Source organism: Gobius niger, assembly GCF_951799975.1.
Source record: "Gobius niger genome assembly, chromosome: 8".
NCBI classification, from domain to species: Eukaryota; Metazoa; Chordata; class Actinopteri; order Gobiiformes; family Gobiidae; genus Gobius; species Gobius niger.
In genome coordinates this window covers 16,923,094-17,044,989 of record NC_136859.1, presented here as the reverse complement: position 1 = coordinate 17,044,989, position 121,896 = coordinate 16,923,094, and the positions used below count along the sequence as shown (strand labels likewise).

The 121,896-nt window shown below is 42.2% G+C and overlaps 6 protein-coding genes across 13 annotated transcripts; 2 read left to right on the top strand and 4 right to left on the bottom strand.

The window, feature by feature from the left end:
* The first annotated feature begins 2,067 nt into the window (after positions 1-2,067).
* tcea3 (transcription elongation factor A (SII), 3) lies at positions 2,068-14,641 on the top strand. Of its 3 annotated transcripts, none has more exons than XM_079562086.1 (17): positions 4,751-5,516; positions 5,587-5,703; positions 7,190-7,279; positions 7,344-7,412; positions 7,502-7,603; positions 7,825-7,887; positions 8,820-8,879; positions 8,996-9,055; positions 9,134-9,202; positions 9,273-9,335; positions 9,429-9,506; positions 9,801-9,961; positions 10,846-10,907; positions 10,989-11,138; positions 11,215-11,361; positions 14,285-14,356; positions 14,433-14,641. In XM_079562086.1, exons 1-17 carry the CDS (start codon positions 5,374-5,376, stop codon positions 14,439-14,441), a joined length of 1,515 nt encoding a protein of 504 aa, XP_079418212.1. In that variant the 5' UTR covers positions 4,751-5,373; the 3' UTR covers positions 14,442-14,641. The 3 variants fall into 3 exon arrangements, with proteins under 3 accessions (XP_079418213.1, XP_079418212.1, XP_079418211.1); XM_079562085.1 differs by having other exon boundaries at positions 9,798-9,961; XM_079562087.1 differs by lacking the exons at positions 4,751-5,516; positions 5,587-5,703; positions 7,190-7,279; positions 7,344-7,412; positions 7,502-7,603 and adding exons at positions 2,068-2,354; positions 3,028-3,090; positions 3,177-3,282; positions 3,368-3,515 and having other exon boundaries at positions 9,798-9,961; positions 14,433-14,639.
* A 17,349-nt stretch (positions 14,642-31,990) lies between these two features.
* Positions 31,991-34,502, top strand: oprd1b (opioid receptor, delta 1b). Its single transcript, XM_079561666.1, has 3 exons — positions 31,991-32,386; positions 33,441-33,796; positions 33,895-34,502. Exons 1-3 carry the CDS (start codon positions 32,142-32,144, stop codon positions 34,422-34,424), a joined length of 1,131 nt encoding a protein of 376 aa, XP_079417792.1. The 5' UTR covers positions 31,991-32,141; the 3' UTR covers positions 34,425-34,502.
* Positions 34,503-43,245: 8,743 nt separating this feature from the next.
* Positions 43,246-47,285, bottom strand: rcc1 (regulator of chromosome condensation 1). Its single transcript, XM_079562037.1, has 10 exons — positions 47,199-47,285; positions 46,149-46,237; positions 45,886-46,073; positions 45,623-45,802; positions 45,437-45,533; positions 45,201-45,323; positions 44,966-45,106; positions 44,765-44,884; positions 44,495-44,647; positions 43,246-43,468 (listed from the first exon to the last, which is right to left on the bottom strand). Exons 2-10 carry the CDS (start codon positions 46,222-46,224, stop codon positions 43,293-43,295), a joined length of 1,254 nt encoding a protein of 417 aa, XP_079418163.1. The 5' UTR covers positions 46,225-46,237; positions 47,199-47,285; the 3' UTR covers positions 43,246-43,292.
* Positions 47,286-49,381: 2,096 nt separating this feature from the next.
* Positions 49,382-71,265, bottom strand: phactr4b (phosphatase and actin regulator 4b). Of its 5 annotated transcripts, none has more exons than XM_079561439.1 (16): positions 71,040-71,265; positions 66,377-66,483; positions 66,083-66,130; positions 58,960-59,124; positions 58,777-58,857; positions 57,847-58,323; positions 55,249-55,587; positions 54,168-54,299; positions 52,832-53,327; positions 52,319-52,593; positions 52,079-52,244; positions 51,871-51,926; positions 51,606-51,667; positions 51,396-51,533; positions 50,763-50,839; positions 49,383-50,657 (listed from the first exon to the last, which is right to left on the bottom strand). In XM_079561439.1, exons 3-16 carry the CDS (start codon positions 66,093-66,095, stop codon positions 50,642-50,644), a joined length of 2,493 nt encoding a protein of 830 aa, XP_079417565.1. In that variant the 5' UTR covers positions 66,096-66,130; positions 66,377-66,483; positions 71,040-71,265; the 3' UTR covers positions 49,383-50,641. The 5 variants fall into 5 exon arrangements, with proteins under 5 accessions (XP_079417564.1, XP_079417568.1, XP_079417565.1 ...); XM_079561440.1 differs by lacking the exon at positions 71,040-71,265 and adding an exon at positions 69,993-70,148; XM_079561441.1 differs by lacking the exon at positions 71,040-71,265 and adding an exon at positions 69,110-69,265.
* Positions 71,266-76,308: 5,043 nt separating this feature from the next.
* Positions 76,309-78,250, bottom strand: LOC306966230 (uncharacterized protein). Its single transcript, XM_079560913.1, has 4 exons — positions 77,960-78,250; positions 77,588-77,744; positions 77,233-77,346; positions 76,309-76,794 (listed from the first exon to the last, which is right to left on the bottom strand). The coding sequence occupies exons 1-4, from the start codon at positions 78,036-78,038 to the stop codon at positions 76,656-76,658; spliced, it is 489 nt and encodes a 162-aa protein (XP_079417039.1). The 5' UTR covers positions 78,039-78,250; the 3' UTR covers positions 76,309-76,655.
* Positions 78,251-80,993: 2,743 nt separating this feature from the next.
* On the bottom strand, positions 80,994-116,593 carry hivep3b (HIVEP zinc finger 3b). Of its 2 annotated transcripts, none has more exons than XM_079561074.1 (9): positions 116,354-116,593; positions 89,002-91,197; positions 88,505-88,770; positions 86,609-88,420; positions 86,373-86,527; positions 83,751-83,926; positions 83,534-83,635; positions 82,302-82,939; positions 80,994-82,117 (listed from the first exon to the last, which is right to left on the bottom strand). In XM_079561074.1, the coding sequence occupies exons 2-9, from the start codon at positions 90,896-90,898 to the stop codon at positions 81,515-81,517; spliced, it is 5,649 nt and encodes a 1,882-aa protein (XP_079417200.1). In that variant the 5' UTR covers positions 90,899-91,197; positions 116,354-116,593; the 3' UTR covers positions 80,994-81,514. The 2 variants fall into 2 exon arrangements, with proteins under 2 accessions (XP_079417200.1, XP_079417201.1); XM_079561075.1 differs by lacking the exon at positions 116,354-116,593 and adding an exon at positions 96,781-97,030.
* Positions 116,594-121,896: the final 5,303 nt, after the last annotated feature.

Here is a 121,896-nt window from a genome sequence, read left to right as displayed (position 1 = left end):
TGTGGCCCAGGAGCGGCACTTGAGAATGGGACAGTTAAGTTCTAGTATTGTTATCGTTATAGGTCCTAAGTAGTAATATGTCAAATATATTTAAAGTGAGTGAGTGACCATTCTTTGACTCCAAATATAGGCCCACTGCGTCAGCCCCTCAGAGCGGGGTGGCATCTCACAACCAGACAGATTTGCTTGTGCCCCCTTTGCCACCCCTTTAACACTCCCCCGCTCCAGTTACAAAAGGAACTGTTCAGTATCGATTTCATAAGAATGTTGTTTTCATTCTGGTTATGGATTGTATGCTGTTGTGTGATGTCTTTCTGTTGTCTTCTGTAAAATAGATAAATAAAATAGGTTAGTAGTTATTCAGAGTCAGTAGTAAAGCTCAGGGGACATGGAGATAAAAGCTGTGATTGTGTGGGAATGCACAGATGGAGTTATGTAACAGGGAGAACATAGGCACAGTCAACTGACACCTGCTTACAACACCCTGCAAACCAAACGCAATTCACTATTTATAGCCTTTGAACATGTGTCATTTTGTAAGGGTTTGATGTGCACGGTGTTAAAAGTAACAACTTCAAGCCTCGGTGTATAATTCATAAAACTATTGGGCTATTAATTGTTCGCATACAAGGAAGCTTTGACTGTTTTTATGGTTTAAGTTCTGGGTCAATAGAGAACCCATGTGCCCAATAGCCTAACATAAGATCTGAATGGTTTAAAACATGCACAATAATTTGTAATCAGTATCACCTAATTCTCAAACCATGCAGGTGTTAAATTGTGGAGCCTTTCAGTCATGGTATGCACGAGGTTACTACAGTTCAATTCCCTTTGATCCTTGTTTATTTGTTTTGAAGTCATCAGTGGATTTAAAGGATATTGGTGATGATCTGCAGAATAGCTCTTCCTCTGTCCTGCTTCCACTGTCCCACTTCTCCACTTGGCTCTCTCTCACTTTCTCTCCCTCCCCTCCCTCCCCCCCTCTCTCTGTCTGTCTCTCTGCTACAGCCTGTTGTGTAAGAGCTGTGCGAGATAAGACTCTTTGCTCAAGACGAGATGTGAGCGTGTACTTTCACCTGCTGTCATTAACACAGTTATCTTCAAATCCCCTTGTGAAAAACAACAGTCTGCTCCATTCTGAGGGTCATGGACTCTTAAGTCTTTGCATCGCAGCACATTTAAGCTCAGCCTGTTGCAGATTCTACAATTCATTATTATTAAGAGTTAGAGTCATGCAGCTGATGTATAATATTTCTGAAATCCAAACCCCTCCTTGCTGTATGGTATATATTGACAGAGAGAGAGAGAGAGAGAGACTGAAGAATGTAAAGAACCACTTGATGGACATCTCAGGTCACTCACTTAATTTCTTAGGTAACTTCACTATGTAACATTTAGACACCCACAGTCTTAATATATGCTATTCCTTTAATGCAAAACACAACCATATTATACCAACAAAAGAAGAAAACATTCCTCCGGCCACACTTGGCTTTGCCTGAAGAGCAATATCCTTTAAACAAGCAGCAAACACACAGACAAAGGATCAGATATTCAATAAAATGAGTATATAATAAACAGGTCTAAATCAAAGATAGTGAAAAATGCATTTATATTTTTCATGCCATTTAGTATTTTACTTATTGAGGTAAGTGACTGGAGCCTATGATGTGCGCTGCTTCATATGGATTGATATCTTAGCTCCCTCTAGCGGATTACCCAGGGCATCACCAACATGAGCTTTGCGTCGCTGTTTCCTTATAAGTTTAAGAAAGCAACGCGAGATAAACAATATAAATGGTTCACTTTATTTAGTTGCTCATCAGTGTAAGATCAGTGAGATCCAGTCTCAGCGGCGCCTTCACGTGGACTGGAGTTTTCGAGGTGACAAGTTTAATCATTAGACAACGACCTTGATTGGGTGAAAAAGACACAACCCGAACTTTTAAAAGCAGAGCAACAGAAAACAGGAGGGAAAAAAAAGTGATTGTTGTTGCATTGGCTTTTCGCTGAAATAAGGAGAGTCTTGATACACCATAAAGACGGGCTTAAAGTATTGTGGTCGTGGGGCCGTTTGGCTACTACAAAACTAAATTTAGTTGTTGACATGTGTCGGACTGGCCAGCTGGGGCAGCGCGCTGAAGACACGCCCCTCTGCAATACAGTGCGTCTCGTGCGTAAAGTCCGAACAGCCATTGGGGCCAATTTTCCATATTGTTCTCTATTTGATCGCGAAAGTAAACTCTTCAAAGGCGAATCACCTGCAAAGTGGAGTAAATGCAGTCATGACGCGAGAGGAAGAGCTCATCCGGATTGCAAAAAAGCTGGACAAGATGGTGTCTAGAAATAACACGGTGAGACTGTACGCTATGTTGACACCCACAGGTGGCGCGCCGTCCCTCCGCCGCGTGTCGAGTTCTAGGCCCGCACAGTGATTGCTATTGCTTTATACAGTAACGTACTAATGTTATTTAGCAGCTTCAGTTCACAAGGACACGGAGCTCGACACGCGGTGTAGAGAGCTGCAACAAATGTGTAACAAATGTGTAACAGGTGTTCGCTCCAGTGCACTCGTGCTGCGCTAAACTTTGGCCCTTTTCACAGTGGAGTTGCGGTGCAGTGCAGATTTTTCTCGACCAGTTGCTGTTTGCATTGCATTTTGAGCTCAGAAACAGGAAGGCACTCGGGGATTAAAGGGAAAGCAAAGGGTCTGCAAGCTGCTGCATGTGCAACGACGTGTTGTGTTTAGAGTGAAAGTGCCAAGTGGACGTTTTTCTGGCGCTTCAACGATAGCGCCAACTTTTAGCTGTTGCATCAAGAGAGAAACTCATACAGCAGTGGATATGCCTATTTACACATACTGTAAACACTCATGAATGAAAAGAAAACAAACGTGCATTTGTAGTAGTTTGTAACAAATTATTATCTTATTACAAGTGATACTTACACATTAACAATTGTTTATTATTGTGCGTAATCTTTAATAATAATAATAGCTATAACAGTGTTGGCTTTGACTGTGTTTAGGAGGGAGCCCTGGACCTGCTGAAGGAACTCAAAAGTTTCAACATGACTCTTAAGCTTCTCCAGGTGAAGAAATTAAATAAACAACACTATCTAAAGCTACAGTAACAACTTTATGAGACGATGTTAAAACGTGTGCGCTTGCCTTGTAGGAGACCAGGATTGGCATGTCTGTGAATGGCATCAGGAAGCACTGCTCTGATGAGGAAGTCATCGCTCTGGCAAAATTCCTCATCAAAGACTGGAAAAGACTTCTGGGTAACGCTGTTTTAAAGGCGATGTTTATGTTGTTTGGTTATGAGTAATAGCTTTTTAATTTATTATTTATTTTTTGTAATGACAGAATCAGGAAGCAATGAAAAAACGTCTGAGAACAAGAACGGGCTTGAGTCGATGAGAACAACAGAGTCTCCTCCTCCTCCTCCTCCTCCTCCTCCTCCTCCTCCTCCTCCTCCTCCTCCTCACTCCTTGCCCAGCCAGAGCCACAGCAGGTCAGCACTGGTCACTATTAAACTACAAGTCTTCATGAACACCTTTGAGTTCATACATTAAAGCTGTGGTTCTCAATGTTGCTTTGGGACCCACCGTACACTTCATATGTCAGGCCACGACCCAGATAGAGAAAAAAGATCAAACCTATAGACCCTTTAATTGTTTGTAAACACTCCAGGCTTAGCTAGAGGCAGGAAGCTAGATCCCCATCTATTTCCATTGTAGCTGTTGTCATAGTAACGATAGAAAAATGTTTATCTGTTGTTGGAAATATTAGATAAACCTTATTTTATCGTCTCAAATGTCATTCCTCTTGTTCTTGCACCTGAAGCCACAACAGGACCACATTATTTCGTTGCAGTTTTACATTTTTAATTGACAATTTTACTTTAATGTTACTTCTCTTGATCACTTCCTGCCTCCAGCTGATGTCACTGATGATGTAAGCGGCGAAAGGGTCTAATGTTGTAGTTTAATGTTTATGTTGATCCAAGCACTGAGTTGCTTTCGTGAGTCATGTGACAAAATCCCCAACGTAAAGCAATATAAAAAGTCTTCTGGCGACTGAAAGATACAGAGTAAATCTTTGAAACTTTCACTGTGTATGGACCTGTTGTTGGCCAAAAAGGCAATTTGGTTTAACCTCTTAATCCCCACCTGAACCGAGCACATTTTCTCCAGTTTGGCTTCACCCAAATCTAAAAGCTTCTTGAAAATGAAGCTTTTTTGAAAATAAAGAGCGACAAAAATGTGACCCAAAAAGTTACGGAAAAGTGACGAAAAATCCACAAAATAGCAACAAAAAAAGTGACAAAAAAGTGACAAAAAAAGCACACAAAAAACGCAACAGAAAAGTAACACAAAGCGATGAAAATATAGAAAGGAGTATTACAAAAATGCAACAAAAAAGCAATGGCAAAAAAAACACAGGGCAAAAGATCCGTTTAGATTAGTATTGTAGATCTTACCTTTCGAATGAGGCGTTGCATGAAAACACGACAAAACAGAAACAAAAAAGTGACCAAAACGGGAAGAAAACACGACAAAACAGCGGCCAAAACATGACAAAAAACTGACGAAAACACAACAAAAAAGTGACCAAAACGGGAAGAAAACACAACAACGGTAGTGAAAACATGACAAAACATGAAGAAAACACGACAAAACCGTAGTGAAAACATGACAAAAAACATGGCAAAAAAGTGACAAAAACATGAAGAAAACAACGAAAATGTGACGAAAACACATCAAAAACACTTCAAGGAATTACACTGTTGCTCTCCAGTTAAGAAGCTTTTAGATTTGGGTAAAGCCGAACTGGAGAAAATGAGCTTGGTTCAGGCGGGGGTTAAGAGGTTAAGAGGTCAATAGTGACGCTCTTACCAGTCTTTTGGAACATTTTGACTTCCACAAGTAAGTAATAACATCTTTAGGCTAAATGACAGATTTGTAAATCCTCTCCGTCACTGTGGTTTTGATTGTGTTGTCATTTGTATCTTTGCCACGGTGCTTACTGTAGTTTTTGATGAATTGTAATTTCCACATATCAATCCCAGGAGGCTGGATTTAAAACAGGATTTAGACACAAACCCCCCCGATACAAACAGGAAGGAAAAACCCAACAACGAGCACAAACAGAAAAAGGTTCACTCCAATGAAGTAGCATCACCTTCGTACGAGACCCATCCCGTGCAAACAAAACCAGAGAAGCACCTTGAAGAAGTTAAAAAACAAAGGGTCGAGGAACGACGTCAGGAGGAGGCAGACACCAAACGACCAAAACATTTTCCGGAGCCGCACGGTGATAAACACGGAGCGGATCAAAAGAGGGTGAGGCCTTTAGAGGAACACAGAGTCATGAAAAAAGATGAAGAGAGAAGAGAGAGACATCCAGAAGTGTCAAAAAGGCACAGCTCAATAGACGACATGAGAAGGAGTCGTGAGGAATACGGGCATCACAGAGAGAGGCCTGCTGAGCTCCACAAGCCGCTTTTTGAAAGGTTAGACAAGTGAGAGTTTACGCCAGTAAGAGCAACAGTCCTTTGAGATGCTTGTTGTGTTTGATTTCAGAAAAAGTGTTCTGGACAGTTTGTATCCCTCTCGTTACCCCTCTCCGCCTAGACCCGTCCGACCTCCACGTCCTATAATGCCGATCAAACGCCCCTCTCCGGACCCCAAGAAAGACAGGTCAATGGCATAGGCTCAAACTGCATGGATGGCCTAATATATTACTTTAATTTCTGTTTTTGCCACTGACTGTGTGGGTGCTAAACACTGAATGGCATTAAAACATTGGTCATCTGTTTTTGGTAGTTTAATGATTGGCTTGCAACATCTCGGAGGTGTAGTGCATGATTAACTGATCAGATTGTCTGTTTGAAGCAGTTTGAAACTTGAAGTGGTTTGTCCCATAAAGTATAAAGCAGAACTTTCCGCTGCTGCAGCCCATTCTCACAGCACGATGCAGTGTTGATGTTCTTTCTTAAAGGAACAGGCCACTGTTTTTCCACACTGAGATATGTTCTTCCCTGAGCTTAGACGAATTGATGTGTACCTGTCTGGTCTTCACGCTTGCGCTCAGTTACGTAAAAAGACCGAAGATGTTGTGAGCATTTAGCCTCTACATATCTCCTCTACAGGTGGTTTTCCACATGCAGGCGCGTGTCAGCCGAATGGCTCTTTAATCCACTTTGTCGAACTTTTCCGTTACAAAGGCAGGGCCAAACTGGTCTGACCAGGTACAGGTTTTGGGACCGTCCTCTGGCTGTGGCCAAAGCGCTAGCCCGTGTCTGATGAACAGACTCTGGCCTCTGATTGGCAACGAGAGAGTGAACAGCCCTCACTATTGACACGCAGGTCATACGGATTTAATATTTCACAACATCATAGGCTGTTCTTAAAGGGGATTTTGCCGATATTAGCATTTAGCCACTGTTATCATAACCTTTGCATGTAGCTTACCTTCATAGTTGTATTTAGCAGTTTCTTTTCTGTTTTAATACAGCTTGGCACCTCTGAATGATTCCATAAGTCCCACCAGAAGGCAGCAATTGTCCACATTTTTCTCATCGCGGCTTACAAAACCTTTAATGACAGCGTGCTCCTCCGTGGGGGCGCGGCCCACAAGAAATGCGTGTGGGCTTATGGGGCCAAACGGGGGTGAAGTTTGAAGCGACCAAGCTCTTCCATGTTTTCCCTATTTAAAAACGGTTATGTGAGTAGTTACACGATCCAACTATAGTTACACAAAACTAAACATGTCAACATCCGCGCAGTAAAGATATTACTGTGCACACGTCAAATTGCTCCTAAGGTGTTTTTACGCCTTTCAATATAGTTCCCCTTTTTATCCACTTAGAAAATCGACATGTTTAATTTTAAACCACTTTATGGGACAAACCCCCGTTTGGCCCCATAGAGGAGAGGAGGAGAGGCTAAATGCTAACAACATCTTTGGTCTTTTTGCGTGACTGAGTGCACGCGTAAAGACCAGAAAGGTACACATCAACTCGTCCAAGCTCAGGTAAGAACATCTCAGTATGGAGAAACGATGGCCTGTTCCTTTAAGGATGCATGGTAAATTCTGCACGTTTTCTGTCCGGTGTGTGCAGAAACCTTTCACTTTGAAATCACTTTGAATGGCTAAATCTTTACTGCTGTTACATTTGTGCAGGAAAGAGAGTAAAAAGCACAAACATTCACATTCAGAAGTGTCTAAACCTGCATCCCCCGTGGTCAAGCGGCCATCACTGGAAATTAAGAGGTTAGCTTCTGCATGGGCTGCGTCTGTGTGTCAAACTGTGAATAATTATTACATTTGACAATAGGAAGTTCCCTCCAGACCCAAATGCTCCAATAGCTCCTCTTCCACTGCACCTCCATCCGCCTCCTGCAAGGTCAGTCAGAGCCTGCATGCTTCTGTGCTGTGACCGGTGCCAAAGATTATTTAGAAAAACATGGAGTAAAATAAGCTCGTGTCCTTCAGGAAAGAGCCACCTGATCCCAACGCCCCCCTCCCTCCTCTGCCTCTGCACCTGCACCCCCCGCCTCCCCCCAAACGCCCGTCTGTGGATGTGAAGAAGGAAAGGTCTGGGCAGTCGTGTTCGCATGAAGATGTTGAAACTATTGTAGGGTTAGGAAAAAATGTCTAATTGTGAGAATTTGCATATTTCTTATTTGCATAGGGAATTATTTCACCTAAATAACTGCAGCCTTTAAGATCGATCATCTTTAAAAAGTGTACTTGACATTTGAATGTACTTAATCTTACACAGCTGAACTATTGTGTTATTTTACTATATTTAACAGAAAGGAGTCCACAGAAGCTAAGCCATCATCCCAGAAGAAGTCAGACGATGTCAAAACAGAAAGGTCCAAGTCACATATTTTACCTTGGAATAAAAAAACATGCACTCAGCTTCTTAAAGCCATTATTATTATTTATTTCTAGATAGTGAACATAAAGGAAATCAAAATCCCTCTCTTTTTTTTTTTCATGTGTGTATTTTTTTGCCTCTGAATTACACATTTAAAAGTGATTCTCAGAATTTCACACATTCAGTGATTCAAAGCCTGACGGTAAAATAAGTGATTATAAGAGAAGTCAACGGGGCCAAAAAATGGCTTAAAGTGCGTATGATAAAATATGACTTATTTAGATGGATAACATCAGTTGCAGGTTCATGAGTTGCATAATGATCTTTAGTGAAGCAGCAATTTTAATGCAGAAAAGTCATTTTTATTTTTAAGCTGCTGACAGGAAGTGACATAGATAAAGGTACATTTCCTGAGTAGTTTGACTCATTTCACATTGACTTAACATGGTTGGCACGGCAACAGTTTAAAATTGTTTACCCTCCTCTATGCCACTTCCTGTTAGTGTCCAATAAGGAAGTGAAACTGTAAACATCACAAAAATGGTCAAACTAAAGAAAACGGGGTTAGTAAAATCTTAAATATAATGGTGTTAACCATGTTTTAGCAAGAGTTGTGTCTAATGTGTCATGTGCACTTTAAAGAGGAAGAGTGTGATTGTTTCTCCTGGACTGGGTAAATTGTATGTTTTTTTTTTCACTTCTTGTAAATCCTTTTCAAAGTGCAGACCTTTGTAAATACCATCACCCCAGAAGTAGAAACCCAAAGGTTACAACAAAGGATGTACCTCTAAAAGCAAAAAGAGGTGTTGAAATCGAGACATTGTATTTGACCCTGACATTTTCAGCATTTCATTCACCAACTGTAATCCTCTGAGTGATCTCAATGCACCGCACTCCTTGCTGCCAACAACTGTTTTGTCCTTGCAGGAGAGAGTCGTCGGAAAGCAAAGTCTCTAAAAAACACTCAGGGGAAGCCAAGAAAGACAGGTCGGCTTGTGTAGTAGGCTGATGACGCATGGGTTTGCTCATGCATGTACATCAAATAGCTGTGGAGTGGAGGCCTTGGTTGTGTCAAAGCTGGTCACTATTTTTTGTTGATTCAGGGTTGATTCAAATGGCTCGCTCAAAAAGCCCAGTGCGGATGTAAAGAAAGAGTCACAAAGGTTTGCAAAATCAGAAATCGTCATATCCTGTAAAAGCATGTTGTAACCCGTTGCACTCATGTGATTTTTTTTTTTCAGGAGAGAGTCCAGTGATTCAAAGCCCGCACATCCTCAAAAGCGGCCTTCGAGTGATTCAAAGCCTGACAGGTAAGACAGTAAGCCTTAATGTATCTACTTTTTTTTGGAATGCAGAAACTTAGCATTTGCTGTTCAAAAGGCGAGAGTCGTCAGATTCAAAAAGGAGCAGCTCACCCCCGGCAAAGAAACTGACTGGAGAAAGGTAAAAAAAAAGAAAAAAAACATCCCTCGAAACTTTGCAGTGAACCCAATTTCTGCAGGTTTAAACATTGCATCTGAATGTGTTATTCATCAGGAGAGAGTCACATGGATCTAAAGCTTCTGTTCAGTCTGGACCTCCACACAGGAAGCCGTCCACTGACAGCACTGACAAGTAAAGACAAAACATTGTTGGGTTAAGATAATACTGTTGTTACATATGTGTGGTGGAGGGAGTGGTTTAGGGACCGAATACTTTTGTCACCATGAGATTTTAGCTTATCCTATTCATTAAGAAAGTCTTATGTCTGTATATTTCATTATTGTAGAATCAGATTAGTGTTGATGTTTTACCATAGAAGCAGAATTGATGTGCTTTAAGAACAGCTACATAATGAAGTACAAATATGTGTATATATATTCTGAAATGGATGGACTAAAAAACATTATACTTCAATGTGTTCAGCAGAAAAAGCAAAGTCGATGCCCCTAAAACCCCCACAACCCCCACCAGCCCCTTGTCCCCTGGCTTTGGGACGTCCGGTGGGCCTCTGTCACCTCAATTCTCCACTGGGGTCTCAGTCAGAGACAAGTGCATCGAGATGATCGCGGCTGCCCTGCGCCATGACAGTACGACCCACAGTTCACTTTACTTTACTCGACTAAAGGCAATGTTCACGTAATAGAATTATAATTGTATGTATCAACTTTTGACACTACCGGCCAAAAGTTTGGGGTCACCCAGGCCAGTTCTAAAGCTTCTCTAATCAACAGTTTTCAGCAGTGCTAGCAAAATTGCATGAGGGTTTTATAATTATCAATTACCCTTTACCATGATTGGCTAACACAATGTACCATTAGAGCCTCTGCACACCTATGTAGGTATTCCATTACAAATCACCCGTTTCCAGCTAGAATAGGCATTCACAACATTAACAATGTATTCATGAATAATTTAATGTTATCCTCATTGAAAACAACAGGGCTCTTCTTTAAAAAAATAAGTGACGGTAGTGTCCGGATGTTTAGTTTGTTTGAGAGAAAAAGGGGGAACATTGCATATTAATTAAAACTAAAACACATGTACAGTAAGTATAGAGAGATTATAGAGATGACTCTCCACCTGGCAGGTTGATGTTGCTGAACATAAAAAAACGAAGAACACAAATAAAGGCACTCAGAAATAAACATGTTCAATCAAACACTGATTTCACAATTCTAAATTTTGGTTCAACCCCTGACAATTGTCCAGAAGAAACCCCAGTGAGCCTCTTTCTTTGGGTTGCCAGATTTATGGCAACGCCCTGCAGACAAACCTACTGCCTGACCAAATAAAAAATAAAAAATAAGAATTAAAAGTGAATATGAGGTTAACTTCAAAAGGCATTGTTTTTGTCAGGGATTTTCAAATAATAGGGACTTGTTATTCAAAACTCATCGAAACCGCTCTAGAAGTTAAGCTACTTATTGACTAATTTAGTGTCCGGCTTGATTTGATTTGCCTGTATTTTCAGATGACTACAAAGAGTTTGGCGTTAACATCGACAGCATGGCAGCAGAGATTGAAGATCATATCCTTTTGTTTGTAAAGACAGGCACTGTTTATATTTTGGTCATGTAATATTTGTAATCCTCCTTGACCGGGTTTGCACATATCTACCAAGATATTAAGGCCACTGATATGAAGTATAAGAACAGGGTGCGAAGTCGAATCAGCAATTTGAAAGACCCTAAAAACCCTGGACTTCGTAGAAATGTCCTGGCAGGAGGCATTGAGCTAAGTCGGATTGCCACCATGACATCTGAGGTACACGAGGCTGCACATTTTCATTATCGCTTAGTTATTAAACGCATTCACTCATTGTGTTTCATCATTTGTGAAGGAAATGGCCAGCGATGAGTTAAAACAGCTGAGGAATGTCCTGACCCAAGAGGCGATCCGAGAGCACCAGATGGCCAAAACGGGCGGCACTTCCACAGACATGCTTCAGTGTCCCAAATGCAGGAAGAAGAACTGCACCTACAACCAGGTACCTTCACCTGTTCTGATCATGAACTCTTAGAAAGGGGTCAGGAGCCACTATCCCTATAACCATGGCATTATTTTACCAACATGTACTGTACATATACGATACATTACGCATTAAATATTCAGATTTCATTTAGAAAGCATAAAACTCCTTCAGTCTATTGTCCAATGCTGCTATGAACCTTATTTACAAGTGTTGTCAATAAATCAACGGTTTTGTTTAGCCCAATATCACAACAGGAGTTGCCTCACAGAGCTGCACCGAACATTAAGGCAATAAAACAGAGCAATAAATATAACAATATAAAGTAAAAATGAAGTATCCAGGCAAACATAATGTCCAAAAAAAAGCGCAGGTGTCCCCTGTCCTTAGGCTATAGACCCAGGGCTGATGGGAGTCCCTGAGCAGACGGACCAAGATTGCAGACCGTTCAGTCCTCAGTGTCCAATTCCAGGATGCAGGGTACCTCCGTTCAGCCAGGTTCCGTTTAATGGAGTGGGACAGGAGACACCATGTGAATAGTAATGAACAGACTACAGATAAAAGAAATCATAATAAGACAAAGTCTGCAGTAAGAAGAAGAGGATAGCGCTCAGTGTACCGTACTTCCCACTGCAGTGTTCCTCCTAAGGCAGGTTTACTTCATGAGCTTTGTTGTCATCTGAAATAGTGAAGAGATTCTCTTACACTTGGGAAATTCGATTGATCACGAATAATCGCAGTTAATTTTTCTCAAATAATTATATTCATTATTAATACTTGGTCGACATAAAGCATTTGCTCACATTTCATTAACCAAATATTCACAGTTTCAGTTTCTATGGGAAAAGCCCCACAGCTTAACCACCAGCTCTCCTGCCCTTTCCTGAACGCCCAAGGCTTTCAACATTATTACCGTACACGTGCTTGATAAGTCACATTTTAGATACATTTCCTTTGGTGCTGAACATTTTGAACGAATCTGAAAACATTTAGGCACATAAAGCAGAGTTTAGGACGAAATGAACGTAATTTCCTTTGAAATAGCATAATCAGCCAAGCCTCTTTGATGCATAAGTAGCTCTTTGTCGCTTTTGCTACAGAAAAGTCCCTCATCATGTGAAAAGGTTGGAGAGCCCGAGTTTACAATACGTAGTTAATACAAGTGCCTTGTCTTTCAGGTCATGTGTGAGAGTCATGTGGAGAGTGTTTGGTCATAACTTAACCCTAATTAAAATACAACCAATTTTAAGATTAACTAAAAAAAAATATATTGTTAAATCATAATTATAATAATTATAATTCTGTTCACATACTTGACTTCACATAGTTTTGCAGAGGAGTCCTACACTGTAATTATTATTATTAGCACATCACCTATTCTGCTTTATTTTCTACTAATGACTCAACATCAATTTCTTGGTTATTAGTTGTATTACAGTTGTGCTTAAAGGTTTACATACCCTGGTAGATTTTTTGATTGAAGAATATGAAAGAATATATTTCACTCATAGTTCGTGGTTGTGTGAAGCCATTTATGGTGAAACAACTGAGTTTGCTCTTTTTAAATCATAATGACCCGGATCAAAACTTTTCATTTCCCCCTTTAGCATCAATGACAGCTTGGAGTCTTTTATGGTAGCTGTTGATGAGGTTCTGTATTTTTTCTATTGGTAGAGCGGCCTATTCGTTTTGGCAAAAAGCCTCCAGTTCCTGCAAGTTCCTGGGCTGTTTTGCATGAACTGCACGTTTGAGCTCCCCCACAGTGGTTCAATGATACTCAGGTCAGGAGACTGAGATGGCACTGACGGGATCTTCACTTTATTCTGCTGGAGCCAGTGGCATCAGCGAAACACCTCCTCATTTCACAGTAGGTATGGTGCACTTTTTTGTCATCAACATTTTCAACAATAATGAAAAGTGCACCATTCCTACTGTGAAATATGGAGCTCATTGATCATTGAACCACTGTGGGGAGTTCATGCAAGACAGCCCAGGAATTTTCAGGAACCGGAGGCTTTTTGCCAAGAAGAACGGGCCACTTTACCATCAGAAATAATACAGAACCCCATCCACAACCATCACAAAAGACTCCAAACTGTCATTGGTGTTAAAGGGGGGGTATTATGCAAAATCGACTTTTTCTAGCTTTACATCATGTTATTATGTCACTCCCTCGTTAAAAACATGCCTGAAGTGTTGCCTTGGTACATTCACGTATTTTTGAGTAATCTGTAAAAACTTTGATGGCAGCCATTTTAAGGATAGGTTTGCCTGAGTCCTCCTAGGAACGCCCCCACCTCCTGGAGACGCCTCCGAGCTTTCGTCACCAGCCGAGTAACCAACCACTGCTCCTCAGCAGAACCCCCTCCCCACTGATGCCACAGACAGCATGTGGAGGGGGCGTGTCTGAAAGGGTCAGAGGTTCTTAAAGAGACAGAGGCCTATTTCAAGACATTCGCTACAGCCATTTTGAGAGAGCAATTTTATACAAGGCAGTTATTCTAATTTACTGCATTTACAGACCAACAGAAGGTTTCGTCATCATTGCTATGTGATTGAAAAAAGCATAATACGCCCTCTTTAAAAGGGGCAATACACAGAATTAAAACTGGGGTATGTAAACTTTTGATCAGTCATTTTGGTACTTTCTTTCTTCATTATGATTTCAAAATGGCAAACTCAGTTATTCACTATAAATGGCTTCACACAACCACTAACTGTGAGTGAAAAAAAATAAAAATGTTTGTGTTATCTTTCATATTCTTTTTGGATCAATAAAGTATGTCTAAGCCTTTCACGCCCAAGTGCCGCTCATCCATCACTCTCACACACTGCATTCACACAGGCGTGGAGGGTAAAGTGTCTTGCCTAATCCCAACCTTCTGGTTCTGTGCTGTACTCGATCCCTCTTGTTTGCTTTAAATGAAGTGTCTTTGTCCAGGTGCAGACGCGCAGCGCTGACGAGCCGATGACCACATTCGTCTTATGTAACGAGTGTGGAAACCGCTGGAAGGTATTTTAATACTCACTCAGTGTTAAAGCTGCTCCATATCAGTCATTTCTTACTTCACTGTGTTTCTTTCCTTCAGTTCTGTTGATGTTTGGAGATGAAGGACCTTAATGAGATGAGAGGACATACAATTATTGCAGCTCGTGGTGAAATTGAAAAAGTATTCCCCCCGTTTTTACTTGAACCCTAATGCTTTGTGTGCATGCCAATCGGACTTGTGAACTAAAGACAGCATGAATTTTATTTGGATGAAGCCGTTTATATTGATGACACTCTCATAATGAATTCAGTATTGTTGCTGCTGTGCATTTTGTACATATTTACTATTAATAAATGCAATCATGATCAATGGTCTTCTGTGATATTCGATCATAAACGCCTGTGCAGATGAAAGTATCCACTAGATGGCAACACTGAGTCATATTAAAACAAAAACAAAAACACACAGCAGTGAAAGATCATTAATTCAGATGTGTCTTCTCAGTGGCCATCAAACAGGTTGTTAAAACCGAGGTGAGACTAATAACTGAGCTAAAAATAAAACTGATTGAAATTGTTATGACGTGTGTAAAAGGCTATGATGATATTTTGTTAGGAGTTAGGAGTTTGCATAATTTAAAGTCAAAACTTTTGCTGTGGTGCATATAATCCATTCTACTTAAAGGCCTCAGGTTGTAGTATTTGGCTGCTTCATATCTCCTGCTCATTATAAAGCAACATACTGGGAGTTGCTGACCTTTTCTTGAGCCAGCTTTATCAGGTGACAGCTGCTCTGTGCCTCACAGGGTTAACAATGTAACATCCTGCAATCCACTCTTATTGCCTCACCTTTTCCTTGTGAAGAAGCTATGGTGAACTGTTGAATCCCTGTGGGGTCATGAACATAAATAACTAGCTCTAATGTAAAAATGTAACCCAGGGGTTCCCAAAGTGGGGGTCAAAGGGCACTCAAGGGAGATCTCAAGACAATGGGTTTTCATTTATTACACTGAATATGATGTTTTTTTTAAAAGCAGTATATTAAAAGAAACAGTAACAAAGCAGATTTAAAATGTATTTTGGGAAATTATTTTTGCATTTTACATTTGTCAGGTGACTTTGGGAGTCATGACCTAAAACATTTGGGAATCCCTTATGCAACTTATAACACACCTGGGGCTACATTTATTTCCCAAAAGTCAAGAAGAAGAAATGCAACAATAGAAGCTTCTGAAGACATGCCAGAGGTGTGGCAGCAGTGAGATGTCACATGGTCATCAGCTTCTGTCATAAAGACATAAAACTCAATAAATTTCACTGTCGCTCATTATAGTTTGTGTGCATTACACTTCTTTCTTCTTCTATTAGTCTGAATAGTGGATACACAAACTGTTATTTTTTCCCCCTTTATTCTAATTTTTTTAACAAGCAACCATTTATGATAATTAAAGTCTCGCCAATCCCCTCTGACACTTTTGACCATAAGACCTCAAGATGCCCTTGGTGGCTGAATGGAGAGGCCTTATGTTTTTGCATTACAGCCAATCTTATCTTTTATAGAGAGACGTTTTCCTCCACTGGACCAAATGATGAATATTTACCTGTACAGCGGCGGCTGAGAGTTCCCCGTTCTTGGCATAAAAAGACAGAAAAATTGAAGAGAGAGAGAGAGAGAGAACGATCTGAACTCAAGACCCCTATGGAGCAGACTTCTGCTTCCACAGCCTGCTACTTCAAAGATATTTCAAGGCTGTGTTGTTTTGCTTTGGCTTGAAGGTGTTGAAAATTATTTGATGTGCAGTTTGTTACGCAGGTAACCCACGTTGTTGTTGTGAAAGATTCTTGCTCTTCGCCACAAAACAAAAATCTTAAAACTCTCTTAATGAGACCAGTAATCCTCACCTGATATGGGAGGGACCAGGACCAGAGGATTTCAAGGTTAAAGCAGAACCAAGTAACTCATGCCCCGAGAGGCCACAAGCGCCACTGCAGGTGTTGTAGCATGTTTTTGTTTGTGTTAATGTTTTTAACCATTAATTGTCCGTGACAGTAAATACTACATTGACAGAAAACACAAAGGGAGAGATATTGTACATTCTGCCACAAACCAATTACACAGTGGAGGTTTTTTTTTGTCATTCAAACTTGTAATTAGTCATTAGTGTGTATTGGGTCTCCGAGTCAGAGCAGGGAACATTGCAAGCATGGTTTTCTGGACAGAGACACCAAGGGGAGATGAAAGTTAAGTTAAGTGATACTTTATTAATCCCCGTCATAGAATTGATCCCCATAGGGACATTTGTTCTCTGCATTTGACCCATCCTCAATGCTGCTAGGGCGACCTGTAGGAGCAGTGAGCTGCCAGTGTAGGCCAGCGCTCGGGGACCCATCTCCAGATGTGAAGCTAGACTAATGGTCTGAAGGAGGATTAACCTATTGTACCAGTTCCTGGTGGGAATCAAACCCGGACCAAGACCTCCCAGTCATCCCATCAACACGTAAACACAACATAAACATTACTTAGTTCTGCTTTAAATCTGCATTTTCCTCACAGAGATTCAAGCTTTAAATATTCATATTAAGCTGATATGATGATCAAAATAACTCAGTGCCAGTCAGTTTAACAGACTCAGGGTTCATACTTTATCAGATTCATATTGAAAGAATCGTCCCAGGGAAGGACCCACTGAAAAAAGTTCAGTGGCTGTTCCCAACTGGAGGGTCAGGACTTTTGGGCCCTGACCCTCCAGTTGGGAGTCACTGAGCGAGATAGAATGAAAGCTCAGGACACATTGCTATGTTAATTTATCAAAGTACATTGTCCATGTTTATGACTTAATTTCTTTATGGTTGTTGACCATTTTGTTATCGACTCCAGACACCAGTCATTGCACTGATTTCGCATCGGGTGTTACTGATAAATCAAAAAGACAAACTGAGAATAGAGACTGCCCCATCACAAATTCAACACTCTCAATGAAAGAGCGTTTACTTTGTTCAGTTAATTTCAAATGCAAAGCAACAACAAGCACCAGGATGCAAATGAGTCTCTGCAATGACTAAAATGTCATACCCATTTGCAGATAGCTTCTTTTCAGCGCCATTATGATAACTAATGAGTCCCAGCGCCATTGGGATGGAAATGCTGGCCTATTCTTTAGTGTCTTTGAATGCCCGAGACTCAAGGAGCGAGGAGCTTTATCTGCTATGTGTGGAAAGCAGAAAATAATATGTCAACAGGGCCTTGAAGTGGCCGGCATAATAATTAAATAAGCCTAACATGAAGCTTCCTCTATTATGCAGTATCTTGTGGCCTATCTTTCTGGTGAAGGTAATCATTCCTGAAGCCTTATGTCAGCTGTACAAATATGATTTCACACAATTACACTATAAAATATGCTCGTGGGTAAAGGAGGCATGGCAGGACAAAAATAGCAGTAATTGTTCAATGCTTTCTGCAAGAGCTGTCATTTTCTCTATGTGGGTTTTATAAGGAGGTGTTGCAAAGCTCTCTGACACTAGAGTCTTTTTTCTTTCCTTTTACATGTTTCCACTGCTGTATATATAAGGAAATACAAATACAAAACACCCTCGGTAAAACTGCCCTAAATTGTCCCAAGTACCACGGACAGCGACGGGGAGCCCGGCCCTTCTTGGCTGGTGTCCCGGGGGTGACTCACGCCCGTGCGTAACAGTGATTCCTGGATGACTGTGGTCCGTAATAGCGGCCTTGTGTCTTTTCATTCAGCGCGTGTCCTCCAGCATTAGGGCTAAAAGGGAAACAGGAAACACGTACCGCAATTACCCACTCATTTGGTTTACATCAGCGTCCCTCAGTGGAAATTTACATTGCATTTGAAGAACGTGATTGGATTCCTGGGAAGATGGATAAATATGGTTTTGCCTCATGTACTAAAATTGATTTGCACATCCCTCTTACGAAGCTTTCACAACATCTCTTCATTTTCGTATTTATTATAGTTGTTATTTGGTATGTACTGTTTTTTTTTTGTCTTTGTCTTTAACTATGCCTTTTTATGAACCCACTGATATGTGTGTGGGGCTGTATGTACCAACAACGGTTTTGTGCAAGTGCCTGGATGCCCAAATCAAAGACGAAAAATACAATCGAATCGAAAGGCACATTTAGACTTGAGTACAACAACCAAGCAACAACACAGTCTTAAAAGTTGGATGGATCAGATTTTAATATTTAAGATAAAACTCACCCCAATGGAAAAGTAGCACCAGCCAAATATGACATCTAAACCGGTGGTTCTCAACTGGTTTGGCATCGAGACCCACAATCAACCTGGGATGACAAGCTGCGAGCCAAATATGACTTAATCTTGTATAACATAATGTAAAATGATGTCTTTTCCACAAAAATTACGTCATGTTATTGTTGTTATGATAAAACAACATCCTCAATTTTAACCGCTTAAACCATGCATTTTCTCCAGTTCGGCTTTACCCAAATCTAAAAGCTTCTCGACTGGAGCTACAGGCCAGATTAGCACCTCATTACGCATGGTAGTATATCGGTTAGCGCTTCACAGCTAGAAGGTCCCGGGTTCGATTCCCACCTGGACGGGGCCTTTCCGTGAGTTTGCATGTTCTCCCCGTGTCTGCGTAGGGTTCCTCCAGGTACTCCGGTTTCCCCATCACTAAAAACATGTACAATAGGCCAGGATGAATGAGAGTGTGTTTGAGAGTGCGCATGGGGGACGACGGAGGGAAATTAGCCCATGACAACAATGGGGTGTGGCTTGTTTGCATGCATGAGAGTACGTTCATTAACATGCACTGTCCCATCAAATAAATAAGAAAATAAAAAGCTAAGACCAAGAAAAACTGCTGTTAACGGATCTTTTTCCTTGCGTTGTTGTCATCACTTTTTTCTCGATCTTTTTCTTCTTTTGCCACATTAATATTGCACTTTTGTCACTCTTTTGTTGCATTTTTGCCGCTTGTTTTGTAGCAACACCGTTTTTATTTTTGGGTCTCTTTTTGTTTGCGTTTTAATTCTCCCTTTCATCGCTATTTTGACACCTTTTTCAAGAAGCTTAGTGAAGTAGTGATTGTTAAACGTTCTGCACATATATGTATATACAGTGGGGGAAAAAAGTATTAGGCCAAAATCCAATAGAATGTCTATGTGAAACTGACCAAATACTTTTTTTCCCCACCATATATATAAAATCCACTGACGGTTCCCACTTGTTGAGAACCACTGATCTAAACAATAAAAAAGGGCTGTGAAGAAGACTAATTATTTTCAAAGCAGAAAAACCTTCTTTCATCTTCGTTTCTCCTTTGTACTGAATAATGAGTTTGCATGTATCATTGGAAGTTTTCTCTGTTGGGCTTTTTACACTTTCCAGAAGCCACACAGCAGTCGGTCAATACTCCCTCACAGAGCCACACAAAGCGTTATAGATTTCCCCCTGTGTGGCATGAAGAGACATTATTAAAATATGAATAGGTCTAACACAATGCTACTTTCAAAATGTCAATGGTTTTTGTTACAGAAGTCACGTTAGTCAGGCTTCACTGGCAAGAATCCTTTTTGGTCATTGATTTTACAACCGCTTCCTTTCGGTAAGATTCAAGAAAATATGTGCATTTCTCATGCATTTTCAACAACTTTTTGACCTTTGATGTCCATAACCTTAGTTTGAGTTGCCATTATTTATTATTCAAATATTTTATTGCTTTTAATTTCAAGTACAACTGGATTTTCAATGTCAAACTCATCCGCAAGGCAGATTAATAATTTATGAATATTGGTGGCCCAGTATTAGTAGAGAAAGTCTGATAAAGCAAGACCCCCGTCCTCTCTCGGTCTTTCCAAAAACTCCCTTCTGATTCGAGATGAACATGGATGAGCATTTATTCAATTCTTTAAAGTAAAATTTAGGAATGAAAACCGGAGTGGTTTGAAATAGATATAAAATGTATCCTGACACTGAGCGCAAGAGGCTGAGGAAAGAAAGAAGAGGAGGTCATCTGCATGCTGAGATAATTTATGAGTTTGTTCTGTTCTTTGTATTCCAACCAACTGGTCAGTTTGCCTCAGCATAAATGCCAAAGGCTCAATAGCAATACTGAATAAAAGGGGGCTCAATGGATAGCCCTGCCCCATAGAAAAGAGAGTGTTGCATATAGGATGCCAATCCAAGAGCAGAAAACAGGACCAAATCTGAATTTTTGAAGCGTAGTAGACAGAAAATTGTATTCAACTCTGTCAAACGCTTTATGCCCATCAAGAGACTTTACTAATACAGAAACAGTTTTATTGTGCATGTAGATCACATCAAACACCCAACGCATATTGCTAGATACTTGTTTTCCAGCAGTAAACCCTGTTTTGTCGGGGTGTATCACTTTTGAAAGGACCTTCTCGAGACTACTTGATAACACTTTTGCTAAAATCTTATAAGACTGATAAGATTCACACAGCGGTGGATCTTTCTCTTTCTTTAATAAAAGTGAAATTGTCATGTGGGTCATGGTTGCAGCTAGAACCTTTTTTTTAAATCAAGAATCTCATTGAAAACCTTAGACAACAATGGAACTAATTTAGCGTCATTTAAAAAAAAATCTATTGGGTACCCATCTGGACCAGGAGCTTTACCGGACATCAACCTTTTGATGGCATTACTTATTTCCATCTGGAAGTATTGGACAAAGTATTTATGTGTCATTCCTCTAAAGTGGGTATGGTCACATCACTCCAAAATTCTTGAATCTCGAGTAGTTTCAGAGGTTTATATTTTACCATTATTTATGCTTGTATTTTTTTATGGTATTGCTGATGTTTTTGTGCTGTGAGCAAGTCTCAGTCCTTGAGGTTTTTATGCAGAAGCAGCTGTCAGGGGCAAAGCTTTTATAATATTTTCCAGCACAAACTTAAATGGAGATTCTGCCTCAGTTTCCTTGACAACCACCTTTTCCAGCTTAGAGGGGATATTTTGTGTCACGTTGATTACAAAGGTCTCTTACGCCTGTGTTTCCCACACTGTTCAATTGTGATTTTATGCTGCGTGGTAATCCTGACCCAAGGATGACTGGCTGGAGACGTGGAGATGAGCCGCCCTGAGGTTCAGCGCTGCGAATGCCCACTGTGCCCGAGCTACGAGGCCCACATGCACTGCTGAAGGAGTGTAGTGAAGAGGACACATTTCTCAATAGCGTTTGCAGATACAAATAGAAAAACATAGCCGACTGTGACCAGAGGCGGGTAGTACTCAGTATTCTTTTACTCAAGTACAAGAAACTTTTGGAAGATTGTTGTTATACTGTATCAATCAGTACTTTTTACTCGATTTTACTCAAGTTTATTTATACAGCACTTTACAACAACACCAGGAGGACCAAAGTGCTTTACAGAAAGCTAAAAACTTTTTAAAAACACCAAACAATTACAACCTAGACACAATTCAGTGTGCTCTAAGTACTAAAAGCAAGTTTGAAAGAGGCCAGGAGTGATGTGGCTGTATCTGGATGAACCGGTGAGAAGACGGGCTGCTGCATTCTGCACTAACTGTAACAGATGGAATGACGACTGTGGGAGGTCAGAGTAGTTGCAATAGTCCAATCGAGAACCGTTAAATGCGTGGGCCGCCTTCTCGAGGTCTTGGTGTGAGAGAAAAGGCTTCACCTTGGTCAAAAGGCGCAGCTGGAAAAAGCTGGCTTTGACCACAGCATTTAATTGTTTTTTGAAGTTCAATTCTCGGTCAAAGATGACTCCCAGGTTGCCCTGACGGCATCATGGACTGGACCCTGGACTGAATCTGAGGAACATCCTTGGAGCCAAAAAAGATAAATTCAGATTTTGTTGAGGTAGAGAAAGTTCTGCGCGAGCCATTGTTTAATGTCCGAAAGGCAGCTACGGAGGGAGTCAAGAGCAGAGGCAGTGTTAGGGAGCACTGGTAAGTAGACCTGGACATCGTCAGCATAAAAGTGGAATGATAAATTATGTCTGGCAATGATGGACCCGAGCGGCAGCATGTAAAGTGAGAACAGGACCGGGCCAAGGATGGAACCCTGTGGCACCCCAGATGACAGTGGGGTAGAGAAGGAACATTGTAATGAAGTATCTTTACTCTTACTTGAGTAAAATGAATTGTTACTTGTGCCTCTGTGAGTACATTTTGAAGTTACAGGAGCTTCATGTTGACCTGAAATATATGTAGTTTGTGTTTCGTGCCCTTTTTAATACAACAATATATTAATTTTTAATACATTCTTTCTTTGGAAAGGTTAAAAAATTGCCTGGCATTGGGACTGCAAGCTTATTGAAAAGGAACAAAACTTTATTCAGTGAAATGTGAAGGCCCCAGAAGCACCAAGGCCACCTCCATTTTCGCTCTTGTTAAACATTTCAATGGCCAGGGTTATCTTTTTAGTTATGATAATTAAAATGCAAACACAATGCGTTGAAGAGTCATATATCTGGGTCATGTACTGAAAACGTCTCAAACTTTAGAAGTTCAGAGTCTCTTTAGGACCAGACTCAGATCCCTGGTATTTGCTGTTATACATTCCTCTTTCATTAGACTTTGGGATTTTAAGCAACTGTGAGTACCTTTAGTGCCAGTCCAAAATGTAGATAAAGCACTGAGTCTCTACATATATAATAAAGTAAAATAGAAATCTGTGTGTTGCATGTAATTTTAAAACATGCACCTATTGTTATTCCAGATCAATCAAGGCCAAACAAACACATTGTCGCTCTGACTGCAGGTTTGCTTATCCGTCTAGTCATGTGCATAATCAGGAGAGTTACATAATCTGTTTCCCTCTGCCTCCTGGAGTGTGTGATGTCGTCTGTTTAGGAGGAATACTTCTGTTCATCAGCGGAACACATCTGTGCAGAGCTCCCCTGTAAATGTCCTCTCTCCTGCGCTACTTCTACATTTCCCCTCATTTCATCCGACACCTTCCCACACCCCCCGTGAGTCTTCATCATGTGGCAGCATCGCACTCCTCCACTGACCCACGGAGACTCTGCACTGGCAGAAACGTGACACTTTATATAATGAGAAATAGGTTTACGTTTTGTACTTCAATCATTTTTATAGATTTTTTTTTTTAAGAGTTATCATTCACAGAAGAGAGAGTGAATCTTGTTGTATAAATGCTGTTATTCTGTAGGAAAATAGACATTGAAAACACATTTATCCAAGAATACAAAGGCCTGTCGCACAAGTCAATCATGTGAACAATAAGCATCAATCTGTCTCTTTGCTAAGCCTGCCATGATGATGATTGTGGATCTGTAAACCAGTATGGTTGCAGCCAACACAGGAGGAGAAATCCCAGGACTCCCTGCACAAAGTCTCACAGATCTCCATAACAGGGCAAACTGCCCGACTCCAGTCCACACACCCACACCTCACCCCTCTGCCTTCAGGATGGAGGTGCACGGCTCGTCATGGATGAATCATCTCAGCCATCACATTTCCAAAAGGCCAAATACCAGATTTTTGTTTTGTTTTGTTTACAACAATGAGAAAGGGAGCGACAGTTTAAACTGTGGTCCAAACTCATTCACAACACATTTGTAACGTTCCAACTCTTTACAGGGATGAGTTCATTAACATGTTTCACAGCTTTCAGGGTCACTGTCAGAATAATGCTCTGAAAAACTGGCCTGTAAACTCACAATTTATTAAAATAAAGAAGAAGAAAAAATTAAAAGCTGAAGATTCACATGAGCAGTCCTTTTTCACAACCCACTGCGTACTTAGTGGGTTGTGAAGGAGAACAAAACAAATTTTATTTCACTATTAGTGCAGTACAGTAATGCTCGATTCACTGCTTCAGATAGTTAAACTTCAAAATAATAACTTTGTACTTTAAAAATCCCACTAGTGAAAGTGCTTGTATAGTTATAAGCATGTCTCCATGGTAACACCTAAAGAGGAAAGTCGGCATAATGGCAGAGCTCATGTAGATATAACTTCAGTCGAGGACATTTGTGATGGACTCATGTTCTTTGCTTTGAAGTACTACATATTACTGTTTATACCTGATGCTGTTCAGTTGAAGATTGGAGTGCTATACAGGAACAAATACAAATTTACAGTAAATCGTGTCATTTAAAAAAAGAGTTTCACAAAATGCACATAACTTGACTAAAGTATCAAAACCCTTTCCACCCTGGCTGCGTTCATCCTTATGTAATTATACCTCACCTCCACACAGCATTTCTGCACTCATAATTTCATCAGATATTCCCAGGTTGTGCTCATTAGTTTTACGTGCCTCCGTCAACCTATTTACATCGATTTTGCTGCTGCTTCCACCAGACGGAAACCACAAAACTGATCAAGACCTCAGCTCAGAACATTTGCTGTTGCGTAACTAATTGTCTGACAAACTGCTCTACCTTTTCCTGCTGTTTTTGCGGATGGCTCCGGATACAAACAAGTGAGGTGCGGACGGCGTGCGAACATCTGCTTCTTGTCGTCAGCCAGAATGAAAATAAACTCTTGCACTGTTTAAAAATGTAATAATAATAATGGAAGTGAATTCATATTGGGGACAACAGCAGGTATAGAATTAACACACATGATTAAACAAAAAATAAAAATGATGGTAAATGCTGCAGTTTTTCCATACTGAGATATGTTCTTACCTGAGCTTAGACGAGTTGAATGTAGTTGAATAAAACTCCTTATTTATTTTTCCAAAATAAATGTAGTAAAAAACTCAAAATCTATTGTTCCAAATTGTTGTGCAACTCATAGTTTCAATACATTTTAAAGCTTGTAATTAACTGAAAATGGTCATTTGTTGAATCTGTAGCATTAGGAGGTCATGTTTACTGAAATCAAAAGCTATTTGAATCAAAAACATCTTAAAGGAACAGGCCACCATTTTTACATACTGAGATATGTTCTTACCTGAGCGCAGACGAGTTGATACGTACCTGTCTGGTCTTTGTGCGTGCGCTCAGTCATGCAAAAAGATGTTGTCATCATTTGGCCTCTCCCAGCATATTCCTATAGCTCCAAACGTGGTGTAGTTAAAAGTGAGCAGGCTCTTCAACGGGCACAAAGACCAGACAAGTACACATCAACTCGTCTAACCTCAGGTAAGAACATATCTCAGGATGGAAAAATGGTGGCCTGTTCCTTTAACAGGTCAAGTTATATTTTAACATAGGAGCCCTTCTTTGATAGCAGCTTCAAAATTCTTAAATCCATTAAAAGTGTGAGTTTTTGGAGAGTTTCTGCTTTGTAGCAGCTGTTCTCCTAATCTGATGTATGTGTCTGGCAGAAACCGTCCTCATTGTGCCTTTATCTGCACAAACACGTGTGTGCTCTGAATCAGTCACAAATCTCTGAACAGTACGATGATTACGCTTGATCTTTCATGAAACATCGAAGGTTTTCATACCTAGACCAAGGCATTCAACTATTTTATGCTTTTCATCCGCAGAGATCCTTTTTCTTTCCCATATTGCATGAAAATGGTGGTCTGCTTAATAATGGTGAACGTCCTTTTTCAGTAGTTTTTCCCTTAACTGGGCTTAACTGACAACTAATCATCACAGTCTGAGATTGATGTCAGTGATTGAACAGCCCTGAGACACAACACCATCCATATGCTTCATTGAAAAACGTTTCTTTTTTACCTTTATGGCACTGAAATACCATTTTCATAATAATTTGGAACGTGATGTACTCACTTAAACCGTATTTAAATAGGGAAAACGTGGAAGAGCTTGGTCGATTCTAACTTCACCCTGTGTGGCCCCAGAGGAGAGGAGGAGAGGCTAAATGCTAACAACATCTTTGGTCTTTTTGCGTGACTGACCAGGTACGTATCAACTCGTCTAAGCTCAGGTAAGAACATATCTCAGTATGGAAAAGCGGTGGCCTGCTCCTTTAAGCACTTGTTGCTTTTCCATCAAGGAGCTACTCACCCATTCACAGTCACATGCATAGACCAATGTACACAATCACTGGAGGCGAGTGGGAGCTGTGGATCAGTGGGCGAACGCTCAACCAACTGAGCTACTGCCACCGAATCACCACGTAAACCAACAGCTGATCGCAAATCACAGTGGGGAGTGCGATGGAAATAGTGTCATAAACAAGCGCTGCATCACGGCGACGGCACCTATTGCTGGGCCTGTATAAGTCGTGCCTCGGAGTGATTGGAGTTTGGAGCATACTGCAGTGCACTCCTCTGCCTTCTGCGTGCTCTGCGATGTCGCGCACATACGGACCACGGCAGGGAGCTCTCCACAGTTGGGGGTGGACAGCAAACGGAAGCAGGAGAAAAATACGATGAAATGAGAGACACACCAACAAAAAGTACACTATTGTGACTGAAAGACCGGGGCATGTTGTCACTCTTTTTTCACTTCTCTCCTCAATTTAAGAGCAATACAGTGCACATCTCACTGCACATGTTGGGCCTGATTTAATAGTCCTTAACACAGGTGTAGAATCAATAGTGTGTGCTGAAGAAAACTGTACATTATCAACATGTCCTGCTTTAATGGCTATGGGTTTGGGGAATGCACAAAATGCTTCATTGGGTTTAAATGTCTTAATACATTTCTGTAACTTTCATTTCTGCAGAATTTGAATGTCTTAACCAACATCTTGAGTTGAGCACATTTTCTCCAGTTCAACTGTAGCCAAATCTAAAAGCAAAGAAAATGTGTCAAAATAGCGACGAAAAGAAGACACAAACAAGGATGAAAAAGTAACCAAGAACCCAACGAGACAGTGATAAATGAAAGCGTTGAAAATGCAACAAAAAGCCACAAAAGAGCAACAGAAAAGCAACAAAAGTTATAAAAAATGTGATTAAAAAAAATGACAAAAATGTCTGTAAAAGAACAACTTGTTCCAAACCCAATTTACTGAGATCTGACTTAAACAGCAAAACATTTTTCAATTTGATCGATTGATAAGAAACTTTCATCTGCTATCAAACAATCAAACCTCAAGATTTGAATAAGACTGTTTAGAAAAGGGTCATATTCAGGTTATAAAGAGATGCAAAACTGCTATTTCACTTTTGTGCTCAGTCCTTTAATTCACAGTAAAAGAAAAAGAAGCATTATGACAATTTACCCTGTGCGACAACATGCCTCAGTCTCCCACAATGCCATCAAGATCAGCATAAACAGCAAAAGCAAGATTTATTGATTTATCTACAGCTCCTGCAACATGTGCTAAAGTAGAAAATCTATGTAACTGTATCATTTTCTTTAAACCCATGAGTAAACTACTTAAGTAACAGAGCTCAGTTACTCTGAAAGCGTAGCCCTGATGGCAGCATAATAGCCCCCCTCTGTTACCACTGCCCCCGCACTTACACACTTGGCACTGGGAGGGCTCTCACTGGATTAAACCCGACTGTGGCGTCATCACACAAAATTACAGGTGATGAAGGATTGTTTTTCTCTGCTGCCCAATTAGACACAAAAACTATGGTCGACAAAGGGAGACGTTTCACAATATCTCCCACAAAAACCACATCCCACACAATTTATACTCAAAGGAACAACAAGATGGATCTGCCTTTTCACTGTACGGCTGCACAACAGTGTACAGCCAAATAACATAAGAGTCATAATCAGAATAATATTGCACGACGCAGTATCAAACTGTGGATTAAATCTTTTGAAGTTGAAACAGGACTGGATTTGCTTATTTTTGTGTGTGTGGAAACATTTGTCCGGGCTCAGGCGTTTATGCTAATGGCGCAAACTTCAGTGTTCAGCAGTGAATGGAAATGACATAGCAAAGAGGGAACATATATTTCATCCTGTGAGGGGTGAGGAGGTGGCTTTCTGATGGGCACACTTCTTGATGAGGGTTTGAAGGGGTACATTTTTAGTCACAGTGTCTAAAATAAAAATAAAAAATCGGAACAAAACTAAAAATAAAGTTAATGATGACTTCAGCTATGACTGAACTTTCCTCACATGCATTTTTAACACCTTCAGAGCTTATTTTAAAGCCACACTGCGTAACAATTTGCTCATGTAATAGATACAAATCCTAACATTTATTACATTGTGGGTGAATATAACATGTGTTTATAGAAAGCTCACCTCTCGACAGACTGACTCTTATTACAGGTAGCCACAGATGAGGCATAAATGCATTAGGACCTCTTCTAAATGCTTTTATTGAAAACCCATCACAGAAATGAAGCTGAACCTGTTGCCTGCTGCCTTAGCAATTATGCTTGACCAAATCTCAAAGCGTGTTGACTGGAGAGCTTACAGCCTCGTTTGAAATCCAAAACCTTCTAGTTTCTTAAAATATGTGTGAGATCTGTTTAAGTGAACCTTACCCCCTGATTCAACCTGGAAGACCTTCCTGTAGCACTCCGTTTATTGCCTCATCTCCGACTGCACCTCACCAATCATCCAATCATGGCTTCATCACAAGCTGCACCTCCACATTCCTGCTTCAACAAATCATCGTCCAGGATTCCTCTCTGAAGGCCCCCTCGTTCTTTGCCTCGCCGTGCTGCGCCCCTCCTCCGCCCCTCCTCCACCTGGCCTCACCTCTACCCTGCTCGTAGAGGCTCGTCGTCCACTGGCTGCCTGAGACCTCATCCCGGAAGACTCGTTCATCATGTGTTTCATACCATTGATTCACTTCTTCTCGTGCCGGGGTCTGAGCACCAAACATGATTCATATCCAACAAAAACCTTTCTGTTCAGGTTGAAATAGCATTGTTTTTGGTATCGCTGACATGCGCTCATAGTTTTGATTGGCCGCATTAAATTTCCCCCATGCAATAAATAAAATAAAACAGAAACATTTATTTTATTATGGATATTTTTATTGTTGAAATATGGCTAGTAAATGAAAAAAACATGTGTGTTCTCTCTCCTGTCCTGGCCTGACTTGTAACTTTACTGGGAGTGGGGACGTCTCCAGCTCGTCTCCATGGAGATGTTAACAAAAGGCAGCCAAACATGAGATTTATACGGGCTTATTTAAATACATTTTTTGATTACCTGCTGTAAACATAGCATTTCATACGTAGCTAGGAGCGTGTTTTGTTTTGCTGGAAATAGTGCACTCCAAAATGTTATAAAGGTTACGCAGCGTGCCTTTAAACTAATGTGGCCTACAGTTATTATGAGGTACAGTAACAGTACATCCATTGTGACACCCTACTCTAATTCATTACAAACAAACGCACATGTGTCTTTATGGCTTAGCTCCTTCAGAGTGTTATATATTATGAAATACAGTGATGCGGTACTTTCTCTGACCCCGGTGAAGTGAAGCAGCTCACAGGTTTCGAACACAATGTGATAATGTACCCTGCCCATCCAACCATGCTCCAATGTTTCTTCTGTGGGTCAGTGGATCCACATGCAGCCAGAGTGAGATATAATAGGAGATATTTCAGCGAGGCTTTTGTAATAAAATCTTTCATGTCACTGTAACCATGGACCAGAGTACGCAGCCACTGCCCTGAAACACAAGTATACAAGCGTCACCCATTCACTCATTACCTTTGTAGTGGCAATAAAACACTCACATTCTCTCTGTAATGACATAGGTTTTATTGAGTAAAGTTTTATATTTACCTGTTGCCCGTGTTTGTCACAGCAAATACTAGGTTTCTCTCCATGTGTGTTGATTGAATTCTTCATCCTATGTGGTTTCTCTGGAAGCCACATTTTTCTCTTTCTGAAGTCTGCTGCCTTCATGCGGTATTTTAAGTGCCTCCGCCTGACGCGTTGACAGAAGGAAATATGTGAAGGATCGTTCCTAACACTGATGCCACGTTAAAACATTGACTTGGGCAGCTAAGAATTCCACTTATGGGAACTATGGTAACCGTCATTTGGACTTGGTTTATGGTGACTCTCTCACTCTGTAATGTCTGGACTTATCCATATGAAACAAAAACAAAGTCACAAAGTTCAATGCCTTCTCTCTCAGCATGAATGAGGTCAGATGACTGTCTCATAAAGGAGCGGTGAATCCGATCACTTCAGAAACAATGGAGAGATGGAGATTGGAGATTTCCTTCCAAAACCGTGTCTCTCCCATTGCTCCAACTGAACAGACAACAGGATATTCTTGAGTTCAGGCATAAATTGAACTTCACCACAACAGTATTCGCTATGTTAGGAGGGTAAACATTGTTTGTGGAATAACATTTGCTAAAAACAACAAGAAGAGAAAACAGGCGAGGAGCTACTCTGTTACTAAACTCACCTTACACAGTGCAGGGCCCAAATGCCAACAATAACATTACATTATAACATCTCTGTTCATTTATTTATGTGAAATGCACCAGGAATCTTTGTAGTTTTGACAACACAATCCTTGCCTTGCCTTGCCTTGCCTTGCCTTTAATTGCTATGGGTTTGGGGAATGCGCAAACTGCTTTACTGGGTTTCAACTGAGCCGATGAGGGAGGCTCATAATTATCCAGCACGCACTGACTAATCAAGAGTGTTTCTCAAGCTGAAGGTGAAACAACAACAGCAGCAAGACTCCGTTACTAAGAGCCTATATTGATTCACAACAGTGGAAGCCGTAAGGATTGGTGAACAGCTCCATGTTGACCCTGTGGCGCAGACATTATTTTTAGCACAGGAGAGATTCTAATCTAATTGTAAGTCTTATCATAAAGCAATGAAGTGACATGTTCTCATCTGTCTGCGCACTAAAAAGGAAATTAAAGTTGTGCCTGTACTTTCTAGCCTGCTGTGTAAGTCATTAAAAGCTTCAGCGTTCCCACTTGGTCTATTGTTTTTTTTAGGATTGCTTTTGTTCGAATGGTTGTGGAGTTTTACCATCACAGCTGTCGAGCACTCTGAGGTGATGCGGGGAAAGCCATAATAGGGAATAAGTGTAGAGTTGTCATTTTGATATAACCTATTGCCCCAAATCATCAAGTCTATCCTTTAAGAGCACATGAGGCTGATGTGAACATAGCAGATTGTGATAACCATTGAATTGTATTTGATTGAATTCATTGATTGATTAAAAATAAAATCAAACCATATTTGTATTGGACAATGTGCTTTAACATGATAAACATAACAATTTCTCAAGTCCCAAGAACAACATGTGAATGTGAAGACACAAAGCTTTGTTAAGACGCCTCTAAATTCACAACAGCTGCAGAGTCGTGTCAGAATGTAGTAAAACCTGCCGGGCTTTAAGGTAGAGCATATATTTGGTGTGCATCATGGTGCACATGTGCAGGTCTAATAGAAAGAAATGCTAACATGAACATGTCAAAGTCCATTACAAAGTAACACATCTTTATAGGCCTACTGGTGTCTTTCATTCTTCTGCCTGCTGACCCACGATGCCTGAGTCATTTCACAGAGGTGCGCTCTAATAGACCTTCTAACACAGGCCAGAGGAGCCTGGCAACGCGCAGAGCAGCTATAAAAGCCTCGGCTCAATAAAGATAAGTCTAATTGAGCTGTAAAGCTGTGCCTTTGACAGATGCGCAGTGTATGTTTAAGATGGTGTCCTGCAGAATATAAAATAACCTCATGGCTTTGAGCTTTTCAAAAGTAGGAAGAAGCGGCAGCATGACAGAATGCAGTAGTGAAGCCTGTTCGGTGAGCTCGCGGACTCTGGATGAGAGTGCACGTGGGCGCACAGTCACATGCACGCGCTACAGTGAGGGAGAGAGAAGGCTCCCCCAGACATCTCTCCACACATGTAGCGCTCCTTACTTTGTGCGTCTTTTCTGTGAACGCATCTGCAGCTGCGCATTACCCGCAGGACTCAAACCTCCTTCTATGCGCCTAACTTGGCTATTTTCTTGAAACATGGAGCCTTTTACACTTTCTCCCGACACAGTCGGAGATTTGAGAGAGCGCCACACAGTCTCCGTGACTCCTGCCAACGCTACATTGATGGAGAACTTGCTCCTTTTATCCTCAGAGAGAAACAATACTGCCGTGGCGAGGGACGCGGGGAGTTTGATCCTGGCTGTTTGCATCACCGCGCTGTACTCTGCGATCTGCGTGGTGGGGCTACTGGGCAACGTGCTCGTCATGTACGGGGTGGTCAGGTGAGCTTGTATAAGAACTCTAAAGAAAAACTAGCCTAATATTACATACATATAATGGTGACAATTTACAAGAAAGAAAGACCAAGTCAAACCGAGATAAGATTGAACTTGATTAGGTCCCTCTGAGGACACTCACTTCAGGCAGTCCTCAAGAGTGGATAGAGTAAGAACTAAATCATGCAAACAAGATGTGTGTGATATGGTGCAAACAACATTTGACCAAACCCAAAACTAGTAAAAATAAAAAAAATTAAAAAATACCTACAGTCTTGGCATTTTGTGAATCATGGGAATTAAGCAGCAGTTCTACTTCCAGAATCCAGTTTATTCCGACATTTTAACACGGAGTTGGCTACCTAGCACCTCTCTGACATTTTCAGCTTTTGTTGTTCCGAAAACAGGTAATTGGCGCGTGACACAGTGGCTGTGTCTTTGTAATTGGCTTCAGTTTGTGCCTGAGAGCCACTTAGTGACTCCCACTCACCACCTACTCAGTCCTCACACACTGCAGCCAGGTACGGTTTGTTGTCAGGCACAATGTACAGAGAAAAAAAAAAAAAATCAAATATATTGTCTTTCTTGTCCTGTAGGTTATGAGTAATAGTTTGAAATGTGCATGGCCTCAATATAAATTATATATTTCATGAAATTAAAGATTAGCTGACCTGAGGATTGACCTGCAGAAAATGGGGATCCCTATCAATAAACAAATAAACAAAAATCAAAACTGCTAATGACTTTGTTCATGCAAGTTTAGTTATGTCACCCGTGTTTGTTTTTGTCCAAGCCGTCACTTGAATATGATGTTCATAATAACTACTCTAAATGTGCATTCATAAACAGCAGGAAATCTGTGTGGTAATTGTGTAGAAGTGCAGTTTAATGGAGGCTAACGGACACTATGGCTCAGGAAAGAAGCTTTTAGGCTTTTATTAGGCTAACATTATAATAAAACCTCTTAATGAATCATAATGGAAATGCAGTTAATTGAAATAAGAATTAAATAACTAATTCCCTTGAAATTGTGTATTCATGAGAATAAACTTCCAAACAGATACACCAAAATGAAGACTGCGACCAACATCTACATCTTCAACCTGGCTCTGGCTGATGCTCTGGCCACGAGCACGCTGCCATTTCAAAGCGCTAAGTACTTGATGAGAACATGGCCCTTTGGGGAGCTGCTGTGTAAAGCTGTCATCGCCATCGACTACTACAACATGTTCACCAGCATCTTCACTCTGACCATGATGAGCGTGGACCGCTACATCGCCGTGTGTCATCCAGTGAGAGCCCTGGACTTCCGCACACCCGCTAAAGCCAAGATCATCAACGTGTGCATCTGGATCCTGTCGTCTGCGGTCGGGGTGCCGGTCACTGTCATGGCTGTTACTAAGGTGACGCTTAAAGGTAAGTGACTGTGCAGGGCGTCAATAAAGACGGGGCTATTATTAAAATGAGGTCCTTTAGGTCATTCTGGCAAGCCTCTAATTGTTTTTATTCTTTAGGAAATACAGTCTGCACACTCCAGTTTCCTGAACCAGACTGGTACTGGGACATAGTGACAAAGATCTGCGTGTTCATCTTTGCCTTTGTGGTTCCAGTGCTGGTCATTACAGTGTGCTATGGGCTGATGATCCTGCGGCTGAAGAGTGTGCGACTGTTGTCTGGCTCAAAGGAGAAGGACAGGAATCTGCGGCGCATCACTAGGATGGTGCTGGTGGTGGTAGCTGCATTTGTGGTCTGCTGGACCCCCATCCACATATTCATCATCATCAGGACCATGGTCCCTATCGACCAGAACAACCTGCTGGTCGCAGCCAGCTGGCACCTGTGCATCGCACTGGGCTACACCAACAGCAGTCTGAACCCAGTGCTCTATGCTTTCCTGGATGAAAACTTCAAGAGGTGTCTGAGAGACTTCTGCTTCCCGTACCGCTCACGTATGGAGCAGAGCAGCTTCAGCCGGGTGCGCACCAGTGCTAGAGAGCCCGCCTCCATCTGTGCACTTCAGGGGAGGGAGAGGGCTCCGGCCTGACTAGGCCTGGAACAGAGGGGCCCTCAAGATGAGCTTCAGACCGACGTCACACAGATTACTACAGGGGTGTAGACTCACTGCCAAGCTAACGGTCTTATGTAAACCCGCACGTTAGCGTCTGCACTACACTGTATATCAAATTATAGTGCTATACTATAATTATAATACAATACACTCTGTGAGTCTCAAGCTGCAGGTTATTGTTATGAGCATCAACTCTGTATATTTCCATGTGTTCCTGCAGATAGACACCTTGAAATGGAAATGGAATCTTCCCATGTCAAGTATGTAATACAATGACTGTATAAGGAAAGCCATTCAGGACCCAGCTCTTCTTTATAAACACTTCTTCAATGATCAAGTGTGTGTATTGAGTAACTACTTCACAGTCACAAATACGGGACAACAAGAAGACCAGGGTGACTGAATACTTTGGCAGTGACTGTGCTTTAAATGACTTTGTTTAGAGCTGGAACACATATAGAAAAGAGAGATACAGCTGCTTCTTGAAGCCTGAAGTGATTGCAGCTCAATTAACACTGACTTAACCTGGATGAAAGAAACAATGGATTAGCCATGGCTCAAACCAACCAATTTGTTACCATGGCAATTAGTAGTCAACATTTACACAGACTGCGTAGGGACGGTACCGCCGAGCTGCTAATAACAATGTCTAATCCTGGCTATATATTCATTGTCCTTGGGATCTTGGAATTGTGATATCCAGTTTCATGTTTGTGACATTGAAAGAGAGAACTAATTAGAGATAATGCCTACGCACATAATCATGGTTACATCGATATTTAACAGAGATGAAATAACAGGGCCTTGGCGCTTATGCATTTCTCATTTACATTTTCTTTTTGAGTTCATAATTTTGTCTTTAACTGGCACATACTTATACACTGGAGAACAATTTAAAGGCATGTAAATGTATGATGTTGTTGCTCCTAGATGGAGTGATGACTTATGTACTGTGCAATCAGCTGTATATAAAAGACAAATGATGAGTAATGATTATGTATTTATCAAAACAAGTGCTTTAAATGTGATTTTTGTCTAAAGAGCTTTGACAATTGTTTTCGGTGGCGTTGCTTTTACATCAACTCCAATGATCAGACGTGGTCAGTCACAGTAAATTTACTTACTAGTTTTTGAGGATCTGTACTTTACTTGAGTAGTAATTTTGTTCAGAACTTATACTTTTATTATATACATTAAAGCCACTAAAGTAAAAAGTAAATGGTGGCTTTGAGTTTTGGTTTTGTCCCTTGAAAGCCTGATGATGAAAACTCCAGAACAGTAGGTGGCGCTGTGCAGGTGAACTGTCAATGTCACTGACTCACCACAAGTCAGTGGAAGACGGTTTGTTTGTCCCTTCCTGGGCCATAGACTGCAATCTGGGCACAATCTTCAAATTTTTGTAAAGTTAAGATTTACAGCAATTCAAAATATTTATGTATTTGTACTATACACTTTTAATACTAAAGAATTGTCTAAAGCAAAATAAAGTACTTTCAACTTTGAATTCAACAACCTTTACTTGTGCTGGATTAATATTTAACAAGACGTATCTATATACTCTTACTCAAGTTACGAAATAGTACTTTTACCACCACCGCCAATGATATTTCAGTATGTACCGCATTGCCTTATTCTAGTTCTGGTTTTCAACGTGGTTATTTATTATCTTGTACAATGTACATCTTTATAACTTTTGTCAGTTTCTTGAGTAGTGTTTAAAGTCTTGTAATGATGTTGTTTCTTATTTATCTGTACATGATTTTATTAAAAACACTACATACATATTTGTATTATGTAATATTTTGTAATGAATAATGAACAATAATCTAAACATATCGTATGATCAAAGACCTTTGTTCTGGCTGACCGAAATGTACTACAGGGCTGATGGCTGGCTTTACTTAAAGGGATAGTCTGTAAGTTTAAATGTTTCACAAATTAAATACATTGGGTATAACTGATCTCCCGGCCAGTAATAGTAATACGCAATATTGCATACTTATATTTTTTAAAGTCCCTCCCTTTGCCGATTTCAGCAGCAATTCAGCTTTCGTGAAGAGGCCAGTCAGGTCCAATCAGGAGGGAAGAGGGAGGGAGCTTGATTATTTTCTTCAGAAATTCTGTTTCTCTCTCCTCATTTTGAAAACTAGAAGGGGTTTTCTGGTCCAGTCAGGAGGAATAAGGAATACTTGATAATTTATTATTATTATTATTGATTATTTATATGTATCTCTCTCCCCTCATTTTGCAATCTTACAGACTATCACTTTAATCCGGTCAGTATTGTGCGACAGATTGGTGTGCTGTGAAATTTGTGTAAAAATATCTAAATAACTTGCGTGAAATAAGCGTTTTAAAGCTCCTAAATGACTTTGAATAGCCAATGTTGCAGTCTTTTGCCAAGTCACTCTAAAATTACGATTCAAGTGAAGCCCCTTTCTATAATACTGTGTCTGTCACTCTATGTACCATCAAACTGCTCGGCTCGTCCGTCGTTTTCTACTACTTGACGTGGTCTCCCGAACTGTCAGCTATTTGTGGGTGTAGCAGTAATCGAATGTCCACACAAAGCTCCGTGATAAGTGAAAGGCTTTACTGCTGGCTCAGAACTAGCACGATCAGCATGGAAGAGTAAAAACAAGAACCGCAGAGTGTCATCGCGGGAGTTACCCCGGTAACCAAGACAGTTGTTATTTACTGTCCAGTATCTCTTATATGACCGTGGGGACTCACATCTCCGCTGTCCAGTAAAAGAAACACAAAGTACTTACATTTCAGTTCACCATGCTACACTTTTGATGTGTAATAGTCATGTCAGAACCATGTAACAGTACATTTTGATACAGCTTTTTGGAGTGTTATTCCCCTATTGAGACATACAGTCCTCTATATGTCCACTGTGCAAATGGATAAGCAGGCAGTTGCATAAATCGCTCCCAAAGTGACTCAACCATTAAATTGCTCTTGTGCTTATAAAACAGCAGCACACACATCTATAAAACTATGAAGGCTGCTCTCAATGAGAAACAGGAGCAAACTCAGCACAACACTGTGGTCGACCTGCTCCAGAGTGACAGACATTAAATGTCTGCCACGACCCTAAATAGTTACTCATGCACTCAAGTAAATTACCACAGGCAGATATGAAGAGGGGAAATCTATAGGCTGATAAGAGCGCGTAGAAACGCAGATTATAATTTTTCCATACAATGTTATGATCACCAGCATTTATATGGTATGCTTTTAAAGATACTATTGACAAATAAAATCCTCTTACTTTAAGCTTTATTATAAACTATGAAACAAAAAACATGCACCAAGAAGCTACATACGCCTATGGGACATGGAGAATTTAGTACCAAGGGGTTTGTTGATGACCATCCTTCGAATAATTTTGTACAAGACAAAATGCATCAATAAACAGTGATGGATAGTAATTAAAATGTCCCCTATACCTTCATGGACATACTTTGAAAGGGAAAGCACATCTTGCATTACAGATTTGAGACTAACTAACAGAAGCGTTTTGGAGAATACGAGCAAACTTTGCTCATGATCTGACTCTGTTCTTTTATTAAACACACTTCCCCAAGGTATTCACAAACCAAGACAAGAATCTCAAGTTTTCATTGACTTTTTTACAAGACAGATGCTGTATGTGGTTGTGCCTCCCTGCTGTGGAGCTGACACCAGTGTTTCAAACTGTGTGCCATCTGCCAGCTGTTAATGCTTAGTTTCATTACAAAACATCTCCAGAGCCTCACATAGGCTTTACTCTCCAATACGCTCCTGCTTCAGTCTATAACAGTGATTTATGAGTGCACCACCTTACGATGGGCCTTGTAATTAGCAGAGAATCAATAAGACACTCACACGGCGGTAATGGGAGCAGGAGCACAGTGGTCTCTTCACTGGCAGCAGCTGTGGTTGTCATAACAGACCTGGAGCTGTAGAGGACACGGGCTCTTGTTATAGGTCCCTGCACAGCTGTCAGTCATCCGCCGCACAGACACTGTCACAATGTAAAGCTCAGTTAGTGAGTCTGCAGACATGACTGGCAACGAAGAAGGTCACGCCAATCAGTCAAGCACACATTTTTGTGCTTAAGATTTGTGTTGGCTATAAGCAACGTTAGACACATCAGTCTGAGAAAGTCTTTGTAACTAATATGTCAATGAATTAAAACCAAACATTTACATTTATATGAAAAAATGACAGAAAAAATGTGCATTGCATTTTTCCCCCTCATATTTATGCCAGTAATACACAGCCAAAGTTTCAAATTGATATTTCTAAATTTGAAAGGTTTCCCTATTCACCTTTTGTGCTTCCCCAGAAAAACAAAAAAACAAAAAAACAAACAAACAAAAAAACAAGCAGAGAGTTAACAATGGTGTTCGAGAGGATAGATGAAGAATAGGCAGCAGTCTGGATGTCTTATACAGGAGAAGTTCATTTCAGAACTCGCGTATCTGACCTTTCAGTGACCCAGCGGCTTTATGGTCGGTTAGCTTGGCGCCTTTGCTTTCCATCCCGTTTTTTGGTGTTGTACTGAGAAATCATAGAATAAATTATTTCTCTGTACGATCATACATTTTTGTAATTCATACATTTTCTTTTTAGATGCTACTTGTGAAAGTGTATTGAAGCCTTGGCGTAAATTCAATACCTCCAGCCAATGATCGCTTCCATGAGGGCCACACCTCCACCTCAGCCCATCAGCATAAGAGCCGCACCTCTGTAGCAGCCAATCATCTCGCTCGGTCCTGCTTTTAAAGGAACAGGCCACCATTTTACATACTGAGATATATTCTTACCTGAGCTTCAAGGAGTTGATGTGTACCTGTCTGGTTTTTGTGCGTGCGCTCAGTCACGCTAAACGACCAAAGATGTTAGCATTTGGCCTCTCCCAATGTATTCCTATAGCTCCAAACGGCGTGAAGTTAGAAGCGACCAAGCTCTCATACCAGACAGGTACAACTCGTCTAAGCTCAGGTAAGAGCATATCTCAGTATGTAAAGTGGTGGCCTGTTCCTTTAAGCCTCCAGCAACCCACCTCCACCTCGCCTCTGGCTCTTCCGTCCACGGCCTCTCCTGCTGCGTCCTTCACGGCTCTCCTATACCACCACCAGTGTCCAGGCTCTGGGGGAAGACACCCCTTATGCTAACATGCTCATCCATACTGACTTCAATTCATATACCAATGTCTACTGCTGGGATCTGATCACCAAAACATAATACACATGTCAATAAATCTTCCTAATCGCTACTTTTGTCTGTGTGAGTCTATCCAGGTTGAAATGCAGTTAATAGGAACAACTGGCTCTTCAGTTCAGTTCAGTCATCAGTTCGGTCATTATATTATATTTCTACTTAATTATTTTAGAATAATGCTCTTATAGTAAACATTTTGGCTACTCTACCCACCACCACAGAAGTAGTAAAACGTAAAGCATTAAACAAGTAATAAATCATATGTTTTTGTTCCATTACTCGACGCTTCATACAATTTGGTTGCAGTAAATTAGATTTGGTCTTTGAAGCCTTTGCTGATTTCTTTTCAATGAGCTTTTATCTGCAAATGGTCTTCAAATGGAGAATCCAAAGTAAAAGCAGGATTTTTACAGGATTGTGAGCATCTTATGTTAAATTCCATGTTTCCATAGATAAGTGATAAGTCACATGCGGAGTTATCTGATGTTCCAACATAATACATCAGAATAACTTTGGGTCAATTTGAGTTTAATGTTTTATGTGTGTCATTAATTACTTAAGAGTCTTACACGCACTCTTCTCCTTATCTGTCAGTTTAAGAACCAGAGCGACTCATGACAAAACTTCAAATGCTTTGATAAGAATCCACTTAAGAAGACACTCAATTTGTCTGAAATAACATGTTAATTTTCGACACTGCGGGGGAGCTGCCGCAGCACGACACACATTCATTGACCTGCATGTACTGCATTATGGAAATATTTGAAACAAGTCTTGGATTAGAGAGGCTAATTTTCCCCCAGAGTGAGAATAGATGTGTGTTGCAGCTGCTGGAGGCTTCAGACTTTCTGCTCAGTTTAATGAAAGCAAGGTTAGGGCAGCTGCATCGCGAAACATTATATTTCCAATTGGTGAAAGAAAATAATCACAAGATAACTCTGGCTTTGGCTTCTTCTGCACTCATGTGAAAATGTGTTACTATGTGTGGTATTTTCAAATAAGTTATAGCTTTGTTATAGCCTTTCAAAACAAATATAAAAATATAAATCATGGCTACGGTCAGCTAATAATTTTGTGGTGCAAAATTAACACCACTGGTCTGAACTGCCGCCAGTCGGAGTCACCTTATATAAGTTTTATACATTATTTTAATTAATCAATTATTTTAAGACATTTTAAGATGTTTAGGGGAAGATTTTAGGCCAGAATGCAGCCGTGAACCTGGATATATGTTTCATGAATCATGCATTAGTTTTAAAAAGCGCCTTTCGGGACACTCAGAGACACTTTACATTGCATTACTAATTCATTCCACATTTGATGGTTATGAAAAAACATTTTAAATAAACCGCAGCAGCAAATTAATGCTTTCCCTCCAGTGCCATTTACTGGGGTTATTTTAAAAGTGCAAGGCAGGTGCTGGTACAGCCAAATTGTGGAGGTGTTGAGGAGACCTGTCAATTAAAAAGCTCATGCTGATAATTGACCATACGTATGTAGAGAGCGATTCAATTAAAATGTGATTATTTGAACAGTTCTGTGCTCTGAAATGCACATAATTTAAGAGCTGATAGAGGAACTTACACTTCAGTGTTACCCAGTTGCAACCACTGACTTCTGGGTGCCTCATGATTCGATATATGGGAAACATGGATAACGATACGTCGACACAGCAATAATCGATATATTGCACAAAAATAACATACCTACATCACCATTTATTTTGAACCTTTTTTTCTCTCCATCATACTACATATTTCATTTAAATGTGTTTTTGTCTGCTTTGTACCCCTTTTTCTTGAATAAATTATCCCTTTACCCACTTAGTGAAAATGGGTGTATTGATCTGTCAGTGGCATCGCTTCATTTACATTTAAATGAAAGAATAAATCAACCCCAAATTATTCTTATTTAGACTTAAAAACTACCATTAAAGTAATATGTGTGTGTGACAGTGTTTGGTTCAAGTGCTTAAAATGGTGGTGCTACCCTCTACTGTTCTGACTGGATTCTTGATCATCCATCCATCCATCCATTTTCTTCCGCTTTATCAGGGGCCGGGTCGCGGGGGCAGCAGTCTCAGCAGAGATGCCCAGACTTCCCGATCCACACACACCTCCTCCAGCTGTTCTGGGGGGACCCCGAGGCGACACCAGGCCAGCTCGGAGACATAGTCCCACCACCGTGTCCTGGGTCTTCCACGAGGCCTTGTCCCACTAGGACATGCCTGAAACTTCTTGATCATTATTGACCTCAATGCATCATCAAAAGTATCGATATCGGAATAAAAAGTATTGGTATTGTATCGTCCTGCAAAACTCGAGGATACTACCAGTATTTTACATGATCAACTATACTCAGACTATCCAGAATTTAGAAGAGCATTCTCCAAATGATGCTAAAATTCAAAGACTTTACAGGAAAACATAATTTCACTTGTTAAGAAGATCCCTTGAATTTTAAATTATTTAGTACCCCTGCTATGTGCTCCAGTACCCCCAGGGGGTCCCATACCTCTGTTTGTAAACCTGCAACAGGCGACAGGCAGCACGTGCACACTTCACAAGCATTATGTAGGAATAATGCCTTGAACTTAAAAGGCAACTCCACATGAACACGCTTACCTATATTGGCAACGACAAAGCCTCCTGACATCACCTTTGTGCCACACCGGGAAAAAAAGCAAACCAAACAAGGAAAGAGGTTCACTCTGATCAATTAACTGCTTATGAGAGATTCTTTAGCATTTCAAAGCGCCCTTTACCCCAAGAGCTTTTTACAGGACCCAGCCGCTTGGACAGATGAAAGAAAGCGGAGACAATCAAGGCCACAGTGCAGTTCACTTGAAACAGACCACAAAAGGCATCGAGCTTTGAAGCAGGGTCTTCTTCTATCATGTTCATTCTGAAGTGTCCCTCATTTATATTCATGTTTGAATCATGTCATTTGCTTCAGTAATGGACAACAGTTTGCCTTCTATGGGCAGAATTTAAGAGAAATAATGTTCGTCTAAACCTCAACCGAGCATCTGGAATATAAAAACACTTCCTTCGAGACCCAAAATTTGAGACCTATGATTTGACTAATACACCCAAAAGAAAAATGACCCAAAATGGCTTAAAAATGTAAAACTTTATTCTCAGACAGGGTAAATTGACACAATTCCAGAGATTATCACGCATTACAAAAGCACAGTGTATCCTCAGGAACAACATACAGTAGTTTAACTTTCTCATTTTACCGTTCCTGTCTGAAGTAAGGCCAAACTGGAATTATTGCTTTATATATTTTAAAATTGCTACCGGTTTCCAATAAAAGGGTTGAAACTACCTCTCCATTGTCTGTCCATGCACTGAGTCACAAACAACACAATTCATTTTTTTAGCGTCTCCAAAATCACCAAAGCTCAATAATAGAAATACAAGAAAAAAACAACTCAAATTTTTGTCTTGATCTACAGAAAACTTGTGCAGCCTCTTGCCCCATTCAAAGAACAGCTTCAGTGAAGGACATAACAGACCCCCTGTGCACTTCCTGTCAGTGTGGTGCAGCACAAGTATTCACATTTCTTAATAGATGTAGTCGACCTGAACAAAACCCCCCATCACCATCCATGTCTGAAAAAGGGCATCAGCTCTCCTGCTTGTCTTTGACCAATAGTGCTGTATGCTGCCCCCCACTGGACGCCATCAATACCGCACGGTTTTCCAACTGCTTGCCGTTCATCTTCACTGGACTCCACTCGTCATCCTCTTCTCCTGTGCCAAGCTGCATGTTTGTGCCCATGCCCCAGGAATACACATCGCCTAGGATGAAACACGAGATACGACGTCACAGCTTCTGATTAAAACTAAAATTAGAGTTGTCGTAGTAGCGGATGGTGAAAAATAAAACTTTCAGTGTATTCTTTAAATAATGTATATGTTTTTAATGATATTCATCCACTTTTGCAGTTTATTATGAAGTCAATAAAACTATAAAACAACTGAATTCTAAGCTTGAAGCCGATTTCAACACATTTGTACCTTAGACTGCGCTGTCGGCCTGTAAGAGCGCAGTGCAAATGTGGTGAGAAATTACAATCAGGACCACTTTATTTCTTTGTCTGGGCTTTCTTTGTTTTCAAACACTAGCTCTACTCATAACTTTCTTGCTTTGCTTCAGATTCATCATAGTCCAGTGTGGACACAGTTCAAGATTTCTACACAATTGAATGTGAAATTCGAAAAATAAAGTTATACACTCGTTATAAAGTGTAACATACTGTGAATATTGACTTAATGTCACGCATTGTTGCATTTGTTGTAAATTTGTAACCAACTTAATTGTTTAGTAAGACAACAAGGACTAAACTATGTTATTGTAGCAACCACATTATCATTTAAGTACATGAACAGGGGGGTGGGAGTAATTCTTCCCCCTCCTTTTTGGGCAAGAATGTTATTTTTTATTTTTTAGCTTTTGTGCCTTTTGTGCGGCTCGAAATGGAAATATGAAAATCAAATCTATCAAATTCCAAATCTGGTTTTCACCAGAGACTACAGTACATACACTGTCTTAAGTTGGAGTGGGGTAAGTGAATACACAGCGGGTGGATGGGCTGAACAGGAGAAGTGAGCTTGTGCAACAGAGCTACATGAATCACGTCAATGGTATTTTCTATCAAAAGGTGACGTGTCTAAATTCATTTGGAGTTTCCTGGGATTTTTCCTTTTCGCAAGGGTGCCTGGTGAAAAAATGTTTCAGAATCCCTACAGGGCTTGAGAAGCGACTGAAGTGATAAACTTTACTGTAAAAGTCCTCTTGTATAAATAATGAACATGGTGACTGACCTTCTCTTGTGACGGCGTAGCTGACAGTCGTACCACATGCCACTCTACAAACAGCCTCCATTCCTGTCACCAGTGTGGGCTCACTCGTCTCCTCAGCCCCCTCTCCTAACCCCAGGCGTCCATACTCGGCCCGGCCCAGACTATATACCCGTCCTGAACATGAAACGACGACATAATTAAGTATAAAAAGGAAACAGACCATGTGCTGACATACATTTCCATGATCGTAATGACATTGTTGAACACATAAATCATAATTGTTCTGCTTACCTTCAGAATCAAGACAGAGCGTGTGATGCTGTCCACCAGTAAAATCCACCCAGGAAGTGGTCGAGTTCTTAAAGCATGTCAGTTTGATTGGGACAAAACACAATTTTGTGCTTTTTGTTCCTGAACGTGTATAAAAAAAAAGGTACAGAATCAGTTAGTCCAAGTTATTTCATTTAATTTAAACAAATTGGGCAAACTGACCAAGTTGGTTATAGTTAGAAAGACCAAATCCATACACAGAGCCCTTATCCGACAAAGCAAAAGTCACGTAGGCGCCACAGAATGCATCCGTAAAATGAACTTTCCCTTTGACCTTGACCATTTGAGGCTCCAGCAGACGATCTGGGGAAATAAAAGCGTGTGCAGAAATAATTTAGAAAGCAGACTTAAACAAATGATAATGTCTGGAATCAGAAAAGAAAATACAAGAGCTTACCTAGGCCTTGCCTGCCTCCCCTGTTACTAAAGTATTCAGGTATTCTTCCCAGCTGACCCTGTTCTGCACATCCAGAGGTGTACAGATTTCCATCCATCGTCAGCATTACAAAGTGGTCATTACCTGCGGAGGAAAAAGTCAAAATAAACAAATCACCAATATAAACCAATAAAGTAAAAAATAAATATATAATTAATACATTCAATTAAGCTCATTATTATTATTATTATTTTTACCAGAGACTATTTTTACTACAGGTTCCGGGATGGAAAGTTTGGATGGAAGCTTGCAAGTTTTCATTGGCTCCAGAAGCCCAATAACTCCATTGTTGTCCTGCACAACATGCAGAACATGATGATGATAAGAAGAGAGGACAGAAGCAATACACTTTTTTTTTTTCTAATAATAAATAAATACAATACCCTGAAGGAGCCCCAAACATAAACTAAGCCTTCTTCTGTGAGTGCGGCTGAGTGGCTGTCTCCTGCAGACACCTGGACCACCTTCTCCTCAAGCTCAACTTTTGCAGGGACCATTTCCGATCCCTCTTCTGATGAGTCACGCCCAAGTGCCCCTTCATCATTACAACCAAATGTGTACACCTATAAAAATACAACATAAAAGAAAAACATAAATGACAACTTCATTCTAGAACATTTCAGGGGATATTACTGGCGTTACTTACTTTCCCCGATTCACTTAGACACACTGTATGCATTCCACCAGCAACGACCTGCACCATCTGCTCTGGAAGAGTGACCAGGGCAGGTTTCTTCCTCTCAGTTATGACCTCACCCAAACCTAACTGTCCAACATCACCTTGGCCCAGAACAAGAACGAGCCCTACTTCTTTTCCGTGACTCCTGTGAGAAACTAGAACACACAAAACAAAACTGTATTTAACCCCCCAAACATGTCCAATAAATACATTTCTCTGGACTCCATTACCTTTCACTTTCTTTGCATCTTGATCTTCAACAGTGGCCTCGGATTTCCTCTTTGCAGCAACTTTTTTGGCAGGCATGGTGGCAACAGCACTTATACAAAAAAAGTAAAAAAATAAAAAGTTAAAATAAGCAAATGTAGTTGTGCACCTCGACTTATCACACCAGTGTGTTTGCAACACATCAGTACAACTCGAGTAGAAAGCAGATGTAGCAAACACAGTCCAGCCTTATTCTGTCCAGCACACAGCAGTTGGCGCAGACAGCTGTCCTTTCAGTGGAGCGTTTTGTTCAACAACCATAACAGACTTTTTGACTGTAATAAGTGGTTTTCAAAGCTGGGTGTTAAAGCAGAGATACAGAACATAAATGCACCACTAAAGCACAAATTAAAATATCTCTAATTTAAATGAATAGTTGACAGCTAAATCGAGCACCACCTTTTTGCACATCCAGTGTGTTTTTAAGAGCTGAATGTAACAAGTACATTTCTCCATTGTGAGATCAATAAAGGCTATCTTTTCTTATCTTATCTGATTCTGGAGGAGCTCAGGTACCACCTAGGGGCCCGTCAGAGTTTGAGAACTGTTGGAGTTCATCAGTCCAACACCGAATAGGGAATTTATGAACAACGAACAAGATACTGATAATGACTACATTATGTACGAACACCAAAATAGTCAAGACTATTGCTATTTGACAGCGTTAACACACGTTACGTTAATTACGTGACCTGAAAATTAGCATGTTTTATGGACGTCACGAATACCAAAACTAATATTGCGAGTCAATATAAGGAACACCGTAACACACAGATTAACGGCACTTAAATCAATGTAGCGAGTTTCTTTTAAAAGACAAAAGTTTACTTCCGCAAAAACCATAGATGACAAAACCATGCTCTTAACAAACAGGTGCTAACATGCTAACAATCTTAGCTTTTTCAGAATGAAGGGCACATAAATACAACTACACAACCCTAGGCATAAGGAATGCTGCCAATAACGCGCTTTGTCTTGGATGACACAACAAAGGTGTTAAGGAATGCGCTAACCTGGTAATTGCAGAGGTTTTTTGAACTGTTAGGAAAGAAACGTGCAAGAAGTCTTCCCGGTCTGCTAGCACGAACGTGACATCTGACGTCACGACGTACTTAAAGATACAGAAGCGAAGATAGTTTTTGTTGCTATGACAACGGGCCACGATACTTATGATCATAAACAGATTCTGATGCAGGCATGTGATTATTATTATTATTATTATTATTATTATTATTATTATTATTATTATTATTATTATTATTATTATTATTATTATTATTATTATTACTGTTGTTTTTTACTTCTCTTTTGCAGTTCAACCTTGTCATTTTTGTGCTGCATCCGTAACTTAGGTTATAACTCTTTAGGATGAACATGTAGCTTTCTCTGTATCAAAAATAAATCAAATAAGTCTAAAAGGAAATATAAACCTGTAACTTTATTTTAGCTTTATAATGTGCGCACACTTTTTTGTGCGAAGGCCTCAGAACATGTCGACTATTTAAAGTGTGATGTCGGATTTAATAAAAAAAATGAATAAAAAATTAAGATTCAGCTACATCTGAGCTTAAGCCACCAGATGTCGCTAAATTGTCACTGATAGAAGAACGGTAGCTCTCGTGCTTCATAACTAGAAGGTCCTGTATGTTTGCCATTCACAGCGCCTTTCTGTGTGGAGTTTGCGTGTTCTCCACGTGTCTGCATAGGTTTCCTCTACCCAGTGGCGTGCACAGACATTTTGAGGGGCAGGTGCTCAACCAAGACAAAAGGGCACAACCCCCCCCCCCCCCCCCCCAAAAAAAAAGACAAAAAAGTGATTTTTCTGTAATTAGTGACACTAACAGACCATTGATTAACACAGCAACATAAAATGTCCAACTATGGGGACCTAATAGTAAACTACATAGACTTTAAAGGACAATGTAGGACTGCACTTAAAGGTACACTGCATAACATGTTGGACTATATTGTTGTGGCAAAACAAAACATGCTCCTAATGACCAGCTCAACACATAAAATGCTGTTGCTGCTGTGTGTAATAAAAGAATGGATTTGGATGAGAAACAACGAGACGAGCTGGAGAAGTACCCACTCCCGGTAAAGTTCACAGCCATATCTTAGGCGGGGTTAGCCTCATAGATGTTTGTTTGTACAATTCTGAGGTATTTTTCAATGATGAAAATAATGGTGATAAAATAAATGCTTGTATTTCAATTTTATTTATTGGGTAAAATTCTACACAGTGTGGCTTTAAGTCTAGCACAAATAAATGATGCAAAGGTACTATAGCCTACACCTAAAACATCTGGTTTGTCAATATCATGACATGGATATTTTTGTCCATGTCAAAAATATCTTAAATAACAATAATCCTGTTCCTGTGCTCCTCACACAGACGCACAGTGTCCAGAACCCAGGCACCTCCTGCACCTTCTCTCTCCTCTCTCCTCTGTCTCCTCAGCTCAGCTCACTCTGCTCTGACCCTGGTCTACGCTCAGCCCTGACTTAGTCTGAATAATACAGCTCATTTTCAGAACATTTTATAGCGCGACAAACAGAACCGCTAAAGTGACTGACTTCTTACCGCGGACTTTATCCGAACGGTCTCGACACGCGCAGCGCTGACAGTCTCGCCCCGACGGCCCTCTCGTTTCCTTTCCCCTTAATAATCCCGTCATGTCGCGCTGGCTCGTTCATAAAGTTATAGAATTTACTCAGTTTACTTTACTCCCGCGTCTCACAGAGATGGGCTGTACCATCTTCTCAAACAGGGGAAACACGGGGACAGCAAAGCTGCCCTTCTGTGATCAGGAGCATCAGCGCCGCCGCGGCTCGAGAGGCAGAGGAGGAATGAAGCGTGATTTGAAGTTGTTGAACATTAAAACTGTATTTTCAGCACATGTTGCCTTAATAGGGCAAATATGTAAGAACAATAAAATAAATAATACATAATATTGGGGAGGAAAAAAAAACAGGTCTTGAGAAGGGCACTTAAAGGGCACAGGGCAAAGGGGCAGGTGCTTGAGCACCACCTGGGCTCTATCTGTGCACGTCCCTGCCTCTACCACTAAAACATGTACAATAGGCCAGGATGGATTACATGCATGTTTCCTCTGTGTGTTCATTGACACGCACTGTCCTGACCAAATAAATAACAATGACAACAACACACAGAGAAATAAGTTTAATTATTTTCACTATTTACAAAAAAAAGTATTTTCCATACAATTCAACATTCAAGAAAAGTAGCTATACAGAAGTTTGTCTTTAAAGCACAACTAAGGTTTTTGCTTAAAAATACCAACCTATAAAATATTTTTATTGAATATTTAAATCTTGTCCTGCTTTTAAATAAAGACAAAATGCACGCTTAAGTATCACTTTGGCCTAATCTATAGCCTAAGCAACCCTGTACTGGCCATACATAGAACAAAGACACTGCCATTTCAAAATGTTTCAGAAAATTTACTTCCTGTTAAGGGTTTCTAATTCAGTTAAATCCCTGATCTACACTCACAGCATTTTACATATATCCCAAGTATATATATTGACAAATGTTGATTTGACCATATTGCAAAATGCATTGCATTGACATTTAAAGGGAAGGATATTAAATAATTGACAGTATCCAGATGAAATGAGACAGGATTCTGTAGGCTCATGCATTGAACCAGCATCCTAAAGTTCATCATACAAATTGGCACACAAACAATAATAGCCGCCTTAATTGTAGGCTACCCATCCCCCTTTAGAGTCGGTATGGCGACCTCACAACACGGTTAATATAATAAATACACGCAAGCCAAATAGCAAAGGCTTTGATAAAATCTACTAATATTATGTCCCAAAGATCAATATTAAATGACTTTTGTGCTTTACATAATATTTAAAAGTAAATCTTTCCTAGTGTCAATGTCAAGTATCAGTCTGTACACATTGTAAAAAACACATGAGATGTCTCATCCTTCTCCTGATTAAATCAGTTTCTGTTCTCCACAGGTTATCCCTTTCAAAGCAGCAGTTTGTTTCTCTTATTTGTTATTACTACATAACATATTAGAAGCTGTTATTACTATTGTTCTTACATAATAGAATGAGCTAGCAATTCCATGTACAAAAAAGGCAACACAGAATGAGGCTGCATCAATGGTGATTCTTGTCCCTGAGAGGTACCACAAAAGGGCAGAGTGAGAGTAAGCCCTGTAGTCCTCTGCCACTTCTATTCATTGGCACGTGGCTCCCCCTGCTGGAGGAGTACTGCATCTGATTCACTCCCACCATCTCAAACAAGCAATGTAGTGTAAGGTCAATGGACAGAAGCAAGAAGCGTTCTTCAGTCATTCTCAGGCCCAATTCGACCAATTTCACAGAAGGCCAGTGTTCATCATCTGCTCGAATAAAGACACGATTGCTGCCATTGAGCGAGTTGTGCGCTTTCCACAAAGAGATGAGAAATTTAAGGCCGATGAAACCTGGGGAAACATCATACAAACTGTTAACGTGTAAAACAATCGTGTACAGCTATACATAAAAAAGCTTTATTTGTGGAAAAAACATATCTGACTATTTTGTTGTACCTTGTATACATTCTGCTCTCTTCATGTACCTCCATTTCAGTACTTTTGTAATCATTGAGCTCTTTTCGGATGGCAGCCTTAAAAAAAAAGAAAATAAACAAGATCAAAAGCCATACAACCTAAAAAAATAGAAAAGGGAGATAGAAAACTCAAGGTCGTAGGTTTGTTGTAAACTTCAAAGGCATATATGTTTACACTTTTGGAAGAAGAACAAAATGTTTTCAGACCCAACTTTACTTAAAATCAGTTTTTCTCCCTGTGCATTTTTGGGTTTCACTTACAACCCTCTTCTGTCTAAGTTAAGAGTAGTTAAGTTAAGAGAATAATATCCCGCCTGTCTGTGGCCGTGCAAACCTATCAGCTGTGATCCACACCCATTCTTACTTTAACACACTCCAAACATCCCAAAGTTTTCATAAGGAAGAGATACTAAGCACATGCCATCTTTCAGTAAGCACCACTGTAATGTTTACAACTAGGAGCACGCACCATGCTGTTTGTTTTTAGCTTAAGTACTACTCCACAAAATCCTGCAAACTCAATAAATAACAGGTGGGCAAAAAAGGGCAAAATAAAATGTAAAGCGCTATTAGCCTTAAGTGTAGTATTTAGTCAATGCAAAAGTGAAAGAACCTTGTCTGCAGGTGTCAGCTTGGTCCAGGGCTTGTCTGCTCTGCGGTCATAGTCTTGGGCATCCGTCACTTCCACGTATTCATGGAATCGTAGGATTTTCCTTGCTTGCAGTTCTGCAACTGTAGGTCTTTCACTCAACTGGAATAATGTAAATGTGAGTCACACGTAACATGAATCAGCAATATCTTAATAGTGCAGTAGAGGCCTTACCTTTCTTGTCAGTCGCCGCTTGATCTCTCTAACCTCAGCTTGTCTGTCAGCTTGATTTTTTGCTGAAAATTGCCCATAAAAATTAAAATTAGACCACAAAGAACAGTGTGGTGACAGATCTTATGAGCTAAAATCCTTTTCTAAATTTAGACAACGCATCACCCAACAATCATTCACAGATTAATATCCGAAGATTTTTAGATTGAGAATGAAAATATATAGTAAAGCTACTTCTTTAAAAGGTTAATATAAGGTAAATACGTACGTTGAAGAATATTTCTTTGCTCCAGTTCTTCAGCAGTGGGTCTCTGGCTAAGTCGTCTGAAGTAGAAAAAAAAAAAGCGCTATTTTTAAACAGTTTTATTAGGCTGTCAGTCAGCCAATAAGTAGGACAAAAACATCGACTCTGGACTCTTTGTATGTTCTATTATAAGTCAGAAAGTTCTTATTTATTATTTCCAGTAGCATTTAACCTTGTGAGGGCTGTCCCAATCTGAGTGCGAATGGCCTCCCACTGCTCCCTGCTTTGCCAGGTGAGGTTGTTGTGTCTCTCCTGAAGGAACCTGTCTGGGGCACATGGGCGACTGCTGAGTTTTAGGGCCAAGGTGTCCTTCCTCTTGACCCTGCTTGCTAATGCACCTGAGAGACACACAAAATAATCATTCCAGGGTTCAGAGGCCTGCAAGATCCACTGTAACATGAGTTGTACTCACTGAGTGGAGGTTCATCCTCGTCCTCCTCGTCTGAGTCGTCATCTTTATAACATACAGGTCCATCAGAGTCACTGTCTCCATCCATGTCCTGCTGTCCATCCTCCTCCTCCTCCTCCTCCTCTTCACTGCTGTTTTCACCAGCGATCATGCACACACCCGCATCTCCCACCAAACACCGCCGACTCCGGGGCTCCAACTCTGGCTGCGGGATCTCACCGTCATACTCCTCGTCTTCCTCATCATCGTCCTCCTCTTCTGAGTAATCATCTTCAGATCTGTCCAGGCACAAGCAAAACGAGTAATTATAATGTAATGATGTAAAACATACTTTCTGCATCAGCCACAACAACAACCACCACATCCGTTCATTTGCTCTCACAAGCACACATTCATATAAAGACCAGTGTACACCGTCCCTGGAGGCAATGCAGCTGGTTTCAAGCCTGCAATATGTACTGCACGCTGAGGTCAAGCTTTAATATCAAGCTACGTATAAGAAACTCTTAGACTCACAGCTTAAGTGGCTGGATGCTGACTGGGAGAGGGCGACCTCCTTGGTACTCAGGGGTTTCAAAAAGAAGAGCATGTGCACGTTGTGCCCCGTCTGGGTGCGGCTGCGCTGGGCCTGGACTGGAAAGGGCTCTCTGTATCATGATGTGCAGTGGGACAGGAGCTGGGCGCTGGGGCGACTCACTGGGAGGACTGGGCGGGTCAAAGAGCAGAGGGATGGGCTGAGGCAGTGCATGGGGATACGAGTGCTGATGGTGCAGATGATGGGGGTGTATGTGCGCTGGGAGAGGGGGAGAGGGGGGAGGAGGGGGCAGCTGAAAGCCCAGGGGGAGGTTGCTGCGGTCCTCAACTGAAAGTGATGAGGGGTTGATGGGATGCACTGAAGTTGAGCCGTCTTCTGTGATGCGTTTGGTGACAGGAGTGGTCCTTTTAGGGGGCATTGGAGGAGACGGCTTTGCAGGCACTAGACTACTTCCTCCTGTTGCTTGTGTATAGTCACCTACAGGCAAAAATGAAATCTATTAAAAACAATTACTCTGCAAAACTTAGTTGAGAACCCAAAGTTTGCTTTTTCTGCCATTTGGCTGCTTTTGTTTCTGTGACACGTTCACATGCAATAATATGACAACGTAAATACAATTAGCTACCAGTATAAATATGACAATTATATGATAGACGGAGCATAAATGAATACATTCAGCGACATGTGACTCTTGGATACGAGAGCACATTAATAAGGAGAAGCATATATACATAACATGTGCCCAGGTCACAGAGACAAAAGAGAGGCTTGCATGCTCGAAGTGCCAGTCTCTAAACCACCCCCATCTGGGTGCAATAGAGTGCACAGAGAAAAAGCTGCTTCAAAGCTCAAAAGCATCTTCCAGTCGATCAGACACATTTATGTAACATAATTTTGTAAAGGTTTGACTGAAGAAGCACAGTTAGAGGCAACAAACAGTATAATATCAGAAGTAGTGCTTTAACAACAAGGCAAAAACATTAAACTAACTTAAAACTCTGTTGACACATGATTATTAACTCTTTAACTCGTTCAGTCTGTTATTCTGATTAGGATTACTTTTCAAATCATGTTTATAAATGCACTTCTGTGATGTACAATAGCCCAAAGTTAATTAAATGCCAACGTGACCTCAAGGCAAAGCACCTAACATTAACCCTTTCTGCATGCGGTTCTTATGCTGTTCCCTAGAAGCAAAGGCCAAACAGTTAAGTGAAATGACTACAAGTGAAAGTAGCTGGAAGCTGAAGGATGCAACATGACGTTGGCATTCCAGACATGGCCGTCTTGCTGACACAGACCAGTGGGCGTTTTTACCTGAGCACACGCCCCCAGCCCGCCGGCACAGGTACACTGGCAGGGACAGGTAGACGTCATAGTCGCAATCACGCTTCCAACACGACCAGTAGAGAGGGAGCTGAGCATTCTCTCCCCCCTGCAAGGCGGAGACTAACAAGGACGAGACCATCCTTCAGCTTATTTCACAGACTCCAGTTTTCAAAGCTCTTCTGAACACTAAACATGGCCTCTCAGACTTTATGATGCTGATATAGCTGGCTCTACTATGACAAATAAATGTAGTCAAATGACTTCTCTTTCCGAGGATAATCAAACAGGGAATTTGAACAGTATGCTAAATACGTACGCGCTCTTAAAAAATAGATAGATGCCTAAATGCATCTGTGCAAATATTCCCTGAGCCACAGCAGTCCTGTTATCTCAATATCAAAAAAGCTGTAAAAATGTACTGGAATAGCACATGCATCATAAGTAATTAACTGGGGAATCAGCACTCAAGCTGTTAGACAAACATCATTAACAGGAAGTGTGTAGCTAAGCTGTCCTGTCTGTGCAGTGATTCATAAATGTACATTGTGTTTTTGCCACTGGGAAAAGACTTCACAGCTGAAAACAAAGAAATGTACAACTAAACTAGAGCCATAACAAAATCAGTATTTTATTTGAAAGCTTATCATTGGCTCTTATTGACTTTATCATTAGCTCTGACGATATCTCAAAATATTGAGACTCGGGGTCATTTACCAAGACTGGTGCTAAATAGCGAGTGCAAGTTGGAAATCAATCATGTTGCTCCTAATTTAGTGTTTGAAATGGCCTGTTTTACAGTTTTGGGCCCTAAATCTGATCTGTAAAAGAGAGACTGCTGCATGAGCAAAATATGCGCAAATGACTTGGCTGCTGATCTACTTTTGCCCGTGCTACTTGTTTTGCACATGAGCAAACGCTTTGTAAATGACCCTCTAAGTGTTCAGGGACAGAACCTTCTAAATGTTGCCTTTACTAAAAGAAGGGTGGTCCAGGTTTTCTTAGTTCCTTCTTGTTGATGAAGAGGAATGCACTGTAAACTATTATATAAAACACTAAACTTAACACTCACCTAGCATAGCAGCATTTCCCCTGTTGACAGGTTTAGGGGGAGGCACAGGAGGCTGCTTGATGCCCTGGGACGAGGGGGTAAATTGGGCTGAGGATGGAGTGAGCTGGGCAGAGACGCCGGCGGACGACACGGACCGAACCGGTTTGGAGGCTGGAGCAGTGTTTGGAGAGGAGTACTGGGCTGGACTGGGACTGGACGGGGTAAGCTGCAGACCCTCACTGCCAGGCTCAGGGGCGGAGCTCAGCAGCCATTTTGGAGGTGACATCACTGAATGTTTTGGAGGTTCACGTAAAGGGTCTCGATGAGATTCAGCGTCTGCGACAAAGGGGCTCTCTGATTCTACAGAAAAGATGAAAGTGGAGCAAACAATTTATAAAGCTCAAATACATCATCGTGTACACTTAAAGAGTTAAGAGCCATTGAAAAATGTATCATATACTTTTAATTTTCTCTTTGTGTAGCAGAGTCACTCCTTCAAAAGGCGCGTTGAGTTGACTTGTGCGCGGTACAAATAAAGTTGCCTTGCCTTCAAATCAACTCAACTTAAATTTCACTGGTATATAATGTAGAGCACAGGAAAAAGTTTTTCACTTATTCGAGAAAAGCCTCATCTACAGTTCTGCAGTAAACATAAACAAGCTGCAGATCCCTGGGTTAGGTTGCATTATTTGTACCTGTAGGGAAATGTGTTTTTATAAACACCACATTATACAAAGAATAAACAGAATGTGTCTCCCTCAACACTCATCCTCAAATCAAAACCTTCTGGGTTGTTAACCCCATCAGCATCTTGCCCTCCATATACATATATGTATATGGAGGAAAATGTATGTGAACCTTTTGGAATTTCCCTCATTTCTGCCTAAATTGGTCATAAAATGTGGTCTGATCTTTATCAAAATCACAAGAATGAGAGAACAGAGACTGCTTTTACTAAAACCACCCAAACAATTACATGTTATCACATTTTTATTGGCCATAACATGTAAACATTTGCAAGACAGCGTGGATTATTTTTATTTATTATTGACCTTTATTTAACCAGGATAGTCCCACTGAGATTAAGAATCTCTTTTTCAGGGGAGTCCTGGCCCCAGAGGGGAATCTATTGTACATGTTTTAGTGGTAGGGGAAACCGGAGTACCCGGAGGAAACCTACGCAGACACGGGGAGAACATGCAAACTCCACACAGAAAGGCATGAGCGCTAACCGCTGCGCTACCGTGCCGCCCAATGAATGAATGAGTAAGTGAACCCTTGGATTCAATGCTTTGGCAGCAATAACTTCATCCAGCCATTTCCTGTAACTGCAGATTAGACGTGCAGGATGAATATTGGATCTCTCCTCTTTACAAAACTGCTGGAGTTCAGTGGGATTTCAGGGATGTCTGGTGTGAATAGCTTTGTTAAGGTCATGTCACAGCATCTTAATCAGGTTTAGGTCAGGACTTTGACTGGGCCATTCCAGGATGCCTATTTCATTCTTCTGAAAACCTTCTGAAGTTGTTTGGCTTTTGTGCTTTGGGGATTGTCTTGTTACAGCACTCATCCTCTGTTGAGCTTCAGCTGTTGGACAGATGGCCTCAAGCTTTTCCGCAAAAATATGTTGATTAACTTGTGAGTTCATTTTTTGATGATAGAAAGTTGTCCAGGCACTAAGGTAACAAAGCAGCCCCACACATAATGGTTTTGATGTTGTTGTGCTGTTCCATTTTTCCTCCACCCATGACGTTGTGTGTTCCTCCCAAACTATTCAACTTTGGGTTCATCAAACCACAGAATATTGCTCCAGTGGTGCTGTGGAGCATCCAGGTGCTCTTTCACAAACTTCAAATGGGCAGCAATGTGTTTTTACACAGCAATGGCTTCTTCCGTGGTATTTCCCATGAACCTCTTCTTGGTCAACAGAGATGTTGGCATGTGCCAGTAATTTATGCAAGTCTTTAGCTGACACTCTAGGGTTCTTTTTTACCTCCTTGAGTATTCTGCGCTGTGGCCCAGAATACTCAACTCCTTGGAAGTGAAGCAACAGTGAAGCCAAACTGTCTTCGTTAAGACTATTTTTCTAACCGTGGTTTTGATAAAAATCAGACCGCATTTTATGAGCAATTTAGGCAGAAATGTGAGAAATTCCAAAGGGTTCACATACATTTTCCTCCCACTGCATACAGTATATATATATAGGGGAAAGAGAATCTTTTGTCTCATGTGTTGATTAGTGGGAGTAAAAAGTTCCATACAGCAAAAGATACATCTATTGTCATTTTACCATTAAATCCTTTGAGCCTTTCATCAATTATCATAGATGAAGTGTTAGCGTTTGGGGCAATAAAGGGTGTAGTGATGGTGCTACAGTAATGAGGAGAGGAGAGGACGAGCTATTCCCTCATGCTCCTCAATAAGAACTTTGCTGGAACAGGACCCCTGGGATCTATAGAAGCCTGGCTATATCTGTCAGGACAAGAGTAAGAGCAGTGACAGCTTCAATGTGCAAAAATATTGCTAGCTTTAATTCAACAGGGTTTCAAATCCCATTTCTTTTATGTGGGTGGAAAGTTGCAGGTGGAAGACAAATTATGCAAACTGGCAGTGACTCACCTCTACGGGTCCTGCCCTCTTCAGCAGAAGCATGCCGAGGGAGTGTTGGTTTCCAGTCCACCTCACGCTGTCTCCTGCAGTCCTCCGATGGGACTTTTTGGAGTCCAGGCCTCTTCTGCTCACTCTCAGGATGCAGGCGCCCCATACGTCGGCCCTCTTCCTTTGGACCGTGAATCTGTCCCTGCCAGACAACATTAGGTTTCCAGTCTCCATCTCCGTGTGTGCGAGCCCCCACTCCACCCCCTCTTCGAGTGTCCTCATGCAGTCCAGAGGGGCGGCAACCCACATTCATGCGCTCCTCCGCCTGATGGAGCCAGGTCGGGCCACTCCTGAAGTCCGAGTCTGGGGGAAGCCTGCCCTGGCTGTTTGGACTCCTGCCTCCTCGGACAGGCCCCGTACTGACTCCTGTGCTCACCGGCAGAGTGTGCCCGTTCTTCACACTGGGCTGCTTCACACTCTGTGAATCCACACCAGGATCTGTGAGGCAGAAACAGACTTACTACCGGACCCAAAGACTCTTTAATATCAATGATTTTTAATGTGTCTAAATATCATTATTAGTGAGATCGTAGCAGTCATACTTGTGATTTTGAGCAGTAACATAAGCTGGGAGTTTGCTGTAAAGAAACAGCTTGTGCAGCAGTGGGGTCAGTTCACACAGAACTCTCTCGAGACAGTTTTGCTGCAAGGCACAGTTTGTTCCACTAATCTAAGGTGCTACAGAGCTAATGCCATTTTACATATGAATATTGTGATCCCTCACAAAACAGCCAAGTTAAAGAGTGAATTTCACTTTTTAAACATTTTTAAACAGACACCTTGTGTACAATGCGACAGTGATAATATGATGAGTGGGAGTGAACGCCTCAAGGCGACAGACACAAATACTGTTGGGCTGTGTTGTCAGATGAATCACATGTACCTCCATACCATTGTCCGGGACTTCCTTCAGCACCCCCTGCTCTATGAGCTCCTGCCTCGTACGCCTCGTAGACATCTTCCTCTCCAGCTCTGTCAACAATAAAGACAAATGACAGGTGTCATTTCAGTGCAGTGCAGTTTTTTTGAGAAAACCCTTCATGCATAAAACAGACTGAAAGTCAGAAAAAAAACCTTCTGATGTTTCTTGGAACTTGTCACTGCTTTTCTTCTTGCGCCACTTCCAGGGCTTGAAGATCTTGCCCAGAGTTGAGAACTTGGTCTTGCGTTTTGGGGTACTGTCCCCTGTGTTGCCCCCCTCTCCCACCATAGTGCTGTGGTACTGCTCAACATCATCATCTATAAAAACACAGTGGATTATATCATTACCTTACAATAGCAACACCACAACAGTTAAAGTTTCTGTGTGAGTTGGGATCATTGTCAGTTTCCTTTGTAAAGGGCATTACAGCAGTCGTTATCTTTTGCTGTTGTTTAGTTTGCAGGGACAGAGTGTGCTTTGGCAGTGGGATGCTAGTAGCTCATGGACTCCTCCACACATCCACTGTTAATAGAGCTCTAAATCTGGCATGTAGCCAGAATTTCTCTGTCAAGTGCTTGCATTCCTTGGCCCGGTTTTATCAGGCGTCCAGCCTGCACTACCTCTACAGCGAAAAGGCATACGTGACTGCCTCTAGCATGGCACCACGACACAAATGCAGAAGTCAGTTGAAAGGTGAACTTTTTACACGGGCAAAAAAATGAATCTCAAATAACGACTAAATGTATTGAAACGAGTCAGAAACAAAGTGAAATTATCTAGTGAAAATGTCCAACAACATCTTAATGACATCTTTGAGTTGTTTGAGTCCAAACAACTCAAAGATGATGATTACAAGAAACAAAAGGAAATCATTTTGAAGAATAAAGCACATGAAACATAAACTGCATCTATTTTTTATGTCAACGTGAATCTTTTGTGACAATCTACGCACAGAGGAAAGAGTTTTTTTTTTTCTCTCAAGTAAGATCAGAATATATTTTAAAAATACATTGGAATTAGAAAGTAAACTCCAAGCCTCTGTTTTTAGATGTTTTATAAGCTCTTCAGCAGAGCATTCATGTCGTCACGACATGTGTGACTGACACTCGGCTGAGACGGCCTCTTACATCGCAGCACCTGCTCTTTCAGCAGACATAATATTTAGTGGAATTGGCTCAAGTTGGAAACATCCAGTTCTGCGCACACACAGGATGTGTCAGCGACAGGAGCGCCCTGAAGTCTCATTCCCACGACATTCAGGTCTGATACAGAAACACCTTTTGAGTTCAGTAAAGGACAAAGAAATAGCAAAAACAATGTTAAGCACTCAAAAGGATTAAATGCTTTTATATTTTAGACACAGAGTAGTTCAAGCACTGGAGAGCTGGCAGCCACACAGTAGTTTCCTGCAAAGGGACACTTCAGCAGTATGTCTGCCACTGCTGACACTGGATAAACGAACACCAAATTTCTGCAGTTGAAGGACAAACCTGCTGGCATGGGAAAGATCAAACCCATAGCAAGCATATTGTTTAAACAACTTCAGTCTTAAGACTTGTGTTTCTATCATCTACTCATTTTAATTGATCAACATTACACCAACACAAGTGCAACGTCAACATGGCAAAGTAAAAGAAAAGCACACTAGCTCTACCTTGAAGAAGAGAGCTAGGGGTCCAACTTCCACGGAGGTGGCCCTTGCAACAGCAAGCCATGATAGGGAAAGAACATTGGATGATCACAAAACTACTTCATTTGGTCATCCACACTCCCCCAGGCTGCACCAAAGAAAGTTCAGCTTTGAACAACAACAAAAATCCATTTGACATAATCCTCAGATCAGACGTTGCTGAGAGCAGCGTCCAGGACAGAGGTTTACACAGCCGCCTGCCAGAAGAGCACTGACACCGAGCCTCAGCTGAAGCCAGTGGAGCAAGAGAAATGCAAACTGTGCTCACTCCACTCCTGCAACGATGATGAACGCACAGACCACTATATCACAATATTGTTGGGGCAGAATCCTTTCTGTTCTGCTGCTCAGTAAATCCACATTTTAAAAAGTTAAGAACATCCAACTTCCTTTTCACATTGACGACTTTGTTCATGATTTTCCCTAAAAATTTAAAAAAAAAATCCAAACAGCCATCGTTTCCTCTGTGGTGAGAAAGAATCTGGACTGTGTGGACACTACGCTATCGCACTAGACTCGGGACTGGAAATGAGAGGAAAGGCTACAAAGAGAAAGAGCGGAGGAGTTATGGGGGGTGAAACACAGGGAGGAAACGGCACTCCACCCTGTTTCTGAGGCCAACAACAAAGGCAACCTCTTCCTCTCACACTGGCCAGCTTGTGGAAACAGCATTGATATTAAAAAAAAGCATTTTGCTGATATGGCAACAATATATAGAACACTAATCTTTCTACACTGGCTTCTTCTTGTGGTACTCCCTGATAGTCCTACTCTATTTTTGCATCAGTCTTGTTTCTGTTTGCCATTGTCCTTGTTTAGTCATGGTTTAGATCTGGTTTTGTCCTAGTTTAGTGATTCAGTCCAGTCATGATTTAGCTGAAGTCGTCACAATACTGGTGCTGGTCCAGCTGTTACTTGTGTGAAAAAAAGGTTTGAGAGTCGCACAGATTCAGAGAAATCTGTAACAATCAGGAGCCAGGCCAAGACAACTCAGAGTGAAGAGGAAACACAGGGTGCCTGAGCCAATGATGTAGCTCCTTAAGCCCCGCCCATCAGTCTATCACAGAGCCCCCGGTGGCCAGACCCTCACAACCTCATGACTCAGAGACTAGTGACCGAGCCGGTCAGGTGAGCCAGCACTTTTAGGAGACTGATCTGTTGCATAAGTGCCCATAGAGCTGCAGCTTGGGAAATACCTTCATCCTTATTATAACACTACGCAATACCGGGGCAGCTTATGAAATGTAATCCGCTTCATTTACAGCACACAGAGGTTATAATCAGACCAGTGGCTTTCGGTAGAACGATGTCTTTGCCATTGTCTTAATGTACTGTGATAGTATCCCATAAAACTAATGACAACACATTCAAACTATTCTTTAAGATACAGACACAATAGTGCCACATTCTGCCACACACAGAACTCACCCTGACGGTTGTTGTGCTCATGAGCGTCCTGAGGTAAGGTCTCCACGTACAGACTTTGCCCCATGGTCTAAGCCCCAGAGGGGCCTCTACCTGTCCTGGTTCAGACTGCTCTCTATCAGCTAGTGTAGAGGTAGAATCAGCTCCAGACTGTAGTGTGTAGCAGCTATACTTTCCTCACAGCCTGCCCCGGTGTTGTCAGCATCAGCTCTGATCCCTCCCTCACGCAATCTCAGCACAGGACTCCCCTAACACACCCCCTCCTCCCTCTAAGATGTTTACTATTCCTAAAGGAAATACATTTACAGTATGACAAATAACCACAATTAGTGAGTACAAAAACACAATAGAATGACCAACAAAAAAATCGGTCAAATAGATAAAACAGTCTACACTGTCAGAACATATTGACGGCTACAAAATTGGAAGGTTAAGACACTGAAATGTTGCCTAAACAAAAGCCATTCCTTCTCAAACGCAGAGGACAAATTTCCCTACGGGGACAATAAAGTATTATATATATATATATATATATATATATATATATATATATATATATATATATATATATATATATATATATATATATATATATATATATATATATATATATATATATATATATATATATATATATATATATATATATATATATATATGATGCGGCTGGCTAGCTCAAGTGGTAAGTCACCCGACTTGCACACAGTAGACCCCGGTTCGAATCCCCGTTGGGGAAATGGGCTGCCAGTGTGGGTCCTTAGGCAAGACCCTTCACGCTACTGCCTACCTCATACAATGATGAGAGACAATGAAATGAATGACATGCCGGCTCAGACGTCGCCCGGCCAAACAAGGTCTGCGTCAGGTGCTGGGGAACCAGAGCACCTCGATGTAAAATGGGCTACTGGAACAAGGCGGAAATGGGAGAGATGCGAGAACAGGGCTCTGATGGAATGCTACTACTCCAGTAACCCTAGCCAGAGGGGCTACATGCAGAGGATGTGGGAGAAATGGTTACTTCGAAACCCACAGTCCAAACTCACGGCGAAACAACTAGTAGCTCAGTGTTCCAACATCCACAAACGGCAACTGCTATCACAACTTGAGATTGACGAGGTACAACACCAATGCTTCGGCAACGGGGAGCCAGGACACCAGGTCAGAGGGGAGTTAACACCAGCCCTCCCAATGGAGATTGGGTACGAAGCCCCAATAAGCGCAATCACGCTGAACGAGGCAGCGACTGACCTGAAAAATAAGATCATGGCAAAAATGTCCAGCAGGCAACCCCGAAGCCAATTACAGAGGCTAAGAGAAGTACTGTCAGAAAGTCTCCTAGAAGATGTGAATGCAGCTCTGAGAGCAATTCCTACATCAACCATCACTGAAACCAATGAGCTGATATACTCCACAGCAGCAGTGATCCTAGAGACGCTTGGCTATCGTAAGAGCAACCATGAGATGAAATACCCACCATGGAAAAGAAGGCTGGAGGATAACATCAAGGCAGCACGGAGGGAAGTGAGTCAATTGACAGAGGCCTTGAAAGGTGCAATGAAAAAGCAAGTACCCAAAAGGTACAGCCAGATGCCCATACCTGAAGCATTGGAAACTGCCAAACAAAGGCTCCAAGCCTTGGCCAGCCGCCTAAAGAGGTACACGAGAGACAACGAAGCCAGACGAGTAAATCGTCTGTTCGCAACTCAACCAGCGAAAGTGTACGCTCAGTGGCAGGGTAACAATAACAGAGCAGACCCACCAAGGCTGGAAACTGAACAGTACTGGAAAGGCATATGGGAGAAGGAGGCAGCACACAACAGTGATGCACAGTGGCTGGTGGCTCTGAGAGAGGACCACAGCAACCTCCCTGAACAGAATCCAGTTACCATCACAGTGGCAGACGTCCAAGAAAGAGCCTCAGGTATGAAAAATTGGACAGCACCAGGCCCTGACATGATACACGCCTACTGGCTTAAGAAACTCACGGCTCTCCATGAGCGCTTGGCAGCACAAATGAACCAGCTGCTGAGGGATGGGAATCACCCTGAATGGTTAACCGAAGGGCGCACAATCCTGATCCTGAAGGATCCCTCAAAGGGTACAGTCCCATCCAACTATCGGCCAATAACCTGCCTCTCCACAACGAAGAGGTGACAAGGAAAGCGGCTACGGCCAAATACCTCCAACGAGTAAGGCAGGTCCTAAGAAGCCAGCTCAATGGCAAGAACAAGTCCCGGGCAATAAACAGCTACGCCCTACCAGTAATCAGATACCCTGCAGGAATAATAAGCTGGCCAAAGGATGAGATACAGACCACAGATGTTAAGACGCGAAAGCTCCTAACCATGCACGGAGGGTTCCACCCCAAATCCAGCACTCTGAGACTGTACGCTAGCCGTAAGGAAGGAGGCCGAGGACTAGTGAGTGTGAGAGCCACTATCCAGGATGAAACATCCAAGATCCATAAGTACATCAAGGACAAGGCTCCGACAGATGACGTGCTCAGTGAATGTCTCAGACAATGGGGAACAGAAGATGAGGTGCTGGAGGTCCCGTCATGGGAGGACAAGCCCCTACACGGCATGTACCACCGAAACATAACTGAAGTGGCGGATATACAGAAATCCTACCAATGGCTAGACAGAGCCGGACTAAAGGACAGCACAGAGGCACTCATCATGGCTGCACAGGAGCAGGCCTTGAGCACCAGAGCAATAGAGGCCCAGATCTACCACACCAGACAAGACCCCAGGTGTAGACTGTGCAAAGAGGCCAATGAGACAATCCAGCACATAACTGCAGGGTGTAAGATGCTGGCAGGGAAAGCTTACATGGAGCGCCATAACCAAGTGGCTGGTATAGTGTACAGGAACATCTGTGCAGAATATGGGCTGGAAACCCCAAGGTCAAAGTGGGAAACACCTCCAAAGGTGGTCGAGAATGACCGAGCCAAGATCCTGTGGGACTTCCAGATACAGACGGACAAAATGGTAATGGCGAACCAACCGGACATTGTGGTGGTGGACAAAGAGCAGGGGAAAGCCATTGTGGTCGACATAGCAATACCAAGCGACTTCAACATCAGGAAAAAGGAACACGAGAAACTAGAGAAATACCAGGGGCTCAGAGAAGAGCTGGAGAAAACCTGGAGGGTGAAGGCATCAGTGGTGCCCGTGGTCGTTGGGGCACTCGGGGCAGTGACCCCCAAACTGGAGGAGTGGCTCCAGCAGATCCCAGGAAATACATCAGACATCTCGGTCCAGAAAAGTGCAGTTCTAGGAACAGCAAAGATACTGCGCAGAACCCTCAAGCTCCCAGGCCTCTGGTAGAGGACCCGAGCAGGAGGAAAAAGAGAGACCGCCCGCGGAGGGTGAGGAAGAGTTTTTTTTTTTTTTTTTATATATATATATATATATATATATATATATGTAAAAATGAAAAAGACGATGCTACATTGTTTAATGGTATTCCTGTTCTCTCCCAGATACAGCTCCACACTGTGCCAGTTTCCACTGCGTTTCACCAATCCACAACCTGTTGGCCTGGCCTGGGTAACACGTCCGACTGAGGTGCACATATGCAGAAGGACCACGTCCAAAACACAACATTCAACAACCATGCAGACGTGCTGCAATTACTCTAGTTTCTTTAGATCATTTGTAGATTCAAATACACATAATGATTAACTGGTGATTTTTACTGTGGTTTTGGTGTCTTAGCAGCGTACTACTAATATTACCAAGATAGTGTAACATAACTTTTTTTCAACACTTAAATATCTGTTTTACAATACCAGCACCTGAACAATACTTTTTCTTATTCACTTCGTTTTTGTTTGACTTTTGAAGTGCTGTGGCCTTACCAACTAAAAAAGTTGATGGGAAGTTGACGAATACAAACACTGCTCCTGCAAAAGCAAGGCTCTTCTTTACTGGGACCAGAGCTTGTGAGTTGCACTCTTCACAAACACATTCACAGAAAATCCTGCAAACCCACTGAGTGCGGGGGGAACTGTCAGGCGTTGGGGTTAGAAGATGTATGGCTGTTCTCCGGAGCGGGCCATAAAATGTGCGCGGGCCTCATAAACACTGGATGTACAGCTAAATGAGTGGATCCACTGCATTCACACTGCACTTAACAAACCACAAAGAGCAACTCACCACGATTTTCCATTACAGAATTTGAAGCACACCAATCCGATCTGGATCCTGGAAAAAGAGACAAAACTGTATCACCATTGATAGATGAGCAATACTTTTGTTACGTTTCTAGTGTAAATATATAAATATATAAATATATAAATTCTGTAAAGTCCTCCAAAAATCAATTGAAATTAAAAGTGATATAACTATAAAAGAGTAAAATAGCCAAACACATACTGTATATTTCACATATGACATTTGATATAATGCTCTGACTTCGGCCGCACAAACAAGGGCGTCGTACAAACATACGTTGTTGCAAGTCATGGGTGGTGTGATTCTGTCCTGAGCAGAAGAAGTGGGACTCTTTCTCAGGTCTCCAACATGGTGAAGAAGTCAGCTCCACCCATCTCTAACCCCTGTGGACAACAGACAGGGTTGTATCAGCATAGGTCACAGGGTAAACGATATCTACATATGATGAGACCTCACAGCATCAAAACAATAAAGAGGCTCACAGTAGGTTATTACACACTCTAAGAGGTTACTATTGTGAAGAAAAGTGAGATTTACAGAGATAAAATAAGAGTGTCATAAATCAAATCAAATAAAAATAATGGTTGCTTATAAGTAAGAATTACACACTAAGCCATTGGAATATATGTACTTTCAACATTTGGCAGAATGTAAATGTAAAGTTTTACTAGATATGATTCTAAACACCACACATATTATATTTTTAATAGTATATTTTATTGGAGGATTAGCCCCATGAGATGAATCATTGGACACCACATGATGTCGAGCAGCAATAATATTTCATTAATTTTGAGCAAACATTTGTTAAGTCAGAGCTTGTCCAACTTTTGATATTGGATACATCCATTTTAAGACAACTTTTTGCCCACAAACTAGAAAAAGCACCAACTCCAACAGTTTTATGGTTTTGTTGTACTGTTTTGGATATGATCCTGAGGAGCCCCTTGAAAACAAGATGATTCATCTCATGGGGCTAATCCTCCAATAAAATGTACTATTAAAAATATAATATGTCCATAAATAAATAAATTCAATGGTAGTTTAAGTATGAATACTTTGGCACAATTTGCACTCACAATTTTGTAAACATCAATGTCGACACATTATGGATTACACTGACTAGATCAGGGGTAGGCAACTTTTCTTGGCGGAGGGACGATTTTCTTTATTGTAAATAGACCGAGGGCCGAAGCCGATGATTATTAGCCCAAAGTAAAGCTCAACACTGGAAAAATGACCATCTTAAATGAGATAAATGACTTAAAACTGCTTGAATTAAAGTTCTTCTATGTTGAAGATACAAATTGAACAAGAATAAAACCCATTTGAAATTAGACAAATAATTGTTTTTCACTTGAAATGACACAAAATTATCTGAATTAAGAGAAAAACTATTACTAGAAGTTTTATCTCGTCTAAGACCAGACCAAATCTACTCAAACCTTTGATTTAATCCGTTAATTAAAGTAGATTTACGTAATTTCTTCCTTAAAACGATTATTCTTTAACTCTAAAAATGTTAAAAGTACTCCCTGATTTGTGTAATAATGTTTCTCAAAATCATCTCGAGGGCCAGAGGTGCTGTGCTGGAGGGCTGGATTTGGCCCCCGGGCCTGACGTTGCCTACCCCTGGTCTAGATGATGCAGTACAATAATGATGTGCAGCGCTTAACAACTAACAAGTAATAAATGTTTATGACAAATCTCTAAACCAACAGCAAACTGTTGACGAGCTAACAAACTATTGTAAGTGGTCTTCTTCTTCTTCACATGGCAAATCACAGGTTTTAAATGATTCTATGTTCAATAGAAATCCTTCTCGAAATACTCTGTCACATTGTACAGTTGTGCTTTGTATTGTTTGCAAAGCCAGTCCTTGGTTCCTCTCTTGACAATTAACAAGCAGGGCCACTGGTGCACTTCCCTTCCAAAAGAAGAAGCTAGAATAACAACTAATTGTCACTGAAAACAAGTCATAGACATAACACTTAACACTGGACAGATTTGTTCCTAAAACTGGTCTAGCCGTTCGGAACACAGCAGAGAGGAGACAGATGCATCTGTGGTTGTAGAAGACTCCCGCGCTCTGGCCTCGTGACTCAAAATAATCGAGTGGAAACTGGAAAGCGTTTTACTCCATCCAGAGCTGAAACTATCTTTGGTGTCTAAAAGTAGGAACTGATACAAACCGGTGAGGGCGGAGGCAGAGACACAAAGGCGAAAATGGTACAGCTTGATGTTAAATGTGGTACACTGTCTACAAACGACTGCATTGAGCGGAGAGAATCTGAACCCAAATATTGTACAGTGACTCGTTTGATCACAATCCCAGCCAGCCTCAAAGTGTGATGTGAATAAAAGGATGTTGAAGATGGCCTAGTTCCTTTTTTTGAAATATTAACCCTCTCATCACTTTAGATGAAACTGACAATTCACACTGTCCATGTTCACTGCGGATTCTGTCACTCAGTCTGTGACAAAGCTTTTGGGAGAGGAGAAGAAGTGCCAAAGAGGAGTAAGAGAGGAACATTTAAATACGTCAAACTAAAGGAAAAAACAAAAACAAAACATACAGCATCCTCACCACCAGCTATAATCAAGCGTCGGCAATGCGGTCAGTCACAATTATGGACCCACATCCGTTACCAAATGAAGTTGGAGGTCATCAGTTTTGTGCCCGTGTCCCACAAATGCAGTCATCGGGAACAGCGGTGCCTACCAGGAATGTAAGAGCAGCGATTAAAGGTCGCCAAGCAAAGACGCCCCGACTGTCTCTGCATTTCTTTTATGGAGCACAGCGCACACACACCCTCTTCTGCCCACTCTACTAAACCTGATTCGATTACAACAGGAGCGGAAATGGCAGAAGCAGGTAGAGTTTATTTTTATCATCTTTTGAACTACGCTCCACTTTGGGCACAGACTTTGGGGCGTGCGCTTTTGTCAACCTACATTTCCTTTTTTTTTTTCAATAACAATAACCCAACATTAATGGAGTGTACTCACAAAGGTTATTCCGATGCCCTGAAAGACGCCAGATGTAGCGCAGCCTGTGTCGGAGCGTACACTACACCTCGGCACAAAGTAGATGGGTGACTATTCCTATCCGGGACGGGTGAGCGTCATCAGCGAGCCTGTCCCAGAAAAGAACTGCTCACCACTGGGACTCGCGGTGGCCCAATTTTTACAAGAGGCCCAAAAAATGATCCTTCTTTCAGAACTTTTCTCTCTTAATGTTCCCTATTCGCAGCACAGACTTCAGTATTAGTCACCAGTTCTGAGTAATGCATATTCACACTAGACTAAAGGAAGCTGACCATCATCACTGAGGCTGACAGAGCTCTCCAACAGTGGACAGGAGTCAGTGAGGGCAGACATTAGGCTCACAGTCCTGCACTGTTACAACTGTATGAGGTCTAACAAAAATCAATCAGGCCCAAATGACAGCTTTACCATCACGCTCTGCTCCTAATGGGCCATTTAAGATGCGCTTCCAATCAGAGAACAAGCAGAACACATCCATGAAACTGGCATTTCTCCACAGAGGATCAACATAAGCTGGTAAAAAGAAGCCACGGTCAAACAAGTGAGGACAAGAGAGTGGAAGCTGTAAAGAAGCAGAACACCACATTATACAATGCAATACTGAATTCTCATTTGAGAGCACACAATTGTACACATGTAATATGCACTGAGCAGGTGACTGAGCTACTCAATAAACAAAACACTGAATTTAACCAACAGGAAGCTTATATTCTTTACAGAAGACTGTTTGGCATAGTCTTCCATCTTCTTTACCAATCAACCCATGTAGAGGCTAATTTGACGAGCTGATTTCTAAGTAAAGAGCCTCCAACCGCTTTGGATCCCAAGGACAAATCAGAGATACCTGAGCAGTTGTAACCCTGCACCGAAGGCCAGCGACAAACGAGGCAGAGGTTTGTCCGAGACCGTGCGTCGACATCGGGCAGCGGAACTCGCGCCAGTGAACGGGAGATGCTCCGGTGAATGGAGGCGCACCGACCATCAGACCACAACAAAGCCACATCCGGAAGCTCGTTTCAGGATAAAACTCAAATGACTGCACAGACATTACAAACTGCTGTAGCTTTAAAGCACTACAGACATAATAAAGGAGCCCACCACAAACAAACAATGACTGATGTGCGATCATCACACAGGCTGCATAATAATAGGCCTACTAATAATAACAAAACTGATGCTGCTGCTGCTGCTACTAACTACTACTACTACTACTACTACTACTACTACTACTACTACTACTACTACTACTAATAATAATAATAATAATAATAATAATAATAACAACAATAAAAGACTAGTAATAAGACAATAATGTTATTGTTCTCTAGAGCCCTCTATAATAAATGTTATTACCGCGCTATGGCCAAGTGTTCCTATTATAATCAAGGGAGTCCGCGCGCGCAGGGACGTTTTACTTTGAAATCATTTTTCCTCCAGTCCTTCTTCTGGGATGCAACAGCCACCTCTCTCACACAGGCGTTCACTGTAGCCCATTACGGACACAAAAGGGCATGTTTCGTTTAGATACATTAATCCAGTGGAGGTAACGGAGTGGACGCAAAAGCCAACTGAGAGTCATCCTCACTAACGGGAGCGGATGTGCAGACCTTGAGGGATGCACGCGGCGCACTGTCCAACTCACATCCGCAAACATGTTGGCCACTCCGCATCTGCATCCATTGTTGCGCATGGCTCCTCTGCAGAGCATCCGTGGTTAAATACTGATTGAATATATAAAAGACTCTCACGCTTCAGACTGCAGTTCAGACCAAGCCGCGGCAATAGCGCGCACGCAAATGCATTTCTTTACGTCTGAGCGTCGGAGCGCGCCGCATTGTAAAGTCGACAATTCATCTCCGAGCATTCATATAGTTTCTGCATCTCACATTACCGCTGCCATGACTCAGCCCCGTCCGTGTGCTCCTCCACGGGATTCACTGGGATCTGTGAAACAAGGTGCATCAGGTCATGTTCCTCATCTTTCCCGGCTCTTCACACTTCCAAGGCTGCGGTCCAAACATTTTACGCATTGATGGGAAAACGTCCGGGGCCGGGCATCTTGGTACCGGTAGTTTTTTGGGCACCCCGTAGTTTGTATGGGGGCGTTGCAAATACGCCTTTGTCACCACCGGAAAGACTCTATTACCCACTAGACATTGCGAGAACATCCATTCACAAAGGGGCGTGTGCGGAGTATACAGTTCTGTGGTGCGGAGCGGGAGCATTGGCGAACAGTGTTTGCAGCACCATTGTATCATCTAAGAGTTAATGTTTCGCTGAGATGTTGTTTTGTGTCGGTACACGTAACATTTCTGTTATCCAGACTGAGGTGGTGAATTGACTAACCATTATTTCACACTTCTAACAGTTAAAATGACAGTTTAACCATTTCTGATAGAGCTACTTCATTAAACATTGTTATTGGTAAATAATACTTTTTTGCATGTTCGTCACTGAGGACGGCTTTCCAGTCTCATAACTCGGGGACATAATCTTGGGAGGAAGATCTGGGCCCACAATGAGTCCCCCGCGCCATCTTGAGGCCAAATGCGCAAACAACATCTATCTTCCTCCATGAATAAGTCCAAAGGGTAGAAATAAAAGAGTCCAGGAAGTCATAATGGCAATTTTATAACTATAAATGTGAGATGATTAAAGTGTTATGAGTACGACTTTATAACCCGTGGGCTATTCATTAGTCTCAGTGTAAAGCATGGAAACGTTTTTCAAAGATAGCACACCGAAAGATAACATAGTGTGTTATGTAGGCCGATATTACAGCCTATCACTGTGTCACTGGTTGACCTGCGTATGGCGGGCACTGAGTCCTCCACAGACAGATAAGAAGGTTCATCATTCAGGTCTTGGCTCGGATTGGCGCTGAACATTTTCATCTTCTATTTGGTAAATTCCATCCATCGATTTTCTTCCGCTTTATCCAGGGCCGGGTCGCGGAGGCAGCAATCTGAGCGGAGAAGCCCAGACTTCCCTTCCCACGCACACTTCCTCCAGCTGTTCTGAGGATGTCCTGAGGCGACACCAGGCCAGCTTGTCCCACAAGTGTGTCCTGGGTCCTCCCGAGCGCAGGAAGGCGAGCAGGTGGCATTTGAATTTGATGCTCGAGCCTCCTCAGCTGGCTCTTCTCGATGTGCATGAGCAGCGGCTCTACTCCGAGCTCCTCATCCCATCTCCAAGGGTGTGCCCAGCCACGCTGTGAGGGAAACTCATTTCGATCACTCGTATCTGCGATCTTGTCCTTTTGGTCATGACGAGTGAGGTGACGTTCCACATTGGGACAGCCAGATGATGTGTGGGTGGACCGACCGTCGAGGCACATGCCTTCGTCTTCGTGACGGAAGAAATAGAAAAAGTAAAGCCAGCTCTTTGCATATTGCTGGGATGAGTTCACAATAATAATAATGATATTGGCTTATACTTGTATTGTACTTTACAAGCCTTTAGAAATATTACTGTGCTACACTGTAGTCATTATTAATTCACAACATACTCGGAGGTGGTTAGCTACAATTGTAGTTACAGCTGCCCTGGGGGTAGAGTGAAGGAAGCGATGCAACCAGGCTGTGCCATCGGCCACTCCGACCACCACCAACCACTCACTCACTCCATTCATTCTAGCCTATTGTACATGTTTTTAGTGGCAGGGTAAACTGGAGTAGCCAGAGGAAACCAGCACAGGCACGAGGAGAACATGCAAACTCCTCACAGAAATGCCTCGTCCACCTGGGGATCGAACCCGCGACCTTCTAGCTGTGAAGCATGAGCGTTATAAAAGTGGGTTAATTTAAACAAATCTTTGGAAAATAGTCACAGATAGAGACAAACATGTGACCTGTTGCGCAGCTCAGTGGGGTCTTTTTGCGAGGGGCCAAAGTGGGCTGTATGTTGTGAGAAGGAGAGGCAGCTGTTAAAGCTATGCATAGATACATTGTGCACCGCTGCTCAAGAATCATTGCAATGCACAGCGGAGGGTATAAAGGCCACTGCGCCTGCTTTAAAGGCTGGAGTTTATGTTTTTAGACACGAACCAGTTTGCTTTACGTAATACTGGATACAGGCTGGTAGTAAATCCGCAGCTGCTGTTTTGTGTGTGTAAGGCACTGAGCTATTGCTACACTGCACATTCTTGGTGAACTTTTGTGTATTTGATGGCCAGCTGCATCAGGACGCACAGATTCCAGTGATTGGTTCATTGACTTTTGTAAATCTGTGGGAATTTTGGATTTGTTAAGTGCAGGACAGAATTAGGTCAACGGTTGAATAATAGTTAAAACAAATGGTGATAATAGTCCGGGTAGGTGTAGCTGTCAGTAAAGGGGATACTGTATGGTTCATTCCCTGCAGCACTGGTTCTGCATGGTAAAATGTTAGACCTCCAGCAATGGCATCCCGTTAACATTTAAGTTATTTGTGCTGGTTCATCACTTCATATTTTTTTTTTCATTTGACTGTTTGCTTAAATCTGTCATCACTGATTATTGTTGAATTTTACTTACAGGACATTATTTTACTACAAGAGCTTTATTTAGCCACACTTCCAGAGCATTTGACCAGGGGACCCTCCAGCAAGCACAATATCTGCACCAGATGGGACCTCTCCTACGCAATCTTCATCCAACACAAGCCTGGATCCAAACAATGTTCCTACGCGGGCTAGAACACAATTCATCAGCCGATCTAAAAGCAACAAAATAAAAGTCATGTTCTGCCACATGGTCAGGAGGCTCTTTGTTCCAAATCATCTACAGGGACAGCCAAGTATTGAGAAAATGATCCGCTGAACTCAGATTTATGAAATTTACTATGACGTTTTCCTGCATATTATCATTAAACAGAAGTTTTCTTTTAAAATAATATTGAAATGCTATTCAGTTTCCATGTACCCCCTGCTAAGTGCCCGAGGGAGACCTGGCATTTGGAGTTTCTTCTCCCATGTGGCTCCAGGGAGGGTTTTTTATTGATATAATTGAGGAAACTGTTGAAGATACTGTTATTTAGGGAAGCTTTTGGCTGATGGAGTCTTTATAATTTTATGAAATTGTTATGTTGCTTTTGTGTCACCTGTTTTTTTTTTTGTACAGCTGTTATTTTCACCAATAGCAAAGTATTGACACTATGAATGAGTGGAACTAATGATGTGGCAAAACCCAAGAAAACCAAAGAGGATAAAAGCCAGTGTGACAGTCAAGGAGCCGTGGGGAGTTCCAGCACCATGGACAGAGGTCGTCTGCAGCTCGCCTCACTGTGCAACGATTGCCTCCTATCAGTTTTCCTCAAACATCATAAAGCCACATCATTTTTATCAGTTTACAATACCAACTATTGGTCCTGTCTGGCAACCGGCCAAAATGTGTTTTGTTGAATCAGCTCAACAAAATGACTAAGGACATTTCCCTGGGAGTGACCTCAAAGTGACTTTTAATATGCGGTCATTGCACCTTTACAGAATTTACAAGCTTTGAGGCGGCGGTGGCTCAATGGTAGAGCACAGTAGCAGCTAACCACGACTGAGTATAGAGGCTCAATGAATAATGTGTAATAATAATAATAAAGACAAGCGCTGCATAGGCTGAGCATGTGAGTATGTTTTTTGTAAAGAATTAAGAGAACTAAGATAGATCTGAAAGTACTGGTTGGTTATATTCTCATGCTGTGATTCGGTATAACCTGCTTTAGTTATTTTTTGGTTGGTTAGTACAGTGGTTCTCAACCTGGGGGTCGGGAGACAAATTTGGGGGGGTTGCCAGATCATGTAGATAAAATATACATACCTTTTTTAGCGTATATTATAATTTTATTGGCGCATGTGTGTGCTATTTTACCAGAGGGCCATTATATGTTTGTTTTTTACTTTGTTTTTTAATAATTATTTAGGCTAATGTTCCGATTTCTCACGGTGTGACCCGGGCGGGGGGGTCACAAACCCCTTTAACTGTTACAATGGGGGTCGCGGCTCCAAAAGGTTGAGAACCACTGGGTTGGTAAGTTTGCTTTCACTGAACTTAGGAAACTATCTGACATGTCTCTCTAATGGATCTGAGTGGTTTGTCCGGACCTGCTTGAACGAGTTGCCTGCAGTACAGGACAATAAATGTGGTGGAGTTTGTCGAGGGGAAAGAGGTCTCTAGATTTAATGTTACATAAACCATGATCAGGATTTTTCAAACATAGAGACACATTTGTTCCTTCTAAAAAAGTGGCTCAAAGTCAGATTTTTGGAGTGCTTTCTTCCCTCCACATGTGGTGTGTCCTACATGTCGCCCCAAACGTGGACGGTATGTTCAGAGCTGACACTCATTTCGCACATGGGGTGTTGGGGCAGAGCGTACCTCTCTTTCAACCGCGGCCCAAAGCAAAGTTACAAAACAGTGCATTCCTTCCATCGAGGACAGATCCTTATCACAACACAAGCTGCGCGGCCTCTGAATAGCAGGTGAGCCTATTATTGAATTGAGCTGTGGATTCCAGGACCATTCATCCATCTCAGGCTTCCTTTTGAACTGGCCAGTGTTTGTATTTGTCAGATTGCGCTCACACAGCACAGGAGCACTCGTTTCAACATGACTCGACACTTTTCAAGGCAGACAGTAAAGGATGAATTCTAAAATTAGTCTGTAAGAAACAACATGAGGATTAGTGCACATGTGAGTGAGGAGGTTCTAGGAGGTTGTGGGTTCAAGCGCGACAAACTGCTGTGTTTTACAAAATCCAGAGCTGTTAATGTTTCTTTGTGGGTAGCAATTGTCACTATATGGACAACTGAGATTATGACGGGGCAAGAAGGTCCCGGGTTCGATTCCCACCTGGACGGGGCCTTTCTGAGTTTGCATGTTCTCCTCGTGTCTGCGTAGGTTTCCTCCGGGTTCTCCGGTTTCCCCTACCACTAAAACATGTACAAAAGGTTCCCCTCTGGTGCCAGGACACCCTGAAAAAGAGAGTCTTCATTTCAGTGGGACTTTCCTGGTTAAATAAAAGTAAAAAAAGAAAAACACCAGTGACCTGAATCAACACTGGCTCCTGTAATCACCAAAACAAACATGTGGAAAAAACAAATGACCAAAAACAACAGGGTCAAGCGGATGCCATGAAGCATGACAACCATTCATTTATTTGTATAATATTGAAGTGTAGAAATGTGTAAAAATATAAATATATAAATAATCCTAATAAATGAACCGAACATTGAAAGAAAATAACAAAAATATATACAAAGTAAAGCAGACCAGTGACATGCAATATGCAAATACTTTCTGTTCCTTCTCCCTCTCAGAGTTTTGACGCTGTGAGTCCCAATGGCCCATCACACACAGTGCTGGTCCTGCTCACTTTTCCCATGATGCATCTGGAGACCTGTGCTCCCCCTCTCTGGGTTTACGCATACATCATAGTGTGGCCATTCTCCTTTTGACACAACCCTTTGATTTCATCCTGTCAGTCAAAGGAGTGGCTTTTGTTGAGATACTCTCTCTCTCTCTCGTTATCCGCTCTGTCAGTGAGATTCAGGTCCAATGTTCTCTGCCCCTGGTGCATTCTGGGAATTGGATGACTTCTTGATTACTCTCTGAAGAAAACGGAATATGTCCCACTCGGTCTTCGTTGGCATATTTGTTGGAGTTGGTGCTTCAAAACTGTAAAAACAAGGATAAGAATGTTTTAGCTGTAGCTGGCAACCGATCCTTTCCTTTATTGACTGAGTAATGAGTCACATTTTACATAAAGTGTAACCGTTTAATCTGGTCCTTACACGCCAATGTAATATATCAATAAAGCAAGTCCATCTTTCCACTGTAGCCAAGTGGGCACATTGTTTGTTTATGCGTTTTGGGAGGTGCACCATTGTAGCTATAGCTTTAATTGATTCCTTCCATCCTCCCACTCACAGATACTGTTTGGTTGCCCAGATAAAACAACACTATACTCCCTCATGTGTCAGACTCAGCCCTATTAACCAAAGTAAAAAGGAGATGCACCACTCCTTCTGCTCTACAAAAGAGAGCATGTCTTCACAAACAAGAGCCTACACCCCATGAGTGGAAACAGTGATGAAGATTTAAGCGGAAACTCACCGGCGCTGGCAGAAGTTAGAGCAGCTGTGATCATTGAGGTTGGCACAGGAGCAACGGGCAGTGGATCTCCGGCGACGGGACAGGCCACTGCCCAGGCCATAAATACTGGTCTTACTACGCACACACAGATACAGATACTTAGACTTTGTTCCTTGATACGGCACTTTTTATTCAACAGCAATATAAGAGCAAAGTAAACTTTCCCTTATGCAATATGTTTGTATCTGACACAGGAGAACCACAAACCTGTGGTACAATGTTACTTTAAATAGCACATATTTTAAACAGACAATCACATGTCTAAGTGAAAGGAAACAGGCACACATGTTTTGGAGGACATATTACTGTTGTTTACCTTGGTGTGTTGACCCAGATGATGTCTAAATGGCAGAAGTAGTGGCACTCTGAGTCCAGCTGGCTGCTGCAGGCGCAACGCCTGGTCCTCACTCCATGAGATGACGGGACACTGTGGGGGTCTTCTGTCTGCTCTTTCATCAGAGGAAGACCAAGACCTACAGAGACAATGCACTTTAGAGGAACTGCAGTGAGATTTATTATTCACTTAAAAAGCCAACAATGTCTCTATAAGTCATGTTGAAAATGACACAAGTTAGAAAAGCAAATTGCATTTTACTTCAATAAATGAGTCAGTGAATATAATACAATAATGTAAATGACTGAGCCGTTCTTCCAAAAAGCTGCAGAGAAAATGTGAATTGCTACTCACCCTCGTGCACCGAGGCCCACAGGCTGATGAGCAGCAGAATATTCGTGTGTAACGACATATTGGGGCTGATGATGTCCATACACTTATTATTGAACTGCTGTTGTATTTGTCTGAGCTCTGACACTTAAAGCGCCTCTCTCCCTTATGACATCACAGGCTCCGCCCACTGCCTTAGAGCAGCGTGGAGAACGGCCTCCCAGCCGGGATATCCCACCTGTGACAAATTCCAGAGATAGCTGTGCTCTCTGGAGATGGGCTGTCACCTGCAGGCAGGCGAGATGGACATGACTTAGATGGATATGAAACACTGTATTTTACATGTAACAACCCAGAAGAAGACCATGAACATTCTTCAAAATCACAGATATTTAGACATAAATATAATTATAAACTGACGATTGAATTGTAAAATAACAATCATCAGAAAAGGCATAGGCTAGTTCTGCACCTCACAAACTATTTTAAAACAATTTGAGCCTGAAACAAAAACACACAAGACATTGAAATTTATTCCTGTTATTGTTTCATCAGCATTGAGAGAGTTAAAATCTGTTACAGAATGTCTCTCCTTCACTTTCATTTTCACTTAATTTTAAAGTCCTGTCTTATTTTAACCTTGTGATGTTGTGTGAACGCAACCTTTTCATATTCAGTGTCATTCTAGTCCTTTATAACCAGCCACGACATCTCCACTGACGGGTCTTTATTAAAGTCGTCCCTGCCTATTGGTTCTACCTGACCTCAGCTCACTCCAATTCTAGAAACCCTCACTGGTGGCTTTTTCCAAGAGTGCTACAAATACATAATAGATAGACAGGAAAGGAGAATTTCCCTGGTGAGGACGGATTGTGAGGAATGTTGATCTGTCTGACACACCATCAATATATCTGCACTTGTTCCCACGGCAGAGGTTTGTGCACAACCCCTGGAGCTAATCTGCCCCCTGCACAGGAATCACATATTAGACAGAGCTTTCTAGGAAAACTGGCCAGGAAAAAGAGTAATTAGACCGTTTTGCAGCAGGATGCAAAGTCATGCTGGCTGTCAACTCCTGGCATCAATGTAATCTGCATTTCTTTTCTTTTTTTTGTTGATGGATGCATATCAAAGGCTGCAATGAATAACCTGTATAAGCTGATAAGAGGATGCGTAACCTGACCTCAAGTAATAGATAACCTAATTTAAAGCCGGCGTTTCTTTCAGGGCAAATTTCCTGCACTTTTCACAACCTAAATTCGCTGCGTCGCTGTCATATGATCGAGCTCAATCAGTTACAGTTTCACATAAAGCAACACCTTCTTTGTCAGGGATGAACAGCACTCATCATCAGTAAAATCACCATTGTTTCAAATATTATGAAGTTGCCATTTTCCTGTCTGCTCCCCAAGGCCAACATTGGAAATAAGAATTTGTTCTTCATGTTTTTCCTGATAAAATACAGGAAATAAATAGGTCAATAGGTTTCATGCTGCTGAAACATAAGACCCAATGCTGCAGGTGTGACTCTCAAATGCTTCTTACTGAGCTCTGATTTGAAGAATTGAAATATAAGAGAAATACAGGATTATCATTTAACCTGATCAAGGTGGTTTGTAACTTAAAAGTATAAATGTGTAAAGAACTATGTTTAATTATTTTAGATTTTATGCAGAAACATCTGTAATAGCAGTGATGAAATGCAGTGTTTTTATAAACTCTTAAATGAGTGCATTTCTTCCAGTTCAGCTTTACCCAACTCTAAAAGCTTCTTGACTGGTGTTTACAACCAATAGGCCAGAGTAACGCCTCATTTGAAAGCTAAGACCCACAAGACTAAACTAAACTAAAATCTTTTTCCTCACTGTGTTGTTGTAGACATTTTTTTTGTTGCCCTTTATGTAGCTTTTTGAAAGTGTTTCGTGGCTTTTTTTGTTGCCTTTTTATCACACTTTTATCACTTTTTGGTCACTTTTTTTTGTTTGTTTATTTAGTTGGGACAATAATGAATGGGGAGACCGGGGCTTTTTGTCACGCGGGGTAATTTGTCACATTGTTTTTATAGCCACACGAGAGGGCGCTGTACGCTGATACTGGTATATAATATATGCATTGGTTTTCCTCTTCTCTTACAATAATAATTCTCTCATTTGGCTGAAGACATGAGGACAGGACACATTTGAATTGTTTTTATGCCTTTTACCAAACTTTAATGTTTGTGTTATTTCTGTAGTGAGAGCTTTCCTTTTGTTAGAGCCTGAAACAAAAGACATTGATCTGAAAGACAGATTAGATTCGATTTGAGCCGTTTTAGAGCTATCATACTAAAGCTGTTTGTTAGCTAGCAGTGGTCGTACAGTGGACTCTCGGGGTTATTTGTCACAAAACTGAGGGGCTATTTGTCACATATAACATGGTGGGACAGTATGTTTTTCTGATCACTCATTTTAACATGAGCTTTTATAGAGGCTGTATGTTTGGGTCTTTTTCTTGGGTTTTCATCGCTTTTTGGTTGTATTTTCATCCTCGTTTTCGATTTGTTTTTGTCACTATTTTGACGTTTTGTTCGGGAAGCTTTTTGATTTGGTGGAGAAAATGTGTCGGTTCAAGTGGGGATTAAGAGGTGAATATAAATAGAAACACCTTGCAATCACAGCATTAAAAATATGCTTTTGAAGACACAGTTTTGGCAAGTTTACGTCATTGAAGTTAAAAAATAATATACAATGCTATAGAAAGGATGCTGTAGGAAAAGCATAACAAAGCGACACCTTCATCGAAGTGTGTAGTGCATTTTTATTCTTTGAATGTTTATAAATTCTGTTGCGTGTAAAATATGCAGGGCACTTATTCCCTCTGTACCTTCCCTCATTTTGTAATCGTTCAAGTCACAAGAACATGATGAAAAACACACACAGATGTAACAAAAAGTACTTTGTCAAAGCCAAAAGTTAAAAAAAAACAAAAAAGACAACAGAAATAATGCACATTTTATCTTCAAACACCAATAAATAAGGAGCATTCAAGGCTGTACAAAGATTTTTTTTGCTTTTTCTAAATTTCATAACAAAAATAACCTCAGTGCATTTCTGTTGACATGTTTCTGGTGCTCATGAAGATACCCTGGCATTTAAAGCATTGGCAAGAAACGCACTTATGTAACACCCCCCACAAAACAAAAAGGTGATATAAAGTTTCACAGCCTCCTTTTGTCATCAGTACTGACATGTCAACACATAAACCTGGACAGAAAAGGCACAAGAAACTACAACTGGAGTAATACTGTAATGACAAAGAAAATGGAATTATTTCGAACAAAGTTTTTGGTCATTTACAAGTGTTATCAATTTTTAAAACATATTCAAACAGACAGTATCCGTACAGGCAGGATATATTTATATATAATTTATAAGTATACGCTTTTACATAAAACTTTTTCACAAATAAAAAGTGCTTTTCGACCACAAACCTGAATATTGCCAGAAATAAGAACAAAATTAACATAAAAAAGGCAAGTTAATCATATAAAACCAAAGAAACAATTGCAATCAATAAAGCTAAGTGACACATGGATGACACTTAAGTGCTGTGCTCTGCTGCCCGCTCCACACCGCCCTCTGGTGGCTGCTCGCTTTGCCCACTGGAACATTCTGCTACAGACAGTGCTGGACTGAGGGCTGGTCCGGGGCCGCTTTCCCCCCCAGGGGTCCCTTTAGTGCCCCTCGATGTTGGAACAGCGCTGTGCGAGCTGCTGTATTGCTTTGAGTCTGTGGTCTCGGTTTTGGGCGCTTCTGTCCTGTGTCCACTAGGCTGTGGCTGACTGCATTGTGTTTTGTCTGATGCTAAGGACGGGTCTGGAGGTGTCCTAAGCCCTTGAATCCTAGGGGTCCCGCCCCAGTAAGAGTCAAAGCTGAGTCGGGAGGAGCCTTCCATGGGGGGAGATGTGGGGGAGGAGGGAGTAGTAGGGTGAGATCTTGGTCGGGCCTGCACCATCTGTATTCCTCCAATAGGGATCATGACACAGGGCAGCCTGGCCTGCTGAGAGTGCAGAGGAAGATGGCTGAAGAGGTGGTCCACAGGGTGTAGACTTGGATAACTCTCAGATGTAGAAAGACGAAAGGCGGCTGGAAATAAACTGCTTTCCGGCAATGTTGGTCCTTCCCATGTTGTACCACTTTTATCCTGTAGATGGGGCAAAAATATAATTTAAGTAACAGAATGAGACACTGATTTTTAACCTAAAACGTTTTCCCCAAATATAATGTTTAACTGTCATTAACTATTATTTCTCACACTGACTTTACATGTATGTTAAAGCACATTAAAGCTTTTATTTAAAAACATAGAAACAAAGGTTCTTTCACACCTCTTTTCCATGAGCCCCTCTTGTAGCGGGACTTTCCCAGGGCAATAATCCAGGAGTCCTTCTGTGCAGCCCAAGTGGTGATGGTGGGGCTCGAGTTTGTGGTGACCGATAGCAGCTGGGTGAGATGGGTCGCAGAGGAGAGAGGGGCCTGATAGGAGACGGGCCTCTCTCAGGGGACGGGGACACGTGTCGACTGGAGGAGGACAGCTCTGTTTTGGGGGACAGACTGTGGACGGTTGGGGAGAGCTCCAGCCGAGGAGAGAGGCTGCGGCTCGGAGAGCAGCTCTCACTGCTGGGGGAGAACGCTCGTGCTGGTCTAATGCCCCGCCGGGAAAACAGCGCCCTCCTTCTGCAGGGAGAGGACGCGCGCCCGCTGCCGGACCACACCCCTCGAGGAGATGGCTCCTGACTTGGACTGGGAGCAGGGAGCTCGCGGTCTGGGGTGCCCTGCTGAGATTGCCGGCTGCCTGTGGAGTGTCCCCCAGACGAGGGATGTGTGTCAGAAGAACAGGAGGAAGGAGGGTCGTCATGTGTTGTGGACTCTTCATCTTCCTCCTCATCATCATTGTCTTCAGACTCCTCCACATCAGAAAATTGGTGTTCCTCCTGATCCTCAGGAACACGCTCCTCACTACCTCCTGAAAACAAACACACGTTTAAATGGGCTTAAACGGAGCCAAAAGGGACAATCTAAAGATGATCAAACATCAGTCAAACAATTTGACAATCGTTTCAGGACAAGTGTCCTCTCAAAGGACTCTAGCCATGACCCTCTGCTTGGCAGATGTTATAAATAGAGCTACCAAGAAAAGCTTATAATTTTATTGAATTGTGAAGCGCCTCTATTCATGCAATTCAAGTATCTCCGCAGATTTTTGAACGACAAGTGGATGGTGAGTCCTTGGCAGTAATGACTGCAGTCCATCCGCGGCAGACACAGAGAGTGGAGTGTGGAGATATTAAAGCCTATAACTGTGTAGCTCTGGCTCACACTCCTGTTTAAAAGAGACACGTCTGGTACAATGATATTCACTGCAGCAGCCTCATGGCTACTGAAAGCTCTGTATTCTTCATTTATTTATTGTATTTTTATCCATACTTATGCAAGGCCAAAGGGAGGAGAATAGAACATGGTGTTGCATAAGCTGTCAGTTCTGAAAAGCTCAGTTTTTTGTTCAGCCAGCTGCAGCAGTGTTTCTCCACAGAAGATGGGAATATGTGAACTTTCGTACCTGTTTCCTCACTCTCAGGCTCATCCAGTGATGACTCAGACACTCCCACGGACTGGCATTTTTTCCCATGAGTCTTTGACTTCATGTGTTTGGTGAGGTTCCCTAGGAAGGAACAAGGAAAGCACATTAACATCCTCTGGAACCAGAGGGGCTAATAGCACTAGGACACACTGTAGGCCCTGGGAATACATTAGATAATGCTCCAGTGTAAGGTTACCTTTAGTTTTGAAGGCAAAGTTGCAGTGTTTGCAGACGTAAGGGCGGAGGTCTGTGTGCGTGCGGATGTGCTTCTTCAGCATACTGGGCTTCTTACAGCGAATCCCACACTCTCCACAGATGTACTTCCCCCGGCCTCGGCCGCGCACATACACATACTCCTCACTGGACTTGAACCTGTGACACAAACACAGACCTGTATTACATTTCACTGAAAATATGAGTCGTATCACTAAAGAGCAAAGCTGTGCATCCAAGTTCTGGCCCCGACAGTTTATTGATTATCTTTCTTCACACTAATTTGTCCTGTCTTAAAGGCTCACTGGAACATTTAGCGAACATTGCTGCCATTACAAAACATGCTCCTAATGACCAGTTAGACACAGTAAATGCTAGTTTTGCTGTGGGTAATCAAAAAATAGAAAAATTGGATGTTGACCTAGCCTATTCAAATCCTATATTTTGCTGCCGTAAGTCAACATCTCCATGGAAACGATTTGTTTGCTTGTTCATGATTTAGGTATTTTTCAACCGTAAAAAATAAATGCTTGTATTTTATTCTATTTATTGGCTGAAATGTTATGCAGTGTGGCTTAAGTAAAGAAAAAAAAGCCTGTGAAATGGGTAACACTTTATTTTACACCACCCTTGATACATTGTACTTGCCAAATTTAGTACAATGTAACGGGATTTGTAACAATGTGTAATAACTTGTACCTAGGGTTAGATACGCAATGGAATAATGTGTATTAGTACTTTGCAGGTACCTAATGTAATAAGACCTAAGACCCTAACTCTAACCCTAACCTTAAGTCCCAACCATCATATGTCTTATTGCAATATGTACCTGCAAAGTACAAATACACAGTATTTCATTGTGTATGTACTACACACAAGTTACTACAGATAGTTACAAAGCGGATGACATTGTACTAAATTTAGTTAGATACAATGTATCAAGGTAGTATAAGTATAAGTATCAAAGTAATATATATATATATATATATATATATATATATATTTGGATATAACAAAATATATATATATATATATATATATATATATATATATATATATTTTTTTTTTTTTTTACATTTACTAAGGTGTTTGAAACATATTTTTGAATTTGCCCAAAGAAATGATAATAATGGCTGTGGATGCACCAACTACATGCATAGTAAACACACACACAAGATAAACTGAGGAACAAGGCCCTCTTTATGAAGGCGGCGGGGAAGCCCCACCAAAACCACAGCAGCAGAATAACATCCATTCTGCAGCTCCCGGCAGCGCTGCCAGCAACAGCAGCCGCTAAGAGGGAATGGCCGGGAAGGGAAGCCTGGATAGCCAAAAAACCCAAAATAGACTCTATTTATAAAATCAAACACCACATTTAGCCCTAGTCTATAAAAACGTTGTTGATATACAGTATTGATGTTTACCCATGTGCTATTTGCAGACAGTAAACCATAGACGATTTATATTTGAGTGAATTGTTGTTTATGAGAACGTGAAAAGATGGTAAATACCACTGTATGCTGTGAGCGTTTAAACATGGCGTGTCGGCTGTGCAGTCACAAGCTGAAACCATGAATGCACAATGTTGTACAACACAACCCGCAACAACAAATCACAACAACAAACTGTTACATGTGGGTAAAATAGTCTCAGCTGTAGCATTATGCATCGCTGAAGAACTGGCGTCTGTCGCACTCTCGCACTAAAAAATATTCACCCACAACTCGCCACTGATTGTTTTTCCTCATCAGCCATTAAATCAGCAGCACGCCGCTGAGTAAACTCTGTCAGGTTACTCCTGCCGGCGCTTTATGGTCACAGGAGCATAAGGTTTGAGACAATAGCACTTACAAGCAGACGGTGACCGGCTGATGAAGCCACTGAGATTCAGAGGACAAGCTGAGCAATACTGAAAAAACAAATACTGGGGTTTTAAAGCAGAACTCGTCACTGCTATTCATTAACTTGAGTCGAAACGTGGTTTGTGTAAACTGTCGAGTTGAAACACTGAACCTGCTGAGTGCCTGCATTAAACGATCACCTCAGAGTAAAGACTGAAGAACTGAACACAAATAAATATTATCATATACATTACCTCCACCTTTTCTCCAGTTTGGCATTACCCAAATCTAAAAGCTTCTTGACAAAAGCATCAAAACAGCAACAAACATGAGATGAAAACGTGACGAAACCACAACAAAAATTATACTCACTTTTCTAGGTCTTCGCTTTCAAATGAGGCATTGTACTGTTGCCCTTTACATTTGGGTAAAGCCGAACTGGAGAAAATGCATTTGGTTCAGGCAGGGGGTGAGGCAAGGCCGTGTGAACCCAGGGTGCTGAGGGCGCTGCAGCACCCCCTGGTGGATAATTTGCAAACTGCAGGCAATATGAATTAATAGGAAATATGCACGGATGCAGGATCAGTAATCTGCTATATGCCCCATATAATTGATTGCTACTTGCAATGGCTCTGTAAATGAGTGCCGTCAGGTCCCCAAAGGCCTTTCATATGTTTTTATTTTCCAATTCATTTCAATTTAGATGTGTAAAGTTTTATCAATCATTAAAGAGAAAAGGAGAGTTAAGGAAAGTACACACTCACCCGCCTTCAAATATGCGAACACACGAGGACTCTCTTGATTTTGATGTAGCAGCTTCTTCGTCCTTTTTTGGTTTAGCCTTGCTCTTCTCCTGTTGCGGTCGTTCTTTCATCTGGCCACTAACCACAGGGCGGGCTGGGGAGGGATTTATGGGCAACTGCACAAAGAAAAATGTAAGTTGTGCCTTCTGGGGTTAATGAATCAGTGAATACACATGTTTACCTGGTGCAGCACTTACCTCTCTCTCCTGCGGCTCCCTGCGTGCTGCTGGTGGATCTTTGGCCGGGCTGGCAGTGGCCATAGTGTAGGTCTCGGCGCTGTGTTTCTGTTTAGAGCACAGCAGGGACAGGGCTGCCTTGGTGCTGAGTCTGGGCAGGTTAGGGTTGTGAGCACTGACACTCCAGGAGGCATACACTGACGTCTGGGGGTCCTGCTGTGCTGAAGGGTTGGGCTTGATGTAGTTTAAGTAGCACCAGTTGACAGAGGTGGAGGTGTGCAGACTGGGGTACGAAGGAGAAACAGGCCTTGCGTCTTCCTTTTTCTCAACATCTTCCTTGCCATAACTTGATGCGTGACTTTCCTCCTGCTGATTCTCTGCCTTCACTGTTTTGTCTTTTGCTTTTTGAGTTTGTTCATTCTTTTCGTCTTCCAGTTTGCTCCCAGCCACTTTCCTCTCAGCTGCCTGGTCTCTATTTTTCCCCACTATGTTTCTCTGCTCATGCTCATGCTCCTCTTCCTCCTTGACTCTTTTTTGGTGTCTTTGAGCCTCTGTGCTCAGCTCTAGGCTGGCGGCAGGAGAAAGCATGCGTTTACTTCCTCCAGCTCCAAGTGGTCCATAAGCCTCATCATCTAGTGAAGCTAAAGATGCTGTCAGAGAAAAGGGAATGGGACTTTTCATTTCGAGAGATGGTACTGTTAGGTAAGACCTCTGTAGCTTGCTTTGGTCCAGCTGGCTCATTATGACCATAGTGGTACAAATAGGCTCGGGTGAGCGAGTAGAGACCAGGATTTGGGACAGAGTTGTATACATAGCACTGGCATATGTTGGTATGTGAGTCTGCAATCTCACCGGGACAGCTAATGAAACAACAGGTGTCAACTGGGCTAGGCATGTGGTGATAATGGGCTGTGTGTCATGATATGAAGCGGTTATAAGTGATGGTGAAGGTGTCATGGGTCTGTTTAGAGAAGATGGGGCCAATGGAGTATATGGCAGAGGTCTGCTAGAAAAGGGGAAATATAGAGCTTGACTGTGACTAGAGAACTGAAGGGGGAGTGAATGGTGACCCGGAGTCTCAAGCCCAGCTCTGTGTGTGTCAAAGAGGGCTCTATGAAGGACCGGGTGGGACAGTACATCACTGGTGACTGAGAATACATGGCTGAAAGAACTAGGAGAGGTTTCCTGATCTCTTGGAACCAAAGACAATACATTTTGAGATGGTAAAGATTCTCGTGGTTCTTCATGAAGGAACCCTTCCTCAGTGGACTGAAGTGAGCTGTGACTTATATGAGAGGGCCCAGGTCGTGGACTGCCTGCTCTTGACAGATCATCCTCTGGTTCTGGATCTCCTAAAGTAGCATGTTTTACCAGGAGACACTTCCTCCGCTCCTTCCAGGATGTGGAGGGCTGCTGAGATGACAGAAACCCACAGTCAAAAGACTTACTTCTGTTTTCGGGCGCCTGCTGAGTTTGTTGAGAAGTGGGGGTCTGTTCAGAGGCTGAGCGTCTCATCTCCCTGTGGCTCTGTTGGTATGGCTGAGTGGCTGATGGCACCATTAACATTTGGGAGCTTTGGCTGCTGACGGTCCAGGCCGCCTCCGATCTGACAGGCTCCTCCAGTGAAACAGAAATGCCTGAGGTGTGTGAAATAATGCTCTCCTGACTGGGACTTCGAGGCACAGAAACAGACTCAAAGCTGGACTCCCCTGAGGACTGAGCTGCCTCAGCCAAACGCAGTCTCTTCTTCTTGGGCGGCAGCTTCTCTGCAGGGAGCTGAGCTAAAGTCTGGCTTCGCTGAGGCCACTGGAACTCCTCCACTCTTTCAGGCTCCTATGGACACAAAAACAACACATAGCAACAATCAAGAATGAGCACTAAAAAAGGGAAGCAAGTGATTCCGTGATTGTGGTTTACCTTGGGTAAGGACGCTGTCCCTGGAGGTGACACTGACGGCATTTCAGTGTCAGGCTCCAGAGTAACCAGGATCTCTGGCACTTGGATGTTGGGCTGGCGAATGAGGCGACATGGGGACGGTTTAGGTTCGGGCTGCTGTGTCTCTCTGACGTCTGACTCCTGACTCTCCATGGACACACTCTCCTGCTTCTCAAAGGAGCTGGTGTGTTGAATGACAGACACACCTTTTCTGTCCTGCTGCTGCTGTTTTGGTTCACAATGAACACCTAGGAACAAATCCAGTCATTATGATCAGATAGTTACACATAATGGCGGTGCAGCCCTTAAAATGTATTTGAGCTATAATTAATCATTATGCAGTTTTATCATGGAGTTATTTTAATAGAGCTCTGCTGACTACAAAATGAGGCTCCATGCTTTGTTGCTCTTGTTTGTTACAAAGATAGAACATGATAATCACATTGTCACGGTACATTTATTGCTTTTTTAATATTTACCTGAATGTGGATGGCTGGGCTCTTCTCCAGCTGGCACTATGGTATGAGCTGATGCGCTTGGAGGATCTTCCTCTAGACTCGCTTCTTTTCTCCTCTTCCTCACAGTCACGGCCAGAGCTGGAAACTTGTAGTGCATCATGACCTGGGGGTAGTCGTCCCGGTTTGATTTGACCCTATCCTCAACTTCTGGTTCGGGTTGTTGCTGATGTCCCGGGCAGCTGCCAATATGGGACTCGTAGCCTTCACTGTGCTGAAACAGGGAGCCACAGGCCTCACACTCAAACAGGCAGGGGGTCTTGTGCAGGTGCTGCTTTGGTTGTCTCTTTCGGTCCGTACTTTTTCCTGATGAGGTTTGACTGGCATCCTCTAACCCCTGTTCTGCTCCAAGGGGTACCTCAATGGCTGGTTGGCGCCTTAACATGCGCTGAACATTACCCACCCTCATCTCTGCAACCACAGCCTGCTGCTCATCGAACGACTGGCACAGGCGGAAACGTCCAGGTGACATTGGCCTGGAGGCGGAAGCTTGCTCTTGGCTGGTGGAGGACGGCAGTGAGTGACTTCTGAGCAGAGGCACAGATGAAAGAGCGTCAGCCTCAGGGCTATGGATGTGTCTTATCCCACTGGGACCAGGGCTTTCAGCTTTGGGATCGAATGCATAGGGATCTTTAGAAGTACTAAACTTTGGTGACTCCATGCTGCTCTTCCGGGAAAGTGACGAGCGTCTTGGTTTGACACTATCAATCTCACTGGTATCAACCACTGCTTCGTTAATGGTGATAAGTTTGGTGATGTGTTCAATGACCTGTGTTTTGGGTACGGTAAAAGAAAGGCTCTTCTCCTCAGTTCCTGAAGAAGAATGAGGTTGTTGCTGATGACCACCACCACCACGTTGCTGGCCTCCGAGTCTCCCATACTTCCCTAAAATGATTTCAGCATACGTTTTGGCACTGGCACTTGGAGGGCTGATTTGTGACAGGTCGGTACTCCCTGACCCAGAGAAGTAGCCCGATTCAGTGCTGCCTTTGCTGCCCGGACCCAGAGAGGATGAGGATGTTGAGAGGGAAGAAGAGGGTGGGTCGTCTGGGGAAGCCTTTGGGCCCCGTTTGCGCTCACTAAGCCTTAGAGCCAGCCTCTGCTTGATGGCCTGTGAGTCCTCAGGTCTAAGGCTCTCCTCTGACCCTTTCCTCGGATGGCACAAGGTGTCCTTGGTTTTTCTGTGCTGGCTGGTCTCGTCTTCTGACTCTGTGCTCTCTCCTTCTGTGGGCTCCTCGTGTTCCTCTCCCACATTACTGCCCTCTGTGGTGCTGAGACTGTGCTCCTCTCGACAGGACATCAGGCCTGCTTTGATGCGGTGGGCATGGGACTTGCGGTGCTTGTACAGGTTGCTCTTGGTCTTAAAGGAGAATCCACAGGGGTCACAGGGGTAGGGACGCTCCCCCGTGTGGGAGCGGATGTGTTTCTGCAGGACGCTGGGCTTGGCACATGGTCGGCCACAGTAAGAGCACACATACTTGCCAGGTTTTTGAGGCTTCTTCTCCCCACGTTTTGGAGAACTTAGCATCTCGGCAGGATCCTGGCTGGTTTGAGATTGTACCTTGTGTTCCTGATCCCCTCGTGGTGAGGAGAAAGATGAGGGAGAGGAAGGAGAGAGGAAGCTGCCTCCTGAGGGGCCGGCTGCATCCGAAGGCTGCCATGCTAACGCTTGCTGCTGCTGGAAGCGCAGCAGGAGACCTGGAGATCTGGGCGAGCGGTGCTGCAATCGCCCCCGGGACCTGTGGGCAGGTCGTGGGGCGCGGGCCTGACAGGGCTCAGAGGGGAGGGATGATTCTGTCACACGCTGCTCCTGTCGCCCAGAGCACTCACCCTCAGCCGGATGTCCAGGCTCCGCCTCCATGGAGTGGGAGGGGCCTCACAGACTAGGACTTTAGCCTCATGGAGCTAACCGCATGGCAGAGGCGGGAGTCAACATGCAGGACAGGAAATCAGAACCACAGACTCTTGACACCGCTCTGAACCCACGTTATTAAAAAGGAGCAAAGGAGGCATCATTAGACATCTCCTGTAGCTGCCATGATCGTGGAAAACAAGGATCATTTTGCACAATGCACCTCAGCCTCTCTCTGAACATGCTCACAGCCCTCCCCGGATTGGAGCTTCTCTGCGAGCTGTCGGCGGTAGTTCTTCCGGAGGCATCTGAAAAACAGACAAAAAGGTGCATTTTAGATTCTGCATAATTATACATTACATATATAAAGGCAAAAAAAAAATGTCATTAGGAAACACATGTAATGATTGCTGAGGCATTAAAAAAAATGGGTTAGGCTGGTCGGTAAACAGTGGATTATCAATACTTCCTCATTTCTATTTGTATCTATTTTTTAATCATTTGTAGATCTGACCCAGTGTTGTAGGAGTTACAGTTTACACAATTCAGAGCATATACTGTAAGTGTAGTCTCCTCCAAACAGTGTCAGGGCATTCAGTCAAAACAAATGTTCGAGCTAAAGTAAAGTTTACCCCATCTATGAACGAAAGAGGAGACAAGTGAAGGGCCCTCTGTTGAGTATCATACACCCTGGCCTTGTTTCTCTTCAGCGTGCGTAGTGTCTTGAGACGTATTCAGAAGCCGTTCTCTGTCACAACACGGGCTTTTATCAAGATTCATTTTCATATCTTCCAATTAGACACTTTATGAGGACTCGCACTTTGGCGGATTTGAAAACTCTGAGATGACGGCGCGATGCAATTTCCCCCCTTTTATCAAGACAGATGTAGTGTAATATCTCCCACTTACTACAAATCCCGCGCTCGCTCTCCGGTCCAAATTTCTGTAGCGCAGACAATCTAAACATTTTCTGGCAATGGATGGGGCCAATCATAACAGCTTTGAGCGAGCATCCGCATCAACACATCTGACAGTCCCTGCACTGGTGCATTCGGGTTATCAATCAATGAAGAAGCCAGCATTCCAGCAATGCATTGTGTTCACGGCATTCCAGGTATAGCATTTGATGTCATCATTTCAGAGATACGTGTAACGCTCTGTGATGAAACTCTAAATGAAAGATCTGTTTGTTAGTGACTGAATCCACAAACTTGACCTGACCGTATTAATCTTGAAATGGGGGGGACGTCACTATTGTTCACTATTGTATTCATGTTTTATTCTGTTTCATGCAGAGAGTCCAGTGATCCCGTATACACAAACATCTGCATTTCAACAGTTTATATCCAGCTTTCATCACAGTGCTCTGGTCGGTTCTCCATCTCAATCTCGGCTCACTCTTTAGACTGTTATGTTGTCTCATGCGCTACAAAGGTATTGATACCACAGCATTGAAAAAGGTGACTAAAATGCTTACAGACTTGCACAGAAAGGCAATGTGAGGATGTAGGAAAGAGGAGGAAGTGTGAATTGAATAAACAGCGCAAGACTGCAGCGTTGGGTGGCAGCGGTAGCAGCAGTGGCACGGCAGCGCTGACAGGTTTTTAATGAGCCACACTTTTGCTCTCTCCATATGTCTATAAAAACACTGCACAGTCAGCCTTCATTAGAGCCGGTTTACAGCGGGGGGGGGGGGCTCTCCCTCTCTCTGTCCCTCTCCGACAGAACTCCACCGGCTCTCAAGGCGACTTCCCCCGTTCCTGTCAAGGGCTAATCATTCGTTGACTATGTTTCCTCCAAAGCGTTCACTTTGATTGTCGAAGCCGCAGACCGTCGACGCACAACAATTAGGTAACACTGCAACCTGTCTGCTGTGTTCACTTTTCCTCTCCTCACATTTATGTAACCAGTATTTGTGGCTTTGATGGACTTAATTATTGTCTTGTAACTTGTCACGTTACGAGATTGGAGAGTACTTTTCCTGACTGCCTTGTAAAACCACGGTAATGTTATGGATATAGTCAGGAACTTATGACTGCAATAACATGGCATGAATGGTATTTACATGGACACGGGACACACAGTTACAAACTTACAAACCCTCCTTCCTCCTGGCCCTATAGCACATGGCTTTGGTGGTTGAATGGTAATTCTGCACAGAAAGGTCACCTGGCCCAGGAAGCGAACAACAAATGTGTATGTTGATCCATTCAGGATCACAGTCTGGGCACAATTTAACGTATGTATTTTTAACGCCTTATTAACCAAGAAAACTCTTCCTATTTATTTGGTCGGAACAGTGCAGGGGAAACCTGAGCTAACGGTGGAAAGTTTTTCTTATTCTAACGACGTGTTATCGGGACCTCGTGTTATCTCCGGACATTATCGAAGGGCAAAGTAACCAATCTGAGAAAACGCTTGTGATTCATCAAAACAAACATGACAGCTTAGACCAGTAGGATATATTATCATCATTTAATCTGTAGCTGGTGGATAAAATGAAATAAAAGTCTCATATAAGACTGAGAAACAGTGCCATCCTCTGCCAAATCTAAAGGCAAGTCACTAAACAACAAAGGAACAAGGAACGGACAAACGAGGAGGTAACCGGGTGAGACTCACAGCTAAGCCACCATGCCTTCTATTGTTCTGGCTCATGGATGTTCACTGGAGAATAAAACTGCTAAACTCATCTCAGAAGACGGTGAAAGACTGTTGTGGAGCGGAGGGAGCTGCATTAAATTTGCATCTGTGATTGGATTGTTAAAAAGCTCATAGAAATTAGTCTGAGACGCTCCTCCTTTTGAACACAAAGTAGGAGTGGCTTGTTGACCAGGGACCAGAGATCGAACCCAGTACCTTCTCGCTGTCACATGAGAGTGCGAACTGCAGACAGAGTCATGGCCAAGAGGATATCGGCAAACACAACCCATAACCTTTCATCTTAAAGGATATATTTTTAATTCATTCATTCTGAATCACGTCAGGCTTACTACATTCCAAGCACCTTCACAGTTGCACTTTTTTACTAACCTATTGTTTTTTAAAATATACTTTTAATGTATTTTTGTTGTGATTTTGCTGTTTGCTGCTGTTGTCTGGATGTTGTGTGATGAAGGTGGCCGAGTCCAAGACAAATTTCCCTCAGTGGACAATAAAGTTTGTTCTATTCTAAGTTCTGCTTAAAAATAGTATAAATGTGACAAGAACACTGGCTTCAGTAAGACAAAGGAGCTTTACTAATTAGAGAATTAAAGAACTGGGATGCAGCTCGAACCGACAGGAGCAGACAGGAGTGAAGGTGGACAGAGCCTGACAAATAGTCCTCCCTGACACCTCCGAAACAAATGCCTTTGTTTGTCTCATCGGTGATCGCAGAGTGAGGTTAATGATCTCCACCTAAACGGCCTTAAAAAGGACAACTATCTGTTTTTTAAGAGCAGCAGAAAGGTGCCTCCATTATTCATGACAGTCTCTACGGCCAACTCTGGCAGGGCTTCACAGTCAGGGCCAGGTCCTGCTTCGATCCGGATTTTTAAACCTCTTTTACATGCCTTAGTGTTTATGTTTCATGTTTTATAACTAAAAACTGGCAAAGACAGGGGGGAAGCAGATTAAATAAAGACGGCTAGTAAAGAGAATTGCTTGAAACATTCAGAACAAATCCAGTGAAGCTGTCCGGACTTCAAAAACAAGAACCACCTCATGACAAGTGGGTGCAAGCATTTTGAGCTCTTAAGACACACTGAATACGCTCATAGCTACATGCGTGAAGGAAACAGAAGACAATTCCAGGTATGTTTTCCACAACAAGACAACAAGCTCAAAAAGTTGATTCAAAACGATTTGATGAGCCTTTTCAACATACATGCTCTACGCCCGGCAAGCAGACACAACTAACCAATCAGCTGCGGTGACCTGAGGTGACCCAACATGAGTCTATCCTTCTCTGATTCGCCAGGGGTTTTCCTGGTGTCTCACTCCACAGATACAACAAGGTTAAATATAGCAACACACCTCACCCGCAGCTGAAAAACCCGACAGTGTTACATCGATAACACACATGGCATCACGCAGACAGGAGTAATGTACAGTAAATATACCCGACGCGCTTAATAAGAGCTGACAAGGGCGTTCCTCTCTCTCTCTCTCTCGGGCTATTTTTAGACGCGTGAGGTGCGAGCAGGAAGCTATGGAGGCAGTTGTTAGACGCTGCACAATTCTTCGATCGGAGATGTCACTGGGAGTTAAATTTAGCAGCGGCAGGGGCAGACGATCCGCAGGTTTAGAACAATAACATCCACAGCTGCGAGACGGTGCGCCGAGATGTTAGTAATGAGCGGTCCGCAGAGACTGAATGAATGAAGGATGCGTGGAGGAAGACAAATTTGCCACGAGAGAATTTCACCAACTCATATGCTTCTGCGTTTCACGTGTCTATGGAAGATTGAACTCAAACGTCCAGCCAAAACTGTGGTATATCGGTGTATTCTTCATGGTGGGCTCAAGGCTGGTTAAATTATTAATCGTGGGGCTGTAGAGTTCTGTAAAAATAATGAAAAATATTAATAAGCTGGTCCAGTTGATGTTTGGAACGCAACGGGAGGTGGTGCTGCCAAAAGTTCCACTACTGTATTCATGTCAAAACTACCAAATGAACCACATTCATCTCCACCTCAGAAATGCTCATATGCCCGTTTTCTCTTGCTGGTGATCGCCCGGTGCATGTTCCCATGGAAACCACCAGCCTACTCTGTGCAACGGCAGATGGAGAGGGAGCTGGAGGTCTAAATTTATCTCCCAGCATCCTCTATGACTACAGTCGCACACTGGCAGCAGGAAGTGAGGAGGGAAAAGGCTTCGACTCGCCACGCATTGACAAGCTGGCATAGCCCCTGACAAGCCGAGTGCTTTGACTGACCAATCCATGTGTGCTGTCCACGCCGACGGGCTCCAGAAAGGCACCTCTCTCCGGCTCCTTCTCGAGTACTCCAGTTGTGTTGCGTGGACGGAAAGTTAAATGATAGCCCTTGTCAGTCAGAATGCGAGTGAGAGGAATCCGAGGAAAGGCTGGTATGTTGAGAATTGTAAAGAAGTGATATAATGCGGGGTCCTCACAGCTAAAGTCGCAGGCTTTTAGTGTGCATACCAGAGCAGTCAGTCGCCCCTCAGTAATGGACAGGAGGAAAGGCTATACCTGGACCGCAGAAGACAGGCAGCTCACGAGCGTGGTGAGGCTCACTTTGATTAGAGACAATCCAATGAACCACAAGTCAATAGAGGAGGCTCAAAGCGGGCAGGGGACGGCCAATGAACACAGCACAGTCTGGTCAAGCAGAGGCAAGCAGTGACTCTAGAATCTAACGGGGAAGATCATTAAGGGAGTAATGGTTGTTTTGGATTTTCACATTTTTGATAATCAAGATATCAATATTCCATCCTTTTCCATGTGTGGACTTCACAGAGATTGCTCAGCTCGTCACAGGTTTGGCACACATGGACTTCCTGGTGATAACATTTTCTTTTGCCCAGGTTTAGAACTGGCACAAATAGAAAACTGTAAAATTTGATGAATAAATAAAAACGTACAGTCTTAAAATGTGCCAATTCTATGTTATATAAAGAAGTAGCTGATTTATTTAGTGTAAATTACAAAAAAAAACAAAAAAGAAAATCATGAATGGGCAAAATTACATGACAATCAGCAGAATCTCCTCAGAGCGCGAGAGCCGTAACTTATTTAACGCAACCGCTGAATGAACTGAAAGACAGACTTGCGCAAAATGAGTAAAAAAAAAAAAAAGATTTGGGCAGGGAATGAGAACAATGGATCCCGGCGGATGCGTAGACGAGATGAGCAGGACAGAGGAATGAGGGAGGGGAGCGTTTACCTGACAGCGCAGCCCTGGTGTTCCCCCCTCTAAGGAGCTCCAGACAGTGAGAGCCGGGCCCGGAGAGCAGCGAGTCACAGCGGATATGACTGTTTGAGTGGGTGTGCTGCCGAGAGAGGAGCCAGGCGAGGAGGGAAGGGGGTGAGGCAAAAACTGCGATGAAGAAAGAGGCACACGGGAATGTTTCCAGTGAAAGGGGATGCAAAAAAAAAAAAAAAAAAAAGGAGGCGGTATTTTCCAAAGAGGAACTTGGCACGAGACTTCGCCGTAATTGGTGTGAGGCAACAAGTACTAATGACTACTGTTGGGGGATTGTGATTTTGACGGTATTTTACAGACTTTTGACATCATCTTTTAAATGGTTTTACAAGCTGACAGCGAGCCTAAATCAGGACTGCATAGAATAAGGAGGGACTAACAAGGGCTTACCAGGACTAATCCAGGGCAAGGACAAAGACAGAAAAACAAAATGTAAACGGATGACAAACAAACAAATACTCCCAGATTAAGAAGTGAACTTTAAATACCACAGCCACATGAGAACTACTGAGGCGGTATATTTCCCTCAGTGGTGCCGCTGCAGTGGGAGCATGTACTTTGCACGTTGTTGGCGAAGGTGGCACGCTGCTGACAGATAGGATTACAAACAGGTCTTACACGGGGCTTTCCCCACATCATCGCGTCCTTAAGGCAATCCCTCCTAATTATCACTTCCTTATCAGCCGAGCCGCGCTATTCTAATGGCCCGGCGGCGTTTTTAATAGATTCACAAGAACCTTCCCCCCCCCCCCACCCATTTCTTACGCCGCTAAACAAATTGCATCCATTCACCGGGCCCGATGCATTACACAGAAGTCGGCCCGGGCCTATCAGAGGGGAGAGAGGGAGAGAAAGTGAAAGAATTGCGAATGAGCGGAGGTCCTGCTGTTCCACAGAGAAGCGTAGCACAGGAAGCGTGAGTCACACAGTCGAAAATAAACAAGCTCACACAGAGACAAGTGGCACACACGACCAACCGGACGACTGGGAGCTGATCAGAGCGGGGACGGGGCAGAGGGCCAGCCAGCAACACGTGGAGGCGCCCTGCTGCTGGGACGAGAGGCGACCGTTATAGCACATGATGCCATCACTGGGTTTTCTGTAGGATTCTACCTGTACAGTGATGTGAATGTGGATTATATCTTAGGTTCTATTCAAGCTTTGTTAAAGATGATTCAATGTTACCATGTCACCATCTTTGTGACCATGTCTGTGACAGGTGCTATATAAATAAAGATCTTCTTCTTCTTATATTTTCCATCATATTATAGCCATAGGTGGTCAAGAATGTTGGAATCAGTCCCGAGCTTCAATAAAAGGATTGGATCTAGAAGAGCCTGCATGCTGAACTAAATGCTAGACTGAAATATGCATGCATTTCAAAATGAGTTTCTAGAGATCTAAACTACAGAGTTAAGACCCCATTAGCGACAGGATATTTTTGGTTGTTTTGTAAAGGACACTATAATGACACGCAGACTTTGAGATTTGACAGCCATTTTTCAATTTCCATCCATCATTTGGAAGAACCTTACATTCTTCCCTTGTCCCTGTTCTCCACATGTTCTGTCTCAGCTTTGAGTCTTCTCTCTCATTTGTTGTTTTCCCAGTCAATAGCCTAGTTGTTCACTCAGTGGGTGCCCCTGTGCTGGACGCATACAGGAGACAGTGCCGGCCTTCGGACACTTGGAAGATTGGCTGTCTTCGGGGCTTCACTCTGCTGCATTGTATTGTACAGTGGGTGTGAATGCGCTCATTGTCTGGCACTGACAGGGCACACCTTCTGTACTTCCTGGTGAGGGACCTCCGGCTATCCGTCATCCCTTTGTCTTGTGTTTTTGGACTGGGGAGAAGAAGCTAAGTGAGAGAGGGGGTAGAGGGCAGGATATAAAAACGCCACAGTGGATTTGATTGACAGGAAAGTTGCTCTACAGAGCAGTAATGATTAGCGAGATGCGTGCAGACTCAAGAGCCGGCAGAGCATTGGAAACTTAAGACGATACCTGTGTTTACGCTAAAGCCAAAGTGATGACAGGCAAGTTAATGATTTTGAGAGTGGACTTGAATTACAAGTGCAAATATTGTAGAGGTGTGGAAACAGGTTGCACATAACACAATCAGATGTGCAATACTGTGTACAGCTAATGTAGAAGTACACGTTCTATTTAATGATCAACTTTATCTTAATGTACAATATTATAGCTACTTTTCCATCCCTAATACACTCCCGATCAAAGTTTCAAAGTCTATTTTCATGGTTGGATCTTACCAAGGCTCCAAACAGAATATGCAACAGGAGGAAATGGAGCAAGACCAAAAAAAAAATCAGCTGATCAAAAGTTTAAGACCACATGCCACAAAAGACCAAATCTGTGCAAAAATGTGGATTAAGTGTCATTTTCTGTCAAGTATTCCCACTGTCATGACATCCTGATGGCAAAGGCAAACAAAAAAAATCCTTGTTTAGACCGTGTTTGGGTTGTTGAGCTGCATAACCAGTGCCTCTCGCAGCGCCTCAACACTGCTGAGGTGGAACGCAGTAAAACAGCCATTTTGAATTTCTCAAAAGATCCTGAGGGTTTTGGAACAAAAACGTCAAGTAGACGACCCAAAACAATGTCACCAGCACTGAGCCAGGAGATCGGACTGTCCGTCAAGACACTGGACGACCCTCGACCCAAATGAAGGTTTATTCAGCTCAACAACTCAAACACAGTCTTTTTGCCTTTTTTACGTCTCACTCCCATTTCTTCTTGTTGCATATTGAAGTTCTGTTTGGAACCTTGCTAAGATTCAACAATGCAAATGTGATCGGGAGTTTCTTGCAATACATCTTTGTTCAATGATGTTGCAATAATGACAAATTGACACTATATACTGTAAAGCTATAGTGCCAAAGTAACTTTTCCTACTGTAAAAAAAAAGAACAGATGTTTCTGCTTTGCCCTGAGCCGGCTGCAGTCATATTATGCAAAGCTGTGCCATTTACAGTAAGTGGAGACAAGGGCTCCCCTGTGTATACGCTCACATGAGACAATCTCCCACACACACACTCACACTCCTACAGCAGAGCGCTCTGAGCAGCAACACCTAAAGCGCACACATCATGCTTTATAAGAAACTCCATGTTGTTTTTGTGCCACCACAGACTATAATTTTAACTAAATGAGGCATTTGTGTATAAACAGACAACCATACAGATGACATATTTTTGGATTTTTAGCTCATAAAGTGCAGACACTGGCAGTAAAATAGGCAAAGACTAGCGGCTGCACTTGGATTTTTTTTTAGACCTGTGGGCTCTGAGTAAACTGGACCCTCTCTGTCCCGACCGCTGTGGTGTTTTGATAGAAACTGAAGCCATTTTAAGAGGGAGCCCACCATGTGTATTTGTGGATTTGTGTTACAACAAACCCGGCGCAAACAGCATCTGCCTCATCACTGTGGCCATTTTTCTTGGAAGATTTTGAGCCTGTAGATTGCATCATGCGGAGTGTCTGCCATCTTAAAAAGTCTAGCTAGAAAATATTCTGAATAATAATTAAGGAGGAAATAAAGTGTTGCCGGGTTATGTTAATCTGGATTTGAATTAGGAGCTCTTCAAAAGTATTGATTCATTAATTAAGTTGCTAAAATGTTTGTGTAGACTCTCATCTGTCCAGGAATGTTCTGTTTTAGTTGAGATTTTTAAATATTGTCAACTGGACAGGGTGGTTTCTGCAAAAGACAAAACAGTAACCCAGTAGATAAGCACGGACTGACAGCAATCTACTTAAATGCATTTATTTACAAGGGGCAAATCCATTATGCTCCGCTGCATGCACCCAAGCAACAAAGCGTGCCCACATGCGGAAGAGGATTTTTAAAAGAACTGAGAGTCAACAGCAAACATATAATGCATCAAGACCAGAATTTTCACTGTGGAAAAATACAGACTTGACGCCAAAGGGAGCGAGGCCTCTGCACACATTTTAACCATTTCAGTCGAGCTGAAGCAGCAAACCTTAGTCCGAGATCCAGTTCTACTAAATCTACTGGGAGAGAAGGAAGGAATGAGACAACCAGTTGGCTAATGGACTGAAACACGTTAGTCTTTTGTTAATGCCAATCGATTAGAATCCTCAGCAGATGTGATATTTGATCCTGCGCAGCTCAAAGGCACAGACCACTCGTGTTTTTTTGTTTCTTTATTTCTTTGTCCATTTGATCCACTCCTTTCCCTCAAAGTATATGATGAAAACCCGGTCTGTTGTCAGTCTTACAATACCACCTTTGCATTTATTAGTGCTCTGTATAAATATAGCAGACAGATTATGTGGACTATCTCCCGGGATATGCTGCGGAAAAGTGGACACAGCACAATGATGTTTATAGGTCAACCAATATCAGACTGATATTTGGGTATCGGTAGAACTGTCACCATAACAAATTTGCAGTTCAATATATTGAGGCAGGAAAGTATCGCGATAAACTATATTATTGACTCTAACGATACTTGATACTGTCAACTCTCAGGCATAAAAATGACAGTAAACCTTTGTTCTAAAAGTGCATTATCATATCCTAAAATACCACACAAGCTGCAATAAACATGAAATATAACATAAGTCAATTTGCTTCAGTGAAAAATCAAAGTTTTACAAATAACTAAATAAATATGCTAATCAATGTACAGACTAGGGCTGAACGATATGGACAACATTTCTCTATCTCTATATTCGTGCAGATATCTCGATATCGATACGATATAACTATGGGTTAGGTGAAAACCAAGCATTTTTCAGGAAAATAAAAACAAAATAATAAAGAGTGCTGTTTTATTGATGAAGATCTATATCGTTGATATCTTGCTTTTTTCTATTTGAATGTCAAAACGATGTCTATAGGATATTCAGCCCTAGTACAGATGATAAATATTGAGCCCAAAAATGTATGGTTTATCTGTTTTTTATTGAACGATAAGTCGCTATAGTAATTATCATGACAGACCTAGGTATCGGTCTATCGGCCGATCTAATGCCGATAAAAGCCGATATCTCCAGAACTTAAAGTGATAGAGACTTTCCGATTTTTGTCAGCTTTAAAATGAGCACAACTTCATAGGCCTCAGGGGAACTCGACACATTGGACATGCTGCACCTTTTGAAGCTCCGAACCTGGAGAATTCAATCGCTGAGTTAGCAAACAGCTGTGGCTAGCAACAGTATAATATATGTATTATATTATATAAATATATATAACAACTAATAGAGTTCGGGAATGTGACGTTATATCGCTAAGCATTATGGGATTAGCAGCTAATGGAGATTTTAAAAGTTAAAATACTGAGTTATTGTTCACATTAAAACACTTGGACACCACAGTGATTTAGATGTATTTACCAGCAGTAACTCAGCAGCTAACAGAGTTGTTCCACGACTTTTTATACTGTTTTTAGCTAATGTTAGTCAATGGAAATGTATGCTAACAGCTGCAAAGATGGCGGATCTCCATGGTAACTGTGGAATTTCCCGAACTCTATTAAGGCTGGGACAGAAACACTGCTGGAATGGCCAAGTGTTTGTGTTTTAGTTTATGAAATGCTGATAAAGAATAACTGATGTAATTTTTTTTGTAAGTTGTAATGATCAGATCACTTTAGGAGTTGTTGATTTTAATGCAAACTAAAATCCTGTCATGTAGCCAAGAATATTTAGTGTAGAAAAGTCCAGTGATTAGTTTATCAATAGGCTTCATCGCTACATGACATGTCATATCGTAAAAATAAAAACGGCATTGGCTTTAGAAAAACCCAGATCAGTCAACCTTTGCTTGTTAAAGTAAAGTTATATTTAGTTAAAAAATGACAAAAACCTTGAATGTGGACATTACATTACATGGAGTTCCTTTGCCTGAAAATATCCTTCTCTAGAAAGTTATTTGCCTTCAGGAAATGGAAGAAATAAATAAAGTAAATTGTCTGCTACGAACGAAATCACAGCAAAAAGGTCACGGTTCATTCCCTGAGAGATTGCGCAACTGCCACAAGTTAATGAATGGGGAAAAATAAACAATACATTTGATTTCAACCCAAGTTAAAGTGGGCAGTCTCTTGCTGTTACACCTATACGTTTAACTTCATACTTTACGGCTTGGCCACGGAACGCCGGACGAGAGCAGGCGCCGAGCCTTATCTGCCATCTCGACAAACTGTGGCTGCGTTCATTAAAGGCCATTAGCTGTGATCTCCGACCGACTGCTTTCAGCTCAACTTGCACAAACACAAAAGTCAACAGGTGAAGCGGGGGGCACGTTGTATCCAAATAGAGCGCCGCATGCACCCTCCTTCCTCTGAGGGGCTCCCTTCTGATTGGGAAGTTTACTCAAGGCCAGGCCAGGTCGGAGTAATTGCAACATACAGTGACAAACAGCTCCCTTCAGCCGAGTGTTGGTTTACAGTGGGCTCCATCTCTGAGTGCCAATCTGCCCCCTGCCAGGCTGCATTAGTGACTTGTCAACAGAGAGTCTCCGCACATCAACACCTTTTTAACCCCAATCAACTTGACACTTAAAGGTGCAGTGCGAGAAAGAAACCAACAGGGCTCTATTACTAAGTTAGGTCATTCTGAGAAACCGTCTGGCTGAGTAGAAGCATTTGTTTAAACATGAAAAATGAGCTACAAAGACTTGAAGTGAACTTTACAAAGGGCATAAGATAAATTACAATTGTTCTGACAACTATAGTGATTACATTTGCAATTTATGCCAAAGCACCCTGTGAATACTGATCCCGTCAAAGGCCAAGCCGAGTTGGACTTGATTAGTACCTGGATGAGAGACCGTGAGGTGAAACAAGAGGCCGGTGTGACTAGTGTGTAAGTTGTGACTGTGGATGGATGAGGAGGTCAGATGCTGCAAATTCCACTTTAACAATCAAAAGAGTCAATTGATTGAAGATTAAGAAGACTGAAATGTGAACAGCAAATGAATACGAGAATGTGCAGTGTTTCAAAAACAGTTTGTAGAGGTCTAAGCCACAGGTTTAATCGTTTTTTTTAGTTAAAGTGATACTCAGTAGCTTTGAATGTTTTACCATTTTATAATATTGCATATAGTTGACTGACTAGTAGGGCTGGACGATATGAAAAAAAATATTAATAATAAAAATCTCAAAATTTTACTATTATTACAATTTACTATTGATCACTCATGATTTTCAATTTGAATAAATGTTTTCATAATCAAAGTTAGAGGTCGACCGATATGGGTTTTTCTAAGGTTGATGTCAATATAAGCTCATATTGTTGACAGATTTTTTGGAAGATTTTTCCAAATGTTTGGTCTATAATCCTACAGCCACTCAGAGAAGTGGCTTGGAGAAGTGAGCATTCACTTTTCTCACACTGGAGAAAAGTGAATGGTCCTCTTTTCTCCTGTGTGAGATCAATGCAGTCGATACAGTGCAGTTGTTACCATTTATCAATTATATCAATTAATAAACTAATATAAAAACATCAATCAAGGATCAATAGGATAAATATTCTTAGCCAGATAACAGGCTTTTAGGTTACATTAATATAAACAACTGACATAATGTGAACTGATCAGTACAAACATGTTCAATCAGTTATTTCATAAAATAAAATACAAATGGCTCCAGCAGTGGCCAAGTAGCCAAGTATTTTATATCTTTACATGATCCCTTCTGTCACAGCCTTGATTAGTTCCGCTAGCATTAGCATGCTGTCGCTAGAGTTAGCATGCTGCTGCTAGCCGTGGCATTTTACGCAGTGATCAAAAATACAATTGCGGAGGTTAAAACTAACCCAGCGATTGAACTCTTTAGGTTCTGTGCTTCAAAATTACACTGAGGTTTAACTTGTGTTTAAGAAACTTGTGGCCAATTTTAACCAATTTTCATGCCAATGTTTCTCTGTTCCCCTGAGGCCGAGGAAATTGTGGAGGAACTAATTTTAAAGCCCTGACTAAGCTATTTCCAGTCTCACCCAGAGATATCGGCGTTAGACCAGCGGATAGCTGATATTATAAAATGTCCAAACATCGGCCCGATATATTGATCGACCTCTAATCATGTGGCTGATCCATAAATTTAAACCTTTTATATAAACTTCAGCTCAAATAAAAAACAAATAATTTCCAGCAGTTTCATTTAAAACAACAATCTTGTCTCATCCAAATTCTAAAAGCTGTTTCTGACAAAGAAATGTCTGCAAACCTGACAAAAGACTGACCAAAGTAGAGATTGCGAATTCAATTACATTTCGATGAATAGCCCAGAATATCACCTGGGCCTGCAATTTGTAATATAAGAAATATTAAATAATCATATTTCTTCATAAGTCTCTCTCTTTGCTGATCTCAGCTTTCCTGTGAACCGGCCTGAACCGGCCCAATCAGGAAACTAAATGGCTCTCAGGTCCAACAAGGAGCTGAAAGCCACTTTTTGAGGAGAACAACAAACAACGGTCAGTAGTAACATTTCTCACTGTCGCTAATGTCTTCAACCTCCAGCGCTGACACAATCTTCCATCTATGACAATCCTATAAAAGCCTATCAAATGTGTGCTCAGCGGGCCTCCTCTGTATCAGGAGGCTGCAGCTTTAGGTCTGAATGAGACAGCTCATCAATCAAAGCCACAATCAAGAGACACAGAACTGACAGGAGCGCATGTGGACCAGAGCTGCTGAATGAGCAGAAATGAGTAGTCCATGTGTTTGGATGCCATTCATATGAAAAGACACAAACAACAAAACAACTGGCTTAAAGACTCTATCTCCACTTTCTCCAATTCTTCAAACCGTGACAGAGGAACCGTGAGTTTAAATTGTTGTCTAAACTTTCCTAAAGCCACTTAGTACTTACAGATTTGTGATCACTCAAAATAATCCTTAACACCATAAAGCACATCTACAAAGTATCTTCGTTGTATATCTTTTACAACTTTTCACAGTGTCAAACTCATTTATTGTGGACTTTCATCAGTCTAAGATGAATGTAAAAGTCCTTGTGAAAAGAGAACCAGCTGTCAACAAAAATCTACAATGCCCAAAAGCTAACAAGTTCAACTGAGTCTTGTGTGGACAATTGGCCTACTTTGTCAGGCAGACAGACAGAAATGTGTCACTGGCCAGACTCACTTTAAGTGGGGCTACAGTCTGCTGAGGGCCACACACATCGCCTACATGAGGAGACACATACAGTTTATCTCTCAGATTCACTACTAAACCTACTTCACCGATGGTATGTTGCTTTGTTATTTTAGCAGAACCATTGAGAGGTGGGGGTCCCTTTACAGGAAGTGTTGTCGAGTCACCATTTCTCATGCCTAAGTCACTCTCACATCATTATTGCTTGAGATATACAAATTCCTGTAGCTTAGACCTTTACAAACGTTGTGAAATCCCGGAAACATTTTGAATTGCATGCAGTTCTTGTTAGTGGTTCATTAAAAAAAGACGTAAATGATCACAAAATTACAAATACAGAAGTGGGCAGTGCCAAGGGAACATTTCACCTTGAACAAGTCCAAGTTTATGGATCCCAAGTCCTGTACATGTGGCCATCTATCTCATGACTAATAAGGCAGGGCAAATCGCAGGTAATGCATTAAAAAAGTATCCATTTTACAGCACAATGCTACATGCAGAGACCATATGAGACAGGGAAGAGCATATGAAAGTGAGACACAGTATTGATGTAACATAGGTGGCTGGATACATTGATTTTCTGCTGGCTCTTGGCCGGTTACATGCAGGGGACTTGTTATCCAATACAGGCTCATGCACAGTCTGTGAGCAAGCCCTTATAGCCCCGTATAGACACGCTCTTCAAATCATTGTACCTCGAAGAAGGACTCCCTCTGGGGATGTTCATAGTTTAAGGCTGTCTGTCAAGACTGGATACAAGCAATGTTTTAAATATTGATTACCATTATAGTAATAAACTCAAAGTGGATAGAAGCCGCCATGTTTTGTTAGATTGCTTTAAATGAAGAGAGAGATGACTTTGTGAGAGTGATAAGTCTTGAATGAAAAGTTTAATGTTTTACTTAGATATATGTGATTTGTTTTTGTTTGTTTATTACCGTAGCTGTCACATCATAAAAAAAAGACTCTTGTTAATGAAGTGGCACCGAGTCAGAGCAGGAACAGGACGACCTCATAGTTTGCTCTCGGGTCATTCTTCAAAAACGGGACTGATTATAGTTCTGGGCAAAAAAAAAAAAAATCACAATATTTTTTTCTCATATTTATCTATTTCAATTTGCTTTTCCCTTCAGAACCATTCAACACAACATAGTTTCCTTTCTCTTCTCCAAAGTCCAAACTCCGCTCAAACAATGAGCTGCTACTTCCACAGGAGACGGTTGTTGATTATAGAAACACCACGCCAATAATGAGACCGCCATGGGTTCACGCCGTGATTACACGTCAATTAATTGCATAGCCCTAATTGATTACTCAAAATGCAGGTTATACAATAAAAGGGTAACTCGTGTAAGTCTCACAAGGCCGAGATGAACTGACACCATGAAACATTACAGTTCAACGCTAAACGCATCAGTCTGTGTAATGTAGTCCTACGAAGCAATTTAAAACAGAGAACATCTATCTTCATCTCACCGATGCAAGCCTCGCCCTCTCCTTACATGTTACTCCATTCCTCACGGACGGTGACATAGAGGAGTGATCGTCTGTAGAGGTCTAAACTAAAAGGTTAGGTAAGGTTTTGTGCAAAAGAAAACACTAGAAAGACAGGATAATATGAGGAGGATACAGTGCCTTTGATTTGATTACTGACCGATTGCGTAGCCACACACTTTCTTGCCCTTGATTCACAATAATTCACAGTATTCTCATGACGGCAAAAGTCCTCCTCAGTGGATGAGAGTGGGAAACAAGTCCTGACTTCCTGGTTGTAAATGGAGGACACGCACAATTGCATCAGTGGAAAATATAACAGCATATTCCTCCTGGCAAAATGTCAGAGGGCGAGACTGGACGATGGGGAACAACTCAGTGCCATTAAAGCATTAGAGAAGTGTTGATGAAAGAGCGGCGCTGACAGTGCAGAGAGAGGACGTGGGGGACTACCTGCACCAGCCACGGACTGCTGACTGTTTAAAAAACATTAAGGACAGCAATATTACATCATTCAAAACACAAAAGTTAACAAAGCATATTTTTCACGGACAATATTAAAGACCTACTTTACACTTAGCCAGACCCGCACAGAGAATGGCTTTCAGAAGCTCAGCAGGTTGGGCCTGAATTGTATCTTGGTAAGAAATAACCAGGTAGTTTTGATGGGTCACTGGGGTGGATGGTAGCCTATAGATTGGTACAGCCGCACTTCTGTCAATGTACCCCAGGGCAATTGTGACTGTCCACCGTGAAGAGCTTTGGGTGAGTCACGTGATGGAACGGGATGTCAGTTCCAAACAAATCGGACACTTGACAGCCTGAGCGCTCCTGTCATGAGCTCGTATCTGCCGTGAGAGGGACACCAATAAACGCAGGCAGATAAAATCCTTGTTGTAAAGGTACAACCATAGACTGTAGAATTAAGCTTCTGCTCACTCCTCCCCGTTTACAATAATGACCACGTTCGAAAGGGAAATCATGGCGGATTTACAAACTCCTCCTACCCTGCTGTGACGGAGCATGTTCCTAAAAAGGGCAAACGGGCGGGACCTTCAATGTAGACTCGGCCCCCCGCACGCAGTTCGGTCGTAGCAGAACCATTAGCTCTAATGCTAACGGCTTGTCAATCAAAGTCCGGCGCTTAGTATAGAAGATTTCTAAAATGTTTCTTTCGAAAATCCGTCTGGTCCCTTTAATTGTGACAAAAACCCAGCGTTAGAACAGGAGCAATATCTAGCTGGAGAAAGTTTTTAAAAACTGGGCACCAGGCTTTACAGTTGATTAAAACGTGTCTAAAGTGCAATGCTTTCTAATGGAAAACTAGCTTGTTTTGCCGCCCCTCTATGGAGGTGCTACAGCAATGGCAAATGGTACATGGACTCACCTTAAATAGCACTTTTCTACCTTTATCAGGCCCAAAGCACTTTACAGTAAGGAACCAGTCACCCATTCACTCTCTCATTCATACACCAATGTACGCAGACACTGGATGCAAGTAGGGCGAAGTGTCTTGCCCAAGGACACAACGACTGCATTTGCGGGGGCTGGGGTGGCGGGCAATGGCGGCCCACAGCGTCGCGGCCATAAAGTAGTGCATCCAGCAGCCATTAGTTGCAACAGGAGCTGGATGGTGGTGGTGAAACAGTAACAGCAGACACACAAGAAAGGCCACGACTTTACACTCACAGAGAGAAAAATTAGGCTCAAAATCAGGCTTATACTCCTCTCCAGCGTCCTTTTAAAGTCTGAGAAGTGATCAAACAATGAAAATGACTAATATTTCATCTGTCTTTGTCACTGACATCAATTGCTGCTTCACTCCTGTCTCATTTTCTGATTCAGATTCTAAGCACCACGATCTATCGCCGCACAGGGCAGGTGTGGCTACAATAATACATTACCCCCACAGAGTGAAATGTCTTAGGTATTGAAAAGGCACTAGTATTTATAATTAAATCAAACTGTACACATGAACCTCTTCTCACACACATTCGGCTTCAGTGGTCATTGGTCTGTTAAAAGCACTCAGCCCTGGGGCAGACTTTGACACTGTGGTTTGTGAACATACAGTAGAGCTCTGTGTGTGTCTAGACCAGGCAGGAGAGTTGTCAGGAGGAAGGCTCACACAAATATTGACCTTCAATTAGGTGAAAGAGACGCCCTCACTTAAGGCTTGCAATATGGACACATCAGCAAAAACCCAAGTATGCATAAACAACCGGTGAATTCATACATTTAAACACACAGCACCACGATATGTCTTTCTTTGGTAAACGCACTCTAAAATGGGAGACTTCTAGTGTCAAACAAAATATAATCAAAGGCTGGGAGTTTGAACACTATCTAAAGCTGTTCTTGTTGACCTTTAATGGGGCAAGTAGCAAATAACCTTCCCGAGTCGACCACATACTGCATAATTAACAGTGACTAAAATGAGCCCCTCTCTGTCTGACCTTACCTGACAATGTCGCGCACACACTGCCCACAGGGACTGCACGGTGCAAAAGCCAACCACATTCACCTTAGTCCATGTCTTTTGAAGTGCACCCTTTATCATTGCACAGATATAATAGTTTTTAAGCACCATCTCAGGAAATATTTTCTTTGAAGTTGAATAAGCATAAATAAGCTTAACAAAAAATATATACAAGCCAGCCTCAAGACTTAACTGACCCAGCCTTGAACCCATAATTAGCTACAGAAATACAAAAACAAAAAAACAACTCGGTTTAAAGTTCAGTGTCAGTGTAATACGGTTGCATACCATCTCTGGTACTCTCCCCACCGTTTGAAATCCCCTAAAGTTAAGAAGGCTTCAGTTAACTTGACTCAAAACATTCACAATATGCTAATCCATCAGATACGTCGTACACCTCACCAAGATCAAGATAAGTATACAGGCCACCACCACTTTCTGCTCCTGACAGGTCGCCCCAGAGTCAAAGGCAGCAATTCTGCGACATCTTTCAATGTTCAAACATCACAGAGACACCATCAACCAAGTGAAATAGATTATTTAAATTGAATAGCTCCAAACAGGCTGACAAAGATCGGAGCTACTGTACTGGTGACATTGCCCTGCAGCTGAGGGTTGTGCACGAGCATCGTCTGCCTCTTTGATTTGCTCGGTAGATCTGCGGCAGGCGGGACGGATTTTCCCCAAAGCCCTCTCACCCTCCTACAGGGCAGAAATCCCCTCCAATCCTCACTCACAGCATTCGCTGCCGCGACGCCTTAACGCTGAGACAAGGGACTCCAGCAGAGGAGGAGAGCTGACTGTGCGGCTTTAGAAATCATTATTTAGCTCAATCTCAGGTAAAATTATAGAATCATGAAGAAACATCTGGACATGTATGGATGTGGGGGAGGATGGGTGTGGTTCAGCGTGTCTAGGGAACCGCTCAAGAAGCACCAAGAGATGAAGAGAAAAAAATGTAGTTGTGAAATATAAAACCATGCATCAGTCAATATGTGTCCATAATGCAAGCATCTACACAAGACGGTTCTCAAACTGAGGTTCACCCAAGTATTATCTCTGATAGTACTTGGGCTTAACACAAGTGGTACTCACGGTCATCTGCAATTTTAGACTTAATTCATTTAAACCGGAAATTATTTAATTTATGTTTGAGTAATGCATTCAAGCTATGTGTTTTATCAGGCTTAGACACAGGTTCACATCCAGTTTAGACATAATTTAATCACATTTAGGAGGTGGATCAGTGGTGTGAAAAGTTTGAGAACCACTGATCTGGACAATGTAGTCGTAAAAGTATGCTCAATCATAGGCACCGATTTATGTTTTTCCCAGTCAAACAACCAAACCACAAAACAAAAACAAAAAATAGGTCTGGCATTAAAGTATTGGACTGACCCACGCTCGCATGTGAGAAGTGTAGAAAAGAAATCTCTCGTGATTTACAGGTTGTATCTATTGAATCATTTTGTTTGTTTGTATACTTTGTCCCCGTAGGGAAATTTGTCCTCTGCATTTGACCCAAATTCTTCAATGCCACTGGGGCAACCCATAAGGAGCAGTAGGCGACGGCTGTGCCCACCTCCAGATGTGGAGCCAGGCTGATGGTCAAAATCAACCTGGCTGGAGGATTCACCTATTGTACACGTTTTTAGTGGTTGGGGAAACCGGAATACCTGGAGAAAACCTACCCAGACACGGGGAGAACATGCCAACTCCACACAGAAACTCCCCGTCTGGGTGGGAATCGAACCCAGGACCTTCTAGTGGCTAAAGAGTGCCTGAAGATTTGGATAGTGCCTGAGTCCCATGTGCACAAAAGGTAGTACAGTGCAATGTGATGGCCATTGTGATTACTGCCAGTCAGTTGCATTATCCACAGCACAAGAAAACTAAACCCGTGACAAAATGATTCACTCTGACTGATTTACGCAACAATTGAGCCTTTTTTCAAACTGCTTTGCAACATTAAATATAAAAACAAAAATCTCATATATTTTGGTGTCTCATCCCGGCCATTCATACACATGTCCTGGTCCTTCAAGTTTGTCTGAAGTCATTGTCCTGTTGTCTTTTGATTTGAATCACCAAGTGTATTAGAAAAGATCAAGCTTGTTTCCATTAGTTTCATCAGTTTTGACTACAGAATACAATGTTTTGAAATTTGACTAAACTCTCAAAATGAAGCCACTGAATATTCTCTTTGCCTCTCCTCTAATGGCTACACACATGTTGCCAGCTGAAGCCAAATACCTGTGGTGAGCAACCAGAAGTACAGTGCATGAACATGGCTGAAATATTGCTTCACCCATGGTTACAAAGACTTGATTATCTAAACAGGAGCAACAATGGAGCGCTAGCCCAGAAAGATGATGCAATAACTGGGGGGTTGGGGGGTTTTGAGACGGTCACTGCGGTGTCATAGAGGCAATGATTAACTAACAGTCTGAATGGGTAACTTCTGTACAGCGTTCATGTGCTGGACCACTATCTGCATACGTCATTACATAAGCACTCAGAGCCGGCAGTTACACTAACACTCATTCAAACAATGTTTCCTGGCAAACACAGGGAAACTCGATCTCTGTTTGAGGGAGCAGCCAACACCCCGGCGAACACGACACAGAAACGTCCAAAATACACACAACTTCATCATTAAAAGCGTATGATTTCACGTTGAATTCCATGTTTCTACAATCTTACCCAAATCCAATATACAGTTTATGTTATGATGCAATGATTATCAAAAGGGCGGGCAGTGTTATGACATCTGAATTAGGAGAGATCCCCATCCGTGCTGTTTTGTTGCAGCTTCATCCTCACATGCAGATATGCTTTCTCTTTCTTATCACTCACTCCTCATTCTGGTCAGCCTCAGTCATGCTCTGAGTGAGTGACAAGCAGATAAAACAAATCGCTGTGTGGTGTGATTTAAATGACAAACAACACATTGCTCCAGCTACTTCTTAAAGCTGGCCTCAACTATGTCTTTTTTTGTCAGTAGGTGGAGTACTGCTCTGCCCCCTCCTCCCCTCCCCTCACCTGGCGTCCCCCCTCACTCACACTCCTCCACACCATAGACCACACACTGCTCTGATTGCATTCAGTGAGATACGGAAATCTCATTAATCCTGCGTGAAACACAGATTTATCAGCATAAATAAGATATGTAGCAAAGTAAAGATTTTGATTGACATGGTGTCGCCCCGCTGTACCTCTCTGAGCTCCTACACCCGTACACTCCTTACACGTCATGTACTGATCAGCTCCTCCTCAGCGTCCCAAAGACCAGACGAGAGCTCAGAGGAGATCGGGCTTTTGTGGTGGCGGCACCAAAATGATGGAATGAGCTGCCCTTAGACAGGCTTCTTCTGTGCCTGTTTTTAAATCTGTTCTTAAAACGCACTTGTTCACTTTGGCTTTTGACACAGCCTGAGATTTTGACATTTTATCCGATTTTATTCATTTGTATTTGACGCACCTTTTGTATTGTATTTTATGCTATGTTTGACCCTTGTAGCACTTTGGTGAACTTAGTTGTTTTAAAGTGCATTATAAATAAAGTTGCCATTGCCATTGTCATTATTATGTGCTGAACTGCAACTTTCATGTAAGTCGGTCTTTTTTTTTTCTTCTTTAAAGTCCATTTAGAACTAAGTTTACAGTGCAGAGCTTTTTTTACCTGCAGCCCTTGAACGCCTCATCCTCCGGTGCTGCTTTTTAATCATAAGGAGGAAAAACACCTGAAGGCTCCCTGTAGATATTGGATTATTAAACAAACGACATGGACACTTCATGAGGATTTCAGCTGCATCAGAGCAGATCCGTCAGAAGTTTATCATTTCAGAATCTTTTGTAAACGTCTGTCATAATACTAAGCTCTAACTGTGTTAGCCGCTGTCGCTGTGTCTGCTGCTTCAAACCTTTTGCGATCCCTACACCTGTTTATGTTCACATGGGGGCAGGTTGGGGTGAGGAGTGTGGTGGGGGTGACTTGTGAGGTGAAGGAGGTGCGACGCCGGTCTCCTTCTTAGCTCGCTGTTTGCGAAGGTGGCACATCTAGCGATGCAATGTGGGAATGCAATCATGCCAGTCCGGCAAAATGGAGCAGCTGAGGGTATAGCTTTAAAGGCCACATTAAGCTAATAAGTGTGCAAGAATATTCATAAAGTTTCAATTGTAATCAAGGCTCATAGTATTTGATATCTGAATATTTTGTCACACAAGCCACTGCTGAAAAAGTGTTTTGCAAATCAGTATATTTTCCTTAAGGTTAGCAACACATTCTTTCTGTTTGACTGATTCTATCCATTCCTCCAGTGAAAACCTGCAAGTACACGCCACTTATGCATGCTGCAAAGACTCATGCATGACGAAGGAGAGAGTGCCAAGCAAAATAAAACCTTGTTCGACATAGGATTTCACTCTTCAAAGTCATAACAGAGATAGTATCTGCTGGGGTTAAGGTTCAAGGGAGTGGCTACAGGTCTACATTCACTTTCAACTTCAAGTCATTCATTTATCGGCGGTACATGACGCAACCATCAGAAGAAAACCTCCAAGGTTCTTGAAGAAAAAAGGGACAGTTCAGTGGAGATTTTTCTTCCAATAAACTTCCAAGACCTGTGTTTCTGTTGCTTGCACTGCACACAGAACAGACAACCACACAAACCTTTTGGAATATAATGAATGCAGGCCCCATAACTTTATTTATCAGATATTTAAAGCATTTCTTTCTCAGTCCCTCCAAGTATTCCACTGCCCCACTCTTTCTCGTATTGGAGGTGGTCACACTGCCTGTGCCGCACTCCATGGGAAACATTAACATCCAGGACAAGGCGAGTGTGTGACAGCAGGAAACCTTCATTGGCACAGTGCTGTCCTTTGCCATCTGGACAAAGCATGTGCCAAAAAGAAAATTTAGAAACACACGCCGCGATAGTAAATATGTGAGCTCAGTTGTAATCAGGTTGGTTGTACCAGAAAAACATGCATTGCGTAAGTCTGTACGTATGATACCGAACACCAAAGCTTTGTGTAATGAACGGGCAGTGCCAAGGCGTCGACAAGTTCTGTGAACTTGTTCCACAGCTTTAACATTGTCATAACTCATTCACTCCAGGCTTCAAACATTTAACAATTCACCTAAAGTCTCTCTGCCAAGCTATGACGGAAGCAAACACATCCACCTGGGAACCATACATGGCAATACTACTTGCATCTCGAGGATTACATTTTCTATGTATCATGAGTGACTGACTCAGGGTGTAGTTCTATCCAAGAGCACATGTTCTGACTCCAAACTGTGTGTCTGGCGGCTTACTGTCCTTTGGCACAGTACAGTGTCCAGACAGATCTTCTCAGGTGTCGGTTTGCAATGACACCTAACTATACGCCAATCTAAAACTATATTGACAAAATCAGGACAACAATTGCTAATAGTCATTAACAAGTAGAACTATGTATTAGGGCTGGGACGATCCACTTTTGTCACGATATGATACGTATCACGATACTCAGAGCCCGATCCGATACGCATTGCGATACAGTAAGTAATCATGATAAGTAATATGTTAACCTTAAAATGTGTAAAACTAAAACTGTCATGTGTCCAAAGTTCATTAAAATTCCAAAGTGCATTAACACAACATGTACGTAAAATGCCTCCTAACACAAGTATTGCGATACTTGATAAATTATCGGTTCTTGGTATTGCAGCACAAAGTCTTGCGATCCGATCCAATCCGATATTTTGTCCCAGCCCTACTTTCTATGTCAGGGGCCACATACTTTGCATTGTAACAGAGAATATCATGCAAATCTTTCCAGTTAGAGTGCAGCTACTTGGACATGACAGAAAAACATGTGGGCAAACAAACAAGCAGCACTTTTGTAGGGTGGACGGTACAGCTCTGTGTTCAAATGTGGTCAGATTTAGAAGCATCGATAGTGCGTATACTGAATCAAAGTGAGCACAAAAGCATGATGTCATCTCCTAAAATATGTTAGGTTTTGGCTGCAGCTCGCCACAAATAACAAAGTTCCGGCCTGATTGGCTGTGCGGGACCGCGATGGCAGCACTTGCTCAGTAGCGAGTGTTTTCAGATGCGGTCAGTGTGAACCCAAATGCCCACATGATGGAGCGTGTGTCCCGGCTGGATGAGCACAAGCGCCCCCGCTCCTGTCTGCGGACACGAGCCTAGTTTGAAGCCTCGCAGTCCCCTCAAATAACACCGCGGCCACACATCTGCACCTCGCCTTACCACTTTCACTTAACACATTGAGCCCCCCCCGATATAACAATAGCGTCGCGTCCTAAAGTTTCCGCCAGCGCATCAAGTCAACCATGGGAACGGGGACGGCAACACCATACGGATTTATTTCATCAACATGCAATGCGAATTCTTTATTTACCAGCTCTTTACGGCGCGTGTGCTGCAGCCATTTATCCTGTGGCGAAGGGGGTACGAGTCCGCATTTCCTGGATGCACGGGCTGGCGCGCGGAGGGGGCGCTGCTGAACAGGGGGTTTCGAGGGGAGCTTCCCGGCGTGTTGTCAGAGCGGACAGCGGTGCCACGTTCAGCTGATCAGCACAACAAAACAACATCTCGCCCTGCGCGAAACACACACACGGTATGCAACAGCCCGCGCGCAGACCCCGCTGGCCCCGCCCCCTGACGCGGCGAGGGCCAATAGGAACGCGCCGCTCATGCATAATCATTGATCAGAGGAGGGAGACATTGGTGGAGGAGTCAGTTCCTGGTTAATGCTATTAATGCTAATTTACAGGGCTATTCCAGGGGCAACTACAGCATGTGACTGAGGAAATGCCAAAGTATCGACGCGCTGCACTTCTCTTGTGTACGAAAGGTTAGCCAATCTGTGGATAGTTTAGGAGGCCTACTACAATAAATGACAGTTCATTTATAGATAAATATTTGAAAGGCTCGAGCTCCAAAACTAAATCTGAGGTGTAAAGTCTTTCTTACAACCAGGGTAGACTAAATGACAAATGGTCTCAACTCATATAGTGCTTCATTAGGCCCCGCAAGGAACCAATCACCCATTCACACAGACAAGCTGGGTGAGGTGTCTTGCCCAAGGACACAACCATCCCACCTTTACGATGCCCGATCCCGTCAGACCTTGGAAGCTAAGCAGGGAAGGGAAGGGCCGTTTGGTAACACAAGGAAGCCTGGCGAATGTAGTGAGTGAGTGGTTGGTGGTGGTCGGAGGGGCCGATGGCGCAGACTGGTTGCCTCGCTTCCGTCAGTCTACCCCAGGGCAGCTGTGTTTATAATAACCACACCTTATTTAGCCTTAATAAATGATGAGTTAACACTTAATTCATCATGAACACTACTACTACTACTTAAACGCTTAAAGGAACAGGCCACCGTTTTTCTATACTGAGATATGTTCTTACCTGAGCTTAGACAAGTTGATACGTACCTGTCTGGTCTTTGTGCCCGTGGAAGAGTGCCCGTTTGGAGCTATAGGAATACATTGGGAGAGGCCAAATGCTAACAACATATTTGGTTGTTTTGTGTGACTGTGGGCACACACAAAGACCAGTCAGGGACACATCAACTCATCTAACCTCAGGTAAGAACATATCTCAGTATGTAAAAACGGTGGCCGGCTCCTTTAATAACTACTTAAATACTACTACATTAAATGCCTAACTCATAATGAATCGTTTTTCACTTTATTCCTTTGTTAAGTAGTTAGTAATGTGTTAACTAATGCATCATTCATTATTAATTAACTGTTGACTCATCATTTATAAAGGCTAAATAATGTGTAGTTATTATAATGCTGGGATTCGAATCCCCGACCTTCCGATGATGAGACGACCCGCCCCACCAACTGCGCCACTGTCACCTCCTTTGACCAAATCTTAAAGCTTCTCAACTGGAGCTTACAGCCTATAGGGCAGAATAACGTCTCATTTGAAAGCTAGGAGTTTTTGTCACATTTTTGAAGCAATTTTGTTGTTTTTTGTTGTGTTTTCGTTGTTTTTTTCTCGCTCTTTTGTTGCTTTTTTATTGTGTTATTGTTGCTTTTCCGGCACGTTTTAGTTGCGTTTTCAGCCTAGTTTTCATTGCTATTTGACCATTTTTTTCAAGGAGCTTATAGTTTTGGGTAATGCTAAACTGGACAAAATAAGCTTGGTTCAGGTGGGGGTCAAGAGCTTAAACATTTCTAACAAACTTTTTCCCCCATTTATAGATAAGTAGTTGAATGGCTCAAACTCCAAAACTAAATCTGAGGTGTCAAGTCTTTCTTATAACCATACAAAAAGAAAGACTCCAGGATGGTCAATCCCATCACTGAGTCATGCGGGAGTTTCGATGCTGAGACCCCCTGTGCACATATTTGGTGGCCCTTCATGTGTCAGATACAGTAAAGGTCAGTGAAGCGCTGCTGCCTCTTTTGTCCTCACCAGATCAGACTTTTCCAAAGGCCAGTGGACATCAGGGCTGACAGGCGCCTGCCCATGAGTGGCAGCACATCTAATCTACTCACCTGCTCAGCCCACATCACTATGACACGCACAGGTAGAGAAGAACAGTCAGTGGCAAGTATTTCTCAAGGCATCCACCACAGCTTGTTACTGCAGGAACACCTTCAGTTTGTGCGCTCTAAATGACTGCACACTGTCTTCTTTTGTGTGTGATATTTTCAGAGTTGTCGGCACATCCGCGAGCTTTGTTCTTGATGTTGAGAAGTGAGGAGAGCGAGTGCCAGGGAAAGAGCAGCAGTGAAAGACAGAGGGAGGAAGTACCAGACGGAGACACTTTTTAGGAGGGGACGAGGATGGTGTGAGCGCTCCCAGTCTTACTATATGACTCTGACACACTTATGTAAGCAGACTAGCCTGGCATTTGGCTCACAGCAGACGCCGGCTGCTCTGCCTGTTATATAACTGCATTAGCTGCTCCTCTGAGTATAGCAGAGCATGCGCATAGCTGAGCCAGCACTCACACTGTCAGACTTGCAGACTTTGTATTGCAGCTCAGAGGCAACTGCAACATACTGCAGTCGAGGAACAGTGCAAATCAATCAATATAGGCTCTATGTATAGTGAGTACTTTGCCATAATACGTTGCATGCTCAAAGTCTCTGTTTTACTCTTTAGCCTATATAGTTTCATCTATCATTTTATTGTGCATTTAAGCTGAGTCCAAGTCATTCCGCAACAGGTCTTCCATCATAAAATGCTACTAATTAGTATTTAACGTTGAGTAAATGTTGCAAGAGCAGATGCAGAAAACCAGCAGGAGTCAATTAGCTCCCCTGCATGTAGCACATCATTTAACGAGTCCGGATTCCTCACTTAAAGCCTGATTACATCATCTATCAATCCATCCTTTTGTCAAAGAGTTACACAGGGGTGTGTAACAACATGTTGATTCTGTGGTGACTAAGTTACTTGTTAGACAAATAACAAATAAAAAAAAAACTGAATTAAGATATTAGTTGAGCTAATTAGGGAAGTAAAACTAGGTCTACGCAAATCCTAAAATGTCTTGAGTCAGTTTCTAAATGCAAATCCAGAGATGCTTAACTGAGCATAAACTGGGCATGAAAAGTGAGGTAAAAGGGATGCATTTATAATATCATATAAAGTAAATGATTATTCATTCACACACCGCCTATTTTCCACACAGCAGGATTAAATATAATATTATTAAATATAAAAATGCTTTGCAAATGTAATTTACAAAAATATAGTGTTCCCAATGTCTCTTCCAATGTTAACAAAGCTTCTGCACATAAACACAGCTATTTTATTTGTTTGGTCAGGACACCATGCAACTCACACATGTAAATACCACACTGGATTGTAGCCACATTTCTCTCCTCCAAGTTACATAATCCAGATAGTATCTTCACTCAGAGAACCATGGTTACTACATGCTGTTACATGCTGTAACGGCTAATTTTTATTCATTACACTTCAGACTCACAAAACACTCTGTCATCCTTGCTTTGGCGGCACGGTAGCATCAGATAAAGACAACTCCATCTTATGCCAAACCAAGAGTTTAGTATTTTAATTTTTACCTCATTTTATTTCAGTATAGCAGCCAAGCAGTGACTAAGGACTAGAGTGTGGCTGGATTTGTTCATTGGGTTTTATGATTTCAGATGGCACCAACACATGCAATAACTAACAAATAGAAAGATCCACTCCTAAGAAACATGTTTTACTGGGGTTTTCTTTGGTAAAATTGCATTTGGCTCTCATCACTGCAGAGGTCTGAGTGTCTTCCTGTCTTGCCAGAGACTGCAAAAGTGGACCACTGACTTACAAGAGAAGCGTTGCAATTCACCAATCACCCAAAAAAATGAAGAAATGTCTTATAACTTGGAGCCAGAAATAAACACATTTTTGAAGATTGAACCAACTTTCGACACACAGCTATAGATCACCTTGGATGTTCTCCACAGGCCAATGTAATTAGGTGTGTTGACTATAATTTACCAGGTAAGTGTTGACAGCAATGGGCTGAGCGGGGGTGGTGGTGTTGTGGGCGGTGGAAGCTGACAGAAGACAGTGTGTCCTGAATAGTCCCAGCCACAGCTAACTGGACTGAGGGACTGCTCCGCCAAAACCAACAGGCTGTGTGTGCCAGCTGCGAGTAAGTCACATAGCAAAGGTTGTGCCCATGTGTTCAGGTCAAAACTGCCCTTTGGTAGTTTTATATTACAGCGTTGTTAGTGGAGAAGGTGAAAACAAGTTTGGAGAACCATGACAGACATGTTTTGCATGATGTTTTTCTAAACATTCTTGGACACGTTGGCATTTCATGTTTCACAGTTTGAAGTGATTTCCAGAGGATGATCAGATGAGTGAGAAGCTCTTCAGAACATCCTCAACTGAAACAACCCTGTCTAGTTGATGACTTTGAAAACCTGCACACACAAAGAACTTAAAATAACATATAAAGGCCTATACGTATGAAAAACAAGTATTCTATTCACACAAAAGGAAAAAAAGCTATAAAATTGACCAATAAAATTATTTAAAGTGCAGGGAGTTTGAGCAATGAAAAGATCAGAATAAGACAGTGAATATACCTATTGTACATTAAATGTACAATGGGTTTGCCTCTGGTTTTTGGACTCCTCTGATTAATGACCCTTCTGAATAAAAGTGATCTGTCATTTTGGGTCATGCTGTACAGTTGTACCATCTCTGTCGTATATTCGCATAGTAACTGTGGCTCACAGGCACTGAATGTTTTGCTTGCATAGCAGTATGATGCTCAACAGAGGGTATTTACAGTATCCCTCTTCATGTGGAAGCATAGGCAGACTTTAATGGCTAGACGAGCGCAATGTCTCGATTGATCGAATCTGATTGTAAATAAACTTCTCCTGCAAAAGACATCCAGACTCCAGCCTATTTTTCATCTATCCTCCCGAGCACCATTGTTTTTTCTTCGTTTATAGGTTTTTCTTCTGATGGTAGAAAAAAAAATCTACATTAATTGTGTAAATACATATTGTAAACTTGATTTTAAATATTTAAATATTTTAAATATACCCTAAAGTAGTGTAACAGTAAACAGCTTTTACTGTAGGGGTCCCAGGTTCTCGGTGTGGCAATTTTTTAGGTCTCAGCCACAAATGCTTGGGAACCCCTGGCTTACATTGCAATGATCATATAGCTTTTTGAGCGTAAAAACTCCTCCCTGTGAAGAATTGGGATATAGATGCTTAAGGAAGTTTGGAATGAATATGGACCACACAAATACAAAATTAACATGAGCGCACTTACACCCTAATCATTTGTAAACAACAAAAATGACCTACGGGGCCTGTGAGTCAACAAACATTTGCGAGTATATGGACCTGCCCACGCTTGATGGTGGGCCCAGTGTCAGCGAATGTCTTATCAGCTTATTGTACCCTATTGTGGTACCTCATGACCTACATGTTATAAA

Bases quoted from the DNA above. Each gene is read 5' to 3' on its own strand.
- tcea3 (XM_079562085.1), top strand. From the start codon at position 5,374: ATGAAAAAAGATGAAGAGAGAAGAGAGAGACATCCAGAAGTGTCAAAA. The intron at 7,280-7,343 runs GTTAGCTTCTGC...ATTTGACAATAG, and splicing joins CCATCACTGGAAATTAAGAG to GAAGTTCCCTCCAGACCCAA. The intron at 9,203-9,272 runs GTAAGACAGTAA...GCTGTTCAAAAG, and splicing joins AGTGATTCAAAGCCTGACAG to GCGAGAGTCGTCAGATTCAA.
- oprd1b (XM_079561666.1), top strand. From the start codon at position 32,142: ATGGAGCCTTTTACACTTTCTCCCGACACAGTCGGAGATTTGAGAGAG. The intron at 32,387-33,440 runs GTGAGCTTGTAT...ACTTCCAAACAG, and splicing joins GTCATGTACGGGGTGGTCAG to ATACACCAAAATGAAGACTG. The intron at 33,797-33,894 runs GTAAGTGACTGT...TTTATTCTTTAG, and splicing joins TACTAAGGTGACGCTTAAAG to GAAATACAGTCTGCACACTC.
- rcc1 (XM_079562037.1), bottom strand. From the start codon at position 46,224: ATGCCTGCCAAAAAAGTTGCTGCAAAGAGGAAATCCGAGGCCACTGTT. The intron at 46,074-46,148 runs GTAATGGAGTCC...TGTGTGTTCTAG, and splicing joins AGATGCAAAGAAAGTGAAAG to TTTCTCACAGGAGTCACGGA. The intron at 43,469-44,494 runs GTCAGTCACCAT...GTTTCATCCTAG, and splicing joins CTACGCCGTCACAAGAGAAG to GCGATGTGTATTCCTGGGGC.
- phactr4b (XM_079561438.1), bottom strand. From the start codon at position 60,522: ATGGCTTGCTGTTGCAAGGGCCACCTCCGTGGAAGTTGGACCCCTAGC. The intron at 52,594-52,831 runs GTGAGTCTAAGA...GTGCCTGGACAG, and splicing joins AGCATCCAGCCACTTAAGCT to ATCTGAAGATGATTACTCAG. The intron at 51,927-52,078 runs GTTAAATGCTAC...TTTCTACTTCAG, and splicing joins ATTGGGACAGCCCTCACAAG to ACGACTTAGCCAGAGACCCA.
- LOC306966230 (XM_079560913.1), bottom strand. From the start codon at position 78,038: ATGGACATCATCAGCCCCAATATGTCGTTACACACGAATATTCTGCTG. The intron at 77,745-77,959 runs GTGAGTAGCAAT...TTGTCTCTGTAG, and splicing joins GTGGGCCTCGGTGCACGAGG to GTCTTGGTCTTCCTCTGATG. The intron at 77,347-77,587 runs GTAAACAACAGT...GTGTGTGCGTAG, and splicing joins ATCTGGGTCAACACACCAAG to TAAGACCAGTATTTATGGCC.
- hivep3b (XM_079561074.1), bottom strand. From the start codon at position 90,898: ATGGAGGCGGAGCCTGGACATCCGGCTGAGGGTGAGTGCTCTGGGCGA. The intron at 83,927-86,372 runs GTGAGTGTGTAC...TTTGTGTCACAG, and splicing joins GTTCGCATATTTGAAGGCGG to GTTCAAGTCCAGTGAGGAGT. The intron at 82,940-83,533 runs GTACGAAAGTTC...GTTTGTTTTCAG, and splicing joins GCCTGAGAGTGAGGAAACAG to GAGGTAGTGAGGAGCGTGTT.